Genomic DNA, 123,795 nt, shown 5'->3' with positions numbered 1-123,795 from the left:
TTAATCTTCGGGCATGTCCACCAAAGATGATAAAAAGTACCTTCAGTTTCCTTGCATTTCCAACATTTGTTATCAGGCAAATGGTAAATTTTTGCTAGCTTGACTGGGGTCATGTACCACCTATAAATCATTTTCATAATATTTTCCTTTAAGGCATTACATGCCGTAAATTTAATACCGGTGTTCCACAACCTTTCCCAGTCAGCAAACATAATATTATGACCAATGTCCTGTGCCCACTTAATCATGGCTGATTTAACTGTTTCATCTTGTGTATTCCATTTCAGCAGCAAATTATACATTTTTGACAGATTCTTAGTATTGGGTTCTAATAGTTCAGTCTCTAATTTTGATTTTTCCACCTGGAAGCCAATTTTCCTGTCTTGTTTGTAAACCTCCATTATTTGATAATAATGGAGCCAATCTCGTACTTTAGGTTTCAATTTCTCATGACTCTGTAGTTTCAATTTGTCTCCGTCCTGTTCCAAAATCTCCCAATACTTTGGCCATCCGGCCTCCATATTGAGTTTCTTCAGTGCCTTAGCCTCCAAGGGTGACACCCATCTAGGGGTTTTGTTTTCCAACAGGTCTTTATATCTTATCCAGACATTAAACAACGCTTTTCTGACAATGTGATTTTTAAAGGCCGTATGCGCTTTAATTTTGTCATACCATAAATATGCATGCCAACCAAATGTATTATTGAAACCTTCCAAATCCAAGATATCTGTATTCTCGAGGAGCATCCACTCTTTCAGCCAGCAAAACGCTGCTGCTTCATAATATAGTTTTAAGTCCGGCAGGGCAAATCCCCCTCTTTCTTTTGCATCTGTGAGTATTTTAAATTTTATTCTGGGCTTTTTGCCCTGCCAGACAAATTTCGCAATGTCTTTCTGCCACCTCTTGAAACAGTCCATCTTGTCAATAATCTGCAAGGTTTGAAACAAAAATAACATTCTAGGCAATACATTCATCTTAATAACCGCAATTCGGCCTAGCATTGACAATTTCAAATTTGACCATATTTCTAAGTCTTTTTTAATTTCTGACCAGCATTTTTCATAGTTATCCTTATACAAATTCAGATTTTTAGATGTCAAATACACCCCTAGATATTTCACCTTCTTAACCACCGTCAGACCTGTCTCTTCTTGAAATTTCTCCTTCTCCATATCTGTTAAGTTTTTCCCTAAGACTTTAGTTTTTTGTTTATTCAGCTTAAATCCAGCTACCTGTCCAAATTGTTGGATTATTTCTAGCACCCTTTTCGTACTAGTGTTTGGCTCTTGCAAAGTCAATACAAGATCATCTGCGAATGCTCTTAATTTATAATGTTTAACTCCGACCTGTACCCCTTTAACCTGCTGGTCCTCTCTAATCATATTCAGCAACACCCCCAGAACCGAAATGAAAAGCAATGGGGAAATTGGGCACCCCTGTCGTGTTCCTTTTTCTATCTTGAGTTCCTCAGTTATTACATTATTTACAATCAACTTAGCTTTTTGTTCGGAATATATTGCACCCATACCATTCTCAAATCCTTGTCCTACCCCCATCCCATGAAGATTCTTTTTCATAAAACTCCAAGAAATATTGTCAAAGGCTTTCTCCACATCCACAAATATCAAAACTGCTTTGGTATTTATGTTCACCTCTAACTTTTCCAAAATGTCTATTATGTTCCTAACATTGTCTGATAGGTGTCTCTTTGGGAGAAAGCCTGCTTGGTCCTTATGAATCTTCTCCATCAGCACTTTTTTAAATCTTTTTGCCAAAATGTCTGCAAAAATTTTGTAATCCACATTAAGTAATGATATTGGGCGGTAGTTCTTCAGTTGAGTCTTTTCAGTCTCTGTCTTTGGTATGAGTGAAATATACGCTTCTTTCCACGATTCAGGTGCCTTTTTCCCCTCTAGGATCTCGTTACAAACTTCCTTTAACGGTTGAATCAACCACTCCTTCAAAGATTTGTAGTATCTGGAAGTCAGTCCGTCTGGCCCTGGAGATTTGCCCAATTGCATGTCCTGAATGGCACCCTCTATCTCTTGTTCTGTTATTCTCTGGTTTAAATCCACCTTACTTTGATGAGAGATTTTTTGTAATCCATATTTATTAAGGAATTTGTCTATATCCTCTTCATTTTGTAATCCTTGGGAATAAAGTTTTTTAAAATAGCTCAAAAAGCAATTTCTAATCTCGTTGGGTTTGGATATGTTCTTTCCGTCCACTTCTAGGCTTGTAACTGTATTTAGTTTCTGCCTTTTCTTCAATTGCCATGCCAGAAGTTTCCCACATTTGTCTGCCGATTCAAATGTCTTTTGTTTCATTTGCTTTATCTTCCATTCTATCTCTTGGTTCATCAATTCCATATATTGTTTTTGATATAACTTAATCTCTCTCAATATCTCCTGGGACTTTGGTTTTAATCTTAATCTTTTCTCTCCTTCCTTTATCTTTTCCAGGATCTTTTCCTTTTTCTCATTCTGTTTTCTCTTCCTTATTGAATTTTGTTGAATCAAGAATCCTCGCATCACAGCTTTACTTGTGTCCCAGATCACTCTTTTTTCCACATCGCCCTTTAGATTTATTTCAAAGTAGTCCTTTAGAGTTTTTTGGGCCTTCATGTGGATCTCCTTATCTCGAAACAGGGTGTCATTCATCCTCCATCTAAACTGACCAGTTAATGTAAGTTTCAATTCCATCTTCACGGCATTATGGTCGGAGCAGGTTTTTGGGCAGATTTCTACCCTCTTAATCTTCGGAGCCATTCCACTAGTAACCCAAATTTGATCAATTCTGGTCCAGGTCATCTTTGCTTGTGAGAAAAAGGTTCCCTCTCTCTCAAGAGGGTTCCTTGTTCTCCAAATGTCTATTAAGTCCATGTTTTCCGTCATTTCAAAAAAGGTCTTCGGAAGTCTCCCTTCCTTAGTAACTGTCAATCTTTGTGTCTTATCCATATTTGTAGAGACCACACCATTCATGTCTCCCATAATTATCATATTATAATCCAAATAGTCTGTCAAAGTTTCATGAAGTTTCTTGAAGAATTCTGCCTTGCCTTCATTTGGTGCATAGATCCCAACTATCAGGAATTTTTCTCCTTGTACTTGTATCTCCACTGCCAAATATCTTCCTTGTTCGTCTTTAAACATCATTTTTGGGGCCCACTTCTCTTTTACATAAATCACGACTCCTCTTTTTTTCACTTTGTCCGACGAAATGAATTCTTGTCCCAGTCTTTTGTTTATAAGTAGTCTCCTGTGGGCTCTAGTTATATGGGTTTCTTGTAGACATATCAGATCCAGTTGTTCTCTGTTCAAAATATGGAAGACTTGTCGTCTCCTCAAAGGCATGTTCAGCCCATTACAATTCCAACTAAGGAATTGCAGGGCCATCTTGTTATTTTTCTGATGTTCCTCCAACAGCTCCCAGTTGTTGTTCTTCCTCTGTTGGTAGTGGCAGGTTCTGTCCAAACGATAGGTTCAGAATGTCTAGTACTCTCTTCTGTTCTGCAATTGGGTCCACAGTTCCCTTCTGTAGGTCCTCTCGATTTTTTTCCAAGAACCTCTCTTTGTCCTGTACCGTCTTTATTTTCACCTTCTTTCCCTTATAGTCAAAAGACAGTCCCTGTGGGAATTCCCACCTGAAGAGGATAGTGTTCTTCTTCAGCAGATAAACCAAATCCTTGTAGAAAGCTCTCAAGTCCAAAATCTGTTTAGGAATATCTTTAAAGATCTGTATCGGTGAGTTTCCAATTTGTAAGGCCTTTTCAAAGTGAAGTCTTAAAATTTTATCTCTTTCTTCCTTCGATCTCAGGGTGATCAAACAGTCCCTCGGTACCTTTCTGTTCTGTCTTTTGCCTAGTCTGAACGCTGTTGTAATCTTGAATTCATCCTCTTCTAAATCTTCCCAACAATCAGCAAACTCTTGCGTTAAAAAGTCCATAAGATTGTCTCCTTCATTCTCTGGAATTGATCGTAGTTTCAAATTCCTTTCTTTTCTTTGTAGTTCCCACAATGCCAGGGTTGCGTCGTGGTCATGCACCTTTTTGGCGATCGGTTCTAATTTCTCTTGGGTCTCTCCAGCAATAGTTCTGGCTTCTTCTGCGATTTTACGTGTTGCAGAGTTTTCTTGCGTAAGTCTGTTAATAGATTCTGTATTCAAATTGCTGTTAGTTCTGTCAGTTTCTGTGAGTTTTCTGTCAATTTCTTGGTATTTTCTGCAGTCTGCTTTGTTAAGTTCTCCAGAGATTGGTTTATCTTAAGTAGAGCTTGCGACACTGCATCCATGGAGGCGGCTGTCCCTTTTTCTTGTCCTGTTGTTACTGTAGGGGTTGTACCTGAAACCGAGCCTCTTTTCTTTTGTTGCTGTTGCTGTTGTTGATGTAGTCTTGTCTTGGCTCTCGTACTTATCTCATCTGCTGGGCCACTCATATCCCAAGGTCGTTTCCCACGGGAGCCGTCTCCTGGAGGAAAATTCCACCGTCCTGTAGCAACTTTTAATTTACCCTCTAGAGGGAGCAAATCAAAATGTCCACGTACGAAGACAAAGAATTGTGGGAAAATGATTGCTTGTACATGAGAGCATGAGCAAAGTTCTTATTGTTGCAGGGTGATTTCATAGCTAGAAGTATCCTTGGAGCATGAACAGCGCGTGAACAGCTCGTGCTGTCCCATATGATTGGCTAACGTAGCATGGCCTGATGCTCGCATAGTCTAGTGCGAAGGTCCTTATCTGCTGGCTGAGAACAAATTGCTTGCTTGTATTTTGTATCTTTCTGATTTCACACAATAAAAGCTGTGCTGCATTAGCCCTACCAGCAGCCATATTTCGGAACCGATTATGGTGTGAGACTGATTTTCTTTGGATGCCGAGCTGCAACTCGACAATTGGTGCCCCGTGTGACTGCCTTCGGACTTCACGTTGTTTTTCATTATTCAGCACTCACCAACACGTCGTTCATCCACGTAGTGGATCCCTGGTGAGTGCTCCCGTGTGATTTCTTTTGGATTTCATGCTGATTTACAACGTTCAGCCTCACCTCGCCCGGCAAGGGCTGCAGACGCATCGTTCATCCACGTAGTGGATCCCTGGTGAGAGCTCCCGTGTGTGTGTGATTCTGGACTACGTTACGGACTTATCAGCACTTATCTCCGCCCGGACAGGGCAAAAGGCGCCTCCCTCATCCTCATTAGGATCCCTCCGGTAAGTGCTCCCTGCTCTTTTTGCAACTCTTGCAATCATGGGAAAGTCTCTTTCTGCACCACAGAAATTTTTTTTTAAAGACCTTAAATTCCTTTTGGCCAGTAACAACCTTGCTGTTCGGAAAGCTGACCTTAAGTCCCTTATAAAAGCCCTGGACACTCACTGTCCCTGGTTCCCCCAGGACGGAAATTGGGAGTTAGACGATTGGAAAAAAATTGGACACTTCTTTCAAAATCATCCTCAGATTGATGTCAAGGTTTTGCATGCCTGGTGTAACGTCTACAAAGCTATGTCGTGCTTAACTCCTTCAAACATTCTTCTGGCTGCTGCAACAGCTTCTTCGCCCGCCCTCCCCGCTTTGCCTGCCTCAAACCTACCTCCTAAACCGCCGGACATTTTCCCTTCGGCTCCTCCTGTCACTCCCCTGCATTCTTCAAATTCTGCAGCACCCCCCGCTCTTCCACCTCCTCCGCCCAAGGCATCTGGCACCGCTTCTACTACTCCTCTCCAAGAATCTCTCCACGCCGCTGCCCCATTGTTGGGTTTTGATTGTACAACTCCTAATCTCTTCCCTGTGATTGCTCCTGCCGCGCCAGGGGGAGGCCCAGCCCGGCACGAACAGTTTGATTTGAGATTCATAAAGGAACTGTATTCCTCTGTCAAGGACAATGGCTTGCAATCTCCTTACACCCTGGGCTTGTTTGGCACTATTTTTCAACAAAATTTGATACCAGAGGATGTTAAGCTGTTGGCCCGCACTGTAATGCAGCCTCATCAAATGATTTTGTTTATACAAGCTTGGCACTGGGCCTGCCAACGTCGTGCTGATGGGATTCGGAATAATCTTAATAATGTTGCATTGGCTAATCATCAGGCTGCTTTGGCTGCTGCCGCTGCTGGTGCCGCACCACCGCCACCCCCCGTCATGTTAACCCAAGCTGATGTCCTCGATGGGTTAACGGGAGGAGGCAATTTTCTTACTGTTGCCCAACAGCTAACTCTCGATCCTCAATATTGGGAGGCCACTACGGCTGCTGCTCAGGAGGCTTTAGCTTCTGTCCCTGATGACAAAACTGAACGCGATGGCCGATGGGGAAGCGTTAGACAAGGTCCTACAGAGCCCTATGGACAATTTGTCGATCGCTTGTATAACACCCTTAAACGGCAAGTTCAGGACGTAGCAGCCCAGGAAGTGATAGTACGCCAGCTTGCGTTTGATAATGCTAATGAGGACTGTAAACAAGTACTACGCCCATTGGTGGCAACTCCCAATATAGCCATTGCAGATATGCTTAAAGCCTGCCAATCGGTGGGGACTGAGATGCATAAAGCTCGCTTGCTAGCCGCAGCTCTATCCTCCACTGTGTCCAAGAATCCTGCAAAGGATAAAACCTGCTTTGGATGTGGCAAAGTGGGCCATTTTCATGCACAGTGCAGATCTAATACAGAGCAATGTCGTCCTAGCACAAAATGCCCCATTTGCAAAAAAGGTTTCCACTGGGCCAATCAGTGTCGCTCCGCCACGCCTCAGCAGAACCAGCAAAATCAGCCGACGGGAAACCGGCAGTCGGGCCCACCCCGGGCCCAGGCTCAACAATAGGGGATCCAGCGCATTCTCCAGCCATCCCACCTCCGGCCTTGCCTCGCCTCCTTTTAATTCAGGACTTATACCTGCCAGTCCCCTATGTGCCACACCAAGTCAGGGTGTCAGTAGGGGCTGGTTTTTCTTCTTCAGCACAGTGCCTTGTTTTTCCACTGTCAGAGGTTTTGCAGCAAGGGATTCACCTTGTTCCAGATGTTTTACATGGATTACAACAAAATGACCCCTATGTGACTGTATTCTCTGATCACCAGGCACGTTTGCAATCAGGTTCTCCTATAGCAAAACTCATATGCGTCCCAGGGCCTACCCAGGACCATGACCCCCTTGTTGCTGCTACCTTCCCAGTCACAGAGAAGCGTCCAAAGATCCAGATGACCCTTGGGGGTCGCACAATTGAAGGGGTCTTGGACACGGGGGCAGACTGTTCTGTGATTGCTATAAGGATTGGCCCTCCGCCTGGCCACTTGAGCCAGCTTCTTCTGTTATTGGCGTTGGTGGCGCTGCAGCTGCCCGACGCAGCAGGAACCCTATTTTGATTCAAGGCTCACAAGGCTTTGAGATGACTATTTTACCACTGGTTCTGGACATTCCCGTCTCCCTTTGGGGGCGAGATCTGCTTGCTGCAGCGGAAACTACAATTTCTACAAATTTATGCTGAGGGCTGCCCCTGCCATGCCCCGGACTGCGCTTTCTCTCTGCTGGACCACAGACACCCCCGTATGGGTGGATCAGTGGCCCTTGCCTAGACAGAAGCTTGCAGTGGCAGCCCAGTTAATTACGGAACAACTTGAACTGGGGCATATTGAACCTTCCACCAGCCCATGGAATACACCCATCTTTGTCATCAGAAAAAAGGCATCTGGACAATACCGTCTTTTGCACGATTTGCGAAGGGTTAACAACCAATTGCACCCTATGGGGACCTTGCAACCTGGCATCCTAAATCCCAACATGTTGCCACAAGACCATCAGCTTGCAGTCATCGATCTCAAGGACTGTTTTTTCTCTATCCCTTTGGCACCACAAGACAGACAGCGTTTTGCATTCACATTGCCGGTCCTGAACAACTCCAAACCAACCAAGCGCTTTCAGTGGACGGTTCTCCCACAAGGTATGAAAAATTCTCCGACTTTATGCCAGTATTTTGTGGATAAGGCGCTTCAACCATTCCGTGAGCGCCACCTAGCGGTCATCTGTTGTCATTACATGGATGATATTTTGATTTCATCATCGCACATCCCTGACGCTCTTCTCGAGGACCTAATCCATACTTTGATGCAAGCAGGATTGACAGTGGCTAAAGAAAAAATTCAGCGGACTTTACCTATTACGTACCTGGGACACAAGCTGACAGCATCTGCAGCCATTCCAGTTACGCCTCAACTACAGTTTCCTGGTCATCTTAGACTGGTGGATTTACAACAAATCCTTGGACAGCTGAATTGGATAAAGAGTTATTTGGACCTGCCCACCTCTACTTTGTCTCCACTATTTTCTGCCCTTAAAGGACATAAGGATCCAGCAGACAAGATCACAGTCACCTCTGCAATGGAAGAGGCTCTAACCACTGTGAACAACCATCTCCGCAGATGTATGGTGGACAGGATTCCTTCTCTTTCCACGGCACAATTATCACTTGCAGTATTTGCCACCTCGCTCCTTCCAACTGCTATATTGTACACCACAGGCCAAAAGCCTGGGACTGTGTCTATTGTGGAGTGGCTTCACTTGCCTCATACTCCTCCGCGGAACGTGTATGCTACACCAAACAGCGTCATGGACCTTGTTGCTAAGGGCCGACATCGAGCCCTTGCCCTCTCTGGAATGGACTTACAGTCAGTGTACCTGCCCTTCTCCCAGGAAGAATTTCAGCATCTGATGATGACAGCCGTTTCTACCCAAATAGCTTTTGCTGATTTCTTGGGAAATATCATTCACAATCCTCCTAGAGACCCTCGTTTGTCTTTCCTTACAGGGCTACGTTATGTCTTACGAACTGCCTTGTCCCCCTTACCCTTACCCTCCGCCCTTACTGTGTTCACTGATGGTAACAAATCCAGAGGGGTGGTGGTGTGGGAAGAGGAGGGGGGATGGAAAAGTTTGTATACTACTGAGCAGTCCTCAGCACAACGTGCTGAATTGGCAGCTGTAATTTTGGCATTCAACAGTTTGCTAATATCCCTTTCAATCTCATTGTGGATTCTCAGTATGTATATAATCTTTTGAATGTCTTACCATTGTCTTATATCACTCCTGCTATTGACCAAAATTTGTTTACATTGTTTTCCACTTTGCAGAACTTGGTACAAGCTAGAACTTGTCAGTTTTATGTTGCCCATCTCAGATCTCACACTGGCCACCCTGGGTATTTGGCAGAAGGTAATGCCCGGGCAGACCATGCTTTGAAAAATGGTATTTTTTCATTGTTTTCAGACCCATTTGAAAGTCATTCTGTATTTCATCAAAATGCTAAAGTTTTGGCGAAATCTTTTTCGCTGCCCATTTCTCAAGCTCGAGACATTGTGTCACAGTGCGCAGTATGCGCTAAATCTCCCACAGTTATTCCTTTTGATGCAGTTAACCCTAGAGGCCTGCATCCTCTGGCAATTTGGCAAATGGATGTCACCCATACGCCTTCTTTAGCTCCATTTTCTAAGGTACATCTCACTGTGGACACTGCCTCTGGCTTTATCTGGTCCACTCCTCTAAAAGGGGAAACTTCTCGACATGTCATTCAACATTTGATGCGCTGTTTTGCTGTTATGGGAAAACCCCATACCTTAAAAACTGACAATGGCCCTGCGTACATTTCTCAGGCCTTTTCTGATTTTTGTTCTTTGTGGGATATAAGGTTGACTCATGGCATTCCTTTCAATTCTACAGGGCAGGCGATAGCCGAGCGTTCTCATTTGACCTTTAAGACCCTTCTCAACAAGCAATTGGGAGGTCGATCGCCTACTGTATCTGAAATACCTAATGCTGTACATCAAGTATTGTTTACTCTAAATCATCTCTTGTATCCCCACAATAAGGATTTTACGCCTGCTGAACTTCATTTCCGGAAGGAAGAAGTATTGCAACGCCCTTTAGTGTCTTACAGGTTGCTTCCAGATCCACAGTGGAAGGGTCCAACTTCCTTGATTTCCTGGGGTCGCGGATTTGCGGCAATTGACGTAGACGGAGTTCCCCGATGGGTTCCAGCCCGCTGCGTTCGACCTTGGCGCTCTTCTGTTGCCTCGTCTTCGCCCAAGGAGGTTTAAAAACAAGTATATCAGGAGGCTTCTAAGTGCATATTGCAACACTTTTCCAATAGATACAGTCTCAGCCTTCTCTAATATATTGTAACAACAAAGTCCAAAAACTTTGTAACAAGCAGAACTTCCACTATGTAACTTTCACAGGAGTTTAGAATCAGTTCAGTGTCCCATTGTCTTATAAGCAGTCCGTTTCAGGTTGGGGGCTGCAGAAGGTTTCCTTCTTCTTAACGTTGGTCATGCAGCTCCTAAAGTCCCCTTTTCCACCCCTCTGCCCTGCAAGCTAGGGGGGATATCCAAAGTCCAAATGTCAGATTTAAGCAGTTAAAAACAGTGTCCCATGCGGATGCAGCTTTTTAACTTTCGTTGCTTTAGTTATCATGCAGTCGGGGGAAGGCAGACTTCCTTAATTTTTGCCTTCCCCGTTTTCAGCCTAATTTCAGGTACTTTTGTATCAGATAGAGGTTCGATCTTACTCACGGGTTTTTTCAGTCCAAATTTTTCAGGAAGGAATCGGCGCTCTCCACTAATGGCGATGCGGCTTCACCCTGCGGGCTGGGTAGCGATTCTCAGCACCGCGCTCCCCCGTTGTCGTTCCGGAGCCTTTAAAAAGGCTCTTTCTGCGGTAAAGGGGGGGCGCTTTTGGTGCCCACCGAATCTCCTTGTTCACAGGCGTCCACGCCTGTGATTTTAGGGGTCCCCCGCTTGCCGTAGCGGGTCAGACCCGAACTCGCAGAGCCGTCCTCCTCCGGAGCTCGGAAAGAGGACCGCCATTAGCGCTGGCGTCGACCGGAAGTCTCTCTTTAATGACTATTAAAGTGGCATAATGGTGCTTTTGAAGAATTGATGCTTTTGAATTCTGGTGCTGGAGGAGACTCTTGAGAGTCCCATGGACTGCAAGAAGATCAAACCTATCTACTCTGAAGGAAATCAGCCGTGAGTGCTCACTGGAAGGACAGATCCTGAAGCTGAGGCTCCAATACTTTGGCCACCTCATGAGAAGAGAAGACTACCTAGAAAAGACCCTGATGCTGGGAAAGATGGAGGGCACAAGGAGAAGGGGACGGCAAAGGACGAGATGGTTGGATAGTGTTCTCGAAGCTACCAGCATGAGTTTGACCAAATTGCGGGAGGCAGTGGAAGACAGGAGGGCCTGGCGTGCTCTGGTTCATGGGGTCACGAAGAGTCGGACACGACTAAATGACTAAACAACAACAACAACAATGGTGTTTTAATTGTATAGCGCAGGTAGGGCCACTGTTGAGGAAAAGCTAAATGCAGCTGGTCTCTCAGCAGAACTGATGTTGTAACCCTGCTTCCCTTCCCTCCCTCTGCTCTGCAGCCCAAATCAGTGGCGTAGTGTGGGGGGTGCAGGGGGGGCCGGCCGCACCGGGCGCAACATCTGGGGGGTTGGGTGGGGGCGCAAATCCACGGGTTAGGGGGCGCAAATTACTTGCCTTGCCCCGGGTGCTGACAACCCATGCTACGCCACTGGCCCAAATATATGGCTGCTGTTAGAGGTCTGTGGATCCTTGCACAGGTGGTGGCAGCCCTTTTTACAGAATGTAATTTAAGAACATTGGAAGCGGCCTTAAAGCAGCTCAGACTATTGGTCTGCTGAGCCCAGTCTTGGATACTCTGACTGGTAGCAGCTCTCTAGGATGCCAAACAGAGGTCTTCCTCACAGGACTGGCCCTATATATTTTGGCACCTGGGGAAAACCACAAAATGACATTCCCTTCTGCATCAGGAAATAAGAGGTGGGGTAATGCACTGTGCTAGAAGCTGCATGATTTTCCATTGTATTCTGATTGCTTCTCTTGTTTCTTTTATATTGTATTTTATTACATTACAATTTGAAGTCCATAGAATAAAATGTAAAATGCAACAATAAAATACAATATAAGAAGTACAAGAAGCAATCAAAGCAATCAGAACACAATGGAAAATCAATATGAATATGGGATTGTCTTCACCTGCTGTTCACGGCTGTTGCTCCCCATGTTCTTCACAGACGCACTGAAGACCACCTAAATTAAGCTTGCAAAACCCTTACAGAAGGTGCTGCACGGATTTAAGTTTGAACCTGAAGCATGAACATAAAACACAAGCAGGAATGGCTGATGTATAACTCAGACCTGAGCTTTCCAACTCAGCAGTGATAGCCCCACAGAAGATTACGTATTTGAGTTTCTGACCCATCTTCCCACTTGATCTTGCTGTCTGTGCAAGCAGAATGGAGAAAAGACAGGTGATTCAGAAAACTTTATCCACTGTGCAAGCACTTGCTATATCTACACTTTCTGACGCTCGTTAATGTCCATTACATCTTTTCCAAAACTACTTGACAAGTTAGGGAGATGCTTGAAACGAGAGGCTTCGGTAGCAAAGATGCCAAGCATGCTCTTGGAAGCCTGAGGTTCTTGGAGATAAAAGAAGTCATTAACAAGGCACAAACAAAGGACATCATCAGTGTGTCAATGTGCCCCTGGTCTGAAATGAATGAAATAACCTTTTACATAATCCCATTAGCATTTTCAGTGAAAATGATGGCATTTGAGCAGATAGTTAAAAGAATGTTTTTTTCCGTCTGCTTCAGAAAGGCCAAAAGTATTTATCTGATTTAATATTTTAGGATTGATATTAAACAATAGAGAAAAGCATGTGGCATGCTGTGAGTCAGCTGCAGACTACCCAGCTTTGGCAAGGTGCTCCAGCTGTAGGAGTTATAGCAGGCAACTTCCCGGCAGGAGAGAAAACAGATCATGTCACTGGAGAACCATCTGCTTGCTTCATTTGGTTCCGCCAAAATATAACTGCATGGAGGGTTCTAAAAATGTCCCTTCTGTTCACAATATTGATTACATTTGTATACTGCATATATAACTTGAGTTCTCTCAATTGCATTTTTATGAATTAATTATTATTAATAAATAAGGTTAACCCTTTTGTGCCTGCAAGTGTAAGTTAGTATATTACAGCACTTGCTACTTCGCCTTTTCAGGAAAAAAACAGAACCTTTTTGAGCCAAGGTGCAAGGGAATATACACATGCAAAATGGTTGTGGGATATTGTTTAAAGAGTTAACTGGGATGTGACCTAATCTGGATTTTTTTGTCTGTGAAATGTTGGAGAGTATGCAATCATCTTCATGTGATTCTATGATTATTGAATGAAACCTAGTTGTATACCAGTGAGTAAATCACTTCCAGTTCTGCTCTGCAACATCTCTGCTTGGATTGATTGACATAACAAAGTCTTGCTTGGCCCAACACAATAGCAGCCCTATATAAGGAAAGAAAAAAAAACCAAAACTCAAATATACTGAGGGTCTGATTGTCAGTTGTTTCAACTCCAAATTCTTGTCTGTTCCTTCCCTGCTGCTTCCTTTGGACTGCGTTGTCTGGACTTTGGTTTCTTGCTGGACCTTGGGTTTAGATTATTGATTTAATCTTCTTATGAAACTTTTGGGGAACTGCCTGTTCTGTTCAATCTGACCCTTGGCTGCCTCCGCTCAGTCCCTGAACTGTCCCAGTTTATCTGAAACATCTTTTCTTCAGACACAAATCCTACAAAGAATAGCATTGCCCCATTCCCAACAATAAAAGGTATATTTAAAAATCACTGATAACAACATGAATTTACTGGAACCTGTTGAAATTTGAACTGACAACTGGATTTTTCATGGAGAGCTACAGATCAAAATGTGGAAACAAAACTGAAAGCCAGAAGTGCTTTAGTGGGCTTCACATATGAGTAAGAATTCCAAACTCCATGAACTTTGAGCACACAAAGCCACCGCTACTTATATAATCTTCCTACTAGATACTGTCACTAAACAGATAATAATACTAATAGGGAGGCCCACCTGGCACCTTCATTATACACCTTTAGGTTCCAGGTGAAAACGTTCCTCAACCAGGTCTTGGGCTGAGAAACATCCTTTTAAATGTGTTTATGGGATGGGGTGGCAGGAGGGGTTTGTGGTTTGGTTTGGTCCTTGTTCTTATTATGTATTGTGTATTTTTATATAGTATTTTTATGCTGTGAACAGCCCTAGATCTTAGATGAAGGGTGGTATACAAATTTAATAAAACAACAACACAGTCTGAACTATTCAAACATGGGATTAGGAATATCAGGGTAGATTCCCCCCCCCCCCAATTGGAGAGGGGTACTGTGTGGACTTTAAAAAATAATGAAACTTGTCTTTTTTATTTTTTTAAATAAATTTGCCTTTTTAAAATTTGCCAACCGTTGGGAAGTCACATTGTGTTCTAGTTCTGAACTGTTTTCAAGGGATATCGCATAAGTCAAATCTTGAAGTAACCAGAGGCTGTAGTCAAGTTATCCCTGTCCAGACAGGGTTATAACTGAGCTGGTACTCAGCACCACCAAGGCCACCCGTGTCTCAGAGTTGGCAGTTCAAACATGGGCACAGCCAGGATTTATGTTGGGGTGGTGGCAGGCTTCATGTTGTGGGGAGAAGAACCTCAGTTAGTTAAGTATTTTTATTGATTTACTTGATTTTGGGGAGCAGCTGTCCCCCTGTTTCCCTTGGCTACACCCATGAGTTCAAGGTGCTCCCATTGGTGTTTTGAGGCATCAGATCAAGGCCTGCATTTTAAAATGAGCTTAAAAGATATATTTGCAGATGCTTGTGTGTTTCATGCCAGGCATAAAGCAGCTGGCTGGGTGCTTTGGCAGTTGTTTGTCTTCCTGCTCAGAGGCCCCTCTGATTTATAGCAGTAGCAGGAGACACGCTTCTCAAAGTTGTAAAAGGAAATTACAGGCTGGGGGCAAAGGTTACAGTGACCCTACATATTACAGAATACAATCAAGCTGCAAAAACACTAATTAAGAGTTGGTAAATAGTGAGATTTATTGTTTAACAGAAATACCATGTGCCTCCCATCAGACTCGAGCCACATCTTCCTAAGGTTAAAGGGCAAGAGCTAATAGCAACAGCAGCTGGCTTGAAAGGGGTGTGTGTGTAAATTTAAGGGGTTGCTTTTGGAAACTGTTTTTACTAAATTCCTTTCATTCTAAAAATCTATCTATGTTAATGTATGAAATATATTGGCTTAATGTAATTATGCAAAGGATTTAGAAAGTAAGAAATGTTAGATTCTTATGTTAGATTCTTATTTCATTGATGGTGTGTGAGAAGGTGAACCCAAGATCTCTGTTTAAGATAAAATTTAATGAGCCATCTGTTTTGGAGTGAAGGGGCAATAGGGTAATAGGGCAATAGGGCAAAAAGGTTATCTGGTAATTAAGGTGGCTGGTCGAGCCAAATGTAAGATATATGGCTACTTGTCTGCCATTTATGGATAGAAGGAAATATAGCTCTTTGTCTCCCATAAAAGGTAATAGGAAATGGGTGTATCTTTTATGATTGGTTCTAGCAAACAGCCAATAGGAATTTCAACCAGGCTGATTGGACAGAGGCAGCCAAAGGAGGAGCAAGGGGGCTGGGCTGAGGAAATATAAGTGCTGGCCATCAGGGCTGGAGTGGGCAGAGCTTTGGTATCCATATACCACTGTGTCTCTCATTTATTTGTCTGACAAATAAATTATTATTTTAATTTATCTGTTGCTGCGTTGAATATTTCATTCCAGCTAAGCGTTAACCACAAGCAGGGTGCTACAGTTTAAAGGCCGAAATAATGTAGTGGCTCCTTCCCTACAGACCCCCTTGGGTGTTAAGATGCTCTTGGTCAGTGGTTGGCAACTTAAGGCCCGGGGGGCTGGATGTGGCCCAATCGCCTTCTCAATCCGGCCCGCAGATGGTCCAGGAATCAGCATGTTTTTAAATGAGTAGAATGTGTCCTTTTATTCAAAATAATAATAAATAATAATGAATTTTATTTATACCCCGCCCACCCCAGCCAAGACCGGGCTCAGGGCGGCTAACACCAAATATAAAAACAATTGATTAGAATACAGCTTAAAAAAACAAAATTAAAATACAACATTAAAACATTAAAATGCAGCCTCATTTCAGTGGAACTCAATCAAAAACTTTTTGGGGGATAAAAACGTCAAGTCTTCAGCAAGGCTAGCTACCCAGACTGGTCCTACATGGGCCAGAAAAAAAGCCAAGGAAGTCCTCAAATAGGAGTTCCAATACAGAAAGAGAAAGGAAAAAAGAAAGAGGGGGAGGGAATCAAATTGGCTCCAAGCCAAAGGCCAGGCGAAACAACTCTGTCTTACTGGCCCTGCCGAAAGAAATCAGATCCTGCAGGGCCCTGGTCTCATGAGACAGATGCATCTCTGGGTTATTTGTGGGGCCTGCCTGGTGTTTTTACATGAGTAGAATGTGTGCTTTTATTTCAAATGCATCTCTGGGTTATTTGTGGGGCACAGGAATTCGTTCATTCCCCCCCCAAAAAATATAGTCCAGCCCCCCGCATGGTCAGAGGGACTGTGGACCGGCCCACAGCTAAAAAAGGTTGCTGACCCCTGCTCTTGGTACTTCTCTCTTTTTTTTATTTAAAAAAGATATTTATTAAAAGTTTTTAAGATATAACAAAAAAGAAAAAGAAAAATAAACATACAAAATAAAAAACAGTTAAAAACACACATTAATTTTCAATAACATAACTTCCATACACTTATTTCCTCGGACCTCCTCATACCTCCCTTCTTTGTATTCCAGTTCAATTTGTTAGTTCAGCAAATCCTTACCATTAAACTTTTACCCATTTGTAAAACCTTTTTTTTTCCATATCTCTTAAAGCATTACAGCTGGAAACCACTTAGTTTCTATCCAACATCCTTCTAACATTCATTAATTTTACAATGTTTCTGTAAGTAGTCTTTAAATTTCTTCCAGTCTTCTTTCACCAACTCTTCTCCCTGGTCTCGGATTCTGCCCGTCATTTCTGCCAATTGGTACTTCTCTTGCCCTCAGATGTTCAGGAGGTGGCAGTTCAGAAGAAGGCATTCTCTGTGGCAGACTCTAAATTGTGAAATTTCCTCTCTGTAAAGGTGTTTCTGGCACCATCCTTATGTAGTTTCTGTCATCTGCTGAAGACACAGCTCTTTACCCTGGTCTTTGACATCACACACACGGGCCCTTATTCTTGGGACTGTTTTTGATATTATTATATTATATTATATTATATTATATTATATTATATTATATTATATTATATTATATATTATATTATATTGATATATATTTTTAACTGTGGTAATCTGCCTCGGGACCTTATAGTGAAGGGCAAGTAAAAAGTCAAACTCGGTGTGTGAGAATGGGTGCAAGCAATAAATCCACGAAAAACCCCAAACTACGAACCTGCTCTTTCAGTGGGAGTGTGACCCCATGTAGAGCAGGTTGCACACCACTTAGCCAGGCAAAAGCATCACCCGCTAACAGCATCTCAGCCTTGTCTGGATTAAGCATCAGTTTATTGGCCCACATCCAGCCCATTATTGCATCCAAGCATGCCAAACAAATCCCCCACTAGCGATCACAACACCATCTCATTGCCCTTGTAGAAAATATTGAATGCTGTGTAAATGCAACGTTCCTCCTGTGAAGGGGCAACATGTGCAGAAAGGGGCACTGCTGATCGTACCCCATTGTCTACATATAGGCATCAGGGGCGCCGACTTATAAAAAATATTGGGGGAGCCCATGAATAATAAATGAAAGCTCATGAATAATAAATAAGCTCATGAAAATGCAAATAAAGTGGCGCCGCCTCCTCGTGAGCGAATAGGGGAGAGCGTGCTGCGCCTATTAATCAGCTCCGAAGGAAATTGGGTGGAGCTTTTGCTCGGGAGGGAGGGCAGGAGGCATGCAGCCCGACCCTGTGCATTTTGGGCTGGGGGAGGGGCGGCAATGGCGCTCTGCTGGAGGGGCGCCCGAGATTATTGGGGGGGCGGAGTCCCCCCAAACGAATTTTTGAGGGGGCTCGGGCCCCCTCAGGCCCCATGGAGTCGGCGCCTATGCTAGGCATCATTGTTGGTGGGGACCCCATGAGGGAAGCTGCATAACTTTGGGGGCCGAGGCAATTTCAGTGGTGTAACCTTATTTGTTAAATGCTCTTTGGGGAGGTTTGCCTGGCAACTACTCTGTTACTCTTTCCTTTTCCCAGGCCTTTCATTATGCTTCTTATGCCATTTTATTTTGTAAAATCTATTTATTTTATCTTTTTGGTGGAACAATTTAAATCAAAAATTCATCAGCAATAAAAATAAATAAATCTCTCAATGGAGCCCCTCACATGTTGAAATAGCAAGGCCATGGGATCCAGCTGCAACGGCAACCTCTTGCCACACACATAAGGATCCTTCACACAGCAGCGAGTGGGGCAGCCAGTACACTCTATGGCAGCAGAGGGTATCCCTAGAGTTTTTGTTATGGAAAAACCAGGGGTTGGCTTTTGCTGTCCAACTCCCCAAGAGACTCATTCTGGCAATTCCTGCAGCAAGCTGGTGCCAAAGGCATTGATCTGTTTTCCTTGGGGCCACATCAGCAAGTCATCTGGGCAGCCTAGGACCACCACAAACACTGCCCAGGTTTGCACCGCGGGGGTGTGTGTCATTGCAGGGGTGTTGTGAGGATCAAAAAGCAGGACCTGAACAGCTTGGAGGAAGAAGCAAATAAATAAATAGCATGAGGGAAATAATGAAGTGAAGAAACAACAATGAAATAAATTATGTCTGCCACCCTGAACCCCTTGGAAAAAGGACATAAATAAACTTGTTCCTATAACATTTGAAAGCCACCCTGGGGAAGGCTGGATTTTTCCTTCTTTTCAGGTGGGTTATAAATGCTATTATGAGCAAAGTCATTAATTGCTTTTGGTGCCTTTCAGGGTTTATTATTGCAAATAACAAGAAAGGGCTGAAATGCTGAGGCTGCTGGAGGTGTAAAGAGGCGGAGGGAACATTTTTTTCATATGTGGTGTTAAAAGGGTAAGAGTACTGGGAAATGATCTATAATGAATTGAAAAAAAATGTTTAAAATTACTTTCCCAAAAAACTCAGTCCTTTCTGGGGATAATTCAGACTGAAATTCCCCTGGTGTCAGAAAAGGTTATTTATGTAGGCAACAACTGCGGCCCGTGTCTTGTTAGCCCTGTTATGAGAAAAAAAATGCTCCTTTTCCCTTATGGGGTACCCAAGAGCCCCTATAGATTCCTTTTGTAGGTTCTCTATCGGTAGGAGAAAATAACAGAGACCAACCAGACATTTTAAATTGCCCGCCCTGGAGTCCAAGACCACCCCCAGAAACATCATACATACATCACAGAAAAGGCGGTCTACAAGAGAAATCTGAGATCTGAGAGCATTGTTTTTACCCTGTCTGCCAGGTTACCTGTTAATGGTCACTAGATTGGATTACCTAGGGAGTTTGGCCATTCTTTTGTAATGATAATAATTCCTGAGCCAGGTCACAGGCTCACCCTATTCACACCTTAAATGTGCCTTTAAGGCAGGATTTGTGAGGACAGAGACAATGGGGAGGTTTCTGCATTTGCTTCGACTTTGTAGAGAAATATTTGAGGTGACTGAAAGAGTCAAAATGGCTTTAGGACTTTTCCTATGGCTTTCAGACATGTGATTTATATATTTAAATATGTGTTTGCTTGGTACATTTATTATATATTTATAAGACTTAAGAAAATCTTATAACACAACTGAAAACGCTGGCAGCGTTAAGATAAATTCAGCAGTGTAAATAAGTTTGGATGGGTGTACAGTAATAATGGAAAACCCGATTGGTATAGTTTTTGTAAAACAAGAAGGATTTATGATATGTAAAATGAACCATGGTGGAAAGAGAAGAAGGGAAGTCACTGATATCTTAAGGATGTGAAACGTAAAAGGGAAAATGTAATAAAAATTATACTAGAAAAGAAACGGCGAGGCTGCTGGCGTGAAGGCGAGCGGCTCCGAAGGAGGCTGGAGGGGGCGAGCTGGGCGGCAAAGCCGGGCCGCCAAGAGTTCAGGAGGTCGGGGCGGGCCTCCACTCCCAACCCGAGAGGCGCCGCTCCGCCGAAGCCCGGCCGCCGCCGCCGCCTTCCCCTCCCTGCCCGACCCGGGCGTTCTCCTCGGCCGCGTCCCGCTCACTGCGAGGCCGCCGGGGCGAGTGGGCCCGTCCTCCGAGGCCCCGCCCCGTGCTCAGCCCCTCCCGCGCCCTCCGCCGCCATGTTGAGGCAGCCGCTGCCCGGCGCTGGGTGAGGCCTGTGCGGGCCCGGGCGGCGACGGAGCCCACCGCGGAGCTGACGGTGTCGGTAAGTGCCGGCGGGGCGAGCGGGCCGGGGCGCTCGCGGCCGGGCCTGGCGCGGGGCGCCTCCCTCGGCGCCTGGCCTAGCGCCGCCGCGGCCCCTTGGCTGGCGCAGGCCCCTCTCCTCGGAGGCTCCCCGGGACTCGGGTAGGCGCGCAGGCAGGGAGGCGAAGTGGGCGGACGGGCGGGCAGACCGAGCCCCGTGGCAAGCGCGCCAGAGCGGCGACCCCGGCTCCGCCGCCAGCCAGAACCCCATTTTGCGGCGGCGGCGGCTCCAGGCTCACGCCATGCTCTCCGTGGGGTTGCGGGGCTGGGGGATGCCTGCCTGCACGCCGGCCTCCCCTGTGGGGCAGACCCACGGGCAGCGTGCCTCTTGCCCATCGCCATCCTCATCCGGGACCAGCCTGCGCCAGACCCGGGCAGCCTCCGTGCGCCACCCCACCGATTTGCACGTCCAGACGAGACGTCTGCGCCTTGCTCCCCCCCCCCGCCGCCGCCTCCGCCCTCTCCCCACTTTCGCAACCCACCCCCGTTGCATTTTATTTTTTATTTTTTTTTGGGGGGGGGATCAGAATACTAATAGGGTGCCAGTACACCCCTCTCTCTCTCCCACAGCTGAGTGCAGTCGCGTCACTTTAGGGGCAGGGAGATCGGGAAAGTGGCCCTAGAGACCTCCCGGCGTTGGAGCGGGCATTGCCCTTGGCAAAATCTCTGCCTTGCTGACCTGCCCCAGAGGTCGGGCAAGGTGTCCTCTTGTGGGGATGCCCACAGGCAGGCCAAATAGACGGGCAGGGCATCCCTCTGAATGGCTATTCAGGATGCTGTTATAGAACGACCACACACCTCCCCCCTCCCACTTACTGGGATGATTTATTTGCCCCCACCCAGTTGTAGGGGTGCCCCACACTTTGGTCCCCTTTTTACCGGGATCACTTTGCACGTTGGTTTGACTCTTGTTTTTGCTGCTGTGTAGACATTTGGACAATAGGACACACAGCCCGTCCTGACTCCCTGATATATGCACCTGTATAACCCATGGGTTTGCAAATAAACCTTGGTCATGCATGTGAATTTTCCATAGATGCAAAAGCAGAAATTGCAAAGTGGACTGAGCTCACATCAATTTGGCAAAGAGCTGCCTTCTCAGTCTTAAATTCTAGATCTAATAGAGTCCCCCTTGCAGCGCTGCCCACTTTTGGGGTCTCTTACTCTTCTCAACCTTGACAGGTGCCTTATTTATCAGATGTTGGTTTTTCTCCTGCTCCTGTGCCCTAAGCTTCAAAATACCTAACCTGCTATCAACACCACCTCCTTCTGGGCATGTTTACTCGGTTTCTACCCCCAAGTTGCAACATTCATGCGCACTCCCCTGGGGAATTCATATGGTGAGTGCTGCCAAGCATTTCAGTTGGCCAGTGGAAAGCTCCTTGGGGATGCTAAGCTTCAGCTGATTCTCAGATTTCTTCAGAAAGACCAGTCAGGTCTCATAAAATATTTGCAATCTGCTACAAAACATGCTAAGAATCAAGTCTAGTAGATGATATTGGAACTTAATCTGGAGTAAATGTGTCTAGGGTAATTTGTTTACAATGGGTTGTATTCAACTAACTTTCACAGTAGTGCATTGAAATTAATGGATATAAATTAGTCATGGCCATTGATTTTAGTGGGTCTACTATGAGTAAAAGTTAGTTGCTGTTTTTTTATCAAGAGCTGAAATCATTCCACACGCAGGGCTGTTGTAAGGATATTTTGGATAGGCAGATACTATCACCATATTACAGACAGGGGTTGATTATTTCTTTAGTTATTGGAGCAACTCAAGGCCACCCATGACTGAACTGATATTTAAACTGGGAACTCATGATTTTGACATTGAACCAACTCATAGCCTTACAGGGCAATCAGTGATGTGGATCGGAAAATTTCCCAGTGCTTTATTTTTCCATAGAATACTTTCAGTTTTATTCGTTCAGTACTAGCAGTGATTGGACGCCAATTACAAATACAGCATTTGGCAAGCTTGGCAGTTTCAAAATGTTTACTGTTGTTCGCTAAATGAAAGTAAAATAAGCATGCTAAATTAGATCACTCTTTAGCTCCTGCAAATTGAAAAGTATGCTTTACAAATTACCCTAATTTGCGGTGGAAAATTTTCTAGAAGACCCACATCACTGAGCACAATCCTATGCATATTCACTCTGAAGTATCATCTCCCCTCTCCCAAATATATATATATTCAATGAGGCTTATTTTTAGGTAAGTGTGTAGAGGATTACACTCACTTGCTATTTATTTATTACACTTATATTCCACTTTCCCTCTCTGCAATTGACCATGGGGACTTAGGCAGTCTCCCACCTAAGCACAGACCAGAAACAGGCCGACTTAGCCTTAGCAAGGTTGCTGCATCAAATGTGTTCAAACCATGTTCATCATGGGGATCTGGAAGACTAATCACAATCTAAAGCGTCATTGCCTTGAAGTAAACCCTGCTAAAACTTATGAGATCTACTGTCGTGTGATATGTTTCGGGTCAGGCTTAAAAAAGGTTTAACTTCTCTTGCTAGAATGACATTTTTACTTAGATATTGTGAGACAATTCAACATTTTTCTTTGGGGGGGGAGTAGGGGGGGGGGAAATGACCTTGCAATTGAATGATTATGCCAAAATAGATGTATCAGTATGTCAGGAGCAGAAAAATAATGCTTCAGGCAATGATAACAATAATACCAGAAAATGATTGTAAACATTGGCAAGTTAATTGTCTAGGTAAAGCAGTGTTTAGGCGATGCAGGTGGCGCTGTGGTCTAAACCACAGAGCCTAGGACTTGCCGATCAGAAGGTCGGCGGTTCGAATCGCCGCGATGGGGTGAGCTCCCGTTGCTTGGTCCCCTGCTCCTGCCAACCTAGCAGTTCGAAAACACGTCAAAGTGCAAGTAGATAAATAGGAAGGGAGACGGCGTTTCCGTGCGCTGCTCTGGTTCATCGGAAGCGGCTTAGTCATGCTGGCCACATGACTCGGAAGCTGTACGCCGGCTCCCTCGGCCAGTAAAGCGAGATGAGCGCCGCAACCCCAGAGTTGTCCGCAACTGGACCTAATGGTCAGGGGTCCCTTTACCTAAAGCAGTGTTTATTAAATGGAGGTGTTTGGAGGTGGGTAGTTAGGACTCCACCAAGGAATGAGTATGTGTAAACAAATTTAGACATCTTATTGGTGATAGCAAGTACTCAGCAATTTCCAATAGACGGTTTTGTGACTGTGATACAAAGAGGAGGAACTGAGCAAGAATACCCACTATGGGTTTTCGGTTGGTGTTGATGGCCCAAATACCAAAGAGCCGGTAATCTTAGAAATGAAGTGTGATTTTCAAAAAAATTGAGAGGTAATGAGAGCTAAGGGGTGTTATGATTATTCACTAACAGTTTGTGTGAAGACAAGTCCTTGCCCTGAAAAACTCAACACTTAGCAATTTGACACAAAGGTGAAGATAATAGGAAAGAACGTTGTTTGGATTTCATTATATGTGCTTAGGATACTAGGTTACTACTTGTCAATTTAGCTTTCAAAACAGTGCAACACTTTTTACAAGAAATGCTTGTCCAGTCTGTGACTTTATCATTGAAGCTGTTCGTTTCAAACTTGCACTTATAAATGTGTTTGCCACCAGCAAAATAAGAGCCTTTCCTTTGGTAGCATTTTTAGTGTCTTCAGTCTGCCCTCTGGGTGTTTTGCAGTGTTACACTTATTCTGTCCCTCTGGTTGACTTGACGTTTGGAAAATTGAGCAAACTGACTGATGACCATTGCTGGTGGAAAAGTTTTTGAATTGTTTCCGCGTCATCTTACTCTTTGGCAATCTCTTTCCCTCTTTAATGAAGGCATTAAAATGCCTGCTTGTTTCTTAATAGCATTAAGATTCTTCAAATCAAGACAGTTTCAAAAGTTAACAGGCAGTTAAGTCTGTGAGTGAATTTAAATTGGACAGGTCATTTGCAGTGAATGCATAAAGCTGAACTTGTAATTTCTCTTTGTGTTGGGCCTTGTCTCATCTTGATGGGACTATAACTCATAATATTGATGATGATGATGATGATGATGATAGTGTGCAGTCCTTATCTCCATTCAGCTTTTTAGTAACCTCCTAAGGTTCTTGCCATTTCCATTTGGTTGATAGGGCAATAAAAGTGCACATTTTGGAAAGGGTTAGCAGCACATATGTGAACCCAGTTGGAAAAGGGCTGTAGCTCAGTGGTAGAGTGGATGTTTTGCTTGCAAATGGTGTTGGGTTCGAGTCTCAGCCATCTCATGTCAGTGCTTGGAAAGTCTTCTTTTTGAAATCTTGAGACCTGCTGCCAGCCTGTTTAAACAATAGTGAGCTAGATGAACGAAGAGTCATCTAGCGTATACCCCTAAAACAAGGTATAATACAATATGTGGCATAAGCTAAGGAATGGCAAAACACAGCCCTCAGGTATACGATTTAAATAAGGAATGAGGAGCTTGTAATCTTTCAGATATTGCTGGACTACAATTCCCATCATCCATGCCAGTGGCCATGCTGGCTAGAGCTGATGGAAGTTGAAGCCCAACAACCACTGGAGGGCCTCAGGCTCCCCATCTCTGATCTAAATAGACACGCAAGGAAAAGGAAGGAGTAAGTGGGTAAAGAATATTGACCCAGAATGTGTAGCAAATCCTAGAAGGCTTAACATTACCATCCCTTGGACATTTATTATGAATTGTAGGACTGCATGGAATGTTCTTCTTTGCATATTTTGTATCTGCAAGGAGGATACCAGATTATGATTGATGGATGCACACTTCTTCTTGGCTCTCATTGATGTGGTTTCCAAACTGAAGCTAGAGAGGGCAGTTCATAGAATATCTGAGAGATGACCAATGAGCCTCTTAAGATCCTGGTATTTAATGAAGGCAGTGAATATTTTCACTCTTGTATTTGGCATCACCATTTTAAGTGTGCATCATGCTATATTTGCATATTTTAAATTTTGCAGAGTATAATGGAAGTCTCAATAGAGCACTACGAGTAAAGGAGGGTGCTAGGATAACATAGGAGACTGAGCCAGACCACTGGTCAGTCGGGCCCAATATTGTTTAACAATTCTGGTTAGCCATGGCTTTCCATGGTCTTGGGATGAGACTTCCATATCACCTGTTACCAAATCCTTTTAAGAGGAGATATAGGGGAATTGAATTTTTGTTCTTCTGCTGAACTATGGTCCCATCCCCATTTGTGATTATTCATTTATTTAAATGAATGGATAAAATATTTGCAAGTAACAGTTGTGAGTGAATTTGGAACTACTGTATAGCAACACCCACAGCTCCCACTTTTCGAGCTTTTCCAGCTGTTTCATGATGATTGTCCAGCTGTTTCATTGGATTGTCTATGATGGCTTTGTGATGTCTGAAATGTCTTGTTACATAGTCTGATGCATTAGGAGCTCAAATGTTTCTGTTGGTAGTGGATGCTACAATTCTCTCGCAGAGAGAAAAACTACCATCCACAGACAAGTTGCGTTTTGAGTAATCTATCCGGAAGTGTTATCTTATTGCCACAATATGAATTTTGTATCATGGACACTTTAAGAAAGTTCTATACATTGTAGTTTTCCGAAGAGGTCATACACTAATACTAGAGCAGTGTTTCCCAACCTTTTTGGGGCAAAGGCACACTTGTTTCATGAAAAAAATCTCGAGGCACACCACCATTACAGCCCCGTGACGTCAGCGCGCAGCGTCACGCCGGGAGGGACATGAATTGCTAGCAAATTACATAATCACCTCCTTGAGGGCTGGCTCATCTTCTCCGAAGGCAGAACCCCATTAATTAACAGCACAGACTCACACCATAGCCAAGACGAGGGGGGAAAACCTCAGTCATGCACAGTCATGCACATGTGGGGGCTAAATGAGGACGAAGACCGGGCAGAGAGCAGGGTTCAAATCACCCCACCTGGCCAGGACAATCCCTGGGTGCTCCCTTGGGCCACTCGCCTGACCCACCTCGCAGGGCTGTTGTTGCGAGGATAACACGGGGAGAACCACGCGCGCCCCCGGGAGCTCCTTGGAGGAGAAAGCGGGCGATGAATGCAATGCACGAAATATATGAGAGGCGACCAGGTTTTGCAGGTGAGGGGCCCCCGCCAGCCTCCGCTTCCAACACCCGGCGCAACGACGCCGAAGTTTCCCCCCGGGCTCGGCTCGGGGAGCAGCGCTGCTCCCCCCCCCGGCTCCCCTTCGCCCTCCCGGCTCTCTCTGCCGCCCACTGGGGACCCCCCTCACCTGCCAAGTCCGGAGCGCCGGTGGAAGTTGCATGCATGCATGCAGGGCACCGTGTTGCCATTGCATTGCACTGCACTCCATGAAACGCCTGCACGCATGCATTGCCTTGCACGCCTGCCAAGGGGTCTCCCCGCGGTCCGATGCGTCCCCTCCGGCGCGGATGCAGCATTGCAAAAATAAAAAAACCCCGACGCAGCCCTACCTGGGGGGCAGCCTCCGCCTCCGCCGCTCCGCCTCCGCGGGGATCCCCGGGCTCCATCCTGCCGCCCGATCTCCGCGGGGGCACAGGCAGGCTGCGCGGGGTCTGCGTGGAAGAGCCCCTGCCCGCCCGGCCGCCGCCGCTGCACTCATTCCATGGCCGGGAGAAGAGCGCTTCAAACAAAACGCCCGGCCCGCCAGGCCACGCTGGGAAACGTAGTTCGCGCACCCCGCGCGGGCGCGGAGCCCAAGGGCGAGGGGACTACGGATCCCGGCAGCCCCCGCGCCGGGGACGGAGGGGGAGAGGCCGGGTGCAGGGATGGAGGGACGAGTGGGCGAGCGAGTGAGTGAGTGGCAGCCGCCAAGCCTTGGCCGAGAGCCAGGAAGGGCCTCCCCGGAGGAGGAGGAGGAGGAGGGAGGCGCAGAGCGGGAGGGAGGGAGGGAACCCCAGGGGTCATCTAGTGACGGCGCCCCAATCGAAAATTTGACTTTAAAAAAAAATCTTTCGAATTTTTTAATTTTTCCCGCGGCACACCAGGCAACATCTCGCGGCACACTAGTGTGCCGCGGAACAGTGGTTGGGAAACACTGTACTAGAGAATATACAGAAATGGGCACCTAAAATGATCATCCCTGTGAAGAAAAGCTTTATTTCAGTTCAGAGAAAAGGTTAGTTAGGAATGGCAGGGCAGGATACTATTACAAATATACTAGCCATGATGGCTCTGCTCTGCTTCCACACTTGGGTATGCTTGATTAAAAGGACGGTTAAGTCCAGTCAAAGGCGACTATGGGGATGCGGCACTCATTTCGATTCAGGCCAAGGGAGCCAGCATTTGTCCACAGACAGCTTTCCGGGTCATGTGGCCAGCATGACTAAATTGCTTCTGGTGCAACGGAACTGTGACGTCAGCCAGACTGCACGGAAACGCCATTTACCTCCCCGCTGCAGCGGTACCTATTTATCTACTTGCACTGGCATGCTTTCGAACTGCGAGGTTGGCAGAAGCTGGGACTGAGCAATTGGATTACCATTTTCTGGAAACTGCAGAAGGGGAGAGTGCTCAAGCTTGGGTCCTGCTTGCGGGTTTCTCACGGGCCTCTGGTTGGCCACTGTGAGAACAGGATACTGGCCTAGATCCAGCAGAGCTTCTTAAGTTCCTATCATCATTAGAGTGCATAGAGAGAAATGGCTGTCTCCCCAAACATATTTGGCATTGTTTGGCAGCAGATTCAAGACAAATTAAGAAGTATCAGAGTACAGTGGAACCTTGGGTTGCGAACGTGATCCGTGCCTGGGGGCACATTCGCAACCCGCAGCGCCACATCTGCACATGCGCATGATGCGATTCGGCGCTTATGCGCAAAGCGTGATTTAGTCATCTGCACGAGCGCTGAAACCCGGAAGTAACCTGTTCCGGTACTTCCTAGTTTGGCGCGTCCGTAACCCGAAAACGCGCATCCCACAGCATTCGCGACCCAAGGTATGACTGTATAGACTTAGAGCTTATTCTGATGTTACTGGCAGTTATTCAGGGGTGGACTTTGGTAATCTTTTGTAACACGACGCTGTATGCGAGGCCAAAATTTGGTGTCCCCAAACCCCCAAGTGGATCTTCTCAATTATGGATCTTCTCATTTTTGTACCCCCTTGGCTCAGCGCTCTGGGTGGGGGAACCACCTGCACCACCCTAAACCTGGTGCTGAAACTAGGAAAAACTTATTGATAAGTGACTGGATGGGAGGCTGCATTTAAGATGCTCTTATTTGTTATTTAATTTGTAAATAAATAGTACTTATTGCAGGATGACCAGATGAAATTCTTCATCAGAAGATAATGGCCAGCAGAGTAAGATAGCATTAAAGAAACATTAGACAAAATCATGTTGGCTAACTTACTATTAGCCTTCACACAGTGGACTACAGTATCCATATTCAAAGTCAATATACATCTCAGATACTGGGGGTGAATAACAATGGATGGCTGTAACTATTGTACTCTTTGCTTTTGAGCTCCCAAATGACAACTAGTTGACTATTGTTGAAAATGGAACACTGAATTGAGCTTTAGTTGTAACAAGTGAAGTTTTTAAGTATAACAAAAGTTTTAGAAGTGAAATTAAAACTGCCCATAGCTTTATAGTCCTGGTTTAGATAACCCTGAAGTCCATGTTTTGTAGACTTTGGAACAAGCTCGGCTACACTCTCATGCGTAACTTTACGGTCTGTTTATTTTTTGCACAACCTTTCTCAACTTGATGTCTTCTATATGTTTTGTACTCCAGTTCCCATCAGCACTAGTCAGCCTGACACTGGCCAGTGGTCAGTGATAGTGGAAGTTGTAGTCCAAAACATCTAGAGAACATCAAGTTGGGGAAGGCTAGCTTAGCAGAAACCATTATTTTCTGTGATGTCTGAGTTGGGTTTCCTGTCTAAAGCACTGGAAACCATGGATTGTCTGAACTGCCCAGTCTTTCTTACCCTTAGTTCATAGACTGTCACTCACCGACACCTGGGATGATCTTCTGTGCTTCCTAATCTTTGCAGTCTTTGGTCGACACAAGAAAGCTGTTTTCCCATCACAAGGAATATTTTCAGACCCTTTCAAATATATACCTGCATTCATCCCAGTCTTGTGAAAAATCATTAATTTGGGGTAGAGCACAGTACAGTGTGGCTTAGGGTATTTTTCACACTTCAAGGCTTCCAACAGCAAAGTTAAAAAAAAAAGGAAACTTGCATAGAAACCATTAACCTTTCTTTATGAATCATCTGTGGTAGGCAAGATTCCCTAATGTAGAGTTTTTCAAACTTAGGTTCAGAGACCACTTGTAGCTTGTATGTTTCAGTGAGGTGTTCTGCAGAAGAATTGCAGAACAGTCAAGTACATCTGTATTTGGCCCCATACTTGTTTTTTCCCCTTTCTGACAGTGCAGATGAAGGCTGATTTCACCAGGTTTGGCTGTATCTAACAGCTGGCAAGACTCTTGCTTAAGGCCTGTGGTTTTCAATGAATTGTAGAGTTTGAAGTCCAAAATATGAGGTGGTGCAGGGGTGGTGCCTGGCTAATTTTGAACCCTGCGCTGCATCCTGGCCTAGCACTCATGATTTTCAGAACAAGGCACTTTTTTAAATACTAGTTCTGCCTGAACATGGATCATCCTGGGCCCTGTTCTTGCTAGTTCATCCATTTTTACAGTGAAGCAGCCTGATCTTGGACCAGTCAATCTCTCTCAGCCTAACCTATCGGAAATGGTGGTTCTGAAGATAAAACAGGATGGTCCTTACATACGCTAATCTAAGCTCCATGGAGAAAGGGCAGTATATCAGAACCAGTGAAGGCGGTGAAGGTCCTGTGTGAGTTCCTGGAGGCAGTTGGAGGATGGATGGCGGCTAATGGATTGAAGTTGAATCCTGACAAGACACAAGTACTGTTTTTGGGGGACAGGAGGCGGGCAGGTGTGGAGGATTCCCTGGTCCTGAATGGGGTAACTGCCCCTGAAGGACCAGGTGCGCAGCCTGGGAGTCATTTTGGACTCACAGCTGTCCATGGAGGCGCAGGTCAATTCTGTATCCAGGGCAGCTGTCTACCAACTCCACCTGGTACACAGGCTGAGACCCTACCTGCCTGCGGACTGTCTCGCCAGAGTGGTGCATGCTCTGGTTATCTCTCGCTTGGACTACTGCAATGCGCTCTACGTGGGGCTACCTTTGAAGGTGACTCGGAAACTACAACTAATCCAGAATGCGGCAGCTAGACTGGTGACTGGGGGCGGCCGCCGAGACCACATAACACCGGTCTTGAAAGACCTACATTGGCTCCCAGTATGTTTCCGAGCACAATTCAAAGTGCTGGTGTTGACCTTTAAAGCCCTAAACGGCCTCGGTCCAGTATACCTGAAGGAGCGTCTCCACCCTCATCATTCTGCCCGGACGCTGAGGTCCAGTGCCGAGGGCCTCATTGCGAGAAGCAAAGCTACAGGGAACCAGGCAGAGGGCCTTCTCGGTAGTGGCGCCCGCCCTGTGGAACGCCCTCCCATCAGATGTCAAAGCGATAAATAACTACCTGACATTTAAAAGACATCTTAAGGCAGCCCTGTTCAGGGAAGTTCTTAATCTGTGATATTTTACTGTATTTTTGGAAGCCGCCCAGAGTGGCTGGGGAAACCCAGCCAGATGGGCAGGGTACAAATAATAAATTATTCTTATTATTATATAGATGAAATCTGATTCTGTCTTTGCCAGTTGGGTTTTCTGCCATATTAAAATGAAAACGTTCCTTGAAGATGATGCTTCTCATACTGTAGCAGCGGACACACTCCTTGAAGCCTTTGAACTGATGTCAAGAGAAGGGTGTCCAGCAGTCTTTGCCAACCTGGTGCCCTCTAGATGTTTTGAGTTGTATAGGAAGATGCCTTATATCAAGTCAGGTAATTGGTCCATCTAGCTCAGTATTGTCTACACTGATTGGCAGCAGCTCTCCAGGATTTTAGGCAGGGTTCTCTCTCAGCTATACCTGGAGCTCCCAAACGCCCTGGAACTTGTACGTTTTGGCTCCCAAACGCCACAAACCCAGAAGCGATTGTTCCAGTTCTTTTGGAACCCGAACGTCTGACGGGGCTTCTGCAGCTTCTGATTGGCTGCAGGAGCCGCAGTTTGGTTTTCGAACATTTTGGAAGTCGAACGGACTTCTGGAATGGATTCTGTTTGACTTCCAAGGCACGACTGTACTAGGGATCAAACTTGGGCCCTTCTGTATGCAAAGCAGGGGAGCTACAGTCCTTCCCGTATCAGCTGGGCAGCCAATAGGCAATGTAGACTTAGCCCCTGTTCTGGCTGGGGCTGGTGGGAATTGGAGCCCAAAACATCTGTAGGGCACTAGGTTGGCAAAGGCTGGAGTTTAGGATACCATACCCAGGTGCTCTTGTGCTATATAAAATGGCATGAGTTTTAAGTTCCAGCTTCTGCAGTTGTATTTGGCTTCTGCAGCAGGAGAATGGGAGAGTTTCCCCTTTAACTTTATGTGTTGTCACACTTGACAGCTTTGGAGGGCACATCACAGAAAGTGGACTTTGCTCTTTGTGTGACCTTTGTGCAGTCTGGAGCAAAATAATTATTCCCTTATATCATCACCCTGTGTGTGCAACCCAGAAAGGCATGAGGTAAAGAGAAGCCATCGCTGTGAACCTTTCTATCAGCCAGGAAGGGATTGCTCTAGTGCGTATTTTGGCACTGTTTCCCCTGGTGGCTGTACACCAACTGCAAATAATCAGTTTATGCCACACTTTAGTCCCTTTCCCTCCTTGGCTGGGCTTGCTGCAAGAAACGTACCAACCGTAACAACAAAAAAAGCAAGGCGGCATCTGGTAAACGACACAAGAAGAATGATGAGAACCTCAGGGTGCCAGCAACACAAGGTTGTTTGTTTATTATATAGAGGAAACCTGCAACAAAGTGTTGCAGTGTATCCTCAGCCCTTAACAGGAATTCTCCTGATCAGAGCTCTAGCCAGCCTGAAAAGATGCCTTGCAGGGCTTGTGGGGGAGCTTTTCTTTCCCACGCTCCTCCTTTCCCTCGCCATACGATAAAAGAGCTATTAGCCCTGAATTTGAGCACTTTTTTGCTATGATGTGCGAAGATAGAGGGGGAGGAGATTCTGGAGAGCAGGAAAAGGAAAATATATACCGTTTCAGCCGACCTGAATATAAGCCAAGGCACCTAATTTTAGCGCAAAAAACTGGGAAAACTTACTGACTCGAGTATAAGCTGGTTCACCACACCACAAATCTGGTGGTGGCGGCAGCAACAGAGGAAGAACAAGCGGCCCGAAAGGGCTCCTTTGCGGGCAGCGGCGGTGGGACCAGCTGCGAGAAAGGGCTTTTTTCGGGCCGCTCGTCCCTCCTGCTGCCACTTCTGCCACTCGCAAGAGCAGGCATAGGAGCCGTGGTTGGGAGAGGCCTGGCTCGTCCCTCCGCCACTGCCCGCCTTGAGTATAAGCCGAGCGGGGTTTTTTCAGCATAAAAAATGTGCTGAAAAAGTCAGCTTATACACGAGTATATACAGTATACTGTTTTTGTTTTCCCCTATACTGAAACCTCCCTGTATGGTGCAGGTATGAGATTTTTAAAAAATCTCATGGCATTTCTCGCGCCCCCTCAGGATACAGTAAGCCATTTCCAAGTGGGGTAGCTGTGTTTGCCTAAAGATAAAGCTTCAGTGGTCTGGAGCCTATTTGCATCTCTTAATGTGGGTTCTAGTCCACGAAAGCTTATGCCGCAGTATTTTCCTTTCAGCTGATGCACTCAACTTTCAGTAACTTCTGGAACCCATTGAGCGTCCTCAAGTCCTCACACAACTGGGCTTTTTGAGCCTCTTTCCCCCTTTTAATTTACAAATATTCATTTCTGCATACCTGGGGAGGCCCCTTGACTGTGCATGAACCTTGTCTGTGGACTGTTCAACTGATAGGCACTGGACCAAGACGTTTTGCTACTAGAAAGAGTGGCATATTTCTCACACCCCTGGGTTATCATTATTTGTAGTATATAATACTGCATCACGATCTGTAGAAGGAAAATCATAGGCTTTGGGTTTTGAGTATCAGCAACAACAGGTAAATCCCCTTCTGAAAATTTGCAGGGTTCCCTGCCCCTTTCTTGCTACAGCTGTGTGCAATGGGGAGGAAGTTAGAAAAGGTGAAGCATGCCTCAAGGAGACTGCTTGTGGTCTGTTCATTATAAATATAACACCTTTCATTCCCATTCTAGAAAGTGTGGGTGTGTCGTCTTCTGAAAAATCAACTGGATCCCTAGAGAAGCCTTCTCTAACACAGGGCCCTTCAAGATGTTTTGGGCTACACTCCTATCATCCCCAGCCAGCATGGACAAGGAATGTTGCAAATAGTACTCCAAAACATCCAGAGAGAGAACCAGGTTGAAGAAGTTTTTTGTAGAGTATAGGAACTACTAATAGAACCGTATGCATGTTTCTCTACTGTTTCTAGAACTCAAATCTTGACATTTCTAGAAAGAGAGATAAATTCAGAAAATGCACACCGAGAATGCTTTTGACAATGTTTTGCTTTTTTGTAGTTTTCATCATGGGGGACATGAAAACTCCAGACTTTGATGACTTGCTGGCTGCTTTTGACATTCCTGACCCAACCAGCCTTGATGCCAAGGAAGCCATTCAGACAGCTGGTGAGGAGAACGAAAACCATCTCAAGCAGTCTGGGATTTGTATAGATGAAAGCGCATCCTTGTCCCACGCAGCGCCAGCTTCTGACATTCCAGTTGTGAGTGTCATTGTGAAGAACACGTGCCGACAAGAGTCATTTGAAGCAGAAAAGGAAGGCAACCACCTAGGACCAGGCCTGCTGCACAATGGATTCCGGGGGTCTGAACTTCCCCTGGAGACTCACAATTATGGGAAATTTGATTCCACTTTCATCAATGGTGATGGCTTGAGGAACTATCCTGAAAAGTTGGAACAGACAAAGTCAGAGCCCTTACCAACATTCAGTCAGTTCAGCCCCATCTCCAGCCCTGAGCCGGAGGATGCACTCAAAGAGAACAGTATTGTAGATAAACCCAAACATGTCCAAACTCCCTATTTTCCACCGCATCCAATGTATATTCCAACTGGGTCATCTGTGTTAGATCTGCTTAGTAGGACCTTGCCAGAACCAGAGTTTAGTAGGTTTATGTCAACTGGGCCATCGCTGCTAGATCTGCTTAGTAAGAAGATAGCAGAACCCGAGTTAAGTATGTTTGATCAGTACTGTAAAAGAGATCCAAAGATAGATATGCATGAACTGCAAGAAAGCAGGGTGGATGCTAGCAAGAGGGAACGCGACAAGAGCCCTGAGAAACGGGAGGGCCCTGTCAAAGACCTTGTGGACACCAATAACTTCCTCAGCGAAGGGTTGCAGCTTGGCAATTTCCATAGCAATAACTTGGGGGAAAGTAAAGGATCTGTGCCTGAAATGAACTACTCCTCTTCGTCAGTTCCACCTCGCCAGCGTATCAAACCTGCCCACTCCAAGCTCTCATCCTGCGTTGCTGCACTTGTAGCCCTTCAGGCCAAAAAGGTTGCAGGCATCTCAAAGGAGGACCAGGGAAACCTGACGAAGGAGTCTTCTGGGCCCTTTAAAGATGGCATCAAGGGAAGCCCCAAGATGCCAAAGTCACCAAAGAGTCCCAGAAGCCCTCTTGAGATGGTGAGAAAAGTCAGCAAGCAGCCTGAGTCTCCCCGGAGTGTATGCAGTGACAGCAGTAGCAAAGGCTCACCTTCGGTTGCAACTGGTTCACCCCCAGCAATTCCCAAAGTCAGGATCAAGACTATTAAAACCTCCTCTGGTGAAATTAAAAGAATGGTAACAAGGATCCTGCCGGAAGTCGATGACTTGGGCAAATCTCCTCAAGAATCACCCGTGGAGAGTTCAGCAACCGAAGAGTTTGTGAAATCCTTCCCTTCACCAGAACCAAATGCATCCATGGACACTGAGTCATGCAAGGGCTTTGCTAAAGCCACTACTCAAGAGGCAAACCTAGCAAGTCCCCACGTTGACAGTATGAGTGCAGACATTCCTGTAAGCAGCACCCCTGGTGCACCCCTGCTGGCAAACAGCAGCAGCGGGACAATAAAAGTAGGTATTGTGGGACAGCCGTCAAGCAAGAAGCAGCAGCAGCCGGGTGTGGTGGCGCAGCCCTGTAACCCTGCCAGCCTCCTTCCTAAAGCCGTGCACCTGGCCAATCTCAACCTGGTTCCCCACAGCGTTGCAGCTTCTGTGGCGGCGAAATCTTCCGTGCAGCGGCGTGGCCCGTCCCAGCTCACGCAGATGTCTGTGCCGCTTGTGCACCAGGTTAAGAAAGCCGCTCCTCTTGTCGTCGAGGCATTCAACAAAGTGTTGCATGGTGCCAATCCTGTGCCAATCTATACTCCAAACCTCAGCCCTCCTTTTGACAGCAGTATTCACTTACCTGCGTCTGGGTATTGTTGCCTGGAATGTGGCGACTCGTTTGCCTTAGAGAAAAGTCTCACCCAGCATTACAGCAGGAGAAGTGTTCACATTGAAGTCATGTGCACTCAGTGTTCAGCGACGCTGCTGTTCTTCAACAAATGCAGCTTGCTCAAGCATGCGAGGGATCACAAGAGCAAAGGCTTTATCATGCAGTGTTCTCAGCTGTTCATGAAACCCATTTCCTTAGACCAAATGTTTTCACCTTCTCCAACAAGCTCTTCAACGTCTTCGACATCTCAGACGTCACGGTTGCCCCCTCTTCCGCAAAAGACTTGCGCTGCGCCGGGAAGCGGGACTGGGAGCTCGACAAATGCTCAGCCAGCTTTGCCCCTGTATGCGGACCCGTTGAGACTAATTCGTCACGGATTAAAGTGTTTTGAATGTAATAAGCAGGCACTGGACTATGTTGCCCTAGCAGCACATTATCAGAGAACCTCGGAAGATAATGAGGGACTGGTAAGTCACTTCCTAAATAAAGATCAGAGCTATTTTCTGTTGGGCCTAGATTAAAAACAGCCAGACACTCCAAACGTACATTAAGATAGGCACACGAGATTAGTTAACTGCATCTTTCCATGTTCTTGGGAGCTATACACTGTGCAAATCTAAGAAAAGTGGCAGGTGACTGAAAAGAGCATGGAGATGGTGATCTATATGTGTGATTTAAGATGATTGAATATACAGCATAAACCATTCAGTGCCAGAAATAAATTGCTTCATCCCCTCAAGTTACTGAGGGAGAGAAGAAGAGATGTATTTCAAAGCTTTTATTATTGTTGTTGTTGTTGTTGTTGTATAGATTTATTTGTCTAGGGTTTTTTTTTTTTAAGTAAGTTGCTCTGCTCCATTTGCTGGCACCGTGAACAGCCCATTTCTGGCCAGTGTTCATTCAAAAATATTAACTGGACCTAGCCTTCAGTTCTCTGCCCAATGACATGTAGATAATTATGCAGATGGAAGACTGTGGTCTAAAATAACATGTTTGCATAGCAGCCAATGTGTTGTGTGTGTCCCCTCCTAGTCCACACACACTTCCCGTCTTCCTCCTAAGTGGAAGGAGCTTTGTTTAGCCGTCCAAATTGATCAGTTGACAAACCAATTTCAAACCATAGTTCCTGAAGCAGTCCTGTTTAAACTAACCATAGTTAAAATTAACCACGTTTCTGAGTCTGGACAATATAGCGAGCTGTGATTAATCAAAGACAGAAGTGGAAGCTTTGAAATGCTGCCTCTTTGACTGAAGGGTAGAGACACCATGCAAGCCTGAGACTCGCTGCAGCTTGTTTCTGCTTGTTCATGTCACATGAAACTTTGGTTTAGTGTGACATGCAGGTATGTTCCCTGGGAAATATTTACCTTCTTTTAGACCAAGAATGCAAAAGGTTTCTTTAAACTAATGGTTTTCTGAAAACTTCCCCTCTTACCAATGCTGCTTCGTACAAGAAATGAATCTGAAATATGTTGCTACTTTAGTATACAAAAATAGCAGTTTTGGCACCAAAGTTTTCAGCTCAAAAGCTGTAATACTTAGACAGACTGCAATCCTTGGCACATTTACATGGACATAAGTTATGTTGAAAACAGTATGTGATCATTCTAAGTAAAAGTGGTCAGGACTGTTAAGAACACAGTTAACTCTGATCCAACATTTTACATCTAAATGAGCTGTTGACCTATTTATCGGTTGTTTTTGTTTTTATTATATATTTTGTGATTTATGTTGTAACTGCCGTGAGACCTGCAAGTATAGGACAGTATACAAATTTTAATAATAACAATAATAATAAGTGGCAGGGCACCTCATCACACTTTCACTTCCTATCTTCATCTGCTGCTCTCTAGATTGCAGAATTGTTGAAATTCACAAAACAACCTTGGTTGTGTAATTGCACCCCATTGGTCATTGAGGATGTTTCAACAGCAATTTCCCTCCCAGCAATACCTTTACTTACCGGTACTTATAATCAGCAGTAAAATTGAAGAGGAAAGAGAAATGAAACGAAATGAAAATTCCATCAACAAGCTTTCTGTCGCCCACTCACCTGCTGCATGCCTTTTGCAGCATTATATAGGCTTGCAATTTAGTTTTGGAGTAATGGGACTATTAATTAACAGCCATCTCCATGTTCTAACTCCCTTGCTTTATTTAATAAGCTGCATGTTTTGAAAGCCTTTGGGATTGAACTGTTGAAAAAAATAATGAAAAAGGCAGGAAGGCTTTGGCATTAATATTGAAATAAATTTCCTGTTTAATCCAATAAACTTCATTACCCTTTTCAGTTCTGTTGGGCCCATGCAAGGGGTCAAGTGAAGTGTATGCTTTTTACATGTGCAAGTACATCAGCTGACCAGGTATTATGGCCTGTGGCTGCCACTGACTTTGTTGCTCTGACATCATCCTGTGATGTCATAAAATCCCCAGGAGCATTCTTGGAAGTATTTCACTGGCACAGGACAATGAGTTGTATTCAGCTGGCTTTTACTCAGAGTAGCCTTTTGGCTAAGGTTATTGGTAGTGTTTTACGTAGAGTAAACCTATTGAAATTAATAACTAAGCCTAGCTTAGGTCCATTAATTTTAGTGGATCTGCTCTGAGTAAAAGTTAGTTGAACCCAACTAAATTCCTAGCTGCTTATACAAATACTACTGTGAGGGAATCGGCACCCATGTCCTTAGCACAATTAATTGGAATTACCACATTTACTCGAGTTTAATGCACACTTCAATTTTCAGAACCTTTAAACCCAAAAAAGTATTTGCTGGCAAATGTAAATGTGCCATCGAATATAATGCACACCTTAATTTTCGCAACATAATTTGGCCAAAAGTAAGTATTAGATTTGAGTAAATATGGTATGTCCCATGGATTTCAGGCACTCGCTTTCTGATTTTGGTGTACTTGTGTTTACAGTCTTCAGGTGTGCTGACTGAAAAATCAGTGTGCAAAGTCTCTAGTTTCAACTGCTCAGTGAAAAGTGATGTAAAGTTCCAGGGTGCAATCTTTACTGATACAACCCAATTTAATTTTTTAAGATCCTTAGATGTGTCAGTTCTACAGTGGCTAATGGCTATTCTGTATTGGAAACCATCGGCTAGGATACTGGGGCTGACTGGAAATCTTGACAGTTCCTTGAATCCTGTTGGGTTTTGACTTAGAGTTGTCTTGGCAATCACAGCTCCAGTTCTGTGTAGCTTTTGTAATAGGCATTTACACAGTTTGCTTTATTCTTAACCCAGTTGGTTGTTGCATTTTTGTATCTTCTGCCCTCCCCCCCTTCTGTTCATATTTGGGAGAGAAATCACAAAGCCTGCTTAGCCCAGTCTGTAGCCCAGGCACCCCCCAACTTATGCATGATTGCATATAGTTGTGTGGCCCATGGCGTGTTTTGAGCCACCTGTTACACACAAAGCATGGAGAAACCACGTATAATTTATTTTAGCTGAACTCCACATGGCTGCTGCAACACGTTAATTAATCCTCAGGTTGCCAACTGAATGCAAAATTATTTCCCAATAGCCTATTCATGTGTAGTCATGTGGAGATGTCATATTTAGAGTTGAGCGTTCACTTGGAGTAAGCCCAGCAGTGGGAACAGATACAGTTCTGGCTTCCATCTTAAGTGCTATATGCTATATTGGGATTTTTTTGTTCTGGCACCTCTCAGGTGGGCGCTATTGCCATTACAATGGAACCTCGGAAGCTGAACGCCTGTTAACTCAAATGTTTTGGCTCCCGAATGATCGGAAACCGGAAGTGATTGTTCCGGTTTTTGAATGATTTTCAGAAACCGAACATCCAGCACGGCTTCCAGTTGGCTGCAGGATGTTTTGGAAGTTGAATGGACTTCTGGAACGGATTCTGTTCGACTTCCAAAGTACGTCTGTATAAGAGAGCAAGGGAGGTGCTCGTGACGAGTTCTAGCACCTCTTTTTCAGGAAAAATTGCACTGGTTTTACCTGTATTATTTTGGGGGATTTATTGTAGTTACCAGATGCTTTCTGTAACCACTTCAGCCCCTTCAAGGTAGGGAGTTGAACCAGTAACTGTTGAGGTTCATGCCAGAAAAGAGTTAATATTGACAATGCTGATTTTGTAACACTAGGTGGTAGAGGAAGTAACATGCTCAAAATTGCTATTGGGGGAAATCCATCAATATTCATTTGTAGCTGTGCACTGGTAGGGGCAGCAGTATTGGGCAGCGCAGACAGGGTGGTGTTGCTCACCTGCCTTCCCATCATCAAACATCACTGCCAGCTCCTAGAGCAGCCTTTCTCAACCTGTGGGTCCCCAGATGTTGTTGAACTACAACTCCCATCACCCCTAGCTAGCAAGGCCAGAGCTCAGGGATGATGGGAGTTGTAGTCCAACAATATCTGGGGACCCACAGGTTAAGAACCGCTGGAGGTGAGAAACACTACCCAGCCTTCACTGTGCTGCTGACCAGTACCGATCTCTGTCAATAGTACCATGTGACTTGCTGTACTCTGCAATGCCTCAGGTTACTCCAGGACGACCCATCCTGCAGCTATCCATCACAGGGGCTTCTCCCAATCCCTTAATGTCCTGCTTTGGGCCCTTTTAAAAAAGCACTTAACTTTGCTATTCAGTGTAGCCTCATTATGAATCCCAGAGCTCTTGCTGGCTACTTATTTATCATATTATTATTTATTAAGTTTCTATACCACCTTTCATCCAAGGATCACAGTGTGGTTTACAATATCCCAGCTTCTGTTGGGATAGGGACAGTGTAACACTCCCAGTTACTTCACCATACTTAAGGGGCAGGAACTGAGGGGAGACGTGCTCTTCTACTCAGATTCTGCTTGTGGCAGTGTTAGAAACTCAGATATATAAGCCAGGCGCCAAATTGTTCCTTTAACCAACATTACAATCGCCAAATCATCTAGTTGCCATTTGGGGGCAAGACAGCTCTAAAGTCTTATTTTTCAAACGATGGACTGACCATGATGGATTCTCAGTGAAACATCTGGCTAGTTCAGATGACAGCCTTGAGCTAGATTAAGAGCTTTGAGATCCTAAAGAAGAAAAACCACTTGATCCAGGGACAGCCCACATTCTGTGCTCATTTTGGTTCGAGAAATTCTGATTGTGCAGACAAAGTATATAGTGGATAGAATTCTACAGAACGTGTTGCTAGCATGTGAAAACAGTCAAGATCCAAGGACCCCCAGGCATGCACATCCAGATGGCGGAGACTTCAGGTGCCATCCTGGCACCTGGGCATCTTCACTTGGTTGCAAGTGGCCAATAGCCATGTGCCCAAAGTGCCTGGCACCAGGCGAATTTTGAACGTTGGCTCGTGGGCTTCCCATAGGTGTCTAGTTGGGCGCTGTGAGAACAGGATACTGGACTGGATGGGCCTCTGGACTGATCTAGCAGGCTCTTCTTACCTTCTTATTAGCAGGTTTGCATCCCCCCACGTCTCCTTACGCTGGCATGAGTTCCCTCTTCTCCCGCTGCCAGATGGCACTGTGGTTAATGCTCACCAGCATTGCCTGTTAAGCAGCGTTTTAAGCCTAGCTTTAAAACTGGTTACAAAACCTTTTGTAAAAGGAACCCCTGTTGGCATAACGAATGGCTAATGTTTTTTTTTAAAAAAAAATAATTTTTATTGGTTGTTTTCTTTAACACATATTTAACACAAACAAAACACAATACAATAACAAACAAACACATAAACATGTAAAATTTCAAAACCTTCTTTTCTTAAACCCTGTTTCTCCGACTTCCCCATACCTTCCCTTTCTGCATCCTTGTTTTCAAATTTCTTCCAGCAAAACCTCACTTCAAAATTTAGCTAATTAACCTTTTACTCCTCTTGTCTTTACCAAATCAATACAGCTGTATCCTCTTATTTTCCTAACCTTGGCGTTTTAGCATTCATTAACATTATAATAGTTCTTAAGATAGACTTTAAATTTCTTCCAGTCTTCCTCCACCGTCTCCACGAATGGCTAATGTTGCTGCTGATATAAACCTCAGCAGTGGTGAACAGCGGATCAGCTGGGGGGGAAGACAGTGGTGTAACTCGTGCTGGAGAAGAAAAGACCAGGAGAGGACAAAGCAGCATGCAGCCTTCCATTTTATTATATTTTTTATTGCATTTCTGCCCCTGCTTTTCTTCAAGAGCTTCAAGGTGGCATAGGTGGTTCCTGCGCCCGTTTTATCTTTGCAGAAACTCTGCGAAGTAGGTTAGACTGAGGACGACTAGCTTAAGGTCCCTCCATGAGCTTGATGACTAAACCCTGGCCTCCCGGTTCCTAGTTCAATACTCTAACCCCTACACCTCATCACCCATATTCTTTGTACACCTGGAGCCTTTACCCCATTGGCTTTTAATTGAATCATTATCCCGAACTAGTAACTTTGAATATATTTTTGTTAAATTTCAGCAAAGATTTCCAAATGTGAGACAAAAATATTGGTTTTGACCAGTTTCCTGTTCAGGCTCGGCTTTACTATTTCTGACCTTTTGAAGGTGTCTCCTGTGCTGTGGTGGGTGCACTGTTGTAGAAACACTCTAATGTGCAGATTTCTGTGTCAGGCTGGCATGTGATATATTCTTGTAACTCTGTAAGAGAAGCCATCAATTTTCCCATTGTAAAAACTGTAAATAACCCCAAACCCCTGAAAACAGATTAGCACCACTAAAGCGGCAGTTAGGGCATTAATCAGACTCTCTGGCCTACAGGGAAACACAACAGCAACCTTTATTGTGTTGATTCATAGCCTGCAATGACAAGAGCAGCCAGGTGGCACCTGGATAGCACCCACCATTCCAGTGGGCAATTCCAGGGCCCCAAAGTTTTGCATACGCTGCCTTTGTATTATTGGATTTGTGGAGCCTATCTACAATTGCTTTGCAGAATTTGATTTTCTAGAATTGCACCGTACATGATAGAATCCATCTTGAATCTTCCATAGAAACAGAAAACATCGCCTTATTCTGAATCAGACCAATTGGTCCATGTAGCACACAGTATTGTTTACTGCACTGACTGGCAGTGGCTCTCCAGGGTTCCAGCCTTTACCTGAAGATGCCAGGGATTGAACCTAAGACTTTTTACTTGAGTGGGTGAGAGCTGAGCTGGTCAGATGGGCGGGGTACAAATATCATCATCATCATAAGTAAGGTAAAAGGACCCCGACCATTAGATCCAGTCGTGACCGACTCTGGGGTTGCGGTGCTCATCTCGCTTTATTGGCCGAGGGAGCTGGCGTATAGCTTCTGGGTCATGCGGCCAGCTTCTGGCGAACCAGATCAGCACACGGAAACGCCGTTTACCTTCCCGCCGGAGTGGTACCTATTTATCTACTTGCACTTTGACGTGCTTTCGAACTGCTAGGTTGGCAGGAGCTGGGACTGAACAACGGGAGCTCACCCCGTCACCGGGATTCGAACCGCCGACCTTCTGATCAGCAAGTCCTTGGCTCTGTGGTTTAACCCACAGCGCCACATGTGTCACTCAATTAAAGCAATTGCTCACTCTTACTCTGAAGCAGGGGTAGGGAGCCTGCGGACTTCTAGAAGTTGTTGAACTGCGGCCCCTATCACCCACCCTGACCATTGGCAATGCTGGTTGGTGCTGATGGGAGGTCACAGGTCCCCCGTTCCTTCTTTCTTCTACGCCATCTGTAGGTGGGGTTGAGTTACGCTACCAGGGGTATTCATGGAATTCAGGCTGCCTATGGCCAGCAACTTCCAATGTGTACAAAGTCCTATAGAGAAATTGAAGAGACGCAGGGAAGTTGTTCGAGAGCATTCGTTCCAGTAAAATCTGGCTTTGGGTAAAAACAAAAAAACCACACGAAATAAAGTGAGCTCTTACAATGTTTCTGAAATAAACGAGTAAGCTAAAGAACTGGTTTTATCCAGTGGTTGTTTGCCAGTGAGTTATGCAGCTCTGTGCTGTTCTTGCCTCTTTCCTGCACGTAGGCTTTCCTTCAAGAAAATTAGTGCAAATTCCATGTCTCTCATTGGTGAAGTTTTTGGCTTAATTAGAAACAAAAACAGTGTGGTTGAACTTCAGTAATTGCTGCTTTCCTTAGCAGGGCAACCGGAGCAGGTCACCACACTGTAAACTTTCAAGCAATAGGTTATAGATTATAGTGCAGATATAGGCAAACTCGGCCCTCCAGATGTTTTGGGACTACAATCCCCATCATCCCTGACCACTGGTCCTGTTAGCTGGGGATCATGGGAGGTGTAGTCCCAAAACATCTGGAGGGCCGAGTTTGCCTATGCCTGTTATAGAGAATACAAATAAAGGAAAAACTGAGAACCCACAGTTGGTCAATACTTCTATTAGGACATTACCCAGAATAGTGAGGAAGCTTTCCAGTACTTCAGAACTCTTTGTCGGACAGGATGTTAAACAAGATGGGAAGATGGGAAGAAAAAGCTGGGAGCAGTGCTGCTGCTTCCACGTCCGCAGTTTACAGCAGTCTTTAGGTGGGACGCAGGAGGAATTTGGCAAGTATATTTGGACCAAGACAGAACTAAATAATTACTAGATTATTGACTGAAAAATAAGGCTGAGGTATTTAAAGACTTTACCTTGTTTGATCAACTGATTATCCATATACCGTCTATGAGCCCTATAGTTTCTTGAAAACACTGTGACTTCAGTTTTCTTGTAATTCACAGCCAGCTGTTCTCTTTGGCAGTATCCTGAGAATGCCCTCATCAATCTTTTTAGGCCCACTTTTGTTTGAGATAGAAGTATCGCATCATCTGCGTATAATAATACAGAGATGGCTTTTGTGGCCAGTTTAGGGGCATAATACTCTGGGGATGTTAAACTCTGGACAATGGCATTTATATATACTGTATTTTTTCGTGTATAAGACTAGGTTTTTTTACTCTAAAATAATGTTTAAAAACATAGGCCATCTTATACATGGAAATATATGCATGGGGGGGACGAGTGTTTGGTTGCAGCCAAAAATAGGGGTAGTCTTATACACAGGAAAATATGGTAATTAAAGCAGTGCAGGAGCTAGGATGCAACCTTGCTTAACTCCCTTTGTGGCTGGTACAGATCCTGTGAGCTGCCCATTTGTAGAGCAACGCTCTTTCAGCACAGTGTTTTTATATAGACATTTAATCAAGAACAATAATATTTTATCTGTATTTAGGAGTTCAATTAATCCCACAGTCTTACTCAAGAGATTGAATCGAATGCAGCTTTCAGATCAATGAAAGCTGCATATAGCACACCACCTGGTTTCTTAACATAAAAGGTAAAGGTACCCCTGCCCGAACGGGCCAGTCTTGACAGACTCTGGGGTTTGTGCGCCCATCTCACATCTATTGGCCGGGGGCCAGCGCTGTCCGAAGACACTTCCGGGTCACGTGGCCAGCGTGACAAAGCTGCATCTGGCGAGCCAGCGCAGCACACGGAACGCCGTTTACCTTCCCGCTGGTAAGCGGTACCTATTTATCTACTTGCACCCGGGGGTGCTTTCGAACTGCTAGGTTGGCAGGCGCTGGGACCGAACGACGGGAGCGCACCCCGCCGCGGGGATTCGAACTGCCGACCTTTCGATCGGCAAGCCCTAGGCGCTGAGGCTTTAACCCACAGCGCCACCCGCGTCCCCTGTTTCTTAACATACTCATCTGTAAAATGAACTAGTACAAAGCAATGATCTATAGTGGATCTGACTCAACTAAATCCTGCTTGCTCTTCGGCAAGAATAGCTTCATCACTTATCCAGTCAATTAGCTTATTGTAAAGATGCTTTGCATATAATTTGCTAATTACTGGTAGCAAGCTAATTGGTCTATAACTAGCTAGATTGAATGTAAGGCCCTTTTTGAATATAGGGCTGTGGCCCAAACTTCAGGAAATATCGATTTATCATTTTTCTTAAAAAACGCTTCCATTCCTCTTATCAGTAAGAACACATTCAACGTTGTTAGTATCCTTTTTGATTCTCGGGAGAGGACTACCTATTACATTTGGAGCTAATTTCTCATAGCTCAGCCAGGAATTCGTAGTCATGCCATCAGGATTGTCCCTCATCCTATCATATTCCAAGGGGGGTTGAGTTTGCAGCTCTCCATCTATACACTTCGAAGTTCCTCTGGTAGCCCTCTTTTTAACTATACACTTTGGAGAAACAGCTTGTGGGCAAAAGGCTTGATTGTCAATTGTTTCACCAACATTTTGTTGTCCATGCTGTTGTATTTGGGTCAACCTGGACTGTAACTTAGCTAGTTTGGTGAGAATGTCACTTTGCTCTTTATTTGGTAGGTTAACAAAATTACTCAGCAAATCCTCTTCTTCTGGAACAGTCCCGTCTGCTGAATCTGGAGGGTAATTTTTATTCAGAAATGCAGTAGATTGATTAGACCTCTTGAATTTTCCTTGCATAATCTCTGGAGTTGCTGATAGTTATTCTTCCCATTGGCTGTGATCTTCTTTGGCAATAGGACAAATGTCAGCTTTAGTTAAGATGACTTTGTTACTCCTGTTCACCCTTTTGGGTACAAACAGTGGCTTAAGTGATGTGTCTTCAAAATGCCGATAAAGGAGGACTCATTTCCGGGCCAAATGAGCCTTCTTTTTCATGATTATAGCCGGAATTCTATGTCTGCTGAAAGTTAGAAAATTTGTCTTGAGTATCCATCATTAAAGAGCCCCTTGGTTGATTCTAAATTGATATTTCCAACATCACAACCTAGGAGTAAAGTTAGGAATTATTATTCTTTGTGTTTACTGTAGACACATAACAGTGCAGAATCTTTGTTCATATTTTATGACATTTGGGTGCGTCAGATGCAGTGACAAACTGGTATAGGGTTATGTCAGAGGTGACAAATGTGCAGCCCTCTGGATGTTGTTGGCCAGTGGTGGGATTGTGGGAGTTGTAGTCCAGCAACATCTGGAGGGCTAAAGGTTAGTGTTATGTATTTATGCCTTTTTCATCCAAACTGGCAAAGTGTTGCATTTGTCCTGCAAATCAAATGGTCAAAGGCCTGGAAACGATGCCTTATGAGGAACGGCTAAGGGAGCTGGGCATGTTTAGCCTGGAGAAGAGGAGGTTAAGGGGTGATATGATAGCCATGTTCAAATATATAAAAGGATGTCACATAGAGGAGGGAGAAAGGTTGTTTTCTACTGCTCCAGAGAAGCGGACACGGAGCAATGGATCCAAACTACAAGAAAGAAGATTCCACCTAAACATTAGGAAGAACTTCCTGACAGTAAGAGCTGTTCGACAGTGGAATTTGCTGCCAAGGAGTGTGGTGGAGTCTCCTACTTTGGAGGTCTTTAAGCAGAGGCTTGACAACCATATGTCAGGAGTGCTCTGATGGTGTTTCCTGCTTGGCAGGGGGTTGGACTCGATGGCCCTTGTGGTCTCTTCCAACTCTATGATTCTATGATTCTATGAAATCAGGAGAAAAAGAGGCATGGAATTGTGGAGAACATGGGCCAGGTGTATTGAATAAATATACTTTCATTATGGAAACTGTGAGTGACAGATTAATTTACAACTATACAAATGAAAATGGAATTTCAATAGATAACACTAATACAGATAATTTATTTTTTAATTTGGATACAGTGATGCCTCGCAAGACGAAATTAATCCGTTCCGCGAGTCTCTTCGTCTTGCGGTTTTTTCGTCTTGCGAAGCACGGCTATTAGCGGCTTAGCAGCTATTAACGGCTTAGCAGCTTTAAGAAAAAGGAAACAAACTCAAAAAACCCGGAAAACTCTTTCGTCTTGCGCATTTTTCGTCTTGCGAGGCATTCGTCTTGCGAGGTACCACTGTAATTTAATGCTAAACCTGTCAGCTGACCACATTCCTTTGTATGCTGCTGTAGTTGTAGCATATCACAGTTTCTAATTGTATACTGAAATCAAATATTTGATTAAATACAAGCTACTGCAATGAAACACTAGGACAGGGGTCTGCAACCTTTAAGACAAAAAGAGCCACTTGCACCCGTTTCCGAAGAAAAACAACAACCTGGGAGCCGCAAAACCATTGTGACATTTAAAGCATGCGTGCCGCTGCCCTCTGATCTAACAGCGGGCGGGAAGGTGACGTTGGGACGGTGCGTGACTAACGCACGCACCGCCCCCATGCAACGTCACAGCCAGTACAGTGCCTGCCACAGTGGGGAGTGTCGGGGCACACAATGCGCCTCCTCCCCTCGCTAGTATCTGCCCCGGAGCCGCGGCAAAGGTGTAAAAGAGCCACATACGGCTCCGGAGCCGCAGGTTGCAGACCCCTGCACTAGGATGAGAGAGATTCAGAGTTGCAGGTAAGGGATGTGCAAGTCTTTTGCTCAGGTAGCATTATGGGATGGGCAGCTGCCTCAATGGTAGCATTTACTTAAGGAAGGGAATCTCTTCACTTTAGAAATCTGAGAATATGTGTACTCTATTTACTTAATGCACACTTTAGTTTTATTTTGCAGTGAAAGCGTCAAAGTCAGAAGTTACTTTTCCCTCGGGAACATACAACGGAAATGCAACATTTGGTGCTGGGTTCTGCCTGATTATTTTTTATCTATTTCCCTTTAATTAAACAGATAGTACCATTGTAGTTTCTAAGCATTATTCAGTAGTTAAGTATCTTTGTGGTTTTGCGGGAGATAGTGAGTGGGAACTGGTAAAACTACTATTTTACCAACATCCTTTTCTAAACTAGATTCTCTCCCCATCTAACCTCCCTCTCCCTGAAGATCTGCCTGACAGTTCACCAGATGCTTAGGAGGCTAGAAACAAAAGAGACCCTGAAGTACTACTTAGATGAGGCCTTCCCTAACTTTCGGCCCTCCAGATGTTTTGGACTACAATTCCCATCATCCCTGACCACTGGTCCTGTTAGCTAGGGATCATGGGAGTTGTAGGCCAAAACATCTGGAGGGCCGAAGGTTGGGGGTGCCTGAAATAGATGATCAAGGACCATCACAGCTGTTCCCCTATAGATTAATTTATTAATGTACTCTACTTTTCAACCAAAAGGTTTCAAGAGAGACTTACATTAGATTAATGAAACAAGACAGTTCCTGACCACAGATTTGCAGTCTAAAAGACACAGGACAAAGGAATGAGGAGGGAAAAGGGAAACAAGCAAACATAGGCTCTTTTGCATAGTTGTTCTTATAATGACCAACTGGCATGGAAGCCATTTATGGAGAGGAGGCTCCATGTGGAGCTGGTTTCTCAGCAGAGCTAATGGAGTGGTCCTGCTCCCATCGATCGCTCTGCTACAGCCTGATGCAATGATGGGAGCATAAAGTGAAGAAGAGCTGAGATAAATGAAAAGGAGATAAATGATAGTGGAGATTTGACTCCAATGAATTGGTGAAGCTCATGAGGCTTGGGAGGACCTTAGAATTTAAATTTTGAGATAAATTGGTAGCTTTCATTGGCAAAACCTTCTTAAGTATTTCCCAGACATCAAGGGCATACATATCATACAACAGTAGATAAAAAGGGTTAAATCCACAACATACAGAATTCGGTAGGAAAAACCTCTATGGCTTAAATGGTTGTGGATTATTACCCAACTTTTCCTCCTTTTTGCTCACATTTCTTATCACAGCTTTACAGTAACTTGCGTTACTTGCATAAGCCTATGATAATTTCAGTTTTTATATAAACGTTTCCACTTCACAAAATTAGACTGGATGGTCTTGATCAGGGGTCTGCAACCTTTAAGACAAAAAGAGCCACTTGGACCCGTTTCTGAAGGGCGGAAAAACTGGGAGCCGCAAAACAAGCCAAATGTAAATAACCACACATTCTTCCCCTTCCCCCATTCTCTCTCTTTTTCCCGAGTCTATTTCAGATAGCAAAGAGGGGTATGGTACCTCTCATATCCATTTTTTGCAAAGCACCATGTGCATAGAGGGCATTATACAAATTAATACATAGAAAAGTGTCAGTCCCTCCCTGCAGTTCAACTCCCTCTCTTTTTACTAACAGCACATATCCATTCCTTCTGCTGGTGCAACTTTCTCATCATTTCTACATAGCAGCATTTATAAACCAGTGCCAGAGAAACTGGGTGAAAGGAAGGTGAGAGGGAAGAGATATGAATATTTATGTGTGTGTATATGTATACATACATACACCTACGCAATTACAGGTTTGAAGCCAACTTAAAATAAAAAGAGCTGGTAAGCAAAGGAATCTGTGGTGCTTTCCATGGGATCCGGGGACATGTCAGCTAATACTCTTCCCTTCTTCATTTGCTTGTCTCTGCAGCAAATCTCGAGGGGGAAGGGAGAAGGGCAGGAATTGCATAGGCACGAGAGAACGGGGGAAATCCCGCATGCAGGATTTTGGTGCCTAACAGCTTCCCCTGGCAATTGCTCTCGCGCTCCCCCGCCTCTCTCTGAGGCCGAGATGCTGCATCACAGCACCTGCTGGCTACCTCTGGACCCCCTCCTCGTCACTGACGTAATTCACCCCTTCCTCCCTGACAGGGAGGGCGGGCCCATTTTGTGGTTCACCTCAGGTGCTCTCTCTCAACTCGGGCAGCCACTCAGAAGCAAGGCATGGAAAAGGATCCCGAAGCACCACCGCCACCCCTCTCACACACACACACACAAAAACCCCACCCCGCCATTTCCCTCGAGCGCGCGCGCTCTCTCCCTCGCCTCAGGTGCCTCGCGCGCGGGGCTGAGAAGAGCGTGGCCTGGGAGAGCATTCCCCCTCGCCGCCGCCGCCCGTCCTACCCCGGGGGAAGCTATGAGCCATGAAGCCGCCTGGCAGAACCTCCCTCCGGCGGCAGAAGCAGCAGCAGTAGCAGCCCTTCTCCGGCCGCCGCCGCCTCTCGAGCTCCGCTGCCGCCGCCTTGCTTTGCCCAGCTCGGCTGTCCAGCTCCATCCCCCTCCTCTTTCTGGCACTTTTGCTTTTCTGCTCAGGGTCCCCGAGGATCTGCGGAGCCGCGGCAAAGGTGTAAAAGAGCCGCATGCGGCTCCGGAGCCGCGGGTTGCCGACCCCTGGTCTTGATGAAACAGTAGCATGATTAAATTGAATTCTGAATGTGTATCAGGCAGCTGCTGTGGAAGAAGAATCTTAGACCAACTCCTGATTTAAGCATCCAAAACATGACTCCAATGAAAGCAACCACCACAATCTCTCTGCGAATCAGGACCTTTGGGCCCCAGAGTATACTAAATGTTGAAATTCCATAGTTCCAGTAGTCTTTCCCCATCTGTGCTATTTAAACCTGCTGGCAGTGGGGGAACAGTATCCTTAAATTTCCCATTGTGTAAAAATCTTCTCACACATAGACAGCTAATATGTCAGGAAGAAGTTTCATCCTCTTTGGTGTGCAAGCTTTCCACATGCAGAGGTTTTTTCTGTAGGGGAATACGGAAAGGGGTCAGAAGCGTTCTGCTGTCTGACACTCCTTGCCACCTGCAGGGATGCAGTCCAGTGTTGATCTTAAGGGGCAAGGAGATGGGAAGAGGCAGGTTTGTAGGCTGTTGAAATTCTGGACTGTTCTCCCTGAGCTTTTAGTCTGGAATTTCAGTGTTTACTGTGTTTTGAGGCCCAAAGGTCCAAATTTTTAGGGTGTGTGTGATAACCGGTTATATTAACAATAACTAAAGGCGTTCTAAAAGCACAGAACAAAAATATAAATAGGTAACTATTTAAAACCATTCTGAGGCTATTAATAGAAACATATGTACGTAAGTCAAGTAAACATTCAGTACTTGGATTGCGAGTCTTTCAGGGACAATGATAAGGCCTCTGACGAAATTGCTGTAACTTGTGTAGAAACGTACGTAGTAAAATGGAATGATCAGCAGGAGAGCTGTTTTGCAGTGTCAGGGCACAATCCTCTGTCAAATTCAAATTGTCTGTATTGGCAGCAAGCCATGACGTGGGCTTCAAGAATAGCCATGACTGGTGGGAGGCAGGAAACTGCAGACGGAGAGTGACAAGAGTTCAAGGGCAGAGAAAGGAAAGATCTTTAGGGTTGAATCAAAGCACTGAAGGCCCAGGAAGCAGAAGTGGTGACTGTGTGCCCTGTTGTATAGACCAGGAGTGGGTTGATGTCATTTGTGATCTACAGAGAGGGGATCTGGGAGAGGCCTTGAAATTCCCTTGCTCAGGTGCTGGAAAACATGGTGCTAATGTTAAGTTGGCTTGGCTTAAGTGCTTCCTCAGAATTCTTTCTACTGGTAAGTACGTTAGGATTTGACATTGGAACGACTTGTCACTGGAAAATCCTGACAGCTCTCTTTACAACATGGTCCTGGTGTTTGGAAAGTAGAAATAAGCATTATGTTAGACCTGTCTTTCTTTTTACACACACCCCTGGGGAGAAAACACTTGCTGAAGAAAGCCAAATTCCCATTTGTAGGGATACCATTTAATGCCAGCGGTATGTGGGCACTCTATGGAACACGGAAGTGGCATGGCAAAGGTAAGAAGATAAAGGGAGACCATAGGATTTACGTAAGAAGTTCTGTTGGTAGAAGTTCTCATAATGGAAAGAAGCAGGAAAAAGATGTGAAGAGTGCAGCAGGAATGGCTAATTGTGGCATCTCCTTTTCTTCCTTTAGACTTGTCAAGTGTGCCAGATGCTGTTGCCCAACAAGTGCAGTTACTGTGCTCATCAAAGAATCCATGCTCACAAATCCCCTTATTGCTGCCCAGAGTGTGGCGCCATTTGCCGGTCGGCCTATTTCCAAACCCACGTCAAGGAGAACTGCCTTCATTACTCGCGCAAAGTTGGCTACAGGTTTGTGCTCAATTGAGGGGTGGGGGTGCACGAGGAAGATGTGTCGTGACATTTAATGCACACCGAGCGGGGATGAATGGGGCGAGGGGGAATGGAGCTTAAAATCTTATCAAATCCTTTTCACGCCACACAGCTTTGCTGCCAACTTGTTTGGTGATCAGACAGGCTGACAATTTCAGGATATCAAATGCTGATAAGGCGTGTTTGTCCTGCCGTGCCTTCAGGAGGCACATCTTTATAGACACTTTGGCAATGAGTGTTCTTCTGTGCTTGCAGGCTAAGAGAGGGGGAAATGCTGCAAATGCCAGGGCTTTTTGATGGACTTTCACAGCCCTCTTAAAGGTTATGAAGTAGTGATGGTCTGATTCTGACACGTAGTTTGCTTCCTCTGTATGCTTTATAGTTCTGTCGCTCTCTGGCTTCTCAGTTTTGTTGCTTGCAAAGGAGGGTACTGTGGTGGTGTTTTTTATTATTATTATATTGCATTTTTATTTTTATTCACTACCATTTGGATAAACGGTGGATTAGACATTTTAAAAATAAATAGTATCCATAGGGGGGAAAACTGAATTGATCTAAAATTTGGTGTTTCTGTGTCTTAACTGAAGAAATACTGATGCGATACTGACTTTATGCTACAGGCAGGGAACTTATGGCCCTTTTGATGTGGCCATCTTGGCTGTGAGTCCTGGAAGACCTGCTCCCTGCCTTGCAGGCCTTTTCCCACCTGGCCTGGAAAGGTGGTACGCTGACTGACTCCAGCTACAAAAGCTGAGGCTGCTGAACAGACTCCTGGGTATTGTTTAGGGTGGGGGTTGTTAGCAGGGTTTGTTTCTGTTATTGATATTTATTTTTTGTATCTTTATTTTTAGATCTTCTTATGGTTTTATGTGGAACTTGTTCAATTTGGTTGTGTACTTCCTGATTTTTTAAATGTATTGTTTCTGACAATATTTGTTATATTTGTAATTATGCATTTTTTCATGATGTAAGCCTCCTTGAGCATGGAAAGCAGAATATAAATTGCTGGACTATAGCTGCCATCATCACTGGCTGTTGGCCATGTTGGCTGGGGCTGATGCGAGTCCAGCAGCACCTGGAGAGACCACAGCTTCCCAACCCTTGATGTAAAACAGAACAGCAAGAGCAACATGAGCACCAAATACTTTTTTATTGCTTAGTTGGAACAATGCAGCATGAATTAAAGGGTGCTTAGCAGACTCCTAGGGACGTGGGTGGCGTTGTGGGTTAAACCACAGAGCCTAGGACTTGCCGATCATTAGGTCGGCGGTTCGAATCCCCACGACGGGGTGAGCCCCCGTTGCTCTGTCCCAGCTTCTGCCCACCTAGCAGTTCGAAAGCACGTCAAGTGCAAGTAGATAAATAGGTACCACTCCGGCGGGAAGATAAACGGCGTTTCCGTGTGCTGCTCTGGTTCGCCAGAAGCGGCTTAGTCCTGCTGGCCACATGACCCGGAAGCTGCACGCCGGCTCCCTTGGCCAGTAAAGCGAGATGAGCGCCACAACCCCAGAGTCGGCTACGACTGGACCTAATGGTCAGGGGTCCCTTTGTCTTTACCTTAGCAGACTCCTAAGTGACTTGATTTGCTTGGAATAAAAGCACTGAAGCCCAGGCTAATGCAGGCAATAAATAGAAAGGAAGTTTGGTCCTGCTGTTAGCGCTTTGTGGCTAACAGCAGTTGCATTTTGATTTGAACACCCCTCAAATTGGAGTGACTTTGTCCAGGATCAGCTGTATCCCTGGAGGTTTTAAAACATTTTCAGTGTGCATTTCATTGGGACTTTTGAGTGTCTTATCAGAAAACAGGCTTTTCCCCCTGGTTTTTTTTTATTATTATTATTCATTTTTGTCTTTATCGCCATTATTGATCACCCTGGAACACTTTAATGCTGTGGATTTTACAAATGCTGTGGATTTTACTACTCCCTCCAGGTCAGTGAGGCAGACCTCAGTGGGTCCTTGTTTCCTGAACTTTCACGGAAATCTCAGTGTGTGCTTATGATTTTTTTGTTTTGGTTTGCAGAGCTCAAGTTTAGCTCTCTCTCTCTTTTCCCAGGTGCACTCACTGTGGGGTTGTCTTCATGTCGCAAGCTATGCTGAAAGTGCACATTCACGAGAAGCACTGTGAAGTCTTCCACAAGTGTTCGTTCTGTCCTATGGCCTTCAAGTCTGCAGACAGCACCACTGCTCACATTACCAGTCAGCACCCCGCAGAACCTCATAAGACATCTCAGTAAGTGGCTGCCCGGTTAAATAAATGTATTGCTCAATTTCTCCTCTTTACCCAGTTTGCCTTCTATGCCCATCCCCACCGGGCTTACAAGAACGTTGTTGTCCCAACTATATGGAGAGAGAGAGAATAAACTGTGTTGTGGAGACAGTTTTTAGTAGGATCTGCATACCTTCTCTTTTAAAGAAATGAAGGGTTAGGCAGAAATCTTGTTTTCTAGTTATCTTAATATTTAGTTATGTAGCCCATCTGCTCCTAAGACTTTTCACACTTGGAAAGAAGCAAGGACGGATTTATCATCTGTTAGCGTACAGACAGCCCCTGTGCTCTGCATGATGTTACGCGTTTCTCCAGAGGGCATCCTAGAACCAATGGATGGTTATTGCACAGAAACCCATTTTGGCAAACCATGAGGATAAACAGTGGTAAGAGCTGTTTGACAGTGGGAACAGACTGTCTGCAGAGCTGTCGGGGTCTCCTTCACTGGTTATATTTACGTTGGGCAGCCATCTGTTGGGAATGCTGTACTTGCATCCAGGATTTCAGGTCCTGCATTGAGCAGGAGATTGGAAATAGATGCCCTCCAAAGTCCTTTTGATTCCATGTCTCTGTGAAATTGCCTTGTAATTCTTGTCTGCTAGAGAAGCAGTAATGGGAGCTTCAGGAAGAGCCTGTCGGGCAGAACTACAAATTAAAATAAATAGCAGCACTTAGAGCAGGAGTGGAGAACCTTTTTGCCTCTGTGGGCCAAATCCTTATCAGGATTAGCTTCACAGGCCAAATTTGATAGGTGAGTGAGGCACTCCACATGATTGACAGGTGGGCAACACACCCACCCATCAAAAGTCCATACTGGAGCAATGTTAAAATGAGCCCCTTCCCTTCTTTCTGAAGCGCGCGCACACACACACACACACACACACACACACACACACTTAAAGGTAGATCCAACTGATGCATGAAGGAGAAATTGCAGCTCCCAGGAGATGGGGAAAAACACTTGTGGAAGGCTGATTCTTGCAAAAGCAGTTCTTTCCCCATTCCCCCTGGGAGCTGTGTGCAGCAAAATGGAGCAGAATTTAACCTCTGCTCAGTACACGCTTCCCAGGAAGGGGATGGGAAAACCCCCTTTGCAAGGATCAACCTTCCCTAGCGGTTTCTCTCTCCTCCCCCCCTTTCATGTATTGATGCAGAATTAAAACAGGTCTGCTTTTGCTGCAGGCACCTCTTTCCATGGAACAGGCGCACACAGTGAAAGCAAGCAGACTCAGTGTTTTTCTTCTGCTTCCTTTGACTGTATGCACCTGTTACAAAGAGGGAACAGATGCGCTCAGCCAAATGGAGCAGGATTTAACCGTCACCTGTAAGCTGTTCCTGCTGGGAACAGCCACTTGCAGCAAAACAGAATTGAGACCCACCCGCCAGGTGACATCACAACAATGTTTCCTGTTAAAATACATGTTTCCAAGGCATTTTGTTGGAGTTGGGTTTCTAATGTTGTACACTGCCCTGAGATCTTCTGATACAGGGGGTGGTATATATATTGAATAAATAATAATAATACTTCAATAATTAATTTGATGATGATGATAATAAATTTTTCTATGTTGATTTTTTTGTTTAGAGTAAACTTTCATTGCTAATTCATTTTTCAATTGTTCCAGGGTGATCTACAAATGCTCTTGTGAGACAGTCTTTAACAAGAAGAGGCTTCTGCAGGAGCACTTCCAGCAGAATGCCAACAGGCTGATGGTGGGAGTGTTCAAGTGTCCGCATTGCCAGCTGGTGTATATGCAGAAACTTCAGCTAATGCAGCATGTTAAGGTTGGTGACTGGAGAGGATACCATGCCTGCACAGAACACTTTTCTACCTTCTGAATTGAGATTGCTTTGCATGAAACACATCGGCCGCCCTTCTTTCTTTTTTACCCACCACTGGTGGATATCTTCACAAGCAGCCTCAAAACCAATTCAAAGATTGCGTGTAAAACAGTCCTCCCAGAAGTGTGTTGCGTTAATAGTCCAAGTACCTACAGCATCTAGATTTCTTACTGAGACTGGTGCTATACTCACTGCCTCCCAGTTCATTTCTGGGCGCAGTGCAAAGTGACCAGCGTAATTGAAGGGTCACTGCTCTCCATGTGCACCTGCCCATACGTGAAACTCTTCCCTTGTCAGTAGTAGTATGTGCCTGAAGACCAGTTGTGGAATGCTCTCTTTTCAGTGCCAAATACTATCTAAAGCTTTTAAAATGCAGGTTTAAGCCTGTTAACTGTTTAATGCTGCTTTTATAATTTTGTGGGTTTTTAGCTTGTTGTGTATATGTGCATTTCTGTATGTGCACAGGCATGCTCCCCCCCCTCCACATTTTATTGTTCTTTGTGTAAATTGCCCTGAAAATATGATTGAAGGGCGAAAATAAAAATTCTTCTAATAAATAAGTGTATCAGGCATATTAATTCTCTTCATGCCTCCAAAATTCCCTGGAAAACTTAAGAGCTGCAAAATTTGTGACTCTCAAGTCTTGTTGGATTCCAACTCCCATCATTTCCAGCCAACAAGGCCAATGGTAAGGATGATGGAAGTTGGAATCCATCATCTAGAGGGCTGCAGGTTCCTTCCTTCCTCTTGGGTTACAAGCTAGGCTTCTTTCCTTCCTGACGTTCAGGCTGTTCACAAGCAAGAAAATATTTTACAGAAGCACTCTTCAAAACATGTATTGGAGAGGCTGAATGATTTAGCTGCAGCATCTAGTTAAATTTTGCCTGTATCTTTCTGTCTGAAAAGCAACAGTGACCACCTGCTACTTTTGTACTCAAGGAAGAGCTTTCATGGCATTTCACTTTGCATTGGTTCAGAGTTTAATTGACAAACCGGGGTGCAGTTTCCTCAGATCACATCCTTGGGCCAAGCTTGATGTGAATATTGAGGATTGTGAACAAACACGTGTGCTCTCACACTCCCTTTTCCTTTCATCAAGCATTCCAAACTAGGATTTGCAATCCCAGTTTGGAGGGCTTGCTCAAACTTTAGTTTGCCAGTTTGGATGTATCTGCAAACCATAATGTTCTGCACAGAGCCAGAGGAGGCAGCATTCTACAGCAGCAGCACTTTTTCACAATCCTCCAAACTGTGAATTCAGTCTTAAGTCTGCTGCAAACACACTATGCTGTTCTGTTATAATTTAAGTGCATAGTTTCTCACTGTGTTGATGGAATGAATCACACTGCATTAGGGTTAACATAGCCTATTGGCTATGGACATAATCTCTATCTTAGTCCTGGGCTGTCTAAAAAAGAAGGAGGTGGGAAATGATATGCTTTTGTTAAGCAGAGCAGTTTCCTGCTATTTTAGGAAAATAGGCAACTTCCCTTTGCCCTGCTCTAATGCTGTGGATTTTTTGTTTTTGTTCATTAGAGCGTCCATGGGGTCCCTGAGAATCCTGAAGATCTTGCTAGCTTCCGACAGAAGACAGAAACAGCAACTAACAGCAGTGTTCTTCCAGCATCAAAGGAGCTTTCAGTAATCAATGGTACTTCCCAGACCTCTTTGCCCACAAAAGGGACGAGCCCAGAATCAAAACCCAAGCCAAAACCCTGCAGTTGGACATGTCGGGAGTGTTCGCAGTGCATCCCTGACCGAGAAACCTATGTGTCCCATATGAGGAAAAGCCATGGAAAGGTAAGGGTCTGGGGGCTATATTTTGTTCCTCTTTCCCACAGGATTCATCTAAAACTCTTCAGCAGCCTGCCTGTCATTGTTTGAGCTCCAGGGGAACAAGTTTTTGTTTTAGGCAGCACCATTTAGGCAGCACCAATGATATGGCTGTACTGTTGCATCTGTTTTTAATAATGGTTGTGTGGAGTTTGTTTTGTTTGCAAATTATTTCAGGACCTTCGTAATAAGAAGCAATGTGCAAATCTAATCTAAACCTCATACATACATTTTATGTTTGTTATAGCTTACATCTAAACAAATAAAATTGCTTATTACATAAACCTTGTAGCAGGGTGAGAGCCTGAGTAGATGCATTGTTCATTTTGGTCTCTGCAGTCCTGTGGCAGCATCAGAGATAAACTTCAGAGTATGTTTCTTTCTTTCTCTCTCTCCATGTGTTCCCCTTTTAAGACCATATGTTTCTGAAACTGTATTGACTGCAAATGCATAAGCATTATCGGGATTCTTCTCCACAAAAATATTATAAATTAGATCATGAACATTCGCATTCTGCAGATGGGGAACTGGCTCAAGGCAAGCTTATCAGGTTTATGGCCAAGGGCTGCTTTTTATGCTGCAAGAGACACATGTTTGTAGCAGGTCAATTGCATGTCTCTATGGTGAGCACAGCGACTCTCGAAGAAAAACATGTCTGTAACCCCTTGAGAAATGCACACCTAAGGGCCACAATTGGCCAGGACTCTTAAATGTGTTTTCCATGTCTCACAAAAGTACACTTTGTCAGATCAAGGATACAGGCAGATGCATTACAGATGCTAGTACACAAATCTAGATTGTGTGGATTCTTTTGCACAGATCAAGACCAAAAAAAAAAGAGGCAGCTCATTCTTGCTGTTAGGACTAACGCTCCCATTCCTCTCATAGAATGTGAAAAGATATCCCTGTCGGCAGTGTGAGCGGTCATTCAACGCCTCCAATAGTCTGCACAGACATGTACGCAATAACCATGACACAGCAAAGAAAGTTTACACCTGCTGGTGAGTACACAACTGTTTTCCTGAAAATTTCTATGAGTCTTCCAGGCTAAAAAAGTGCTTTGTAATGGGCCATATCTAAGGCTTTTTAGGGCATAGCTTAGAACAAAGGATCTTGCACTAACTCAGGTACATTTTTAGGTTTCACAGCTAGATTCCATGATAAGACTGAAGCACGTTAGGCATTGATGATGCAACCACTGGGCTATATCTAAGCAAATGTAGAATGCTTAGTTCCTTCTATATTAACTTTGCTGGAGCCAGTGTGGTGTAGTGGTTAGAGTCTGGGTTTTGCTGTCTTGCCCAGGTAAGGCTGCAGTGGCTATTCACAGGCACAGTCCCACTACTGATCGGCATGGGAGTTTTTACCTGCTCCATCTCCAACCTGGGCTGGTTCACCCCTCCTTGGGCAACCTGGCGCAACTCAGCTCCCCAGGGTTCGCCATATTGATGCCGAACTTAGCGCAGACACCTGATTGGCATAGCCCACAGCAGGGGAGCGGGTGGCGCTGTGGTCTAAACCACTGAGCCTCTTGGGCTTGCTGATTGGAAGGTTGGCAGTTCGAATCCATGCACCGGTGGTGAGCTCCTGTTGCCTTCTCCCAGTTTCTGCCAACCTAGCAGTTCGAAAGCACACCAGGGCAAGTAGATAAATAGGTACTGCTGCGGCAGGTAGGTAAAACGGTGTTTCCATGCACTCTGGCTTGTCACAGTGTTCTGTTGCATCAGAAGCGGTTCAGTCATGCTGGCCACATGACCCGGAAAGCTGTCTGTGGACAAACGCTGGCTCCCTTGGCCTGAAAGCGAGATAAGCGCCGCAACCCCATAGTCGCTTTTGAGTGGACTTAACCATCCAAGGGTCCTTTACCTTTACCTTTTTACCCAGTGGCTAGACTGCCTGGTTTGGTGGTGGGAGATCCAAGTTCAAAGTCATGAAGCTGACCTTGAACAAATCACTGCCTCTCAGCCTGGCCTCCTTCCCAGGGTGGTTGTGTGGATGAAATGAGAGACTAGTCTTTGTAATTTGAAGGGAAAGGTGAGGACACAAATGAGACAAACCACTAAATAAATTTCCTGCAAGTCTACAGGTGACTTCTAACTGCTACAGCGTAGCCGCCAATGTAACTCTATAAAATGATGCGTACTTTGAAAGTATTGCAATATTATTATTTTGATGAATAAATGTATTTAAACGCCAACATTTTGCTAGTTAAACAACTTTTCATAAAATATGGACATCCACTCCTTTCATGATCACCTTTAGTAACAGACTCGCATGTTAAGGTTTGTACTGATGCTTTTATAATGCTGTATTACACAAATGTGACACATCTTCTCATGACATCCATGACCAAGGAGACTCTGATTCTGAGCAGGAATGTGACTTTCACTGATACACAGTACATTTTGTTGTACAAGTACATCTGGCAATTTAGTCTTGAAAGTTCTAATGTGGACACAAATGTTGACATTTCCCTCACGGACGAAACAGATTCTGCTCTTGTTGATTCTTTTTTAAATTATTGATTCTCTAAAAGGGAAGCCGTTGTTATCCTTTGTCATTGTACAGAGAAGAGCTGTAAAAGGGGCCAGGTTTGCCATAGTGCTGCTGGAATAGAAATAGATGGCTCTTGGAAGTGGATGTATACATAGATTGCTTTTGGTCTTTTGTAGTAATTAAGAAGGAAAAATGTTTGAGAGCCTCGTGTCATCCAATGTATAATTGTTTTTCTTCTATTATTATGGTAGGTATTTTTGTGTTTTTAAAATGTAAACCACCCTGTGATCTTTTGATGATGGATGATATACAAATTTTAATAATAATAATAATAATAATAATAATAATAATAATAATAATACATTTGAAACCATTTGAGGGGGCAGAACTGGAACAGGTTATTTGTTTAGGTGGATTGACGACTGTCCTCTGAAGTAAAACAAAAATGTCCATTTTTGAGCTACTTGCATAAGCAGAAAGATAAGGTCCATGCCCCAAGAAACTTGCAATCAATATATTGATAGTTGTGGGGAGCCAACAGACAAGTAGGAGAATAGGTAAGGGATGAGAGGCGGAATACTACTGATATAATGCTCATGCTTCATTATGCAGGGAGGTTTGGGGTTAACTTCTTGACATCTTTAAACATGTCATAGATTTGTGGAAGAACTGTGTTTATCCTCTCTTTAACTTGTGACATAACACCTTTTCTTTTTCATGAATCTGTTTGCTCCTTTTGTTATTTTTATATTGCATATTTTATTTTTAATCCTTTTTACCTTTTTCTGCTTATATATTTGTATAGACACTTACATTACCAAAATCCAATAAAAATATTTTCTTTAAAAAATATGAAAAAGAAATGCTACTTATATCATGATACTATTTTGCTTTGTATTTTTAAGGTACTGCACAGATGAAATCCAGACATTTCCTCAGCTGTCCATGCTAGAGAGCCACATCAGCCTCATGCACGGCATCAAAAACCCAGACCTTTCCCAGATATCCAAAACCAAAGCTCCGGCAGAAGACTTGACAAAAGTAATCTACCATGCTTTTCTTAAATAATATGTAATTCTATCTCATGTGCTTGGCCTCCTTCAAGAACTGCCTTCCTTTTGTGGCCTGTGGAATTCATTTTCAGCTTTTTCTTTCCATCAGGATTTGAATTCTGTATAGATATAGATTATATACAAAACTGAATCTCTTGGAGGAACTGCTAGATCTCCCATTAAAAATGTGGTTTTTTAAAAATCTGTAGGGAAGTTTCAGTCTATCTAGTTCCTCTATCCTCTGAGCACATGTCTCTTATAAATTAGCTCTCATCTTGTTTCCTCGTTAAATTACAATCCTGTGCACTGAAGAAACTTAAATTATAATCCGAACTAATAGAGTAATTAAACTGAAGATAACCAGGCAGAATGTGAGGAGAAATTAGAGGCTTCTAGGGAGCTGGTAGCAGGTCATGTTGGACATCTTTTGGCATTGTTAGAGATGGGACAGAGAGTTTTCCACATGGAGAACAATGAAATGCAGATGAGGCAATTAATACAATTAGTGATACCTGGAAGGAACATCCACTTTCAGCAGCTTTTGTCCTTTTTTATGCAAAGCATTGGTGGCAGCAGTTCCTAAATCTTTCTTCCTGCCTCCTCCCAAAATGCTGCTCCATTGCATTTGTGTGTCTGTCAGGGATGGAGAACTTCCAGAGGTTATTGGACTACAACTCCTATTAAGCTTAGCCAGTGGTCAGGGAGGATGAAAGCTACAGTCCAGAAACCTCCAGAAGGCCACATGCTTCCCATCCCGAGCATAAAAATAGATCAGATCTGGGGAGTGGTCTATGGCCTGGTCAGGTCCACTGTGAGTACAGCACCCACATCTGAAGGGATCTGCTCTCCATAGGGTGTAATAGAGATTTTTGTGTGCTCTCGCTCTTCCCCGCACACACACATCCTAGTGAAAGCACTGTGCAAGGCCACTGTGGGCATAGCATGTTCCTTGACCAGGCAGAAGGCTTGATCAGGGATACAGGAGTTGTGCACAGGCTTCCTCAGTCTCATAATGGCTTGGTTTGCTAAGCGAGGAGGCCAGGGAAGGGGACATGGATGTGATAGCCTACGGCAGCCTTCCCAAACCGAATGCTCTCCAGGTCTTGTTGGTCTCCCATCATCCCTGAGCATGGGTGGGTCTGATGGGAGTTGTGGTCCAACAGCATCTGAGGGGCTTCTGGTTGGGAAAAGATGCCCTTTGGGGATCTCTGTATTCGCAGTGCACGCATGGTGGGCGGGAACGTTGTCTTACGGTGCTGATTGGCGCAATAAAGCCATGTGTTCATTTCCTAGGCAAAATATCCAAAGAGGGTATCTGCAGGTGGTTTGGACCAAACGGAAACTACGGCATCGGGATCTGAAGATCCACCAGCAAAAAAACTGAAGGCACACTGGAAGTGCGCCAAGTGTGGATTTGCAACGGCCGCTGAGAGTGAATTTCTGGAACACATACCTCGGCACAAGACGGACAGCTCCACGTACCAGTGCCAGCTCTGCGGCTTGTGCTACACGTCTCACATCTCTCTGAACAGGCACCTCTTCATTGTTCATAAAGTGAAAGATCCGGAGGAGGAACAGGAGGAGCCTGAGCCTGAGCCAGATTCTGAAAAAGAGGCTCAGCAAATGGAGACAAGCGAGAACGGACTTGCAGAGCCGAATGGCAAGATGAACACTGCAGACGAGGAAGGAGGTGGTTCAAAGAGCCAGGACTCTGAGGGCGACCCCACGTCCTGTGATGCAGAAAAGCCCAGCACGCAGAACAAACATCCCAAATCTCCAAATATTTAAAGAGCGTGTTTTGCCTCACTCTAAATGTTGATTGGAGGGGGGGTGGGGTTCTTAAACACGCTGTTCATTTCATGGAATGGGCGCGGCATTCCATTCACTTTAATTAGGAAGGGAAATCAAAACGGCAAACTGCCACCGTCTCTGTAGCACTGAATATGTAACAATTATGAGAGGGGGAAGTAGAATGTGATGAGGATGTCCAGCTGAACCATGTCTGAACCTTCAGGGTCAGGAGCACTTTTCTGCTTTGTGTGTGTGTCTCTCCCCCCACCCCTTTTCCAGGAACAGCAGGACCACTCTTGTCCCACTAAAGGCCTCAGCCAACAGTTCCACCTCAGTTTTCCTCCTCCTCCTCCTCCTCCTCCTCCTCCTCCTCCTCCTCTTCTTCTTCTTCTTCTTCTTCTTCTTCTTCTTCTTTCATAGCAAGCATTGCCTTCCACTTCAGTTCCTTACCCAAGCCTGCCAGGCATTCTGTCTGGGCTGCAAAGCCTGCGTCAACTTTTTTTCTCTTGAGATGTGAATCCACAGAGGCTTTCCTTCCCTAAAATCATGTTGGCTTCACCTTTCAGGCACTCCGTGAGTCTGGTCCTCCAACCATGCAGAACACAAAAACAAAATTGGTCTTTTTTTTTTCTAGAAGAGATTCGGTGCCACTAAACATTCACCTTACGTGGGTTAAATTTTGCACAAATGGAGTTTCTAGGTTCCCACTGTGTTTTAAACAATAATCAGCCTCAGCGTTGGCCCCAATTGGAGCTCTCCTGTGTTCAGAAGTGGGCCGGGTTGTGCTGGGGCTTCTTGCAAGCCAAAGTACAAGCTTGCACTAATTACATGCACATACCTGGCCTGGGAGTATTAGTGACATATATGATAGACTGCAGGGTGCCTTTCTCTCACTGGGCATATGACATTTAAATAAGAATTGGGTTGCATACGTGAAAAATTTCTGCACGGTTAAATGTTTACACTAGAGGGTTTGCTCCCACGTCGTCTCTCATGCCTAAGCTGCCCATTCAAGCCCTGTGTGATCCAGCCCAGAGTCTCAAGATTCTCCTTCCTTGTAAGCTTAGTATATTGTTCTGCTTGTGTTTGGTTCCTTCTCTTGCTGTATCAGCCAGAGCAGGATCATCCCGTAAGAATTTCAGTCTGTGAAAAGGGCGCTGCAGGAGAAGCAGTATTCAAGGAAGCAGAACCTGTCTGTCTGTTGACATATCCAGCTGCCAAGTATAGCATGGCCGGCTGCCTATCGTCGTTTCAGAATGGAGCTTCCCAGATCACCCCCGGCAAAGTGAGGACAAGAAGACGCTTGCTGCAAGAGATCTCCCTTCCTCGTTTTCTTCCAAGTGCTCCTGCTCTTGAGGAACTACATTATATCTCTTCCCTGCCCCTCCCACCTTTGCTCAATTGGCCGAATTGATTCTGGAGTTTCCTTTCCACACTTGCATTGACTCGTCTCCCTGTCTGTGCCGTTTCCCCCTCACCTGTGCTGATCCTCATGCTTTGTGTAATACTTAACTTTTTTTATACGGTTTTTATGTTTTGAGTCTGAACCCTGCTCATTGTTTACTATAAATAATTTTAAAAAAGGAAAAAAACCCTATTTATCTTATTGCATTTGAATTGCTCACTTTCTCGTCTGAAATGTGTTTTGATAAAACCCTTTGTATTTTTTGATACTGTGTACATTTTAGTCTAGGGAATGTTTTACAAGGTAGCCTAGCTATAGTAACAATAGCAGGGGGTGGGGAGGGGGTGTGTCCCTCCCAAGCCATCACATATCTATTTAATCCGCAGTGGCATTTGTGCCTTGCTATAATGTTTACTTCAAAGTATTTCAAATAAAACCATCTAACAATGTGTGGCTGCCAGGCTCCATTCTCTAATACTGTGGTTCTTCCATGTGTGGGGCAGCAAGCCCCCCCTTAAGGAAGCAACGGCTCCTTCCCCACCCTCCTGAGTTCAGGGTTTGGGGGCCATGACTGGGGTCATAGGCAGGCAGTTCCTTTCAGTTCCTTCCCTCAAGGCTGTCATTCATGCTGTGCATGTTGAGAAGATGCCCACAGTGGGCATCTTTATCCGTGATATCCCTCCAGCAAAGACTTTGGATCTTAACTCTCAGCTATTACTAGGGAGACTGTTCTCTTGCCTTCTCTTGTTTTATGAAATTTGCCGCATGAGAAGATCTCACGTGGGTCTAGCAGCACAATAAGCGCATGGTGTGCAATCTGCTCCTGTCACTTGCGGCTTTTAGCAGTTTTATGTTGTGTCCTGGTTTTCTCCCAACCTCCTTTGCAGTTTTCTAGCGGTTTAATTCTATGCATGTTTTACTCGAAAGGTAAGTTCTGCTGTGCTCCGTGGGATTTATTCCCAGGTAAGTGTATACAAACGGGACGCGGGTGGCGCTGTGGGCTAAAGCCTCAGCGCCTAGGGCTTGCCGATCGAAAGGTCGGCGGTTCGAATCCCCGCGGCGGGGTGCGCTCCCGCTGCTCGGTCCCAGCGCCTGCCCACCTAGCAGTTCGAAAGCACCCCCGGGGGCAAGTAGATAAATAGGTACCGCTTACCAGCGGGAAGGTAAACGGCGTTCCGTGTGCGGCTCTGGCTCGCCAGAGCAGCGTTGTCACGCTGGCCACGTGACCCGGAAGTGTCTGCGGACAGCGCTGGCCCCCGGCCAATAGATGTGAGATGGGCGCACAAACCCCAGAGTCTGTCAAGACTGGCCCGTTCGGGCAGGGGTACCTTTACCTTTACCTTTAAGTGTATACAATTGCAGCTTGCCAACATTCAGCAGTTGGGAAGGCTCAGCTGAATTTAATTGCCATACCCTACTTTAATGGGTGGCGCTGTGGGTTAAACCTCAGAGCCTAGGGCTTGCGGATCAGAAGGTCGGCGGTTCAAATCCCCGTGAAGGGGTGAGCTCCCGTTGCTCGGTCCCTGCTCCTGCCAACCTAGCAGTTTGAAAGCACTCCAAAGTGCAAGTAGATAAATAGGTACCACTCCAGCAGGAAGGTAAACGGTGTTTCAGTGCACTGCTCTGGTTCGCCAGAAGTGGCTTAGTCCTGCTGGCCACATGACCATCTGTATGCCGGCTCCCTTTGCCAGTAAAACGAGATGAGCACCACAACCCCAGAGTCGGTCACGACTGGACCTAATGGTCAGGGGTCCCTTTACCTTACCCTACTTTAATGCCTCCAGATTCCATCTCCTGTGCAATAAAATCTAGAAAGATTTGCTAGCAAAGTGGGGAGAGGGTGACTTGTCAGAGGTAGCATCTGAATGCTTCCGTCAGATTTAACGGCTGCCAATATCAACATATCCCTGCTCCCCAATAAATATGAGTTTGTGCAATTGGAAACATGATCCCTCTCCAGCCAGTAGATAATTTGGGTTTCTTATGCAGTTACATGCACACCTGAATATTAGATACGCATTTAGTGTTCCAGAGGCAAGCTCATGACCCTTGTACAGTATATGCCCTTTCCAAAAAGTAATCTGCAGCAGCTCCAGCTATGAACCAAAATGGCAATGCTCTCCAATATGATTCCAGCAGTGTGGCCTTAATAGTCTATTACAGCAAAACCATCAAGAGTCTTACGGCAGGAGTTTAACATGAGTGACATATGAGTGTGTTGCATTAAGTCAGGTTAAACGGTCCCAAGACTCCTGTTTTTGTTCCAACATAATCACCCCGTTTTTTTTAAAAAAATAAGTCTGATGCAATAATCTCAACCAGGACTAATACACTGCTTTAGATAAATTATTTCCAATACCGCATCTGGCATCTTCGCATAATACTGCATTGTGTATTGTTCCTCCATAAGGCCAGTTCCTCGAACCGAACTGATCCCACCACCATTAAGTTCCTTCTCAGATTTCAGTCTACTTAATGTATTGCCTCGGTAATGGACTGAATGAGAGCCAACAAACTGAAACTCAATCCAGATAAGATGGAGGTACTGTGAGTGGGCGGTTCCCTAGACTGGATAGATGGGAGATGGCCTGCTCTTGATGAGGTTGCACTCCCTCTGAAGGAGTGGGTACATAGCTTGGGGGCGCTCCTAGATCCTTGGCTCAGGTGGCCTCAGTGGTGCGGACTGCATTCCTCCAGCTGCACCCCTATCTGGACAGGGAAAGCCTAACTTTGGTCATCTGTGCTCTGATAACCTCTAGGCTAGATTACTGCAATGTGTCTCTGTATACAGTTCGGAAACTTCAGCTGCTACAGATTTGGATGACCAGGTTGTTCACCAGGAGAAGATGGTTTGAGCATATTACACTGATCCTGGCCCGACTGCACTGGGCCCAAAAGCATGATGTTTGCATATCAGGGCTCCTGTTTTTTAAATGCATTATGACAAGCAGAAAGTCGATAGGAGAAGCAACAATGAGGCTCCACCTGATAATTTTCTGCCTGTCCAAGATAAAAACTAATGGAGCGCAAGGTGCATTGTGTTGTTCTGCTCTTAAAGCATAATTACCAGAAATAATAGCGATACAGTTTTCATTTTATTAAATGGGGGGGTGCAGGTTTCTGCAGCCATCAAGATTCATTTACTAATCTCCTTTTACACTTCCCAATTCATCACATAACACTAATATTGTGTGGAGGTTTAATAATATTAATAATAATTTTATTATTTATACCCTGCCCATCTGACTGGGTTCCCTCAGTCACTATGGGCGGCATCCAACACATTAAAAATTGTAAAACAGACATTAAATATTTCAGATGTCTTCTAAAAGTCAGATAGTTGTTTATTTGCTTGACATCTGATGGGAGGGTGTTCCACAGGGCGGGCGCCACTACCGAGAAGGCCCTCTGCCTGGTCCCCTGTAACCCCACTTCTCGCAAGTTAAAAGGCTGGACTTGATTTGGGGAGACCTGACAAATATTCAGTTGCTTCTCTTAATTTATACTTCATTATTATTTAAAGTACCTAAAACAAGCACCGTAGACAGATTTTTGGCAAATAGGGTGCTGCTGTGGGTTAGACCACAGAGCCTAGGACTTGCTGATCAGAAGGTCGGCGGTTCGAAGCCCCGCAACGGGGTAAGCTCCCGTTGCTCGGTCCCTGCTCCTGCCAACCTAGAAGTTTGAAAGCACGTGCAAGTAAATAAATAGGTACCGCTCCAGCGGGAAGGTAAACAGCGTTTCCATGCGCTGCTCTAGCAGTTCAAAAGCACATCAAAGTGCAAGTAGATCAATAGGTGCTGCTCCAGCGGGAAGGTAAATGGTGTTTCCGTGCGCTGCTCTGGTTCGCCAGAAGCGGCTTAGTCATGCTGGCCACATGACCCGGAAGCTGTATGCTGGCTCCCTCGGCCAATAAAGCGAGATGAGCGCCGCAACCCCAGAGTCGTCCGCAACTGTACCTAATGGTCAGGCGTCCCTTTATCCTTTACCTTTACAGGCCCTACCCTTGGGCATACAATGCAAGAAACATGATACATTGGGGCAATTTGGAGGAAGAAGGAAACAAGCAAATGCAAGTCTCCAAACTGTTAATGGAAGGGACACTGCTTCTTAATACTTCTTACATTCTTCCATGCCTCCTTTACCTCCGCTGCAGCTAGGTTTGCAAGAAAAGCAAACAGAACAAGCCTGGCTGTCTCTCCTCAATGCAAATGGGTGGATCTGCCACTGGGAGTTGCAACAGAGCAGTTTTGGTGATCATTGGACGACCTTCAGGTCTCAGCCTTGCCTACTTTACAGGGATGTTGTGCTAATAAAGGAGGAGCACAGAACACTGCTCCTTTACCTCTTTGGACAGGATGGGAAAATGCAATTCATAAATGATCTTCAAACCACTGCAATAAAAAAGGAAATGCGCTCTGTGAGCCCATAATTTACGAACACACACACACACAAGCACCTCTGGGAAGTGTAGAGGTGCAGGGAATGTTATTTGATATGTGGTGGACATACAAAAGGGTAAATGAATGTTGGGAAATGATTGAAAAAAAATGCTTAAAATTACAGTCCTATCTGTTGGGGGTAATTGAGATTGAAATTTCCCCCGGCGTCAGGAAATGTTATTTATATGTGCAACAATTGCAGCCTGTGTTTTGTTAGACCCAAAATGGAATATGAGCCAGGTCCTAACCAAAGAAGAATGGCAACTTAAGTTGACAGAATATGCACAACTTGCAGACTTAACATTATAGAATAAGAGAACAAGAACCTACCTTGAAAGACGTTTGGAAAACGTTTGTTGAATATATGGAAAATAATTGTGTACAGCTGAAAACGCTGGCAGCATTAAGATAAATTCAACAGTGTAAATAAGTTTTGATGGATGCAATAATGGAAAACCGATTGATAATAGTTTTTGTACTGTTTTGAACACTTGATTGGGAGCCGCCCAGAGTGGCTTGGGAAACTCAGCCAGATGGGCGGGGTATAAATAATAAATTATTATTATTATTATTATTATTATTATTATTATTATTATATGCAGGGGTATAAGATATGTATATAAAATGGACCATGGAAAGAGAAGAAGGGAAGTCATGGATATCTCAAGTATGGGAAATGTTTATCTGAAATTGTAAAACAAAATTTAATAAAAAATCCTATTTTAAAATAAGCGCCTCGGTTTCTTAAACGTTCTGCCTTCATCTTCCTCCGCGCGTGCAGCTCCGGGAGGGGCGGGGCGGGGAGGACCAGCTTCCCTCGGGCCGCTCTGGGGAATGGATCTCCATGGTCGGGCTGGGCGGAAGCGGTGTCAGTCGACCGGAAGCGGAAGTGCGGGGCTCCATTGGTTTCCCCGGCGCTGGCATTTTTTTTGTTCCCCCCCACCTCTCCCTCCCCAAGTCCCCCGTGATGCTTTCTCTGGATTTCTTAGACGATGTTCGGCGGATGAATAAGCGGCAGGTGCGCGAGGACGCCCGGAGGGGACGGGGAGCCGAGGGCCACGGGGGAGAGAGGGGGAGGGAAAGAGAAAAGGAAGGGGGGAGGGAAGGGGAGCTGCAGCCCCGGAGGGGGGAGAAAAGGGAGGGGGAGGGGAGCTGCAGCCCCTGAGAGGGGGGGAGGGGAGCCGCAGCGCCGGAGGGGGGAGGAAAGGGTGGGGGGAGGGGTTGTGTAGCCTCGTAGGATCAAAGGCCTGAGGGGTCGCCTTGAGGGGGGAGGAGGATTAATTAATTTAAACCCCGCCTTTTTCCCTGACAGGGACCCAAGGCGGCTTGCAGATAAAACCAAGAAAAGCTAAGAACATAGGGGAGGCGGGGGGGGGGAATAATTTAAAAAACAATTAAACATTAACAGAATCAAAACTAGACTTTGATATCCCTCCCTCCCTTAATGGCAGAACTTGGAGGCAGGGAGGAGCTACCTAGTGATGGAAGATCCTCGCTGGCCGTAGATTTAGGACAAACAGCATAGAGCCGTGGTTCTCAAACTTTGCTCACACCACACCAACTTTTTTATTCATTATAAATGCAGTGGTACCTCGGGTTAAGTACTTAAGTCTTTCCGGAGGTCTGTTCTTAAGCCGAAACTGTTCTTAACCTGAAGCACCACTTTAGCTAATGGGGCCTCCTGCTGCTGCTGCGCCGCCGGGCACAATTTCTGTTCTCATCCTGAAGCAAAGTTCTTAACCCGAGGTACTATTTCTGGGTTAGCGGAGTCTGTAACCTGAAGCATATGTAACCCGAGGTACCACTGTACAATGGACAACCAGTGGCGTAGCGTGGGTTGTCAGCACCCGGGGCAAGGCAAGTAATTTGCGCCCCCTAACCCGTGGATTTGCGCCCCCTAACCCCCAGAGGTTGCGCCCGGTGCGGCCGGCCCCCCCTGCACCCCCCACGCTACGCCACTGTGGACAACACAGCTAGGATTGTCCTCGGTATCACGTGGTGCTCTTGCTCTCATTTTGAAAAGATATCTGTGCACATTCTGCAAATAAAAATAATTATTTTGATACAGTGGTGCCTCGTGTTACGTACCGCCCCCCTTACGAATGCTGCGGGTTACGTGCTCCTCTAACCCGGAAGTAGATGCCCCTTGTTGCAACCTTTGCCCCGGGATGTGAGCGGAAGTTGCGCTCCGGTGGCACGGCATCAATGGGAGGCGCCATTGGAGAAAGCACACCTCATGTTACTGGCAGTTTCATGCTACGAACAGACCTCCGGAACAGATTAAGTGCGTAACACGAGGTACCACTGTACTGTGCTAAACTACACTGAAATATTTGAGTGTTTCTTTGATTGCCCGTGAATCTTCCCACCACAACCTTTGAGAGCCACTGACAGAGCATAGGAAGCTGGGAGTCGGGATTCTCATTGGTCCATCCAGCTCATTATTGTCAGTACTAACAGGCAATAAGTAGCTCTTTGAGGTCTTCAGGCAAGGAGCTTCCCCCAGCCTGAAGATGCCATTGCAGATTGAACCTAGGACCTTGAGCATGCAAAAGTAGGTGCTTTGCCTGTTGGATTGTGGCTTTCCCCCCTACGCAATGGGCCCTCTTCACATAGCACATTGTTTTAAGAACACAGGGAGCTTCCTTCTGCTAGGTTGACACCTGTATATTTATCTAGCTCAGTGATGTCTGATTTGACAAGCAATGGATTTCCAGAGTCTTTCAAAATGAGCTGCTCCCTGATCCTTTACGGTCTTGATTTGCAGTGAAATCCTTTTTATGATGGTGTGCACTGTCAATTAAAATTGCATGTTGGGGAGGGACCGTACTTCAAGTAGTATGCCACTTGCTGTGTGCAAAGCAATTTTACTCAGAAGTCAGTCGTGTCTAAGGTGGCAACCTTAGGAAATTTGATGTTACATGATGTTGCCTCCCCTGGCTTACAGCCTGAGGCTAAACATCTTTATTTAGAAAGAAACCCCATTGATTTCAATACAGTATGTGCTTATAATTGGCCTTAGATGGCTTTGAAATGGGGTTTGGCAGGTATCTTCAACCTTTTCCAACCTTGAACGTACCTTTAACCAAGCATGAATTTGGGGACAGATTTCTTAATCCTTTACCATATATTTGCATCATTGCATGGTGATAATGCTGTTGTGACCCACCTTGGATCAGACTTGCTCCCACTTGGTTTGTCCAGGTAAAGGATGCTCTTTCCTTTTCCTTGGCTCAACTGGAGATTAAGAGCAAACAGATTGTAGATAAGGCAATTTGGAAGTAAGGCCTGCTGTGTTTAGTGGAGCTTGCTTCCGTTTGCAAAGGATTGAAGCCATGCAATATGAACTCATGCTTATTTATTTAGAACTAAGTGCTACCAATTGAAAAGAATTTACTTTCAATTAAGTGTGGCTAAGATTGCAGCTTGAAGGTGTGGTGGGAAGGGGTGCTGTCATGCGACACTTGCATGAAGCAGTGTTCAGCTGCTGGACTCAAGGTGATTTGCTATCAGTAGGAAGAGTTGAGCTGTTAGCACGGAGCGCCTATAAAACCATCCAAAGTCCCAACATCCTGCTGCAAGATTGGAAGTCCATTAATTGGCCCCTGTGCAAAAACTAGTCTTCAGTATCCCCCAAGGAGACAGCAGAGGACTGAAGGGCAAGTGTGACTAACCTGTTTTGGGGCAAAGGGCCACAAAACCCATGACCGACCCCCCAGGTCTGATGTGTGATTAGTGCAAAAGTGGGCATAGGCATTAAAATTCAGATCCAGTATGTTGACCTCCAGACAATATCGAGTCTCAGAATATTTAAAGCTATCAGTTTAAACCACTTTATTTGAACTGGGTTCCACTGTTTTACCAGTTCTTGAGAATTCAAATGTAATTGTATGTCCAGGCAAGCTGCTGGTTGCACTCCACTTACTCCCAAGTAGTGCTGTTGACAGTGATGGGACTTGCAGATGAAACAAGTTTGCCAACTACAGTTAGAGAAAGCAGGGTGGGCTTTTTGGAGTGGGGTTTCTCTTGAGAGAGATCTTTGTGCCTATGTATCTTGGGCAGTGGGGTGGCTTTTGTGTTCTCAGTGCCTACCTCACCCTTGTCCCCTTCACCCCCTCCCAGCTGTATTACCAGGTGCTGAACTTTGGGATGATCGTTTCCTCAGCGCTGATGATCTGGAAGGGGCTGATGGTGGCAACGGGCAGTGAAAGCCCCATCGTGGTCGTGCTTAGGTAAAACTGTGCTGGGAATCTCTGGTTGCAGGGTGAGACCTCAAGGATTGCTGGAGCTCAGATAGCCTGGAATGGCTTCTCTGGGCTGGAGCATCTTCTGGGCATGGCCTCTGCCAACCAGCACAGACCCTTTCACCACTGCCATCTTGACAGACGGGCCTATGAAACCCAGAATAGCAAGAAACTGCTATTGAAACATCTGTAAAAAGGCAGGGTGCAAACCCCAAAATATTCAAAAGCCCACCAAGTAGGGGGTGCGTTTCTTGGGTGACAGAGTGCAAAAGGGCCTGTCCATTATTAAGTAAACTGTATTTTTCAAGATAGGCATTACACTTTTAATGTAGGGAGGGAGAGATCGTTTGAAGAAGAGAGTAATTAGCCCTTGAGGGGAGGCATTCTAGGAATATGAACATATCTCTTCATATGAAGTCAGCTCCTTGGGCTATCTAGTCCAGTGTTGTCTAGTTTGATTGACAGCAGACCACAAAGACTTCCAGTGTATTACTTTCCTAGATGTGCCTCCTGAGGCCCTTTTAATGGGAGCGGGTTGGGCTTAAAACTGGGGCTGCAGAGCAGAAAGAGACAGTAAAGCTATCCAGAGTTCTGAACGTGCATTTTGCTGTGAGGTAGGCCAGACCATCTCCACTGGTGGCCACTTGAGCTATGGGGTTTCTGATAGCTTGATTATAGTAGTAAAATAGTTGGGCTAATGCTGGCAGATCTTCATATACTCCAGGATAGATTCCCAGGGTTACCTAGGTCTTCTACAGCTGCCTTTGAAGCTGCTACTCTAATGGAGCCAGCAAGGTGAATAATAGTACTAAACTGTTACATAAAAGGGAAAACATGGACCCACAGCTTGAGAAGAGCCAAGATCCGTTTCTTCCTACCCATATATTAATGCGTATGAAATGAAAAGAAAGGCTGCCAAGAGATCAGTAGTCCAAGTCAGCTGGCAGGGAAGACTAAAAGGCACAATAAAGTGCAGCTTCCTGGCTTCCTCAGTACAGACTGTCCTGAGAGAGCTGGCGGTGTATTTCTTTTCTGGCACTTTTAGCTGCAAGGATAGAAGGCCTTGTGAATTTTTATCTCTCTGCCTTCTGCATGCAGTTGAGTCCACTTAATGGGTAACCTTCAGCCCTCCAGATGTTCTTGGCCTCCAGCTTCTGCGCAATGGTCAGGGATGGTGGGAATCCTGGTCCTACAGTATCTGGGCAGCACAGGTTCCCCATCCCTTCTTTAAACATTAACAGCCATGCCGTGAGATGGACTCATGGGCAAGAGTGTAACATGTCAAGGACTCCTGTAGAGCTCATTACTTCTTGGAAAAGTTCCCATTGTCAGGTGTGGCAGTACAGTAAAGGAGCTTCAGATGGGCTGGATTTTGTATACAGGCAACTCCCCATTTGCGCAGGGGTTGCGTTCCGGGTCATAGCACGATGGTGTAAAATAGCTTCTTAGCGGAACACCCATGGAAAAGCCTTCATACACCTTGTTCTGCCCCCTCTTTGTGACATTTTAGGGTTACTTCCTGGTTTGACATGATGCACGTTTGTGCGGTTGCACACATATCAGACACACCTAAAACATTTGCTGCCTGTACTTACGATAACATGTCTATACCAGCTTTCTTTGTGATGCAGACACAAGACACATAACAACAAACAAAATGAAACAATACTCTAACAATAAAACTGATTAAAATATAAACAGAGTCCTTAAAAATGGAACAAATCCTAAAATGCTTCAATTAAAACAAACACACACACACACAGAAAAGGAGCAGTCCTAGGATACCAAATATACCCATCTTAGAGTGTTGTTCCACAGTATGGGGCCACTACTGAGAAGGCCATCTCTTGTGTTTCTATGAGCCTCCATCAATGGTGGGACTGTAAGAAGGGCTTCAGATGCTGTGCAATTTCCTCTAAAATGTTTATACAGGAAGAAGCAGTTCTGAAGAAAACCCTGGTGTTAGACAGTAGGCCGATGTTCCCCAGTTTGGGGCCATTCAGATGTAGTTGTTTTCTATAAGGGTTGATGGGAGTTGTAGTCCCAACATCTGGAGGGCTTCAGGTTGACGAAGATTGCAATAGCCAAATAATATTCCGAATCTTCATCCCTAAGCTTACATCCCATATGGCTGATGGCTTGCACTATCTGCAGATCTTCTGCCAGAGCTTGAAATCAGACACCAGAAGACTCCCTCTTTGTCTTTGCTTTCCTTGTCAGAATGTCAGTATTTCCTGGCAACTGGAGGCATAACATACAGATGCACAATGCTTACAAAGTTCAGCATCTCTGCCTGCACTAGATCAATTATTGTAAAATTTGAAAGGTTAAGGATTTTGAATCACTTTGCCATTTCCCAGACATCAGTAATGACCTAGCAGTGCCTGGGATAAAATAATGCTGGTGATGGAGAGAATCAATAACAGCCCCTTACTGCAGCACATGAGGAATTAGATTCCCGGGAGTTTTCATTTGCATGCACATGAAGATTCCCGCTGTATTTCATTCTTAAAGTGATAGCTGGTGTAGCTTAGTCCATTCTAGCAGTCCTGTAGCCCTTCAAAACCACCCTGGGTGATGATATCTCAGGACACAAACGCTGTGCTCATTAACCCATGGCTTTGTCTTCCAGCGGCAGTATGGAGCCTGCATTTCACAGAGGAGATCTCCTGTTCTTAACCAATCGTATCGAGGAGCCAATCAGAGTGGGCGAAATCGTGGTCTTTAGGATAGAAGGAAGGGAAATTCCAATAGTGCATCGGGTTTTGAAAATTCATGAAAAGTACGTGTACCTTTCTGGATGGTGATTGCTGCAAAAGTCTGCTGACATGTCGCCTTATGCTGGAATCCTTTTCCAGACAGCGTCTGCGTTCAGATGTCACATTACCATGGTTTAGAGGATAGAGAACAAGTTCTGTGCTTGTGCAATCCCGTCTCCTCTTCTATGCTCAGTTTCATTTGTTGGTTTGTGGTTTGAATAAACCACAGCCTGCCATTGCATCCAAACCATCAAGTTGGCTTGAGCAAACCCTCTGAACCAGGAGTGCAGTCATGATTTGATCCTCATTTTGAAATTGTATTTGAACAGCTTGTTCAAATCACAGGTTACTGATTCAGATCGGCAAACTAGTTTGGTTAAACCTGGAATAGTTTTATTAAGTCCAGTGCTTGAAGAGAAGAGGAAGCTGCTTCCTGATCCTTTAAAGATCACAAGATAAGGGTGTGTGATGTCTGAACGTGTTTGGCTGCCTTGGAAATAACACAGGAAATAGCATTCTGTCCTTGGCTTAGTGGGGGTATTTGCAGTTCTGGAATAGATGTGGAATCTAAACCATGGCTATTTTATGCTGCGGCACAGTTTATTGGATGAATGCTGCTGTTCCTGTGTCGTCGTCCCCGTCCCCCCCGTCGTTGTCCCCCGCTGAGTTTATTGGACTGTTTATTGGATCTTGCATTCTATGTTTATAAGAAGGCCTCTCACATCTATTCTCATAAAAGTGACCAAATAAATTGCAGTGACCAAATAAATTGTCTGTCTTTTGATAGGAACTACTTTTAATGTGATCCCCTCCCCAGTTGCTTGACTTGATAACATTTTCTCTGTCCTTTAGCTTTGCAACATCCCTTAAACCCTGTAGTCTGCTGGACCTGACAGAGTATTCCAGTAGAGTGTGTGTGTGTGTGTGTGTGTGTGTGTGTGTGTTTGTGCAGGAGTGCATGCAACATGGCTATCTTAAGACTGAAGGTGCATAATTTATTTCAAATTGCTTTGGGGTGTCTCATGAGAAGTAACTAATAAACGAAATGAAAATCAGTAATGATAATTTTGTAGAATCTCTCCCAGAATTGCATCCCATTCATTTTCTCTCTCTGGGGCAGGCATGTTTTGTTACATTTCTGACCTTTGCACACATCTGTAACCCTGTTGTACAATGGCATCCTGTCCAGAGGAATAAGAGGCACACCAGTTGTTTTTTTATTTTAAAAAGTTGCTGGATTCTTCCTTGGTTGCCCTTCAGCAGCTACCTAACTCTGGTTTTCCCTCCCTAAGACAAAACGGAGACATCAAGTTCTTGACGAAGGGTGACAATAATGCTGTTGATGACAGAGGCTTGTACAAGCAAGGCCAGCACTGGCTGGAGAAGAAAGACGTGGTGGGGCGAGCAAGAGGGTAAGCTATGAGCCAGCAGGGGACGATGTGTAGCATACCTTGCATGTTCAATTTCCAGTGAAGCTGTCAGTCTTTAGCACACATTTTTCAACATTCCTCTTTGTTAAAAGTAAAAAGAAACTAGCACCAGAAGGGGAGGGGCTGGGGTAGAGGTTCTCCCTCAATGTGCTAACTTTTGACTTGCAGAATTTGCGGAGAGCAAGCATGCAAATGTTGCAGTCCCCTACCCGCTCTCTGAATTGGTACCATTTCAGGAGTCGGCCATCTTGTTTTTCCTCCATGTGGCCAAAGCCTTGTCCTATCTATCGAATGCATCTTCAGAACCAACAGTCAACCCATTGTGTGTCTAACAGTGGCATAATCTCTTTCTTTTTAGATTTGTGCCATACATTGGAATAGTGACAATCCTTATGAACGATTACCCAAAATTTAAGGTATGATCTTCCATGCAGTTCATCTGCTGGAGAAATTATTTCCTCCCTTAGGCAGGAAGCTTTTATGTAGAAAAATTGTTAGCAGGATCTCTGCAGTTCTTCACAGTTCTTCCCACTTGTGCAACAGAATTCCTTCCTCTCCTCCCCCTGTATATCCCCTAATTTGGCTCTGAGGGTTCCCCCAACCCTGTGGAGCTGGGGGTGGGGGGTGGGCGCATGGGGAGAGGAAAGGGGACAGGAAGTTCCATTGTGCAAGATGAGTGAGTCAGATACTGTCCCAGATAGAGATCCTGAGCCCCTTTTAAACAGATCAGACAATGTGTTTTTATTTTATTTTTAATTTTTATTGGAATTTTATTTACAACATAACACAAACCCCCCCACCCCACCCCCAATACACAAATCCACCCTAATTAAACGTGAACATAACAAAAATACAGAAGCTTTTCTACTAGGGATAACAGACACAGGTATAGCAAGAGAAGATCAGAAAATAGTTCTCTATGTCACAGGAGTGGCAAAGATCCTAATTGCTAAAAACTGGAAAAACGTGTTGGCTATTTGCAGTATAGTAACGCAGAGAGCTTGCTGGGGAGACCATGCATTAAAAAGGGACTCAAAAAATAACTTAAACAAGCTTTTACAGTGGTGCCTCGCAAGACGAAAAGAATCCGTTCTGTGATTCTCTTCGTCTAGCGGTTTTTTCGTCTTGCGAAGCAAGCCCATTGATGGATTAGCAGATTAGCGCTATTAGCGGCTTTTAGTGGCTTATCTGCTGATCGGATCAGCTGATAAGCAGCTTAGCTGCTTAGGAAAAGGGGGGGAAGGGAAAAAAACCCAGCAGGAACTCGCAAGACATTGTCGTCTTGCGAAGCAAGCCCATAGGAAATTCGTTTTGCGAAGCACCTCCAAAACGGAAAACTCTTTCGTCTAGCGGGTTTTCCGTCTTACGAGGCATTCGTCTTGCGGGGCACCACTGTAATTACAAAAACTCCATTTACACTAAATACATCAACAAACAAACCAGGCCCAACCACCAGCCCATCCCCCAGGGTAATGGGAGAGCTGGGTGCTGCTCCTTATATACTACACCCAGATGCTGACACAACAATGATGAACTTTACATTTAAAGAAACCATTCAACAAAAAGAAGCTGTGCCAACAAAAAAGGAATGGCAAGATAAACTGTTAGAGTATATTGAACTGGCTAGATTAGCAGAGGCAATTCGAGATCACACTAGACAAGTTTCAAAAAGCATGGGGAAAATGCAGAGAATACTTCACAAAACAGTGCCTTAAAATACATACCTGTACTTGTTTCAGTCAATGTCTGCAGGAGACTTTGTGGATATTTAAGTTATAATTAGAAAAATCTTAATAATTACTCATAAAGGAAACCGTTTATAAGAAGTAAATAAGGAGGCCAGATGCAGGATAAAGGAAGTCTTTTATTTGGTTGTTTGTATTGTTGTATGTTATGCTCACTGTATGTTATGTTCAGATCAGACAATGTGAACCTGCTTCTAATTATGTGATCACAGTGTCTGAGCATCCTCTCCGCTACCCCCTTTGCAGAGCTTGGAGCTTTGCTTAACTCTTTGGGCATGGACTGGGGGTGAGGAAAGGCCAGAATACATAAGGTGGGGAGGCACTTATGACTTAGCATGATAGGGAAAGCCAAGGAATTGCAGCCCATCCCACACAAAGACTTGCTCTGACTTCCAAACGGGTAAAGAAACTCTACATATTCTAGACGTTTTCCATTGCATCTCTTCAGGCTTACTCCTCAAGGAGGTGATAACCCTGTGCCTGGGATGTCCAACTTCAGATTGGGGTGTGTGTGTGTTACATGATTGATCCCTCAATTATAAAATAAATCCCTGAACATAAAAAACCAGCACAGTCAGGGTGAAGGCTAAGCTAGAACCATTTCCCCTTTGACATCTAGCTTTTTTGTGGAGAGACAGAGACAGAGAGAGAGAGAGAGAGAGAGAGAGAGAGAGAGAAGAGCAGGGGTGGGTTTGATCCCATCATGTAAACCCCAACTGCAGTCTGAAGGTGGTGATATGATCCACTGTCCAGGTATTAGTTTGCCACCTTGATGAGTATTATTATTATTATTATTATTATTATTATTATTATTATTATTCCACTCTATACCCACAGGTCTCAGGGGGTTCACAGGATAAAATCAAATATAAAAACCGAAATTACATAATCAAAATAAAACAAAAACAACCCCCCCCAAAAAAAAAAAAACAACCAGCCCACATTTTTAAAGGCATTACAGTTTTGTTTTGGTTTTGTTAAGCTGAGGTGTTGTGATTCTATGAAATCTTGAGATCCTGTATAGTAGCCTGTCTTCCATTCTATTCTACAAATTACGATTGTGCATTCTTATACCTAAGCTGTAAGTGTGTTTGACAGCTCAAATCCTTTTGTCTTTCCCCCCCACAGTACACTGTCCTCTTTCTACTGGGCTTGTTTGTGCTGGTGCATCGAGAGTAGCCTGCCACCCAGGGAGGCCAGCTGGAGATGCCATTTGCTCTTGAGTAGACAGTGAGGTGTGATGTATGTACATTTCACTGCTTCTTAACCAAGTTCGGTTTGGCTTTTGTTTTTGTTTTTCAACAGCCGTGTAACAGGAGAGTCGATCCCAGTATTTTGAACAGTTTGTCACATTTTAGCATTTTTGTACATCAGTGGATTTTTATATTAAAAGATTTAAGCCAAAGCATCTTGTCTTTCTATGAGCTTATGAGTTCTCTCTTCGTTCTTGCTGGTCACATTAAGTTAGACGGGAGCAGGGCTTTGGCGACCAGCTTGAGGGCACCACAAGTGGATGAATCCATGGGGCAAGCAGACTGTATCAAGATCTAAATGAAACATCGCGAGGCACCCATAATCCCTATCATACCTTCTGATTTTAAAACTGTAAAAGTATAGCAGCTTCTAAGGTCTCCTTTGAGAACTACAGGGAACAGCATGGAGTACTTGACTTGGCATTTGAATAGCCATGCTTGTTTTACCGGGCACAATACAATTCTGCTCCTCCACCACCACCTTTCCTTGAGTGAAAGGCTCCAATTATTGTGGCACGTATATTTTCTATATGTTTGCAAGAACTCCCATTGGGACAACACAGTCCCTGCTGTGTTGTAGTGGAACATTATTTGACACAGCATGCAAAAGCCAGTTGCAGTAGGAACATAAGAAGCTATCTTGTACTGAGCCAGACCACTGGTCATTCTAGCTCAGTCCTGTTTAAATTCACTGCCAGCAACTCTCCAGAATTTCAGGTGGGGAATTTTCCCAGCCCTACTGGGAGATGCTAGAAATTAAACCTAGAGCTTTCTGCATGGAAAGCAGACGCTCTGCCAGTGACCCATGAGGCATCATTAAAACAACTAGGAAATTGCTTTAAAATGTGTGCCCTGCCCCTCCAACAAGAAAGCTTCAGGATACAGTGGTACCTCGGGTTACATACGCTTCAGGTTACAGACTCCGCTAACCTAGAAATAGAATCATAGAATCATAGAGTTGGAAGGGACCACAAGGGCCATCGAGTCCAACCCCCTGCCAAGCAGGAAACACCATCAGAGCACTCCTGACATATGGCTGTCAAGCCTCTGCTTAAAGACCTCCAAAGAAGGAGACTCCACCACACTCCTTGGCAGCAAATTCCACTGTCGAACAGCTCTTACTGTCTGGAAGTTCTTCCTAATGTTTAGGTGGAATCTTCTTTCTTGTAGTTTAGATCCATTGCTCCGTGTCCGCTTCTCTGGAGCAGCAGAAAACAACCTTTCTCCCTCCTCTATGTGACATCCTTTTATATATTTGAACATGGCTATCATATCACCCCTTAACATCCTTTTCTCCAGGCTAAACATGCCCAGCTCCCTTAGCCGTTCCTCATAAGGCATCGTTTCCAGGCCTTTGACCATTTTGGTTGCCCTCCTCTGGAAATAGTGCTTCAGGTTAAGAACTTTGCTTCAGGATGAGAACAGAAATTGCATGGCGGCGTGCGGCAGCAGCGGGAGGCCCCATTAGCTAAAGTGGTGCTTCAGGTTAAGAACAGCTTCAGTTTCAGGACCTCCAGAACGAATTACATATGTAACCAGAGGTACCACTGTACAGTCATACCTCGGGTTAAAGTTGCTTCAGGTTGAGCGTTTTCAGGTTGTACTCTGCGGCGACCCGGAAGTAACGGAAACCGTTACTTCCGGGTTTCACCATATGCGCACACGCTCAAAATGACGTCACACGTATGTGTAGAAGTGGTGAATTGTGACACGCGCAGACGCAGGTTGTGTTTTCTTCAGGATGCGAACAGGGCTCCGGAACGGATCCCGTTCGCATCCAGAGGTACCACTGTACTTGCACAGGACACAGTGAGATGTGAATGGGCAATGGTGTACAGCCTATCAAGAAGAGGTACTGAGTTCTACCACAAAAGTCAGATGAAGACCACATGGGACTCTTCATAGAAAGGACCTGGTTGACACCTGCAGCAGAATGAGATGGGAGAATCTGGAGGTGCAGAGTGGAACGTACCGTACCACTTCAGATTGGGGATGTCCTTTGTGAATGCTTCCCCCTTGTGTAAAAATAAAATAAAAAATAAGGTAATCAGACAGAAAACTGGGGAAGAAACATCTAACCCAGCTCATGCTTAGCTTTCTATTTGCAGGGAAATGTTTAAGCAGGGCTTTTGTTCTTTAAAGAGCAGAACAGAGTACTTTGGACTCTGCTGCTTCATTGCTGCAGGGATCTGTTGGGCATGTTGAGCAGTTCAAGTATATTGCCATCACCAATGGCAATATACTGGTGGGAGTGCAAAAAGGGCCTAAAAATTGTGCCAGACCTTTTGGTAGAAGCAAGAAAGACATGTCCTTGCACAAGGATCTTGCATTCTAAAGCCGGACAAGTCTCAACATAGCAGAGGAAATGCGAAGGTGAGGGGAAATGCAAAGGAACATGAGCAAATATAGCTTCACAGACTTGGGGACAAAGATGGGTTAAGCACAGGCTTTGGCATACCTCTTTGGGGAAGGAGCCATAGCTTGGTGGTCGAATGCATGCTTTGCCTGCAGAAATTCCTAGGTTCAATCCCCGGTATTTTCAGTTCAAAAAATCATCTGGTATCAAGTGAAGAGAGAGAATGCACGGTCTGAAACTCTGGAGAGCTACCTCCAGATACAGAGGAACAGGCAATGATTGGTTAGATCAGGGATGGGGGGACATGTTGGATTCCAACTTGACATCAACCTCGTCTGGAACAGTCAGGCATGAGGGGTTGTAGTCCAACTGCACCTGCAGGGTCAAAGGTTCCCCATATCCCTGGCCTAGATGGACAAGGAGCCTGACCTGACACAAAACAATCTTCGGTGTTCCTAAAGCTGGGTTCTGAGACAGGACTTGAAGGAAAAGAAAAGCATCCCTTGCATTCTGGAGCCTTCACTGTGCGCTACCCAGAGACTTGCTTCTCTGCATTCTAAAGATGTGGAGGACCCCTTTCCCCCCACGGTTTCATTGATGCTGTGCTTGCATGGCAAGCTTGGGGGTGGAGAGAAGTCAGCACACAGCGTGTCTGTCCCAAGCAGGGCTGCTTGTCAATATCCATGGCATGCCGTAGTAAGGAACCAGGTGACCAGAGGGAAGGTAGCATTGCCTTCCGTGCTATGTACGTGATCTCTAAATGCTGTGATTTTATGCACTGGTTCGTTTTTCTCTTTGTAGCTCCCCATTAAGAGCAGAGGGCACTTTCTCATTAGTAACTTGACTCCTGCCCCAACAGCATCACACCTCCTTTAGAAAAGGTCACCAAAGACGTGTGTGTGTTTTAGCACAATCGCATCCTCATAGCCGTGACGGCGCGAGCTCCTCTGGCAGTTTCTAACATGCTGGCTTGTCGCTTGCGTGCGCATCACCAGCTAATGTGCTAATATTCCCACATCTGTCACTTTGCAGTGAATCTGGAATCCAGACTGGCTTCAGGTTGAAACCCTTGGCGGAGTGGTATGTTTAATCTTTGCTCAGGGTAGGGAACCTTTGGCGGCCCTTCAGATGCTGCTGAACTACAACTCCCATCATCCCTGGCCATTGCCCAAGCTGGCTGGGGCTGATGGGAGTTGTAGTATGGCAGCACCTGTTGGTCCAAACATTCCCCACCCCTGCCTTAGGTGGTAGAATTTGGAAGCAGAAAGAAAGCCAGTGTGGTCTAGCAGTTAGGAGCAGTGAAGTTCAAATAACTCCTCACTGGATCACAAAATTGGCACTTGATCAATATCTCAGCCTTAACTTGCTTCATAGGTTTGCTGGGAAGATAAAATGAGGATAAAACCTTGGTACACTCTGCTCCTAAGAACTTTGAAGTCAGCCTGCAGCTGGCCACCAAACATTTGATGTTGTATCTTGGACCAAGTGGGCTACCGATAAGGGCAAATCTTTTGTGTGTACAGTTGTAGCTTGGTTTTCAAACAGCTTAGTTCTCAAACGTTTTGTCTCCCAAACGTCGCAAACCTGGAAATGACTGTTCCGGTTTGCAAACTATTTTTGGAAGCTGAACATCTGACAGGGCTTGCTGCAGCCAATCAGAAGCCCCGATTTGGTTTGTGAACGTTTTGGAAGTCAAATGGACTTTCGGAATGGATTTCATTCGACTTCCAAGGTATGACTGTATATGCATATATAAAATAGCCCCGCCCTGCAAAATGCAATGCTGCCGTCAATGCAGCCCGGTAACACCAAATTACTAGTTTTGGAGCATCTGAGGCTGAGAGAGAAAAGCTTGCAAGAACCCTACAACATGGTCTACTGTTGCTATTACATGTTGGAGGATGAGGCTGAGAGTGGTTCACAACAACCCTAGCCTAGTGCTAGACCCTTATTGCAGACTGAAAATGAGCCAGATGAGGCTGAAAGAATAGCATACAGCAACCCTGTTTGCCTAATATGTGGGCAAGTGGTGAGGAATTGGGTTTGGTTGGTGTGCCAAATTCCTCCACCCTGTGGAGGTGACTTCTTTGAGGGGGCTCAACATCCATCACCTGATCTGCGCTGAAAGCAGGGCCCACTAGCTGCACTAGGGAGTTCCTGATGGCTATGCCTGTCCACATACAATGTCCAGTATGGAGCAGGTGGGGATGGTTTTTTGGGGAAAACAGCCTTCTGGGCTGAATTAGGCCCACAGGCCAGAGGTTGTGTGGAGCCCACAGGGGTGTGGAACCTTTTGCCCTATAGGGATTGCTGAGCTACAGCTTCCAACAGCTCCAGCAAGCATAGCCAATGGCCTGAGGTGATGGGAGTTGCAGTTTGGCAACTTCTAGAGGTTTCTCCCCCTGACGTAGAATGGTCACCAGCGCCACTTTTTTGCCAGTGGGCTGCAGTTCCATCGTAGAGCATCTGCCTTGCACGTGGAAAGTCACAGGTTCAATTCCTAGCATCTTCGGGTAGCGCTGGGAGACATGGCAGTCTAAAACCCTGGAGAGCTGCTGCCAGTCAGTGCAGGCAATACATAGCTAGATGGACACAAGGGTCTCAATGAGTGTAAGGCAGCTTTCTGTAGTCCTATGAGCCTTAAAGGTAAATGTTAATGGACCCCTCACCATTAGGTCCAGTCACAGACGACTCTGGGGTTGCAGCGCTCATCTCGTTTTACTGGCCAAGGGAGCCAGTGTACAACTTCCGGGTCATGTGGCCAGCATGACTAAGCCGCTTCTGGTGAACCAGAGCTGCGCATGGAAATGCCGTTTATCTTCCCGCTGGAGCGGTACCTATTTATCTACTTGCACTTTGACATGCTTTTGAACTGCTAGGTTGGCAGGAGCTGGGACTGAGCAATGGAAGCTCACTCTGTTGCGGGGATTCGAACTGCCAACCTTCTGATCGACAAGCCCTAGGCTCTGTGGTTTAGACCACAGCGCCTCCCGCGTCCCTCCTATGAGCCTTAGTGCCACTTTAATATTCACTGTCTTCAGGTGAGTAAGGGAGTCAACTTGTCTGAAAAGCAGGCTAAAAAGTTATGTGTGTGTGTTTTAATAGTCCTTAGATTTGCTTCCGTGCCTTTTAAAAGTACCAGAAATGTGGTCCTTTGGCTGCATCCTTTTCTTGGGCATTTGTGCGTGTGTCCCCTGATGCAAATGTTGCTAATCAACACCTTGTTACACTGTGTGCAGATGCTGATATCCCGCATGTAGGCAACAGCTAATTGCTGCGAAGAGAGGTGTCACCCACAAATATTGCCTAAGAATGGCACTTTTTTTTCCAGAAAGCAAGAAGAAAAAAAAGCATTAAGATTCCTCCATCCCATGGGATTTAACTGTAACGACAAGCCTACAGCAGACTTTGCTGGCAAAGAGGCAGGATTTGGGGAGGAGTGAAGTGAATCTTCTATCTATCTACCTCCCAGCATCCTTAAGAAGCCCTGGTTTCTGTGTGGCTGTTGCACACTTTCTCCCTAAAATACTGTTCCAGCAGCATTGTAGCCATTGCATGATAATTCTGTAATGGTAGGTAAAGCCTGTAAAATGTGTGCAGCGCGTAGGAACCACAAGTATGTTAAATGCAGGGTAAACTGTGTGTGTCAAAAGGGCCAGAGCAATCTCTAGCTGAGGCATGAGGAACTGGATCCTTAATCTTCCCCAGTCTAGGGGGGATGACTTTGACAAATGCGCTGGGCCACCCACTTGTGACTCCTCTGAGGTCACAATGATGTCGGGTGACTACCTTTTGCAGAGCACTGTGCATGGGTGTCTTGCAAGACCCAGCAATCAGTTGTTTACTTGCCTGTACTACAAACATTACACCTGATTTCTGCTTTCACTTGAGATGGAAGCTTCTCTTGTGATGAACTGGCAGCTACTAAATTGGGCATATTAGCTTCAGAGGTACCCTAGATACATTGTTTGCTAATGTAAATCCAAGTTCTCTGATAAGCATAAATTAAACAGATTTTGATTCCCTCTATATCATATAATTATGCTTCCAAAATGCAAGGTTTGGATGTATTTTGCTTATTATTATTTTTCAGGCTTTGTATATTAAGAAATGAAAAACGAGGCTTCTGAGCTTTCTGATCATTATCGGGCCACCCCAGCATGGGAGACTGTTTAAAAGGGAAATGCAAGAGCAGATTAAATCTCTAACTACTGAAAAAAATCCATCAAAATGAGTTCTAGGGACCAAGGCAATATCCATAGCTGATCGGATAGACATTTAAAAACACGGAGACTTCAGAGCGAATGGGTAGTTCACCTTTGGCAGGCAGTGAGAGATAATACTTCAGAAATCTGAGCCGTCCTTTCACAGTTCTTAAATTCCATCAGATTTGACTGGCCCTGTGCAAAGTATCCCCAGGTGGACTCCCTCCTCTCTCAGCTGGGCCCTGGGGGGCTGAACTTGCTGTGTTGACAGCATCCCAAGCAATGCTGGGCAGCTGTGCATTCCAAGCTGCCCTTTGAATTTCCCACAATGCTCCAGGGTGATGCTAGAGGTCAAGGGCATTGTGGGGAAAAGCATGGCTAGATCCAGCCACCTGGCACTGCTGTGAGTGCCAGACTGGGTGGAAGAGGGTTACAAAGCATGGGGCATGCCCTGCCAGGGCAGTGGGTGTGGGCAGGTGCCCCAAGTGGTGTTGCCAACCTTGGATTAGACCATAAAGGAAACTGATTATTGCTCATAATTGAAAACAAACAAAAAACAGAAACAATGAATGACTGCTTATCATACTTGGACCGATCCTCCTGTGCTCTATAGAAAGGCACTCAACTTGTTTCATAGTCTCCCCGCACAGAACACAGATTGAAGCCTCCTTCCAGTCTTCTCCAAATGCCAACCATACTTTCACTCACAGGTAAAGGTAAAGGGACCCCTGACCATTAGGTCCAGTCATGGCCGACTCTGGGGTTGCGGCGCTCATCTCGCTTTATTGGCCAAGGGAGCCGGCGTACAGCTTCCGGGTCATGTGGCCGGCATGACTAAGCCACTTCTGACCAAACCAGAGCAGTGCACGGAAATGCCGTTTACCTTCCCGCCAAAGCGGTACCTATTTATCTACTTGCACTTTGACGTGCTTTTGAACTGCTAGGTTGACAGGAGCAGGGACCGAGCAACGGGAGCTCACCCCGTCGCAGGGATTTGAACCACCAACCTTCTGATTGGCAAGCCCTAGGCTCTGTGGTTTAACCCACAGCGCCACCCGCATCACTTCACTCACAGGTACAATATAAAAATATAAGAAGAGCCTGAGAGCCTGGCATTCAAATCCCCACAGCCATGAAGCTCATGGGGTGACCTTGGGCCAATCACAGCCTCTCAGCCTGACCTCCCTCCCAGGGTTGTTGTGAGGATAAAATGGGGAGAGGACCTTGCACTCCTTGGAGGAAAAGTGGGAGTAAATCAATAAGAATTCTAATCCTGGGTCTTCTCATGTGCTCTGTAGAACACTGACCGGGAAATGACCATCCTATTCATATAAACCTCTTGGGCAAGCAAGGGTTGGGCATGCTGTAGTTGCACATACTTTCTTTTCCTCCATGCTCTGAAACAAAGTCTGATTTAACAAAGATGGGGCATGTTTCAAGTGGTATGTAGCAGCCTTATACTGTTTCAGATCTGGATCAGAATCATCTGCACTGACTGGCAGCAGCTGTGCAGGTCTGAACTGTGGTCTTTCCTGGTCCTACCTAGAGCTAGACTAACCTGGGACCTTCTACATACAAACCAAATGTCTGACCACTGAGCTATAAAGCTTCTTGAACATCACCGAAAGCCCTGCTTCTTGAACATTCAAAGCACGACTTGCACTGAGCCGGACCATTGGTCTATTTTCCTCAGTATTACCTACATGGACTGGTGCCAGTGTGGTGTAGTGGTTAAGAGCAGTGGACTCGTAATCTGGGGAACTGGGTTCGTGTCTCCGCTCCTCCACCTGCAGCTGCTGGGTGACCTTGGGCCAGTCACACTTCTCTGAAGTCTCTCAGCCCCACTCACCTCACAGAGTGTTTGTTGTGGGGGAGGAAGGGAAAGGAGATTGTTAGCCGCTTTGAGACTCCTGAAGGGGAGTGATAAAGCAGGATATCAAATCCAAACTCTTCTTCTTCTTCCTTTTGGGGGATTCCAGACAGGTGTCTTTCCCAGCCCTACCTGGAGATGCCCAAAAGAACAGAACTTTGTCCTTTTGCACACAAAATGCTTTGCTGCGGCACTTCAAGCAAATCCACCCCACATTTTTGCCACTGCATAGGATGTACCGATCTCCTGCTTCTTTTGCTCAAATACAGCCTCTTGCATCTCATCAGACATGCTTGGATGCATCCAGTAATTTCCCCTGGGAATACGAGGCCACTGCTTCCTTTGGTCAGCCTGTACTTGGTATCAGTTAATCCCAGTTCCTTAGACATATTCACTATAATCCTTTCTAGGCTCTGGCCCTGTTCACTCTAATGCCCACCTACCCCTGAAAAAAAACAATCAACCAAATAACTCCATGCTGTAGGTGCTTCTCATTTGCCTGTACTCTGCATGCCCCGAAATCTTGGACACTAAATCCCCCCCCCCCAAGTTGACGAACCACTGCTTGCCGAACAAGATAAAGGCATGAATAATGCAATCTTGGCTTCCTAGGTCTTCACGCAGCACAGTAGGGTTTTTGTTTGGTTAAGTTTTTTTTTAAAAAAAGGGTTTTTTTAAAGCTTGCACCCAGAGAGGTCACTTCAGTGATGCTAACACAGTGGTTTGACTTCACCCCCAGAGGCACACTCCATTGTCTCCTGAGACAGATGCCAACAACAATTGTATTCGAAGTGTGTCCACACCATAGACATATGATACTGACAGGTTTGTTTTCAATTCCTTTCCTAAGGATCTTCAGTATGGAGTCTGCCCTTTCATGGTTGTGCAACCTGGGTGCTTGGCACTCTGCAGGTACAGAGGTCCCAGGTGAAGCTGGTAGTGTTTCCGGTTGAAGGGTCTCAGGTGGAAAGGATGGCAAAGACCTTCTGCCTGAGACCTTGGAGAGCTGCTGTCAGTCCAGGCAGGCCACTGGCCTAGGCTGACCCATGGCCAGGAGGCCTCCAAAGAAACAGATCTAGGCCTGGCATCCTGTGCGTAGGTTGTGGCTGTTGCTGATGCAAGGCAGAATGAGAAACAAGGTGTTGTTCAACGCACCTGTAAAGCACCTGCCTTCCTCCAAAGAATTATGGGACCTGTCGTTTCCCTCTCGTTAAGGGTAAAATTCCATCATGAGTAACAAACTACTGTTCCCAGGATTATTTGGGGGGAAGATGTGTGCTGTAAATGTGCATTGCATGCACTTGGATTGTATGGCGTGGACCGTAGTAATACTAACCAGGGGGTTATTTCCCCCACCCCAGCATAAAAGGTCTGCTCTCACAAGGAGGACTTTAAACATTTATTTTAACTGGGCATTGTTAACATGAAAGTGGTGGGTGGGCTGCAACAGCTTCTGGGGGGCAATCTTAAGTCACTGGCTCCCCCTTCTTCTTGAGATGGGTATTGCTTTAACCTATGTGTTAAGCCTCTGCTGCGTTTTGGGGCCCCTCAGACTCAGTCCACCCCTAGAGTTCTGCCCCCAAAGTCCTGTCCTGACTGCACCTCTGCCTGGCCATCTACATTGCAGGGGCAGCAGATCTGTGGTCCTCCCCTTCGAACAAGGCTCTTCTTCCTGCAACTCCCTGTCCTGCCGCCAGCTTTGCCTCCTCACCTGCGCGTCTCCCTCGCCCCGGAGTCCGCGCACCGCCGTCGCCCCTGCGTCTGTCCAGCATGCTGATCGTCCCGTCGGAGCCGGACGGGGAGGGAGGGGCCGGGGGCGGGGCCGAACGCCTCATTTGCATGACCCTCCCGTCCCGGCCTCTATATAAGAGCACCGCCCCGCGCTGGGCGCCTACAGCCCGCTCTGCGCTCAGCTTAGACGGCGCCGCTTAGACGGTGAGTCTCCCGCGCAGCTCTGCTCACGGCCGCGCAGAAGGGGGCGCTCGCCGCGGAGCGCCTTTGCCTTTGCCCGACGGGACGGGCCCAAGCAGAGAGGAGGAGACGGCAAAGACCCCGCAAGTCTCTCCTCCGCGCCGCCACCTCCAGGGTCCCTAGACTGAGGCTCCACGGGAGACTTCTAAGCAGAGGTTGGATGGACACCTGTCTGGGACGCACATGCTGCGTCCCAGAAAGGAATCTTTCCCTGTGCAGGATTCCTCGGTCGAGAGCAGAGGGAGAGACACAAACAGGCTCTTTCTTTAGCCAAACGCAGCGCGACGGCGGGAGGAACATCTTCCCACGGGCAGCTGTCCATTTATTTATTACTGAAAACTTTTTACTTTCTTGTCACACAGGGGTCTCCAAGTGACTGACATCGTGATATACAGTATGCCATAGAATCGTACGATACATTAATATTCCATACGACATACTGGGAAAACAAAGACAACACAGTCCACCCCTAAATTAATAAAAAAAATTAGAAAAATACTCAAACAATAAACAAAGCTATAGTCCCATCCACTAACTAGCGGAGAAACATACAAACTCAACACTGGCAACCCCCTTCTTAGCACCCCCCTCCAAAAAACCCCCCACCAATTCCTATCCAACTGTTGAGTCCTTTCCCCTCTCCAGAAGTCTGCACGCAGTGTAACAAGGTGTTGATCTGCAACATTTGCATCAGAGGACCACATTTCTGGTACTTTTAAAAGGCACAGAAGCTGCTGTGAATCAGCGGTTGGTGGGCCCGGGGGCGGCCCCGCATTTCGCCTCCCTTCAGAGGCAGGGGCGGCCGCAAAGGCAGAGCAGGATGACAGACCCAGTTCCACGGGCTCCGCTGTTGTCTCGACTCCTCCGCCTCTCCTGCTGCTGCTGCTGGCGGCAAGAGGTGCGGAAAACGGAGGGGCCTGTCTGGGAATTTATCCTCCATGGCCACTGCTATTATCATCATTGCCATCAAGTCTCACTTTACAACTTTGTCCTTGATATACCTGCCAACTAAGTTTTCCTGCATTTTGAGTGAGCCTGAGTCCAGGAAAGCATGGGCCACAACACATATGATTGTCTTTTTCAGTTTTATACATTTCAATAATTTTACAATCTTTTTAACATTTCTAAAGTCAACTTCCTCCCCCCTCTTTCTGCGGTTCCTTAAATTTATTTTAAATATTCTCTGCATATCCAAATTAACTTAATATGCTTAATTATTCCTCTATATTAAATGTATACACTTTTGAAACTGCGGGTTATTACAATAATCCTGCCAATGTTCTTACCTATTTACATTTTGTTTGTAAATATTCCATAAACCATTTCCATTCTTTTATAAAAAGCATGTTACCTTGATTTCTTATTTTCCCCATAAGTTTCGCCATTTCTGCATCTTCCATAAGTTTTTGTATCCATTCTTCTTTTGCTGGGACTTCTTCTTCTTTCCATTTTTGGGCAAGTAACAGTTTTGCCGCTGTAGTCGCATACATGAATAAATTTCTATACACTTCGGGTAGTTCTGCCCCTATAATCCCCAAAGGAAGGCTTCTGTTTGTTTTTTACAAATTTTATTTTTAACCCTTGAAAGTTTTCAAAATGATGGAAGTGCAGGTTTGTGATGGGTAGGTGGGAATGGCCCAATTGCATAGAAGCAGGGGTGCCAACTTGAATAAAATATTGGGGGGTGGGGGGGTAAGGTAAGCCCTGCCCCGCATAATCGACGATCACATTTGAACGGCGATGCCCATCAACTTTGGGAGACCTCAACCCCTAGGAACTGGCTCCCAGGCATGGAAGGTCCTGACCCCCCCAACCCCGCCAGTGTGCAAGCAATGGCCATCATTTGATTGACCCTGACATGCACACGTGGTTATACTCGGAAGCAAGCCTCGCTGGATTCAATGGGACTTGACTAGAGGAAAGTGGCTGGGCGCGGCCTCCTGCCCAGAATTGAGGAAGCCGCTTTGCTCGGCCAGTGCAGCAGGACATCTGCTTTCGTCTGGGTTCTGTCTCGCTGGCAATTGTAGAGAAAGCTCTCCTGGCTTATTTGACGGCAGCTTTTACCACATCCTTCCGTCTCCTAGGGCTACCCAGTCGCTCTGCACTCTGTAGGTGCTCAGAGATACTGCCTTTCTGTTATTTCAGGTGGTTCAGGATTGACCCTGGCGTTCCAAATAGGTCCGGGAGCCGTGCTTGCCCCTATTCCTTCTTCTTTTCTTCCCCCAAACCGTCCGGGGGCACCCAAGCAGTGGCGTAGCGTGGGTTGTCAGCACCCGGGGCAAGGCAAGTAATTTGCGCCCGCTAACCCGTGGATTTGCGCCCCCTAACCCTAACCCCCAGGTGTTGCGCCCGGTGCGGCCGGCCCCCCTGCACCCCCCACGCTACGCCACTGCACCCAAGTGTCCCGCTGGGCCGCAAAATCGTGATAAGGCAGTTCCAGGGCGACCCCTCCCTGGGCGAGCGCTGCTAAGGTGACGCTGCCCCCGCGTCAGTCCCCGCCCCGACGGCTGGGCTATTTAAACAGCAGGAGCGCACGCGGGGCGAAGACCAGGAAAGAGGCTTGGAGGAGAGGAGCCACCTAGTGGTCAGAGGAGGCGAGACAAGGGCGTCGCGTCCGCCCGTCGGTCCGTCGAAGTCCGCTCGCTGCCCAGAAAGAGAGCCATGGCGGCGGCAGGATTCGCCAGCAGGATCCTACAAGTGGGGAGCTTGGCTTATCTGCTCCTTTTCGCCACTTTTTCTGTCTCGCCCTCGCTCGGCGGACCCATCCGGCTCCGGGAAAACCTCTGGGCTACAGGTACGACCCCTGCGTCTCCCTGCGGCGCTGGAGGGGGCGGTCTGCCAAGGGGGCAGCTTCCCAACGCAGACGGTGGGAAATGCTTGCCTGTTAGTAAAGATCCTGGCAGAAAAAAGGCTGCGTGTGTGTCTGGAGAGGGTGGGGGGGGGGGCAACGAAGGACTGGAGCAGAGGCTGCAAAATTGTGCTCCTTACCTGGGTCCGTCTTTTAGACGACATCTGAAGGCAGCCCTGTATCGGGAAGCTTTTAATGTTTAATGTTTTCATATGTGTAAAGATAATAAAGTTATGGGGCGGGCTTGGGGAGGGTGGGTAGAATCTGTGCTGCGAGATCAGTTATGTGCCCAGTTCCTTCCATCATCGAGGGCTCCTTTGGATTCCCTCTGTCTGAAACGTCTGGAGGGCACCAGCTTGGGGAAGGGTCGTCTAAAGGACCTGTGGAAATGGGGGTGGGATGAGGTGAGCCTGGGGGTACTTCCTGCCACCAAGAAGCCGGTAGGTCACTCTGTGGGGCGAGAGAAGGAAAATTGTATGGGATTTGGTTAAACAGTGCCCTGCAGAACCGTGATTCCGTGGCTGAAAGTTACAGTGGCAGTGGTGATTTTTGTGCTGCATTTTAACACCGTATCCTTTAACTAAATGGCAGATCAATACATTGCTGTTTTGCTTTGTTTTTAAGACTTTAATGCAGCGCTGGGTTTGATTTGCGTGTGGGGTTGTTTGGAAAGCCAGGCACAGAGGGTCAGAAAACAATGCTTTCAGCAGCAGGAGAGGGGACAGCTCCCCGTGTCATCAGGTTGAAAATCCAGTCTCTGTCCAGGATGGACAAATTAACAGAGCAGCAATTATTTCACCACTGGTGATGCTTGGAACTTTATTAATTTGTTTATTAATCACCTTCCACACATATGTCCCAAGGGGATGCCCCCCAAAAATGCAATGAGAACAGCTAAAAACAGTTTAAAACAATGCAGGAAATAACAGATCAATTTTAAAAAGTATTGTGAAGTAAATATCCATGGCACAGACCTGTTTGTCCAGCTGTTGGAACAAAAATGTCTTCCGTTGTTTCTGGAAAGTGCAGGTATTGGGCGCCTGCTTGCCTTGATGGGAATGCTGTTACACAGACTAACGGCAGCCACACAGACTGCCCTGTTCTGTATTTATTTTATTTTGATTTGATTTGATTTATATGCCACCCTATACCTGCAGGTCTCAGGGCAGTATCCTACCAAGCAGGATACAAACCACTCTGGAACTTGTAGGAGAAGCTCTGCCACAGACGGCAGCAATCTGCTGCGTATATAAGGGATAATGCAGTCCATCGAGTAACCTGGTCCTGAGCTGCAGAGGGTCTTACAAGCTAGTACCCAGCCTTGAACTTGGCCTCGTAGCAGGTGCGCAGCCAGTGCAAATCCCACAAAGGGTTACATGATGGTGGGAGTTCGGCCCCTCAAGCAACATGGCTGCTGCATTTGGCACCAGCTGAAACTTCCAGACCAACCTCAATTGCGCAAAGCGCATTACAGGAATCCAGTCTCCAGGTTACCAGTGCATGGGCAACTGTGGTCAAGCTGTCCTGATCCAGAAACAATCATAGCTGTCCTACAAGCCAAAGTTGGGGGAAAGTGCTTTAGTCACCAAGGGCACCTGCACTTCCACATACAGATAGGTAGCCGTGTTGGTCTGCCATAGTCAAAATAAAAAAATTCCTTCCAGTAGCACCTTAAAGACCAACTAAGTTAGTTCTTGGTATGAGCTTTCGTGTGCATGCACACTGAAGAAGTGTGCATGCACACGAAAGCTCATACCAAGAACTAACTTAGTTGGTCTTTAAGGTGCTACTGGAAGGAATTTTTTTATTTGCACTTCCAGAGGCAGCTGAATCCAGGTACAGCACCAATGCTTCAGGGACAGCATCTCAACCCAAGGCAGACTTCCTGGGTCTGGAAACCACTTTTCTAGAGACTCCAGCCTGTCAGGATGCAGACTTTATTATTCCTCACCAGGAATAATATTATTCACTGCACACCAACATTGGTCCTGCACCTGCTCAGCCGTTCCCAGTTCAGATGTTACTGAGAAATGGGAGTTGGGTATCATCAGTGTACTGATGACATCTTGCTCCAGATCTCCTCCTCACTGCTCCTGATGGCTTCATGTCAATGTTAAATAGCATCAGAGACAGTATAGTGCCTTACGACACCCCATAGTTTCTCTTGCAGGGCTGCCATGGTGTGGCGATTGAGGTAGAGGGCAGGTCATGAAGTCCAAATCTCCACCTTGATTGTTACTTAAAAGTGCTTCCTTCCTCTGAAAATTTGCATTCTGGTAAGAAGATGGCCACATGCTGCCTGGAAAAGTGGAAAGACGGGGTGATTTTTTAAAAAAAGCAGGGCTATTTATTTATTCATTTGTTTTTAAAGAGCACACGCATGATATCCAACAAAATCCATTTTCAATAGCATATAATAAAAGGTGGGATCTGCAATAAAATGTTATTGCGTGGAGTTGTCCTTTGCAGATTTCTAGGCACTTGGTTCCATTCTCCCTCTTCAGAGGTGTATCTAGGCTTCCTTGTGCCCTTGACAAGGAACTGTGTCGGCGTGCCTCCATCCCTGGCACCCTGGTAAGGATGGCCCCCACTCTAAGGCAAAATGGAGAGGCATGATTTTTGCATACACACCCTGGGCATGTGCCTTTGGCAGGGCCCAGCTTGATGAACCCTAGGTACTCCCATACCCCTGTTTGAGCCCAAATGAAGAAAACAAGTCAATGGGCCGACAACAGCAGCAAGGAAGAGGATGTGGCTGTGGTGAGACCCCTCAAACCATCGTGCACAAAAGCTCTCCTTCAAAAAAAATTAAAATAAAATTGGGCCAGCACTGTACTGACCAGAATTGGTGTCATTTCAGGGCATTTCATGGGGAAGAAGAGTATGCTAAGCTCTCCTCATGTCCAGTCTGCATTCTCAGAAAGTTCAGAGACCAACAGCACCCCCAAGGCTTTCAGAGAGGGGATGAAAGACCTGATGATGAGCGAACTTCTTAAAATGCTTCTGCAAGAGAAGCTGCTGGAGGAGAACCGAGGGAAGCGTGATCCCAATGACCAGGTGAGCACCATCCTCTCTAGATGTCCGGAAGGGAATGAATGTGGTGGCTAGTGCCCAGTGGGACTGGTGGCACAGAAGACTAGGCGGCTGACAGTAGAGCCAGTGATAGCATCATAGTATGTTAGAGTTGGAAGGGACCCTGAGGGTCATTTACTCCAACCCCTGCAATGCATGAACCTCAACACGTGGTCCCCCAATCCATTTTGAAGCCATACCTGACCCTGCCTAGCTTTGCAAATGTGCTAGCAATTTGATTGCTGCACCAGGTGGAGCCAGAGCCAATGGCAGGCAGAGTCAACTAATTCTAGTCTCATTTTGGAAACAGGACTGCCTGTGAAATGTGGTCCATGTTTGAGTTAGTTAACTGTGCTCAGACCATTGTGTGTCGCAGACAGTGTTTTTCCCCCCTTTAAAAGTGTTTAGGAGTACAGTGGTACCTTGGGTTAAGAACTTAATTCGTTCTGGAGGTCTGTTCTTAACCTGAAACTGTTCTTAACCTGAAGCACCACTTTAGCTAATGGGGCCTCCCACTGCCACCACCGCGCAATTTCTGTTCTCATCCTGAAGCAAAGTTCTTAACCCAAGGTAATATTTCTGGGTTAGCGGAGTCTGTAACCTGAAGCGTGTGTAACCTGAAGTGTATGTAACCTGAGGTACCACTGTACTCTCATTTTTACTCAAGAAAATCACCATTTTATAGTTCAAATCAAGGAAAATAAATACAGTAAATGGACAAAAGTACAGAGATTCACAGAATGTTTAGGGGTACGTGTACCCTGCGTCCCTCCAGAAAAAAAGCAGTGGTTGCAAACACTTGTGCGATGCACTGCAGCCATCAGAGGAAACTACGTAAGGAATTTGTAGGAAAGGAATAAAGTCGGTGTCTGTATTTTATTTATTAACGCCTTCTCAATGTGTTTCCCTTGGTCCTCCTCCTACTGTAGGGAGCAGACCAGCATGGCAAGGATCCTGCTGGCACCAGTGGTGGTAGAGATAGCTCTGGGGAACTCCCTCCCCTTTTCTGACACTGGGATTTAATTGCATCCCGGAGCGGGGATTTGACTATCATGCCAAATCCTTGCCTCTTCCAAGTTTATCAGGTGGGCAGAGCCAGTGCTTCCTAGGTTCCTCCAGCTATTTCTTGTGGGCTGGTACCAGAACCCCTCTCCTTTTAATGCAGTTTGGCTTTGTTGCACAACATCTCCCGCTTGGGCTAGAGAGCTCTCCAAGGTCCTGAACCCCACCCAGGTGCCTGATCTCAGGGATCACCAGATCATTGTTGCTCATCACTCTCTGGTCTAGGTAGGTTCACTACCAGAGAGGTCTTAATGTAATAAACCCCATTTCAGTGCAACAATTTGATGTCATCTATTTACCTGAAGGGGACACGGGTGGCGCTGTGGTCTAAACCACAGAGCCTAGGGCTTGCCGATCAGAAGGTTGGTGGTTCAAATCCCTGCAACAGGGTGAGCTCCCATTGCTTGGTCCCAGCTCCTGCCAACCTAGCAGTTCGAAAGCATGTCAAGTGCAAGTAGATAAATAGGTACCACTCTGGTGGGAAGGTAAACGGCATTTCCGTGCACTGCTCTGGTTTGCCAGAAGTGGCTTAGTCATGTTGGCCACATGACCCAGAAGCTGTACGCCGGCTCCCTTGGCCAATAAAGCGAGATGAGCGCCGCAACCCCAGAGTCGTCTGCGACTGGACCTAATGGTCAGGGGTCCTTTTACCTTTTATTTACCTGAAGGCCTCAGAAGGGTGGCTGTCATCCTTCTAACATTAGCTGACTTACTAAAAAGATGAGATCATGTCGCTTCCTTCCATAATGTGCTGGTCCCGGGAGGAAGGTTACCGTTATCGTAGTCCAAGTTCAGTCCTGAGTCACTAGCCTGGAAACAGGTCACAAGGAGCGAGGCGAGGTCCGAAGCAGGAGGCCGGGCAGGAACAGGAACACTGGAAGGTCAGAAGCAGGAAGCCGGGCGGGGAACAGGAACACTGGAAGGTCAGGTCTGGGTCCGGGTAGGAGCAGGTACTCAACAACAACGTTGCTTCCGCAACCTGGGACCGGACTGACTGGCCTTTATCTTCTCTGAGGCCAGGGGCGGTCCAGGCCCCCAGGAGACCCGCCTCTCCTGGCCTTAAGGTGAGCACTCCTCCTGGGAGAAACCAGTTCCCTTCACCTCTCTGCCCTGAGCCTCTGCAGTTCAGGAGAGGCTGAAGGGTTACTGGGCCCAGGGGGAGACTCACCTGTAGGCAATGAGTCCTCAACCACATCTGGAGCCAGAGTGGATTCACCTGGTGCCTGCTCCTGAGGATCCGGCACAGGTGCAGGCGCCTCAGAATCAAGGCCCTGCCCCAGTTCAGCCGGCCCTGGAGGCGGGGACTCCTGTGCAGGCTGGGATTCCTCTGGTTCATCCTCTGAATCGGAATCCCAGCAGAGCAAGTCAAGGAGCCCACACAGCCCAGGAGGGGGTAAAACCCACTTTAGATGTCCAAGGTGGTGATGGAGTAGCTATACTCTTCTCTCATCAGTGGGCAAGGCCAGTTTGCTTTCTATTATGCTGAAGTGTAAGCTACTGATGCCTGTGTTTTTCGTTACAGGAAATACCTTTCTTCACAAAGTACCTGGCAAAATACATTTAAATGGATGAACTGAGGAAAACACCACAGACTTGGGGGAAAGTGAGCTCCTGAAGGGCTGTTCCCAATGAAAGCATCAAGAATTGTAGTGTAAAATATCAAATTTATAACTGTAATCCTAATACTGACCTCCCCCCCTTCCTCTGAAGAACCAAGTATTGACTGTATAGAAAATTCCTGGCATTTCCTTGTGCTGCAGCGGCTGGTGGAGGAGGCATGGTGAATAAATGTCTCTCTTTGCACAGGTGAGAGGATTGTTTTCAGTCCGCAGTGCATCACTGTGTGCAGCAGCAGAAAGCAAGCAGCCACAGAAGGACTAGCTCAGAAAGGGATGGAGAACCAGATGTGATTGGGCTACAACTCTCACCATCCCCAATTATTGGCTCTACTCTCTGGGACTGATAAGTGCTGCAGTCCAAGGAGATATGGAGGTTTCACATCTGCGAAAGAGAGTACTGCAGAACTTAGTCTGTTCTAAGTTGTTGACAGCTGCTGTTGACAGAATGGACTGGTCTGCAGAGGAAAGAAGGGCCATTTCTGGAGGACATGAGACACTTGTTTGGGAGACAAACCCTAGCAGTGGAACCATAGATGGCCCAGTGACCCAGGCAGTGGGTGGTCAGATGGTGACCTCACCCATCTCTGCCAGTGCCTCCTCAGTCAGGGTATCTTTCATATTCCTCCTCTGCAGCCATGAATCTAGGAGTCATTGGTTTGCTTGCTGACAACACCTTTCAGATCCCATGATGCAGCACAAATAAGCAGATTAAATACCCCCCAATAATTCTACACTCGAATCCCTTAACCTGCACTGCAGACCTCTAATGGGTGCTTTGTGGATGTTTTCCATGCGAGATTCCAACTGCTCCCGTGTGCACTTCCATATTTAAAGTAATAGGTCCTAGTATTTCTTTATTTGCATATGCATCATTTGATAAGAGTTGCACTGCTTTACTGCTTGAGTAATATACAATAGGCCACAAAGTCAGTCGCCGCTTTGGTTGGCAATGTACCCCAATAGTCCTGCTCTGCATGCAGCTAAGAGACCCTCAAGGTCTCTCCTGTTTCCCAGGATGTTCTCAGGTATGGAGAGCTAATGATCACTTCTCCTTCTTGCTTCTGCTCCACCCTAGCTCAGTGTATCATACCCGAAGGCCAGAGCCATTCCCACATCTTATTCCCTTCTAATATAGGAAGCTACAGTACCTTATACCAAATCAGATCATTGGACCGTCTAGCTCACTAATGTCTATTGTGACTGCCAGTGGCTCTCCTAGGCTTTAGGCAGGGGGCTTTCCCAGCCCTAACTGCCAATTCCAGGGGTTGAACCTGGGACCTTCTGCCTGCAAATCAGATGTACTGCTACTGAGCTGTTGGCAAACATAATAGGGAATCCCAACCATGTGTCCAAGAGACACCTTGATACCCGAGTAGTGAGGGGGAACCTGTGGCCCTCCAGATGTTGTTGGATGCCAGCTCCCATCAGCACTGTGGGACTTGTCAATAGTCAAGAGACACTGGATGTCGTAGTCTAGCATCACCTAGAGAGCCACACGTCCCCGCCCTACTGCTGCTCCTGAGAGATATCTGAGCCTTGCTGGAAGTCATGCCACAGCTGCCTTGATGGCTCAGACAGAGCAGATGATCAAGCAGGAAACTTGGTTGCCCTTGATCACCCCAGATACCTCTTCTTCCCTTGGTGAACCTTCCTCCTTGCCTTGTTTGAAGTGAAAATTCAGGTGCATGTGTGGAATGTAGTTGAGAACCTCTGCAGAAGATCCAGCAAAGGTCTGGGGAATCTTTGGTCCTCCGTATGTTGCTGAACTACCACTCTCCTCAACCCCAGCAAGCATGCTCAAAAGCTAGGAGTTATGGGAGTTGTAGTTCAGTAACATCCAGACAGCCAAAGTCCCCCCCCCCATTTGATCTAGCAGAAGCTGCGGTGCTCAAGGAGAAGAAATCCAAAGCAGCAGGCAAAGGCAAGGCTGTCCTGCTCTCCCATTCCAACGCTTTAGCCACAACCACTGCAGTGGTGCACATAATCTTAACGTACTTCAGAAAGCCAGGAGAGCCAACCTGGTGGCCTCCAGCTACTGTGGACTCTTAATTCCCATCAGCCTCAGGCAGCCTAGCCACTGGCCACAGATTGGGGGAGTTGTGGCCAAACATCCAGCTGGCACCAGGTTGGCTAACCCTGGTTTAAAGTAACCCAAGTCCGGTTGACCCAGCTTGACCATCAAAGGCGTAGGAAGAGGGGTGGGGGGCAGATCACCCTGGGTGTCATCGCTGGGGGGGGGAGGTGACATTGGGCGCACCACCCGCCCACAACTCCCAAGCCTACCCTGAGCCGCCGATGGGCGCGGGTGACAAAAAAATTTCCACACCGGGTAGCACCTGACCTTGCTATGCCTCTGCAAACTATACATAATTGCATCAGGAATAGTACTTTATAAACCACAAGTGGAAAACCTGTGGCCTTCTAAATGCTTGAACGACATATTCCATTTCCCCTGACCCTTGGGCTCTGCTGGCTAGGGCTGATAGGAGTTGGAATTCAATAATGTCAGAATGGCCACAGGCAACTCATGCTGGGTAAAAACCAGCCTTCCCCAACCTGGTGCCCTCTGTGCATTTCAGACTACATTTTGGGGAAGGCTAGAATGAACAAAAACGCTCCAATTGAGTATCAAAACAGAAGCACTGGTGCAAATATTTCCAAGGTACAAACCTCATGATGCATCACCCAGACACATTGGCATACAACACAAATGGCTTTTACAATTTTATTAACAAGTCAGTTTACTACACAAACACAAAATGTAACATCAACGAGCTCCAAAAGGGCCTTTCCTTGGATGTACTCACTGCTTTTGAAGTGCTACATGGAGGTTGCTGCTAAAAGAGAGCTGTGCTGAAGTCTGAGATGCTTAGGAATCAGTCAAGGTGCAAGAGGGTTCAGTTCCGCATCTTGTGTGAGACTTGAGAGCTACAGTGGTGCCTCGCAAGACGAAAATAATTCGTTCCGCGAGTCTTTTCGTCTTGCGATGTTTTTCGTCTTGCGAAGCACGGTCCGTCGCAACTGCGCCTCTTCAAGCGTCTTTTTAAAAAAAGCGCAAGACGTTTTCGTCTTGCGAAGCAAGCCCATAGGGAAATTCGTCTAGCGAAGCAACGCAAAACCAAAAAACCCTTTCGTCTAGCGAGTTTTTCGTCTTGCGGGGCACCACTGTACTTCTGACATTTAGCTTGGTGGGTTTTGTCTCCCACCAAGGCAGACAGCAAAACAGCAACACCTGCTTTATATACATTGGTTTAAGCACATTTTCCAATATATTTTTGTTGCTCAGGTGAGGGGCTGCACAAGGGGTGGGAAATGTTTGGCCCTCCAGTTGCTGCTGAACTACAGATCTCCCACTGACCCCAGCCAGCAAGTATTCTGAGTCTTGTCCATTCACCTAACAGCACTAGCCTAACAGAACCCTTCCTTGCAGCCTGCCTCCTCTTCTGGACTCAATTGCCCTCTGCCTGTAACTTCTCCATGCTCATCCCTTGGTTGGTGGCCATGGAGATGGCCCCATCAGGGCAAAAGGGACTACTTCATCTGCAGTCTGCTCTCAACTGGGTCCCCCTGCCCATCCACTTCAAGGAGCAGCCACCAGCTCCCGGCCTCAGGGTTGTCTTTGGGACTCAGCATGGAAGCAGTTGGCTTTGCCTAACATTAGCTTTGGCTCTACTGCACACTTCTCTGCTTCCCGCCTTACCAGTCTCACTGGGCATCAGCCACCACTGGTTGGAGGCATTACCCAAACAAAACAAGCAAAGTGCTTTCCAGTTGTTCTCCAGACTTAATAAAAACAAGGCTGCTGAACTGCAGCTGCCGAAGGCTGTGGGCAGCGAAGAAGCCCAGCTTCCAGCTGCCCCTTTTCAGGATCAGTGCATAGGACAGAGTCATTTTTCTCTACTGGCTATTGCCAGGGCAGATCACAGTCAATGTCCCTGTTGGAAGAACAGGTCCAGAAGGTCCCACCACAAGCCTCGCTCTAGCTGTCCATGATGGTCAGCCTCAAATTGGCTGGCGAAGGAGCTGCCTTCGTTCGAGCATAGTGGGGGTTAATGTACACTTCTCCTAGCATCCCCTCTTCCTCCTCTTCATCCTCACACAGGTCAAAGAAGGCTTTTAGGAGGTCGGGGCAAGTGTAGTGAAGCGTTATCACCACGGCTCCGATCAGGAAGCAGAGCAGCCCTGGAAAACAGAGACGGACAGTCAGTTAGTGAACCAAAGACAGACTTTGTTGCTGGCGAGGAAGGAAGCCGGAATGGCATCCACTGATGAATTCATGCTTGTTTTCATGCTCAGTTTAATAAAGTTGAGAGTTTGTAGCAGTGGGTGGGGAACCTCAGGCTCAAATTAAGTTCCTCCAGGCCTTCCATAACATCTCCCCCTAACCAGCATTGTACCCTTCTCAAGCACTTTTGCTTGGAATTCTTATCATTATTATTATTTTGCTTGCCTGGATACCTTGTGCTCTTTATATGTTAATGCTTTGATCCCCAGTATTCACTTCCAATGGTTGACAGTCTATACTTGGTAATAGTCCCCCTCCCCAAAGATAATAAACACTGAGTTTTATGTGTCAACAGACAACCGTGAATTCTCTGCAAGGATCCCCCATCCAGAGCTCTGTGCAACAATAGGGTGCCCATCCACATAACTACATGTGCAAGTAGACTCACAAGAGACCATTTGCATGGTCCATGGTGACAGCAACCAACACTGGTCCAGCGCTGCTTGTGTCATTCTCAATTCAGTGTTGGAACGGTGCACAAATGCTGTAGGGTGCACAATTCCTATATCATTCAGTGTGGTGCAGTGGTTAGAGTTGGACTAGGGTGGCTTGGGTCCAAATACCCACTTGGTGGTGAGGTTCACACCGTGGAGGATGCTACTACCATTTGGGACTGGTAGGGTGGAAGCCAGAACACATGGCTGGCAGAGACAACTCATTAATAATAATAATTATTATTTATTATTACTACAGTGGTACCTCTGGATACGAACGGGATCCATTCCGGAGCCCCGTTCACATCCTGAAGCAAACGCAACCTGTGTCTGCGCGTTGCGATTCACCACTTCTGCGCATATGCGTGATGTCATTTTTGAGCGTCTGCGCATGCGCAAGCGGCGAAACCTGGAAGTAACGCGTTCCGTCACTTCTGGGTCGCCACGGAGCGCAACCTGAAAACGCTCAACCTAAAGCAACTTCAACCCAAGGTATGCCTGTATTAATTATTATTATTATTATTATTATTATTATTATTATTATTATTCAGGCTTTGCCTCCTCTGCCTCCTCTTCCCTGCTGAATTCTGAAAGGGGAAACACAAATTGAGGAGGAAAATGGCAGCAGAGCCTTCCCCTGGACTGGTCATCAATGAAAAGGCAGGCAGCGGGGGCTGTTTGGGGGGGGGCAGGCAGAGGTTGCTCTGAACCCCAGCCACTGAAGATAAGCTCAGGTTACCAGACGTCCCCATTTCCAGGGGACAGTCCCTGGATTTACAAACCAGTCCCCATCCAAAATCCATTGAAGTTGAAAAGTGTCCCTGGATTCATTGAAAAAAATCTGGTAACCTTAAGATAAGCTCACCTGTGGCCAGTGTCAGCCAGAAGGATGCGCCATAGGCGAGCTGCAAGGAGGTGGGGCCGAACTGGATGACGCAGGAAGCACTCCTCCCGGTGGAGAAAGAGAGCAGAGCAAAGATGAGGAAGCCGCCTGTGACGAGGGTCATGTAGCCGCCATAGACGGGGACCGGCATGGAGAAGAGCATGTTGGAGACCAGCCAGGCGCAGAAGGCAACCCTGCAGGGAAGAGACAAAGCGCTCGCCATTTATCGCAGCTCAGAGGAGGAGAGACCCGCTCCTCGGGCAGAAGGTCAACTGGTTTAGGGGCTGGATGGGGAGGGGAGGGTTTTCACGCTGCGGGACAGAGAAGACCCAACGCAGCATCTGCGGTGGAGGGAATTCTCGGCGCAATCCATTGCACCACAAAGCGACCGGCAACCCAAATCTGGATGTTGGGAGATTCAGGGGGCAGGCAAAAGGGAAGGCCTTCTTCCTGTGCAAGTGCCTGGTTGGAGGATGGATGGCGGGTTATGGATTGAGGTTGAATCCTGACAAGACAGAAGTACTATTTGGGGGGGACAGGGGGTGGGCTGGTATGGAGGACTCCCTGGTCCTGAATGGGGCAACTGTGCTCCTGAAGAACCAGGTACGCAGCCTGGGAGTCATTTTGGACTCACAGCTGTCCATGGAGGCACAGGCCACTTCTGTATCCAGGGCAGCTGTCTACCAGTTCCATCTCATACGCAGGCTGAGACCCTACCTGCCCACGGACTGTCTCGCCAGAGTGGTGCATGCTCTGGTTATCTCCCGCTTGGATTACTGCAATGCGCTCTACGTGGGGCTACCTTTGAAGGTGACTCGGAAACTACAACTAATCCAGAATGCAGCAGCCAGACTGGTGACTGGGAGCGGCTGCCAGGACCACATAACACCGGTCTTGAAAGACCTACATTGGCTCCCAGTACGTTTCCGAGCACAATTCAAAGTGTTGGTGCTGACCTTTAAAGCCCTAAACGGCCTTGGCCCAGTATACCTGAAGGAGCGTCTCCACCCCCATCATCCTGCCCAGACGCTGAGGTCCAGCGCTGTGGGCCTTCTGGTGGTTCCCTCACTGCAAGAAGCCAAGCTACAGGGAACCAGGCAGAGGGCCTTCTCCTGCCCTGTGGAACGCCCTTCTATCTTCTACCTGACCTTTAGAAGACATCTGAAGGCAGCCCTGTTTAGGGAAGTTTTTAATGTGTGACATTTTAATGTATTTTTAACTGTATTTGTTGGAGGCAGCCCAGAGTGGCTGGGGAGACCCAGCCAGATGGGCAGGGTACAAATAATAAATAAATAAATAAAAATAAAAATAATTATTATTAATGCAGTGCATGGTTAAACTATGGAACTCGCTGCTGCAGGAGACAGCAGTGACGGCCACCAACTTGGATGGTTTTGAAAGAGGACGGGCCAAATTTGAGGAGGAGAAGGGGGCTCTTGATGGCTCCCAGCCACAGTGGCTGTGCTGTGCCTCCATGGATAGAAGCAGTAGAGCTTCCAAATTCTGAACAGGAGCCAGTGGTGGCTTAACAGTTAGAGTGTCAGACTAGGGGCTGGGAGGCCAGGGTTCGAATCCCCACTGGGTCATGAAGCTCCCTGGGTGACCTTGGGCCACTCACTGCCTCTCAGCCTAACCTACCTTTCAGGGTTGATGTGGGGGTTAAATGGGGGAGAGGGAGAACTATGGAAGCCACCCAGAGTTTCACAGAGAGAAGGTTGGGATATAAATGCAACAAATAATACTTTCAGTTGCTGGGAAACTCAGGAGGGGAGAGGGCTCGTGGGATTGGGGCCGGTTTGCGGGTTTCTCTCAGGCATCTGAGAGAGAACAGGATGCTGGACTAGATGGGCCAGGGGCCTGATCCTGCAAGGCCCTTCTTACATTCTCATGCATTATCCTGCACAACAACATTCTGGTGCAAAACATTTCATGGCTAAATTGACTTTAGACTTGACGCCACCTTGGAAACAGGCCTCAATTCGCAGCATCTCCATCCAAAAACTCAGCTAAGCAGCTTCTGGAAAGATCTTCTGTCTGAAGCCCTGGAAGCAGAGCCTACCAGCGAGTTGGCCTTCCTCATCCCAGTGCCCCACCCCTGATGCTCCTGTGACTCCAGCACCCATCACCCCCGACCATTGGTCAGGCTGGTGGAGGCTGATGTCTGATCACTTCCAGCTCCTTTCAAAGTGCAGTGCAAAGCAGCTCTTCGAAAGGGGCTTCTGGAGACCCCCATGGGCAAAATAATGTGACTTGGTGATTGGGGCAGGGTTCCACCCAGAAGGCAATGGGGAGATAAGAGCCTGGGCTTGCTGGTCTCAAACAGTCCCCCCCCCATCCCGGTGAGGTCCCCCCCCCATTCAGGAGCCTGGCGAGTCCCACTCACCACAGGGTGGCTGACGCATAGTGCCCTGCCATTCTGTAGAGGTGATGGAGGCCGCAGGGACTGTCCCCGGTGAACTTTTCTGCCACGTAGAGGATGGGGCTGGGCAGGCCGTGCTCCAAGCCTTCGTCAAAGTCGTTGTCATAGTTTGCCCCAAACCACCAGGAGAAATGCTCATTGTAGTTGATCGTTTCATTGAGCTGTTCCACGGGGCTTCCTACAGAGGCAAGATTGGTTAGTGTCCAAGGAAGGGCTGGGTTTATGAAGCGGTAGCCAGGGGCAAATGAAGGCGTCGTGACACCCAGGGCGGGACGTTGCTACGTAGGGCGCATGTGTGGCGTTGCTACGTACGGTGCATGCGTCGTACGTAGCGACGGCACACATGCGCTGTACATAGCGGTTTACCGCCGCTCCAGCGCCATATGGAGGGTGCGGGGATCCTCTCATGCGGCTGTAGCGGCGACAGAGGGATCCCAATGCCGTCTGTATGGCGTTGGAGTGGTGCCAGCGGCAAGCCGCTATGTACAGCGCATGTGCAGTGTCGCTACGTACAGCACATGTGTGCAATGCCACACATGCTCTATACATGTGGCAAACTGCTATGTACTGCAAATGTGCGCCATTGCTACGTACAGCGCATGTGGCAATATACTGCAATATACTGCAATATACTGCTATGTACATGTGGCAAACTGCTAAGTACTGCGCATGCGCGACGTCACTATGTGCAGCGCATGTGTGCAACATTGCACATGCGCTGTACATAGTGGTTTGCCGCTGGTGCTGGGATCCTCTGCTCACAGTTGCAGCCGAGAATGGCGGATCCTCCACAAGGGGCTGCAGTGGCGTGATGGCTGCTCACACCACCGTGGGGTGCCTTCTTGTCACCCCCCCCGACATAGCACCTGGGGTGCACCCCACTGCACCCCCATTGCAACTCCCCTGGCGGTCCCGTAAATACTGTAGCTTGAACTGATAGGACTGTGAAATGTTGGGGCACATGTGGAAACACGCTGTTAGGACTCACCCCCCCCCCGGTGTTGGCACCCCAGACTCACCAACTAGAGTGACGTTGAGTCCTGCCAGACCGACGTGCAGCCCGATCTCTGCATGGACCTTAGCTGGGCTGAAAGACTTGTAGGTGGTGATCGCTGTTCCCTGTGCCCTTTCCCAGTCAGAGGTGAAGTGGACAGCTGCAGAGGTGTGGAAAGTCTGAGTGTCGGGCGCAGGAGAGTGTTGCCAGCTCTCTTTTGGGATGGCAGTTCCCCCAGATTTGACCCCTTTAGTTCCACACACCACCACCCTCTGCAATCACAGATTAGCAGCCGAGGTTTGCAAATGTGGGTCAGGTCAACACCACGCTTTTAAGGCACACGGCTTCTCACAAAAAAATCCTGGGAAATGGCTGTTTTACCCTGTGCAAAGCTGCCATTCCCAGCACCCTGAACTTACTACAGTTCCCAGGACTCTTTTTGGGGAGGGGACTTTAAATCCACAGCGTGGATGTGAGCACAAACGAAGGCCAAAGACGGAGAAGTTTGCTGAGGTCAGATGGAGAAGGGGACTCACCAACGATGACCCCTCCGATAAAAAGGCTTGCGATGACCCGGAAAAGCCAGTACAGCCTCTGCCAACAAAAGAGAACAGAAAGTCAAAGGGGGAAAGAGGATTTGCTTTTTCACTTGGGTTACATCTCCCTTCCACACCACTCCCACTGCCACCCAGCCCTACTTGCCATGGGGGTGGGGAGGAGGGTTTGCAAGGGGCCGGGTGGGAAGGTTCCAGGGGCCATATCTGGCCCATGAACTGGTGGCTCTGCATCGCTGCTTTAAAGCAACAGTTTTGGGAGAGAGTTCGGTTTTTTAACTGAGCAGCATCAGCAGGGTTGGTGTTCCCCTGAACTAAACTCCTCCTCCCCCAGCTGCTAATTAATTAATTAAAAGCATTTCAAACTGCTTCATATTTCAGAAAAAAACACCACTAAGCCCTGCACAGCAAGTACAACATCCACTGAAACAAACCAATAACAGAATAAAAACCATCTAAAAGCAAATAAAGCAAGTGATCAAGAGAATTCAGACGCGTAAAATGGGGTCCAATCTTAGGGATCAAAGAGGATCTGGGCAAAAAGATGCCTGAAGGAACTGACAGCTGCTGCTTCATGTATGGCAGAGGGGAAGGCATTCCACATTACTGGGCAACAGCAGAAAAGCCCCGCTTTGGGGGTCCCCACCCTATAATGGTTTGCAAGGTGCACTGCAAAGTGTCAAAGGGATCTCAAAGGTCTATCCATACAGGGGCAGGCGGCCTTTAAAGTAACCTGGTCCTAAGCCACCCTGAATATGGGCCCATAGCTATTTGACAGCCAGTACAGTTCCCTCTGGGACGCGGGTGGCACTGTGGGTTAAACCACAGAGCCTAGGACTTGCCTATCAGAAGGTCGGCGGTTTGAATCCCCGCGACGGGGTGAGCTGCCGTTGCTCAGTCCCAGCTCCTGCCAACCTAGCAGTTTGAAAGCACATCAGAGTGCAAGTAGATAAATAGGAAGGTAAACGGCGTTTCCGTGCACTGCCACATGACCCAGAAGCTGTACGCCGGCTCCCTTGGCCAATAAAGTGAGATGAGCGCCACAACCCCAGAATTGGTCACGACTGGACCTAATGGTCAGGGGTCCCTTTACCTTTACCTTTTTACAGTTCCCTCTACACAGGGGTAAGATATGTGTATCTGGGTGCTGTCAACCTGTTAATCATGTCCTGGAATATAGGCAGACATGATACTGATACCTGCATTTCCCCCCACCCTTCTGTGAGTTTAAGGGGTGGGGCTGGGGGGTGTGATCAGGAAAATGCAGCAGGGGAGAGGAGATGGTTAAACGCAGCCCCCACCAGCTTCATGAGAGTAGGATGCTGAATTAAGAGTGTTGAATTAAGGCTGGACCTGGGTTCAAATCCCACTCGGCTACAAATCTCAGTCACTATCTCTCAGTCCGGTCTACTTCACAGGGCTGGGGTGAGGACAGAGCAGAGGAGAAGAGAAGGGAGAACCTTTCGCACCTGCTGCCTTGAGATCTTTGGAGGAAAGGCAGGACAGAAATGTAGTTCTAAAATCACAGTAATAATAAATACACAGCATAGCACAGTGTCTGTCTCCCCCTGGTGGTCACACTCCTGTGAATACACCATGCCAGTTCTTTTAGGGTGGGGGACAGGGAAGGAAATGTACTCCTGAAAAGGTTGATAAAACTACCAGGATTTTATTTTTTAATGTTTCCTTTCCATTTTAAGAATGTGACATTATACCTTTGTATTCTGGCTCTAACCACTGTGGAGACTGCCACTGAGTCTGCCTTCCCCACTCCCAGGGTGGGCTTCGATAATATGGCACCCTGAGTGAGGCCAAAATTTGGCACTTTCCTCCTAAGTATTTATTTTCACAATAATTCCTTTTGGTACAGTTGCTTTTTTATGATTCTTCTCAGCAGGTTTCCATATTACAGTGGTACCTCTAGATACGAACGGGATCCGTTCCAGATCCCCGTTCACATTGTGAAGCGAATGTAACCCACGCATGCGCAGTTAACCACTTCCGCGCATGCGCACATCATTTTGACCATCTGCGCATGTGCAAGTGGCGCAACCTGAAAGCACTCGACCTGAAGCATATTTAACCCGAGGTATTTATTATTATTATTATTATTATTATTATTATTATTATGCGCACCCTCAGCTCAGCACCCTGTGTGAGAAACCTCCCGTACCACCCTAAATCCAGCGCTGATCACTCCCTTTCCTTTCCTGCATAAACATTCACTCACAGTTGCATCATGCAGCTGCAAGTCTCTGTGGTTTTATGGTTTTGCACACAAAGACAGGCACACCCACACACCGCCAAATAACTGAAGATAGTTGTGTCGTCGTATGGAGATGGTGCTATGCACAACAGGTTGCAAACACAGCTCCAAAGCCCTTTTCTTCTTAAATACTAATTCCTTCTAACAGCAAAGTCGGGTACCACCTTTCCTTCCTGCCACCCCTTTGATGCCTCTCCTTTGCTCAAAATCGCAGCCTCCCAAGGCTGCTTTTCATTTAAAATGAATGCAAATGTATTGCCGTTTCATTGCAGGGATCAATAATACGCTCTTCTGAGCACAAAGGGCAACACAGGGAGCTGCCTTTTGTCCAGGGGAGGAACGGTCGCCGGGAGAAGAAACATTAGAGTGCTCCTGTAGCAGCACAACTGGATGCAGCAAAACATGTCTCTCCTGTGTTGGTCTCTACAGCCACCGCAGGTGCTGTAATACTCCAATGGTTTGATTTCGCCCCTGAAGGCTCACTCCTCACAAACGGATGGCAACAATACTCTGACCCCATATTATCAACACTGGTTGGCAGCAGCTTCCCGGCATTTTCAGGCGTGACTCTCTCTGAGCCAAACTAGGAGAAGTCAGGAAGTGAACCTGGGCCCACCTTCTAGCAAAGCAGATGATCTACTACTCAGATTTGGTCCTCCTTCAATAACAGTACTCACCGCTCTGCCCCGAATTCCAGGAAGGATGAGCAGGAAGCTGAAGGCAATTACAAGGAAGACAATAATTACAACGATGGTATCCACATCAAAGACAAAGGGCTTCCTGGGTTGGGGGTAAAAGGGATAGATGCCATCAAAGAGCGTCATTCTGAGGCAGGATACCTGCAAGACAGAGGTGAAAGGTGAGTCAAACGCTGCCCAGATCCAGAGCTGCCGAGGCCTCATGCGCCTTGGTCCTATGCGCAGATACCCTTTATGTCTTAAGTGGGCTAATTTGGCCCACCTAAAATACTGTTGCAAATCTGGGATAAGAGAGTTTGGTGTGCAAAGGGCACCCATAATGGCCAGTGTTAGTGAATGTTAGAAGATAATTCATGGTAGAATTTAGATAATATTTGGGAGTGCTGAAGGGAAGATGCCTGGGAAGATAGAAGACAAAAGTCATAGAAGCAAGTCATTAACCCTTCAGTGGAAACCATCAACCAAGCAAGCAAGCTTGGTAAGGGGACGAGGTTGCCAAAGTGATGGGAGCAATCGTGCGTGATGTGATACGGAAAAAATGTTGTGATTTAAGAAACAGGTCTGCAGAAGGGGTGAGCAAGACAGAGGGAGGAGCTGCTTGGAGCAGCGGTTCTTGGGAAGAACGAAAGTGGGCCAAATTCCAGGCAGAGGCCAGGCAGGGAGGATCATCTTGGCAGGCAGAGACAGAGGCACAGAGATGATGCCTTGGACTCAGGTGCTGCACTGCTCTGGGGAACGAGCCCCTTTTGAGATGTACCGTAATACTCCAACCAGCGGTTCTCAACCTGTGGGTCCCTAGATGTTGTTGGACTACAACTCCCATCATCCCTGACCACTGGTCATGGTAGCTAGGAATGATGGGAATTGTAGTCCAACAAATATCTGGGGACCCACAGGTTGAGAAACAGTGCTCCAAACTCTCTCCACAGTAGACCCAGATATAAATATGTGTACAATAAACTATATTTCTTAAAGGCACTGCTGTGCCTCAATTTCCCAATGGAAACCCAACCCAGGGTGGGCACCTGGAACCCCCTGGAATCCTGCGACGGCTTGGCAGAGTTTGGAAGGTGGCGCATAAGCTCTGTAGCAATATGACGTGACTTGGAGAGATTTTGCAGAAGAGGGCAACTGTATGTTTAACTCTTATGCCACCTTTACTCCAAAGAGCTTGAGGTGTGTCTCCCTTAAAAAAAGCCAAAAACAAACAAACTTAACAGCCCTGCAAGGTAGGGTAGCTGAAAAATACAAACTTCAGCAGGCAGCCTGGGCAGATGGCCAGCCAGCCAAAGAAAACAGAGGTCACGCCCATCAGTCACGGACAAAGAAAAGGGCTTGGCTACTGTCCCTGCCCCCAGTCCTGCTAATAACTCCCACCTGCCCCATGGCAAAAGGTTGGGCGGCCCTTCAAATCGTCTGAGAAATGTTTGCGGAGCAACAACAGGTTTTAGCTCCATCACTGACTGTTTCCCCAGCATCCTACAAAGTTTTTGATCATCTTCCCACGCTTTTGGAGAGGAAGCTTGGGTCTGGGAAGCGCCTGGAGTTGTGAGAGTCAGTGTGATGGTTTTAACATCAGATTAGGACCTCAGACTTTGAAATAAGGAATATTATGGAGAAAGGAACTGGAAAGGTGTGTGTGTGTGTGTGTGTGTAATTGTGTGCCACATCATATAGCCCCCTCATGCTAAAAAGAAAAAGGAAAACCCAATGTCACCTGACCTCCCTAGTTTTGAAGCACACAATATACAGGACACATGACAGCTGCTGTAATTTTGAGAGCTAGTTTGGGGTGATAGTTGGGCTGGAACTGGGGAAATCAGGTTCAAGTCTCCACCCAGCTATGACAGCAACTGGCCTTAGGCAGTCACTGCCACTTGGTTTCGCCTTCCTCACAGGGCTGTTGTAGTGATGAAAGAGGCCACCGTGAGATTGTTGTAGGAAGAGTGGGATGAAAAAGGTAGCAAACAGAGCTACACAGGAGGTCAGCTACTCAGATCTCCCACATCCTCGCTGGACGTTTAAAGCACGTGTGCAGCTTCTCCCAAAGAATCCTGGGAACCGTAGTTTGATAAGGGCACTGGCATATATAACTGAGGGATAAACTACAGTTCCCAGGGTTCGGGGGGGGGGGCGCAGAGCTTTAAATGTATGATGAGAAGCTAACACAAAAAAGTGTGTGCATGCTCATTTACATCCAAGTAGCAGCGGGGCAGTGGCAGACGACGACTCGAAAGTTAACCCTTCCTGCTCACATCTGCCCCCACCCTTCAATCTGAAGTTAGCGCAGGTAGCAAACAGTCAGTACTTAAGAGGAAATCTGCTTGCCCAAACGGGCATTTTGGCGATCAGGACGCGCGACCAACGGCATTAAAAGCGGGGAGTGATATTCCCCTACCCCAGCCCAGCGGTAGCCAACGTGGCGCCCGCCTTCACCGCTGAACTACATCTCCCATCATCCTTGACTACTTGACGCGGCGGAGGCTCAGGCGCTGATGAGAGTCCCACAGCTTTTGCAGGACACCCCTTTGCCTCACCACCCTCTGGGGAAAAACCCACCCGCGTCTGGAAAATCTGAGGCTGCAGACCGCGGGGGTGGGGTGGGGGGCAGCGGTACTGCAAAATAGAGACGCCGCTGCTTGTCCTCCGTGCCGCGGCCACGCGGAGCCCGAAACGCGCGACGCCCCACCGCGCCCTGCAGGGTTGGGCAATGGGAAATGTTCGACGGGCGGGAGCCGCTCAAGAAAAGCCGGTCGCCTTAAGAACACAAGAAGAGCCCTGCAGGGCCAGCCCAAAGGGCAGGTCCCTCTCTGCCAGGGCCAAAACAGACGCCTGTGAGGAAGCCCTCGAGCAGGGCACGAGCGCCGCAGCGCACTCCCCAGCCCCAGGTAGGCACCCATCCTCGAGGTAATAGGGAGCCATTGCGCTTGGTAGTCCGCCGGTATATGGGCCGGCAAGCGGCTTATAAAAAGGGAGGCGGGCTGCAGACGTCTGAGGCGCGCGTCTTCCCCGACGGCAGAGCGCCGTTTTTCAAAGGAGAGGGTCGGGAGCTAAAAAACACTCGGGAAATGTACAGATGGGCACCCACTGCCCCTAAGGCTCCCTGCTAGTGGCAGAAAAAGAGGGGGAGAGCGCTCTGCGCACGCTCAGAGACAAAACCTTCTATCCCCAACGGGAATCGCCCCCCCCACCGCGTCCCGTTTGGAGTCAAATACACTTTTGAGAAAGGGGTTTGGCTGCCACCTTTGGAATCTCCCTGCATTAGTAGATCCCATGGGGATCTACTAACCTCTGGTGACGGTCAGCGGGCATCTGTGAACACTAAACATCTTGCGCATCCTGTGAACGCCCAGGGACACTCGCTTCTATTGCCCGCGTGAGGCTGGAGGGAGTTGAGCTTGAAAAGCGGTTCAAAGGGATGGATTTGCTCTGCTTTACGGAATCACAAAGTTGGAGGGGAACCCGAGGGTCATCTAGTCCAACCCCCTACAATGCAGGAATTTCTCTTAGATCATACATGACAGGTGTCCATCCAACCTCTGCTTAGAAGTCTCCTTTGGAGCCTCAGTCTAGGGACCCTGGAGGTGGCGGCGCGGAGGAGAGACTTGCGGGGTCTTTGCCGTCTCCTCCTCCCTGCTTGGGCCCGTCCCGTCGGGCAAAGGCAAAGGCGCTCCGCGGCGAGCGCCCCCTTCTGCGCGGCCGTGAGCAGAGCTGCGCGGGAGACTTACCGTCTAAGCGGCGCCGTCTAAGCTGAGCGCAGAGCGGGCTGTGGGCGCCCAGCGCGGGGAGGCGCTCTTATATAGCGGCCGGGAGGGTCGCGTGCCGGCGTCATGCAAATGAGGCACTCGGCCCCGCCCCCGGCCCCTCCCTCCCCGCCCGGCTCCGACGGGACGGGCGGCATTCCGGACAGACGCAGCGGCGACGGTGGTGCGCGGACACCGGGGAGAGAGAAGCGTCAGCGGCGGTGGCAAGGACGACCGCAGCAGTAGGCGCAGCGGCTCAGGTGAGGTAGGCGAGGCCGGGGGCAGGACAGGGAGGGTGTCCGGGGCGCGGGGCGAACAGCAGGGTTGGAAGGAGCGGGCGAGAGGGGGAGACATTCACCTGGGAAAAGAAGGCAGCAGGTTGCCTCCTCGTCTGCCGCGAGGATCAAGCGTAGCTCTTTTTCGTTGCCCGACGGCAAAGATCCCGAGAAAGGAAGCCGTGGGAAGTGCGCGCTGGGAACTGTTCTTCTTAGGGAAACCTTCTTCTCCACATCTGTGGACTACTGAAGGTAATGGGGCCCTTTATGTGTGATATTTTAGAGCAGGCATAGGCACACTCCAGCCCTCCAGATGTATGGGACTACAATTCCCACCATCCCTAGCTAACAGGACCAGTGGTCAGGGATGATGGGAATTGTAATCCCAAACATCTGGAGGGCTGCAGTTTGCCTATGCCTGTTTTAGCGAGCAGGCTAGCAGGCTCCCATTACTTACATCATAGGAGCCTACACAAAGCAAAACACTGTTGCTGTATGTAGGTTTTATTTTATTTGTTTTTTATCTTATATGTTCAAAATGTACATCCAGTTGTTTTTTTCTTTAATTTTTTGGGGGGGCCCTAGAGAGTGGGTCCCTAAGCTATAGCTTGTTTAGCTTATACATAAATCCGGCACTGCACCCAGCATGCACACACACAGAGGAACTTGCAGACTTTTAAGTCTTAAGGCAATTTTATTGCCTTCTATTACCTACCCATTGTTACTTTGGAAGGAAAAAAAAGCATGGCTAAGTTTCACCACTGGAGGACAGAATAACAGTGCAGGCGTTTTGTATATGATGCAGTCTGGAATTTCTACCAAGTGCCTGCGTTTACATGCACATCCATGCATATTAGGGATAGTCAGTGTAGGACTACAACTCCCATCAGCCCCTGCCATCATATGCCTGCCAGCATCTGGAGGACATCACACTGGCTTTCCTCAGTATTTACTTTATCTGATGCCATCCTTTGGTCTACATACTATTCATTCAGACTTGGAATTCATGTATATGTGCCAACCACATTTCAGGACCAACCGTGACACGTGTCGTGTGTTGTGGTTCCCTTCCTGACTGCAAAGGCGCCAGGTGTAAAGGACAGAGGGCGCATTCCTGGACACATTGGAACTTGTGCCAATCTGAAGTGGCTTGGTCCAGCATGTAGCACACTCTGACTGCTGCAGTGTAATTTTGGGGTGATTTTTGATGTGGGAAGGCCTTAGCTCAGTGGTAGAAAACATGCGTCGCATGAAGCAGGTCCCAAAGACCTCTCCAAACTGAGTAAAGGGGTGGTAAAATGGCAAATGCAATTCAATGCAAAAAAGTGTAATGTGATATCTGTGGGAGCAAAAAAAATAATCTTAGTTTCACATACATGCTCACAGAGTCTGAACTGGAGGTATTATACCAGGAGGAAGACCTTGGGGTCATAGTAGATAGCTCAGTGAAGATATTGACCCAATGGCCATAAAAAAACAAAAAACAAATTCCATGCTAGGGATCGTTAGGAAAGGAATAGAAAATAAAACTGCCAATATCATGATACGGTTATACAAATCTATGGTGCGACCGTACTTGGAGTACTGTGTACAGTTCTGGTCTCCTCTAAAGAAAATTAGAGGAAAGGCGAGTAACAGGCAACATGATAAAAATGGATAACCTTATGCATGGCATGGAGAAAGTGCATAGAGAAAAGTTTTTCTCCCTCTCTCAAAATGCTAGAAATTGTGGGCATCCCATGAAGGTGAATTTTGGGAGATTTCAGACAGATAAAAGAAAGCACTTCTTCATGCAGCACATAGTTAAGCTCATAGCTGTCAACTTTTCCCTTTTCTTGCGAGGAATCCTATTCAGAATAAAGGAATTTCCCTTAAAAAAAGGGAAACGTTGACAGCTAAGGGACTTGCTCCTGCGGTTCCCAGTGATAGCCACCAGCTTGATGGAGGAGAGGGGTAGGAATGGCTACTAGCCATAGATCGTTGTGCTTTGCTTTCCAGTGTTGTATGCAACATTGTATGCTATGGTGTACTTCCATAATTGCAGGCAGCAATGCTTCTGGGTACCAGTTGCTGGAAACCACAGGAAGGGAGAGGGCTCTTGTGACCATGTTGTGCTTGCTGGTTTTCCATTGGGGCATCTGATTGGCCACTGTGGGAACAGGATGCTGGACTAATGGGCCATTGGTCTGTTCCAGTAGGTTATTCTGATGTTCTTATCTGAGTTTGCTTGCCTGCCTGAACTCTTGAGTGGTACCCAAGGTGAGGTAGCCCATGAGGTCTTCTGGTAAGTTGTGATGGATGTCGTCTTCCAGACACCCAGCTTTGCTAGTTCTTTCCACTTACTTGATGTTGCACTTAGAAGTACATTCAATGCTGTCTTTGAGTGCATTGTATTTGGAATGCTGTAAGGAGATATTTGCCTTAAGCAAGAGGTTCCACTCTGGGTGAAAGCAGAAGGCTCGTGTTTTTCTAAACCCAGGATTCAAGCCCCCCCCCACCCCCCCTTTAAATGCCTCTAACTGCATTTGCCAATCAGGTGCAATAACGTTGAAGGAATGTCCTGAATTTCTGGGATTTTTGTTTCAACACTTGCAAATGTACACACACCTTAGAATGACTCACACCTGTTGGTTATTTCAAAACATATTTATTCAACACAAATATAGTTGCTTGTGTGTGTGTGTGTGTGTGTTTGTTTGTTTCTATCTACACCCTTTCAGATTCTTTTGTGAAGAGTTGTGAATGAAGGGTGTGTTGTCAGTAGCAAAAGCTGCCTCTTTTTTGCAACAGAGTTCCTTGACGTGAAACAGATGGAACTGCTTGTCTTCTGCTAGTGCATTCACGGAACTCCTAACGTTTTGTTGTCATAGTACTGTATTTGCAAGTCTTAGAGGAGTAATAGGAAGTGCATCTATGCAGGCAGGAGTATGTTAAGATCTACCTTCAAAGTAAATGCTTTACTTGAATAAGGAGCAAGGAAGGCCCCATCTGCGCTATAAATGTTAAGCACAACCATACCACTTTAAGCAGTCATGGTTTTGCCCCCAAAATCCTGGGAACTGTAGTTTGTTAAGGGTGCTGAGAATTTTTAGGAGACTTATCTAACTACAGTTACCAGAATTCTTTGTGGGGGCGAATCATGCCGTTTAAAGTGTTGTGGTTCTGCATTAAATGTATAGTTCAGACAGGACCCAAGAGGTTATAGTCAGTGGAAGCCACTTGACCTGAAGACCCTTTTCAGAGTACAGTATGTGGAGCTCATTGGTATAGAATCCTATATACTAATAGGAAGCTCATTCTCTGAGTGAGGATTCTTAAGAGTTGCCAATATTACTCCTACTAGGAACAGACACGTTGAAATTAACAGGCATGACTAATATAGGCCCATTATTTTCAGTGGCTCTACTCTGAGTAAAAGTTCATTGGCTACAACCTTTATGTAGCCAAATCAGCACTTCCACACTTGCACAAGAGGGAAGTAGCGGGCATACAAAACATCCTTTTTGCTGGGGGCAGGTAGAATGGAGGGAACAAAAAACATGGGGGACGAGCAATGTAATGGAGTACTTTGCAAGAGGGCATGGCTGGCTGGCTGGAATCCTGAACAGGAGCAGTCTACGCTGTAATATTTTGTTTGAGGTTCCTCTTGCCTTGAGCATAAATATAACCCCCCCCCTTTTAAAAGAGTTAAATAAATGCAAGGTGGATAGATGTCAGGACATTCACTGACTCTGGCAGCCAAAAACATAATATAGTCCCAGTGACTATATATATGCCCAGAGCAGAGATGTAGAACCTTCTCAGCCTGAGGGCCACATTATTTTCTGGGGAACTTTCTAGGGGCCACAGATGAAAGTGGTTAGAGTAATTAACATAAACTTTACCTTTGTATAACTGGCTGGTTCCTCCGCACTGTCACACACTGTTCTCCATTCTCTATCCAGCCAAGCAAGAAACCTTGCCTGAAAGCAAGGACACATTCAAGGCAGACAAAAAACAAAAAACGTGCCTGAGGAGAGTGCAAAACAGGGCCCGAGAGAATGGATGTGGCCTGTGGAGAGAGGATGTGGCTTGGAAGAGTCCCGGTGACCAAGCAGAGAGGCCTGGAGGGCCACATTTGGACCCAAGGACCAGGGTCAGAAGAAGTCTAGGAAGCCAAACAAAAGGAGACGTAAGGGGTGGGTGAAGCATCCTTACTGGCGGCGTGGAAAAGTTAGAGTGGCCAAGGATGCTAGAAAAAGCAAAACCGTTCATATGCTGCAGTATTCACTGGAGCAGGGCAGAAATCCGTTTGTCTTGCGAAAGAAAGCACACAGATGCAAATCTAGAAAGTGCAGGCATTCATGTTGCAGTTTTGAAGTTGACCAGCTAACTGGGTTCCCAGAGAAGACAGTAGAAGTTTACAAGGAAGTTTTTAATGTGTGATGTTTTATTCTGTTTTTAATCTGTTGGCAGCCACCTAGAGTGACGGGGGGAACCCAGCTGGATGGGTGGGGTATGAATAAATTATTATTATTACTACTACTAGTAGTAATAGTAGTAGTAAGAATGGATTTCTAACTTCTGTCCTCTGTGCCCGTTTGCCACTCTGGCTGGGGCTGGCAGGAGTTGTGGTCCAACAATATATGGAAAGCCACAAGTTCAACCATCCCTGCTCTACAGAAATGGGAAGCAATCATCAAGCCTTTTGGCTGAGCAACCTTTTGAAAATTTAAAAGCAGCTGAAAGGAACCCCATATCAAAGCCCTTGTGGGGCGGCCATTTGGGTGCCAAGGAGGTGTGGGGAACCTGTGGTACACCCAGTGTTGCTGAACTACAACTCCCATCATCCCTGCCCATTGGCCATGCTTGCTAGGGCTGATGGGACTTGTAATTCAACAACATGGGGGGTGGGCAGTCAAAGGTTCACCACTCCTGGTTCAGAACAACTAAGGGCTGATGTCTCTGTGACAGCGGTGCACCTTTGACTATTCATGTTGTTCATTTGCTGCCAGCCTTATGGCATGGGAACCACAAGTGGCATAGGAGTGCTGGGTCCAGGAGTCTTCCCGTTGGCCTGGCTGTGGCATAATATCAAACTTGCCCTCCCACAATGTGCTTCCGCTGGCATCTCTTCTAAGAGGACAAGAGGGGGAAAGCCGCTACAAGGCATATGCTGCAGTGGTGCTGAGCCAAACTTGGGAGGGGTTACCCACCCCACTGATTTAAAGGTAAAGGGACCTCTGACCATTAGGTCCACTTGCGAATGACTCTGGGGTTGCGGTGCTCATCTCGCTTTATTGGCCGAGGGAGCCGGCATACAACTTCCGGGTCATGTGGCCAGCATGACTAAGCCGCTTCTGGCGAACCAGAGCAGCGCACGGAAACGCCGTTTACCTTCCCGCCGGAGTGGTACCTACCTATTTATCTACTTGCACTTTGATGTGCTTTCAAACTGCTAGGTTGGCAGGAGCAGGGACCCAGCAACGGGAGCTTACCCTGTTGTGGGGATTCGAACCGCTGACCTTCTGATTGGCAAGCCCTAGGCTCTGTGGTTTAACCCACAACGCCACCTGTGTCCCTCACCCCACTGATTTAATGGCATGCAAAAAGTAAGTCTAGGAGCATCTGTTTGAGAAAGGTAATAATGACCAGTGAGTTTCACTTGCAGTATAATTAGGAAAAAAACTTTTTATAGACCTTGTGAATGAATGAGTGAGTGAATGAATGAATGGGGCAAATCACTGCTTTCTAGCTAACCTGGGGGAATTCTCACAAGCGATTCAGATTTTGTATACTGGAAAGTACCTTTGGGCAAGCTGGCTAGTCTCTGGGCTAGTGACAATTCTGGATTGCATTTGTGGGCTAGTAAGTTTTCTGGACTTTTATCTCCTCCATCTTTTTGAGACAGTGTTAGGACTGGTGTCATAGTGCCTCTATCAGCTCCCACTCCTTTTACTGTCACAGCTCTTCCTCATTGGTTAAGATACCGAGCTGTGTACCTCTGTAAGTAAATATTATCGCCTGTTTCCTTGTAGTTTGGACCTTGAAATTGGCAAGGAGATGATTGCCCAAGGCTTCTAAACTTGACCAGTAAATCTCAGCATCCCTTCCGCCCCAACCCTGCAAATATTGCTGCAATAGACTGCAAATAACCTGCACTTCCCTTTTGCAGAATGGATATGGGAAAGCCCCAGATTTTCATCTCTCTCTCTCCTCCTTCCTGCTTGAGAGAGACTGGTTTTTCTCCTTTCTGCATTCCCTCCATCCACCACCCCTGTATCTTTCTCCCACCCTCTTCTTTCCAACCACCTGACTCATCACTCAACAACCCAGTTAAGTCATAGAATCAGAGCTGGAAGGGACCCTGTGGGTCATCTATTCCAACCCCGTGCAATACAGGAAGGAGAGTGAAAGCCTTTGGGAGGACCTGTGCCCCCCTAGGTGCCTTATTGCAGATCCCATAAGGCTTAACACATTGATGGCAGGATAATGCGGTTTATTGGAAGTTATACAGAGTCTTTACTTTTATATTGCCAGAGATCCCAGGGCTGTTCAAGGCTGCTATTATGAAAAATTGTCTCCAGGTGGAGCTAAACCACTGTTTACCACAAGAGCTGGTCAGGAAACTGAGAATTTCAAAGGGCAGCTGTGCTTTGGATTCTCACATTGTTTTTGGAAAGTATGAATTAAATAGGTTTGGCCTTTACAAGTGAAATGGTTGACTTTTTTGCCCATCTGTACAGGGGTCTAGGTTTAAACATGGGAAATTTCCACTCATCCAATGATCAGTCTGATTATCAGGGAGGGGGCATATTACATCCTGTTAAGGATGCTGAGCTTGACAGCGCCCCAAGGTTATGTCTGTTTCAGTTTTTAAACTGTGATTTTGCTGTTGTAGCAACCAAAGGTGGGGCTTGATCTGGCCTCTGGGCTGGGGCTTAAAGGGACCCCTGATCGTTAGGTCCAGTCGCAGATGATTCTGGGGTTGTGGCGCTCATCTCGCTTTAGCTAGTGTACAGCTTCCGGGTCATGTGGCCAGCATGATGAAGCTGCTTCTGGTGAACCAGAGCAGCGCATGGAAACGCTGTTTAC

General features: G+C 46.5%; 4 protein-coding genes across 5 annotated transcripts; 3 read left to right on the top strand and 1 right to left on the bottom strand.

Annotated features, from left to right (window-relative positions):
* Positions 1-20,205: 20,205 nt before the first annotated feature.
* ZNF592 (zinc finger protein 592) lies at positions 20,206-65,743 on the top strand. The gene is made up of 9 exons (XM_082198312.1): positions 20,206-20,315; positions 33,908-36,294; positions 52,407-52,585; positions 54,663-54,839; positions 56,501-56,660; positions 58,254-58,517; positions 59,439-59,551; positions 61,952-62,087; positions 63,392-65,743. The coding sequence occupies exons 2-9, from the start codon at positions 33,916-33,918 to the stop codon at positions 63,884-63,886; spliced, it is 3,903 nt and encodes a 1,300-aa protein (XP_082054438.1). The 5' UTR covers positions 20,206-20,315; positions 33,908-33,915; the 3' UTR covers positions 63,887-65,743.
* Positions 65,744-70,597: 4,854 nt separating this feature from the next.
* On the top strand, positions 70,598-81,319 carry SEC11A (SEC11 homolog A, signal peptidase complex subunit). The gene is made up of 6 exons (XM_082198888.1): positions 70,598-70,754; positions 73,859-73,968; positions 76,613-76,762; positions 78,032-78,151; positions 78,528-78,585; positions 81,043-81,319. The coding sequence occupies exons 1-6, from the start codon at positions 70,704-70,706 to the stop codon at positions 81,091-81,093; spliced, it is 540 nt and encodes a 179-aa protein (XP_082055014.1). The 5' UTR covers positions 70,598-70,703; the 3' UTR covers positions 81,094-81,319.
* A 12,701-nt stretch (positions 81,320-94,020) lies between these two features.
* NMB (neuromedin B) lies at positions 94,021-100,312 on the top strand. Its single transcript, XM_082198917.1, has 3 exons — positions 94,021-94,363; positions 97,278-97,474; positions 100,074-100,312. Exons 1-3 carry the CDS (start codon positions 94,231-94,233, stop codon positions 100,113-100,115), a joined length of 372 nt encoding a protein of 123 aa, XP_082055043.1. The 5' UTR covers positions 94,021-94,230; the 3' UTR covers positions 100,116-100,312.
* A 2,993-nt stretch (positions 100,313-103,305) lies between these two features.
* On the bottom strand, positions 103,306-120,636 carry DUOXA2 (dual oxidase maturation factor 2). 2 transcript variants are annotated; one of them, XM_082198790.1, is made up of 7 exons: positions 120,606-120,636; positions 112,683-112,844; positions 109,722-109,779; positions 109,211-109,345; positions 108,156-108,369; positions 105,755-105,966; positions 103,306-104,352 (listed from the first exon to the last, which is right to left on the bottom strand). In XM_082198790.1, exons 2-7 carry the CDS (start codon positions 112,827-112,829, stop codon positions 104,150-104,152), a joined length of 969 nt encoding a protein of 322 aa, XP_082054916.1. In that variant the 5' UTR covers positions 112,830-112,844; positions 120,606-120,636; the 3' UTR covers positions 103,306-104,149. The 2 variants fall into 2 exon arrangements, with proteins under 2 accessions (XP_082054916.1, XP_082054915.1); XM_082198789.1 differs by lacking the exon at positions 120,606-120,636 and adding an exon at positions 116,805-116,925.
* Between the last annotated feature and the right edge of the window lie 3,159 nt (positions 120,637-123,795).

Source organism: Podarcis vaucheri (genome assembly GCF_965113315.1).
Source record: "Podarcis vaucheri genome assembly, chromosome: 14".
Classification (NCBI taxonomy): Eukaryota; Metazoa; Chordata; class Lepidosauria; order Squamata; family Lacertidae; genus Podarcis; species Podarcis vaucheri.
This window is presented reverse-complemented; position numbering and strand designations above follow the sequence as displayed.

Excerpts from the sequence above, each read along its gene's own strand:
- DUOXA2 (XM_082198790.1), bottom strand. The coding sequence starts at position 112,829 with ATGACGCTCTTTGATGGCATCTATCCCTTTTACCCCCAACCCAGGAAG. Across the intron at positions 109,346-109,721 it reads TATCGGAGGGGTCATCGTTG|CTGTCCACTTCACCTCTGAC; the intron begins GTGAGTCCCCTT and ends ACACCTCTGCAG. Across the intron at positions 105,967-108,155 it reads TATGCGTCAGCCACCCTGTG|GGTTGCCTTCTGCGCCTGGC; the intron begins GTGAGTGGGACT and ends TCTTCCCTGCAG.
- ZNF592 (XM_082198312.1), top strand. The coding sequence starts at position 33,916 with ATGGGGGACATGAAAACTCCAGACTTTGATGACTTGCTGGCTGCTTTT. Across the intron at positions 58,518-59,438 it reads TGAGGAAAAGCCATGGAAAG|AATGTGAAAAGATATCCCTG; the intron begins GTAAGGGTCTGG and ends TTCCTCTCATAG. Across the intron at positions 62,088-63,391 it reads CGGCAGAAGACTTGACAAAA|GCAAAATATCCAAAGAGGGT; the intron begins GTAATCTACCAT and ends TTCATTTCCTAG.
- NMB (XM_082198917.1), top strand. The coding sequence starts at position 94,231 with ATGGCGGCGGCAGGATTCGCCAGCAGGATCCTACAAGTGGGGAGCTTG. Across the intron at positions 94,364-97,277 it reads GGAAAACCTCTGGGCTACAG|GGCATTTCATGGGGAAGAAG; the intron begins GTACGACCCCTG and ends GTGTCATTTCAG. Across the intron at positions 97,475-100,073 it reads AGCGTGATCCCAATGACCAG|GAAATACCTTTCTTCACAAA; the intron begins GTGAGCACCATC and ends TTTTCGTTACAG.
- SEC11A (XM_082198888.1), top strand. The coding sequence starts at position 70,704 with ATGCTTTCTCTGGATTTCTTAGACGATGTTCGGCGGATGAATAAGCGG. Across the intron at positions 70,755-73,858 it reads GGCGGATGAATAAGCGGCAG|CTGTATTACCAGGTGCTGAA; the intron begins GTGCGCGAGGAC and ends ACCCCCTCCCAG. Across the intron at positions 78,152-78,527 it reads GTGGTGGGGCGAGCAAGAGG|ATTTGTGCCATACATTGGAA; the intron begins GTAAGCTATGAG and ends CTTTCTTTTTAG.